The sequence below is a fragment of the Vulpes vulpes genome, chromosome 16 (genome assembly GCF_048418805.1).
Source record: "Vulpes vulpes isolate BD-2025 chromosome 16, VulVul3, whole genome shotgun sequence".
Taxonomy (NCBI): domain Eukaryota; kingdom Metazoa; phylum Chordata; class Mammalia; order Carnivora; family Canidae; genus Vulpes; species Vulpes vulpes.
Genome location: NC_132795.1, coordinates 90,777,771 through 90,921,949, shown reverse-complemented (window position 1 = coordinate 90,921,949; position 144,179 = coordinate 90,777,771). Strand labels below are relative to the sequence as shown.

At 44.7% G+C, this 144,179-nt stretch overlaps 1 protein-coding gene and 2 long non-coding RNA genes across 3 annotated transcripts; 2 read left to right on the top strand and 1 right to left on the bottom strand.

Moving 5' to 3' along the window:
• The first annotated feature begins 40,722 nt into the window (after positions 1 to 40,722).
• TMEM17 (transmembrane protein 17) lies at positions 40,723 to 46,335 on the top strand. Its single transcript, XM_025992708.2, has 4 exons — positions 40,723 to 40,922; positions 44,170 to 44,273; positions 44,446 to 44,559; positions 45,438 to 46,335. Exons 1-4 carry the CDS (start codon positions 40,823 to 40,825, stop codon positions 45,714 to 45,716), a joined length of 597 nt encoding a protein of 198 aa, XP_025848493.1. The 5' UTR covers positions 40,723 to 40,822; the 3' UTR covers positions 45,717 to 46,335.
• A 40,198-nt stretch (positions 46,336 to 86,533) lies between these two features.
• Positions 86,534 to 110,598, top strand: LOC112915285 (uncharacterized). The gene is made up of 4 exons (XR_003234037.2): positions 86,534 to 86,670; positions 91,410 to 91,493; positions 100,710 to 101,095; positions 101,712 to 110,598. It is a non-coding gene; the product is annotated as an uncharacterized lncRNA (long non-coding RNA).
• On the bottom strand, positions 91,390 to 123,117 carry LOC112915286 (uncharacterized). Its single transcript, XR_011997958.1, has 9 exons — positions 123,043 to 123,117; positions 119,803 to 120,574; positions 97,848 to 98,454; positions 97,503 to 97,739; positions 96,915 to 97,019; positions 93,174 to 93,622; positions 92,398 to 92,532; positions 92,056 to 92,193; positions 91,390 to 91,516 (listed from the first exon to the last, which is right to left on the bottom strand). It is a non-coding gene; the product is annotated as an uncharacterized lncRNA (long non-coding RNA).
• Positions 123,118 to 144,179: the final 21,062 nt, after the last annotated feature.

The window sequence follows — 144,179 nt, the reverse complement described above, 5'->3', positions numbered from 1 at the left end:
GACCATCAAATGACCCAGCAATTCTGAGTATGTATCTGAAGAAAAATGTAATCAGTAACTCAAAGAAATACCTACGCTGCCCCCCACTCTCACTGCCAGGTTCACTGCAGCATTATTTCTTTTTAAAGATTTTATTTATTTATTCATGAGAGACAGAGAGAGAGAGAGAGAGAGAGAGGCAGAGATACAGGCAGAGGGAGAAGCAGGCTCCATGCAGGGAGCCCAACATGGGACTCGATCCTGGGGCTCCAGGATCACACCCTGGATCAGGCTGCCCTCACTGCAGTATTATTGACAATAGTCAAGATATGGAAAGAATCTAAGCGCCCATTAACAGATGAATGGTTAAAAAAATTGAAGTAAATATACACAATGGAATACTATTAAGCTATGAAAGAAGAAGAAGAAAATCTTCCAACATGGATGAACCTTAAGGTCATTACACTAACTGAAATAAGTTAGAGAAAGACAAATACTGTGTGATGGCACATATATGGAGAATCTCTGGAGTCTCCTGTCTCTGTGAATGGTTCCACTATCCACTTGGTTGCCTGAGCCAGAAAACTGAATAACATCCTTACACTCCCTCTTCCATGCCCAACACCCAGGCCCATCAATCATCAGGCCCAGTGGAAACTAATTGTGCATAATCTCTGGCCATATCTCTCTACCAGCACTTCTGCTCCCTTAACCCAGGGAACCCCCATGTCTCAGAACTCTGGAATAGCCTTCTGCTCTGGTTCCCCGCTTTGCTCCTCTTCATTCCATTCTCCACCCTCCAGCCAGAGTGCCTTTTAAAAACGGAAATCTGATTGTTTTACCCTCCTGTTTCCCATGGCTCTTAAGTTAAAGTCTATGCTCCTTAAAATAGCTTACAAGGTTCCTCTAACATGCACTCTACACTCCAGAGGTAATACTTTTTTCTTCAATTCTTCAAGAGAGCCATGGCCTCTCTCACTCACAGGTTTTTACATATTCAAGTCCCATTTCCTGAACACTCCTACTTCCTTATTTTTGCTTTGCTAACATTGAGAAGCTTTTTTTGACTGCCTCCCCCACACCTAGTTATCACAACACACACTAATTATTTATTGCCCATCTTTCCACTAGATGACACAGTCCATGAGGCAGGTACATGCCTATTTTATTGGTTCTATTCCAGCACCTAGCATACTGCTTTGCATATAGGAGAAATTCCACAGATATTTGTAGTATAATGAATAAAAAAAATCAATGTGTCACCACTTTGCACTAGCAGCAATATCCGTATCTTAAGCCTACTTTATTTGCATGCACTGTAAGCTAATTAATCCAGAAAAACTATTCTAGTTGTGTTTTCTCTTTATAAACCCATATTTAAGCAGTGGAACTCTTTCCAAATAAAATATGTTAGGGCCCAATTTATATAAAATGGACAATAGCTGCTCATATTGAAACTAGGGTGGGAAACTCCATCTACTTTGCTTCCCTGATCCTGAATGATTTCCGAGGAACCCATTAGGACACTCAGAATTTAGTTTGAGAACCATAGATCCAGCCAATCCCACTGCAAATAGGCAGAGACATTCGTATCACCTGAGACTTTGTTTTTAAAATCTTCTCAGAAGTATCCATTAATAGATGGAGGTGCTTATCTAAAGAAATAAGAAACCTAACAAGAGACCCTCAAGTAACTCTATTTCAGCTTTCCTGATAATGCTTTTCTAACCTGCAATGAAAGAGTAAAATACTCTTTCAAAGATTTAGAGGCTCAAAGTACTTCAGGGCACAGATTGAACACATTTTACCATGAACCTTGACATCTGGGGGGTGATTCAGAGTGAGTTAAAGCATAAGAGGATTTACCCTGATGCTGTCTTTGCTTTGGTTGGAGCCTGAAGTCAATGACACGTATAAAGCTCTAATCCTCATGCAGTTGTCCTTTTCCTTATGTTGCTGATATTCAGCACCAAAGTCTAAGATTCTTTTCATCAGAATTTTTTTTCTCACAAATAGTGTTTTCTGCCAAAGGGAACAAACTTGCTCCAGACAGAACAGCATTCAGAAAAGCATAAGAAAGACATTCGTCAATAGGGAATCACACAATGAAATATCTCTTGGGCAGATGAGCCATCCTTTGAAGTGGTTGAGAGGAAAGTCTAGTCAAGGCCCACACAATCCCCTGGGTAAGGCCGTGGCACACACTATTTTCAGAGGGCCATGAACACTTTAATATATCAGTGGAAGGCTTCGCCTTAAAACCAGCAAGAGAGAATTTCCTCTAGATATCTTGGAGAGAAAAAAAATGGGAATATTTTCATGTGTGTAAATACTGTTTATTTTGACTGTAGGCTAAACTCCAAGTATGAATAAAATTCTGAATATTTTAATGAGCATATGATTGGGAAGCATAAGAGTGCAAAGCATGAAACAAGTTCTATTTGACAAAAACATGATAAAAAATTTAGTACTTTCTTTCACTGACTATAACATTAAGAAGGAATCAAGAAACATAATTTATATAATAGTGGTTAAGTCTAGGAGCCGGTGTCATTGAAAAGAGCCTGCATCTAACTTGGGTTATGTTTAGCACATTGTTGGCAATAAACTCAACATAATTATACGATAAGAATGTATTCTTTGTGAGGCAGATGAGGCAAATAGATCGTTTTCTTTTCTTTTTTTTTCAAAGATTTTATTTGTTTATTCATGAGAGACACACACACAGAGAGGCAGAGACACAGGCAGAGGGAGAAGCAGACTCCCTGCAGGGAGCCCAATGCAGGACTCAATCCCAGGACCCCAGGATCACGACCTGAGCCCAAGGTAGACACTCAACCCCTGAGCCACTCAGGCGCCCCTAGATCATTTCTTAATAGCACCGTCAAAGCATAAATACTTAAGAGATGTTCAATTCACTCCCTAGCTCAAGAGCTTATAATCCAGCTTTAGGTTTGGAAACAGGTAAGTAAATGAAGCATTGTAGAGTGTATAGTGGGCATTGCGATAGCAGTAAGGACAGCACAGGAGAGGAAAACCAAACCTGGGAAGGGTCTCAGGGGAAGCTTCTAGAGGAGGTGATACCTGGGCTGTGTCTTAAAGGATAAGTAAGATAGAAGGGAGGGGAAAGGAGAAAGGACAGTGAGGATGGAATGAGGAGGAGTTCTAGATAAAGAAACCAGCATGCACATGTTTGTATCTCTACCACGCAAAAATCTGAAAGTTAACATGTAACTACAGAGTGTGAGCTCTTAATTTATAAATTCCAATAATAATTTTAAAAAACTACAATTGTGGTACATTCTCCAATGAAATAATTACTGGGTAGACCTTTTTTTCCCCACTTATTTTAATTTTTTTTAGAGTAGTCTCCATGCCCAGAACAGGGCCTGGACTTATAGGAGATGGTGTTATACTGTGCTCATGGGCTACTCAAAAGATTTCAAAGGGTTAATTATATTATACCTTCACTTGACTTTAGAATCTTCCTCTCCATCTCCTCCCCCAAACTCGCTTCAAAATGTGACCCCACTGTAGGTAAAACCTAGCATTCAACTATGTTACCCAAACAAACTGGAAAAGGTGAAGGGATAGAGACTCTAGGATATAACCCCAGGGATCACTGCCATCGAAGCAGGGCCCAGGGGACTAAAGTTCTTGAAGGAATTTGAGAATTGGCCAGCAAGGTAAGAGGATGGAAAATTAGAAGAGGATGAAAGTTAAAGACGGAGTTTGAAGAAAGGAATGGCCTATAACTTCAAATAACCATTGGGTAAAATATAGGGGGAAAAAAGTCCATTTGATTTGGCAATAAATCACTGGCCTCAGCACAAAATGTTACAGAGACATGGTCAGCAGACAGTTAAAGGGTGAGTAGAAGATAAGAAGAAACAGCAAGTATAGCTTTTCTCTTTTTTTCCAAGAAGAGTGACCAAAAGGGAAGGAGACAGTTTGAAGAGGGCCATTACACACACTTGCTCAGGCTGTGTAATGATCAATCCTAGGAGACCTGATTCACCATGTTGATTCTGTGAATGGTACCAGGGACACACCATTCACAATAGGATACGGTAGCCTGGTTTGGGGAGGGATACTGGGTTGAGGGAAGAGTTGTTTGTTCATTTGTTTAGTTAAAAATTTTTAATTTGTTTTATTGGAAGGAAAGAGTATTCAGAGAGGGGGAAGATGGATAAAAGTGTGAGAGGGAGGGAGGGTGATTGAGAGCATGAAGTTTCTGATTAGGCAGGAGGGGGTTTAATGAGAGCACACTGGAGTATTTAATCACAGACGGATGAAGAACACTACTAACAGTGAAATGGAAGGAAAGGGTAGGAAAGATAATTTGATGGCGATAAAAGTTAGGGGTTTATCAGGAAATTGGAGTGTATGGAGTGTATGTACACCCAGAGTGTAAACCCTGGGTGGCTCAGCAGTTTGGCGCCTGCCTTCGGCCCAGGGCATGATCCTGGAGTCCCAAGATCGAGTCCCACATCAGGCTCCCTGCACGGAGCCTGCTTCTCCCTCTGCCTGTGTCTCTGCCTCTCCCTCTCTGTGTCTCTCATGAATAAATAAATAAAATCTTTTAAAAAACAACAAAAAAAGGAAGTTGGAGTGTATGTATGAGGTAGGAGAAAAATGCACTTATTGTAAATGGAGGGGGGGGGGGGGGCGGGTAACTTGTAGCCAAAGATGAGGAAAAGAGCTTGAAGTTTAGAATAGCTGCTGAAGATAATAAGAGAGGGGAGGATTACTCAGAACCCCCAAAATAAAATGGTTCTTAGGGTCTGGCTGCTACAGACCATGACTTTGTAGCGGAAATAACCCTTGACGGAGCTTGAAAACAAATCCTGAACTAGTAACAAGGAGTAAAGGATGGCAAGATCCCATTTAAGCCTTTCTAGTGTGTGTTGACGAGCGGGGGTGGAGGGGAGTGGGGTTTACATCTACTGAGAAGCAAAACAGCATAGAAAAAAAAATCACAGCCATTCGTTATGTCCATAAGCAGACTATTTAACAGTCAACCATAAAACTAAGAGGCGATGTTATAATAGACAGACATCAAGTACCCAGAGCTACCCCTAGGGTATGTGGGGCCACAATCAAATTTTTTTTTTTACCAGGTCCCCTCTCTGTATTAAAAAAAATTTTTATTTTAAAATTGCATTACAAAATTTAGGTGCCAGTCTGAGGAATAATGGTCTATACATGAAGATTTAAAATAACTGACAGAAAAGACATAAAGTATGTGTGTGTTGTCTAATCTGTGTAGATGAAGTTCTCATAGGGTCTGGGCACCATCTCCTTATGTTCTTTCTCCTCAAATGAGTTGTTCCTGGTTAATTTCTTATGTCCCACAGCAGGAAAAAGGTAGCGACACTGCTCACAAAGGTAGCTACTACTCACAATGCCATGGCTCTTTGGAACCTTCTAGTATTTAAACGATATGGATTTCTTACCTCTGTGGTTCCCTAGTACCATTTACTGTTTATTTTTTTTTTTTCCATTTACTGTTTAATACTGGTTCTATAATTACCCAGGAGGCTGTATCATCTATCATATCACTTGTGAATACAGACTGCTTAGCCACTCTCGAAAAAAGTTGTTTCTGTGCTTTGTCGATGATGACCACAAATGTGAGTCCAGAGCATGCAGGAAAATGTGAACAGTGATTTGTTTCTATAATTTCTTCATTAATAGAAATGTTCTAGTGAGAGCATAGAACATCTTCTGATCTTGTCTCCTCCTACACTCACTAGGCTTTAATGACCACATGTGGCCTAGAGTCTGGGGTAGAAGGAGGGTGACTATGATGAGGGGAGGAGGGTGTAGGACACCCACCACCACCCTGCTGCCCTTGGGTTCTGTATACTGGGTGGGAACACTCATAGGTGAGAACCAGCGCAGGGCTGAGGCATGTAGCTCAAGCCCAAATCAGCAGTGGAGCACTGGTACCCCAAAGTCCCAACCTTGTCCTTAAGTCCAATACAAGTGTGAATCTCCCAAAACCAGCATGTTTGCACCATTCTGGTGGCCCTGCCATCTGTGAAATGGTTTATTTCTTCATTTAAGTCCCCTTTAATGTTTCTTTAATAAAACTTTATACTTTTTTCCATAAAGCTAGGTTTATATCCAGGTATTTGGTATTGTTGATATTAAGTGGTGTATTTTCAATTTTATGTTTTCAAATTATGTTGTTGCTAGTGGGTAAACATGTAACGAATTTTGTCTATTGATTTTATAATCGACACTTTGGCTAAAGTTTCTCATTAATATTCATTGTATACTGTGGATTTTGTACGTGGATGGTCATATATTATTTGTGAGTAATGAGAGTTTTGTTCCTTTTAAGCTATGCATATACTTTCATTGCTTTTATTTATATTTATTTTTAAGTTTCTGGAGGAGAACGTGAGCAATGATATTTTCACTTCTTTTATTCCTTCCTTTATGAGCCAGCTAAGTTCTCCAGTAATGTTAAATAGATATAGTAAGAGTAGTATTGTCTCTTCCTAATCTTACAGGGAGCATTTTCAATGTTTCCCCATTTAAGTATGATGTTTGCTGTATATTGTGGTAGATACTCTCTATTAGATTAAGAATCTCCTTCTATTCTTAGTTTAAGAACTGTTAATACCCAATATATGAAAACAATCTAAGTGTCTGTCTACCAATGGATGAATGGATAAAGAAAATGTGGTGTACATATGTGCAATGAGATATTACTTAGCCATAAAAAATGATGAAATCTTGCCATTGGCAACAATGTGGATGGATCTTGAAGGCATTATGCTAAGTGAAACAAGTCAGATAGAGAAAGATAAATTCCTTATGGTCTTATTTATACATGAAATCTGAAAATAAAAACAAAATCCAAGCTCATAGATCTACAGAATAGATTGGTGGTGGCCAGAAGCAGTGGGTGGGGAGTGAGCAAACTGGGTGAAAAGAATCAAAAGGTACAAACTCCAAGTTATAAAATAAAGAAGTCATGGTGTATGTAATATGCAACATGGTAACTGTAGTCAATAATACTCTACTGCATATTTGAAAGTTGCTAAGATAGTTAAGCAAAAGTTCTCATCAGGAGAAAAAATAAATTCTGTAACTATGTATGGTAGTGGATGCTAACCAGATTTACTGTGGTGATCATTTTGCAATATATACAAATATCGAATCATTGTATTGTAAATATCTGGAATTAATATAATATTGTATGCCGATTATACCTCAATTTAAAAAAGAACTGTTATCATGAATATATACTGAATTTTAAAATTCTTTGCACCTGCTGAGATGGCCATATGATTTTTCTACTTTTAATATATTAATTTATTTCATTTAATTGGTTACCTAACGTTAATCCAACTTTGCATTCCTGGAGTAAATCCCCCTGGTCATGATTTATTAATTTTTCCATACACTTGGGAGTTTGATTTGCTAATACTTTGTCTAAAGTTTTTGTACCAAGTTTATAAGTGAGATTGGCCTCAAGTATCAAAGTTATGCTAACTTCATAACATGAGCTAGGGTGTTTCCACTTCTTTGTCTTTGGAATAGTTTGCAAAAGATTGGAATTGTCATCTGAATATTTTTTAGAACTCACCAGTAAGACTATCTGGTCTTGAGGAACTATTGCAGGTTGCTGGAGACTCTCAGTTGGATCTTGGGTAAGAAAAAGAACATTAATGGAAAAACTTGAGAGATTCAAATATAGTCTGAAAATTAGTACTATTCTATCAAGGTTTCCATCTTAGTTTTGGTTAATTGTTTTATTATGTAAAATATTAACAATAGGGCAAGCTGGGTAAAAAGTATATAAGAACTCTTAAAAAAAAAAAAAAAAAAAAAAAAAGAACTCTTAGTACTGGGGTGCCTCAGTGGTTGAGCATTTGTCTTTGGCTCAGGTCATAATCCCAGGGTCTTGGGATAGAGTCCCACGTTAGGTTCCCTGCAGGGAGCCTGCTTCTCCCTCTGCTTATGTCTCTGCTTCTCTCTCTGTCTCTCATGAATAAATAAATAAAATCTTTTTTAAAAAGAACTCTTGGCACTATTTTGGAAATTTTCAGTAAGTCTAAATTCATTTCAAAACAAAAAAATAAATTAAAAATGGAAATACTATATGATCCAGTAATTCCACTGCTGAATATTTACTCAAACAAAATGGAAGCACTAATTCAAAAAGATATTTGCAGCCCTATATTTACTGAAGCATTATTTATAATGCCCCAAATATGGAAGAAACCCAAGTGTCCACTGATAAAGAAGATGTGATGTGATTATATATATATATCCCCGTGATATATATATACAATGGAATACAGAATACAGTGGAATATTACGCAGCTATAAAAAAGATGAGATGGTGCCACATGAGACAACATGGATGGACCTAGATGGTATTATGCTAAGTAAAATAAGTCAGACTGAGAAAGATGTATATACCATATGATTTCACTTATATGTGGAATCTAAAAAAACATGAATAAACAAACAAAAAGTAGGAACAGATCCATAAATACAAAAAAACTGAGGTTGCCAGGCAGGGGGCCGCTGGTGGATGGGGGATGAGCAAAATGGAATAAGGGGCGTGGGAAATACTGGCTTCCAGTTAGGGATTAAGTAAGTCGTAGTGGTAAAAGGTAAAGCTCAGAAAACCCAGACAATGGTTATAATAATAGTGTTGCATGGTGACAGATGGTGTCTACACTTGGCAAGCATAGCACAACCTATATACTCACTGAATCACTATATTAATCTGAAACTAATGTAACATTGTGTGTCAGCTATACTTCAGTAAAATAAAAGATAAAAAAATAAATTAAAACTTTCTTTAAAGCTGGAGGGGGCTGTTGAATGAAAAGGAAAAGTGAATGCTGATAGCCATTGAAGTTTTACTTTCCATTTTCTGCATGATTGGAAATTATTACAATAAAAAAATTTTTTTAAAGGAAAAACCACAACCAAAAAAATATGACCCGGTCTTGGTTTTTGCTTTGGTTGTCGATTTTATGGAACCAATTTATTTTCTTTAAAAAAATTTGGGGGGCTATTATTTTCCTCTTGAAAAAAGTTTTGGTATGTTATATTTTTCTAGGAACTTATCCATTTCTCTGAATTGTCAAATTCGTAATCTTGAAGTTGTTTATAATCCTTCTTTTAAACCGTTTAATTGTCTGTATCAACCGTAGTTATGATCTCTCTTTTTTTTTTTTTTAAGATTTTATTTATTTATTCATGAGAGAGAAGCAGAGACATAGGCAGAGGGAGAAACAGGCACAGGCTCCATGCAAGGAGCCCGACATGGAACTTGATCCCAGGACTCCAGGATCACGCCCTGGGCTGAAGGCAGCACTATACCGCTGAGCCACCTGGGCTGCCCTGATCTCTCTTTTAACACCGATCTGTAAAAGGCTTTTCAAAGGAAGAATTTTGGGCCATGTTAATCTTTTCTTGTATTTTTTTCTCTATTTCATTGATTTCTGCTATTATCTTTATCATTGCCACTCTTATTTATTTTTTTACTTCATTATTGTTTTTCTAATTTCTAGCTTATTGTTAGGCTTTCATCTTTCCTAATACATCTTAATTTATAGTATTTTTGTCATCATACATTCTAAGTATTTTCTAATATCTGTAATTTCTTCTTTGACCCCCAAGTTCAAAAATACCTTAATTTTCAACATACAAAATTTTTCTAGTTATCTTTCTGTTATTGATTTCTAATTTAATTGCATTATGGTAAAAAAACAACGAACTATGGTCTCTATAATTTCAATCTTTTGATAAGTGTTGATATTTGCTTTGTAACTCAGCATGTGGTCAATTTTCAAAAATACTCCATATTGCTTGAAAAGAATGTGTATTCTGTAGTTGTGAGGTGCAAGGTTCTAAATACCTATTCAATTAGAGCATGCGTATTAATTGTGTTGTTCTCATTCTCCTACCTCCTCATGGATTTTGTCAGCTTGATCTAAGTACTTACAAGTTTAGAGAACTTCTTACATATTCCGTAAAACTGAACCTTTTATCTTTAATGAAATTATTCTCTTGAACGCCTTCTGTCTTAAGGACTATTTTGTCTGAAATTAATATAGCAACACCAACCTTTTTTGGTTCGTGTCTGTATGGTATAATTTTTTTCACACTCATTCTAATTTTTCTGAATCCTTATGTTTTAAATGTGACTTAAATAGGCAGCGTATAACTCAATTCTTTAGAACAGAATGTATGATACATACACATATCTGTAAATCTTTGGCCTTATAAGTTGGGAAGGTAGTCTATTTTTATTTTTTTTAAGATTTATTAATTTACTTGAGAGAGAGAGAGAGAGAGAGAGAGAGAGGGTCGGGGAAGAAGCAGAGGGAGAGAGAGAGAGAATCTCAAGCAGGCTCCATACCACAGAGCCCTGTGCCAAAATCAAGACTTGGACACTTAACTGACTGAGCCACCAGGTGCTCCTGTTTTTTGCTTATTTTAATTCCGGGTATATTTGAACTTATTTCTCCATCTTATTTTGTACTTCTTATGTGTCTTGAACATTCAATATTTTTTCTGTTCTTATCTACTTGTTTGGTATGGATTATTTTTTCCTACTTGTTTTCTTTTTAGTTAAAATGTTATATACACCCTTCTGGTGGTTATGCTACAAATTTTAACTTGGACACTAAATATCCTTACCATTCTCCCAAACAATAAAAAAAGACAGTAGAATATTTTAACTCTGATCATTCTCCCCCAAACTTATATGCTATGGATGGTTGTATGTTTCATTTCTAGCTATTTTTTAACTTCTTAAGAGATTATTCTTATTGTTATTTTTACTTGATATTTACAATTAACCACATATTGAGCGATTTCCTTGATCCTCATTCCTTTAGTCACCTCTGACCTTACAGCTGTGCTTTCTTTCTGCCTTTAGAATTTCCTTTAGTGAGGGTCTATTGGTGGCAAACTCTCAGTTGTTTGCTTGTTTAAGGATGTCTGTATTTTCCATTGTTCTTGAAAGATAATATACAAATTTAGGTTGGCATTATTTTCTTCCAGCACACTGAAGATTTCAACCTTTTTCTGGCTTTCATAGTTGTTAAGAAATCTGTTGTCCTGTTGAAAGTCATCTGTCTTTTTTCTCAGGCTGCTTTTAAATGTTTTCTTTTTGTTTATGGTATTCTGAAATTTGGCTAAAATGTGTCTAAGTATAAATTTCCTTTTATTTATCCTCATTAAGATTGTTCGGCTTTTTGAATCTGTGGTTTGTCATTTTTTGGAAATTCTCAGCCATAATCCCTTCAATTATTGTTTTTATCCCTTCCATCATCTACTGCCTGCCTGGTATCCCACTGAAGTGATTGTTGTATTTCTTATATATCTCTCCATGATTTATAACTTCGTTTGTGTTTTCCATCTCTTTGGATTACATTATATAAACTTTTGTGGATCTATCTTTCCTGATCCATTCTCCGGCTATGGTTATTCTGGTGTTAAATCCATCCATTGTGCTTTTTATTTCAAATATTGGACAGAGTTTGCTTTATTGTACTTTGTTGACTTTGCAGGTATTGTGTTTCTTACAAACTGAAGGTCTGGGGCAACCCTGCTTTGGGCAAATCTATTGGCACCATTTTTCCAACAGCATTTGCTTACTTCATGTGTCTGTGTCACATTTTGGTAATTTTCAGAATATTTCACACTTTTTAATTATTATTGTATTTGCTATGGTGATCTGTGATAGTGATCTCTGATGTTACTTTGTAACTCAAGGGAAATAAAGAGTCATATGTAATCAAAAGCTAGAAATGACTAAACTTAGTGAGGAAGACATGGCAAGGACTGAGACAAGCCAAAAGCTAGGCCTCTTTAGCCAGTCAGCCAAGTTGTGGATGCAAAGTTCTACTCCAGTGAACACACAAAAGATAAGAAAGCAAAACAGCCTTATTGCTGATATGGAGAGAGTCTTTGTGGTTTGGATAATAGATCAAATTAGCCACAACATTCCCTTATGCCAAAACCTAATCCAGAGCAAGGCCCTAACTCTATCAGAGAGGTAAGGAAGCTGCAGAAGAAAAGTTTGAAGCAAGCAGAGGGTGGTCCATGAGGTTTAAGAAGCAATCTCTATAACATAAAGTACAGGGTGAAGCAGCAAGTACTGATGTAGAAGCTGTACCAAGTTATCCAGAAGATCTAGCTAAGATCATTCATGAAGATGGCTACACTAAACAACAAATTTTCTATGTAGATGAAATAGCCTTCTATTGAAAGAAGGTCACATCTAGGGCCTTCATAGCAAGAGAAAAGAAGAGAAGTCAATGCCTGGCTTCAAAGATTCAAAGAACAGGCTGACTCTCTTGTTAGAGGCTAATGCAGCTGGTGACTTTAAACTGCAGTAATGCTCATTTACCATCCTGAAAATCCGAGGACCCTGAAGTATTATGCTAAGTCTACTCTACCTCTGCTCTATAAATGGAACAACACAGCCTGTATGACCATATGTTTACAACATGGTTTACTGAATATTTTAAGTTTACTGCTGAGACCCACTGCTCAGAAAAAGATTCGTTTTAAAATATTACTGCTCATTGACTCTATACTCAGTCACCCAAGAACTCTAACTGAGAGGCACCTGGCTGGCTCAGTTGGTAGAGCATGTGATTCTTAATCTCAGGGTCATGAGTTCAAGCACCATGTAGGGTGGGGCGCCCACTTTTAAAAAGAACTCTAATTGGTATGTACAATGAGATATGCATGTTGTTTTCACACCTGCCAACGCAACATCCATTCTGTAGCCCAGAGCAAGGGGTATTTTCAGCTCTCAAATCTTATTACTGAAGAAATACATTTAATAGGGCCATAGCTGCCACAGATACTGATTCCTCTGACAGATCTGGGTAAAGCAATTTGAAACCTTCTGGAAAGCATTCACCATTCTAGATGCCGTTAAGGACATTCATGATTCATGGAAGGAGGTCAAAATATCTACATGAATAGGAGTTTGGAAGAAGTTGATTCCAACCGTCATGGATGGCTTTGAGAGATTCAAGAGAGTGTAGAGGAAGGAACTGCAGATGTGGTGAAAACAGCAAGAGAACTGGAACTAGAAGCAGCGCCTGAAGATGGGGCTGGATTGTTGCAATCCCATGATAAAATCTGAACAGATAAGGAGTTGTTTCTTATGGATGGCAAGGAAATAGTTTCTTGAGTTAGAACCTACTCCTGATGAAGATGCTGTGAAGACTGTTGAAATGAAAATGAAGGATTTAGAACATTACATAAGCAGTCAATAAAGCAGTGGCAGGGTAGGAGAGGATGAACTCCAATTTTTCAAGTTCTAATATGGGTAAAATGCTACCAAACAGTATTGCATGGTATAAAGAAACTGTTCATGAAAGGAAGAGTTCATTGATGCAGCAAACTTTATTGTGTCTTATTTTAAGAACTTGCCACAGTCACCCCACCCTTCAGCAACCATCACCCTGAGCAGTCAGCAGCCATCAATAGCAAGGCAAGACCCTTCACCAGCAAAAAGATTACAACTTACTCAGAAAGCTCAGATGATGGTTAGCATTTTTTAGCAATAAAGTATTTTTAAACTAAGGTATGTATATTGTTTTTTTTGTTTTGTTTTGTTTTTTTTATTTATGATAGTCACAGAGAGAGAGAGAGAGGCAGAGACACAGGCGGAGGAAGAAGCAGGCTCCATGCACCGGGAGCCTGATGTGGGATTCGATCCCGGGTCTCCAGGATCGTGCCCTGGGCCAAAGGCAGGCGCCAAACCGCTGCGCCACCCAGGGATCCCTGTATATTGTTTTTTAGACATAATGCTATTGTACACCTGATAGCAGTATAGTGTAAACATAACTTTTATATATAGTGGGAAACCAAAAAATTCACTTGACTTGCTTTATTGCAATATTCACTTTATTGAGGTGGTCTGGAACTGAACCCACTACGTCTCCAAGGTATATCTATATTTTAAACTCCTAGAAGCTCTTTTGAGTCTTTTTAAAATCTGCTGGGTCATGTTTTATGTATATTTTCAATCCCTTCTTTCTTCAAATATATTTAACATATTTTATATTCCATGCCTGGTAATTCCAATAGCTAAAAGTTTTGTAGTCTGATTGTGTTTGTTGTTTCTGCTGGCCTTTGCTCATGGTATATTATTTCCTTTTGTATTTTGTGATTTTGACCATGAGCACATATTTCTTTAGAATTTACTGATGGGAATTTTTTGAAGCCTTTTTTGAAGATGGTTTCCCTTAGAATAGACTTGCATCTGCTTCTTCTAGGTGCCTAAAAACAACACATTAAGTTTTACTTTAAATTTAATTCTTGACTTCAGTGTTTTTGGAGTCCCAGGTATAGTGTGAATTTGGGCTACAAGCCTGTGTGAGTGCTGGCTATGTTACAAATTCTCGGTTTTTTCTCTCCTTTCATTTACAGTCAACTCTCAAGGCAGGTAATTTTCCTTGCAATTTGTTGGGGATGGAGCAGAAGGCTTCTTTGTAAGTTCATCTTTACACAAAAGGAGTAGTCTTTTCGGGACCCAGATTTAAGCAGAGGGGTTTATACTTAGACTTCTCACTTTGTGCACACCTTAACCTCTGCATTCACTCCTTTGGCAAATGTCCTCAAGGCAAAGACCTCTCTAGGCCTTTGCTTACTTCCTAGGTCCCCACTTGCATTTAGTTCTTGACCTCTAAGTGTTCCTCACTTTGCTGCCAGCATAAAATGCATTTCGAAAGATTAAAAAAATACTTTGTCAACTATTTTTAGTTGCCTTCAGTGAGAGGACAATTCAGGATATCCAGTCTGTCATATTATAGAATGGGAATTTGGGGATGTCTGTCTCTGTCTGAGAATTAAGAATTGATCTCCAGAGTCCCTTCTTGGGTCCTCCTATCTCCTTATCCTTCATACTTTCTCTCTTTAGACTATTTTATTCATTCCTACTACTTTGGTGCTTCTTGCCAATGATTCCCTGAACTATACCTCTGTATTAGTTTCCTATAACTGCTGAAACCACTTTACCAGAAATTTCATGGTTTAAAACAACACACATTCATTTTTGTATGGTTCTGGAGCAAAAGTTAAAGTCAGTTTCACTGAGATAAACTCACAGTGTCAACAGGACTGATTGCTCCTGGAGGCTATAGGGGAGAAATCATTCCTTGCTGCTTCTTTTTTTTTTTTTTTTTTAATACTTTATTTATTTATTTATTTATTTAATACTTTATTTATTTATTTGAGAGAGAGTGCACAAGCAGGGGAAGCAGCAGAAGGAGCTGCAGAGGGAGGAGAAATAGGGAATCAGATGCAGGGCTCAATCCCAAGACCCTGAGATCATGACCTGAGCCCAAGGTAGACGCTTAACCAAGTAAGCCACCCAGGTGACCCCTTCCTTGCTTCTTCTAACTTATGGAGGCTTCTTGCATTCGCTGAATTATGACCTCTTCCATGCACGCTCCAACATTTTGCTTCTGCCATTACTTCCTGTTCCCTCTTCTGTAGTCACATCTCTCACTGTCTTGCTCTCGTAGAGTTCTGATTATATTTAAGGTCCATGTGGATACCAAGAACTCTAACTTAATGGCATCTGTAAAGACCATATAAGGTAACATTTACATATAAGGTAACATTTACAGGTTCCAGAGATTCAAATCTAGGTATCTTTGGGGGCCATTATTCAGCCTCCCACAAGTTCCAGTCCTAATCTCCAAACTCAAATCACCAGTTTCCTTCTCAACATCTCCTACTGGTTGTCTCCTAGGCACTTTAAACTAATTTTATCTAAAACTGAACTATATCCACCAGTTCAGTTAGTGACATCACCATTCCTTCCTAGCAACCAACTTCAGAGTTGATACACACTGCTTTTCCTTCACTCTTTACATCGAGTTGGTCACTGAGTTCTTACTCAGTCTACTTCTAAAATGTGTCTCAAATCTAGTCCTTTGTCCCAATTGCTACGTCCAGACCTTGTTATCTTTTGTAATTGTGACCTAACTGAACTCTTTACTTCTGTTTTTCTACCACCTAAAATTACTCTGTTGTCATGAATCACTTTAAAAAAAAAAAAAAAAAAGATGTATTTATTTGAGGGGCAGAGAAGGAGGGGCAGAGGAAGAGAATATCAAGCAGATTCATCACTAAGCACAGAGCCTGTTGCGGGGCTCCATCTTGTGACCCCGAGACCATAACCTGAGCTGAAACTAAGAGTCAGATGGTTAACCCACGGAGCCACCCAGCTGCCCCATGAATTATCATTCTAAAACACCAATGGAAAAAAATTTTTTTTACATGAAATAAAAAATAAAACCCCAATGACTACAGTACTCTCCTGTTAAAATCTCCTCAATGGTTCCATCTTTTTCTACTCATTTAAATCCAAAATCACTCAAGGCCCTTTGCAATCTGGCCACAATGTATGATAAGATCCTCATTGTTGCCATGCCCTACCAAGTACCATGTTTTCTTACCACTCAAACTATACTGTTTCCTGAACAAGCCATGCTGCTCCTGCCTCAGGGCCTTTACACAATCTATTCCCTTTGCCTTGTGAAAGTATTTAAATCTATAATGAAACCAGAGAATATGATCTGAAGAACCTCACTCATGCGTCCTCAGGAAAATAAAACTTAAGGAATGAGAGATGGATTTCCCATAGATGCCTGATGTATAGAAGGCCAAAACTTATTCCTTGACCAATGAAAATTCACCAAGAACTCCTCCCCACCTTCAAGCCAATGACCTTGCTACTTGGACACTAACTAAATTCGCCTTTCTTTGCATTCCTTTCCCATAAATATAGCCTGCCCAAACTCTCAATGGACTCGCCTGTAGATTGCTAGTTTGAGTGTCTCAAGTTGCAATTCCACTGCGATTCCTGAGTAAACTCAATTTTTGGTAATTTGAGCTTTCCTCAGTTTACCTCTTATATATAACTTGACAGTCTGGAAAATTTTTCCTTATCACCAACCTAAAACTCTTTCCAAACCTTCAAGAACCAGTTGAATTCTTAAATTTTCTAGGAAGCATTATAGGACTCTATCACACAGTTAGGATTAAGGCTCTGTTAACACTTCAGACATTGATTCAATGATTCACAATATTTATTGAGAGCCATTTATGTCAAGGACATTATGGAAAGCATTGGGCATAAAATAGTGAACAAGGTATAAATAGATCTTTCTCTCACAGGACTCGTAGTCTATAGGAGGATACAGATGAATGAGTAAACAGAGTATCATGTAAGTGCTCTCACAGGAAAAGCATAAGATGATGCAGGAAAAAACAGGAGGGGAAACGTGTGCTGATATGGAGGATCACCAAGAAGTGATAGCTAATCTAAAACTAAGCCATGAGTAAGAATCAATGAGGGAAGGGGGTTGGAGAGAGAAAGAATTCCATCATGAGGACCACACTGTGGTCTAAATGTCCCCACCCCCACCCCCGCCCCCGCCATTCATATGTTGAAATCCTAACCCCTACAGATGCTGGTATTAGTAGGCAAGGCCTTTGGGGAGTGATTCAGTGATTCAGGGCTCAGGACAGAGACCTCGTGAACAGGATTGGTGCTTTTATAAGAGATCCCATAAGGGTCCCCAGACTCTTCCACCATGTGAAGATACAAGAAGTCTGTGATCCAGAAGAGGACTGTCACTAGCCATGCTGGCATACAGACTTGAGACTGCCAGCCTCCAGAGCTGTGAGCAATAAATTTCTGCTGTTTAAACAAAACTGACACAAAAATATCTAAACAGTTGTTGGAATGGAGGGACACCTCATGGGATGGAAGCAACATGCCTGGGCAGAACAGATTTCTTTCCAGAGTGGTCACAGGTGCTTTGGCAGGAACACAGCCCTGCTTTCTAGAGGACTCTGGGTGGGTGGCAAGGGCCCTGCAGGGCATGTGGGAGCCAAGAATGTCTTAGAATTACCACAGAACTTAGAAACATCTCCTTGCTCTAGTATTTAAGTCTATACAGAAACCTTCCCAGAGAGCCTTAAGTGGATTTTTTTGACATTATAAAGTGATTATTAAGTTATCCTATTGCTCTTTGGCTACCTTCTGTTTTTCTTTTCTCTTTTTTAATGATCTCTGGGATGACATTTACTCCAATAACACCAGGCTGCTGTAAGTCCAAACACTGGGATGGTATTTCTCCTCACAGGTTGAAAACAAATGAGATATATTAAAATAAGCAAGGTATACCCACCTGTGCATCGTGCCCTAAATGTTTCTTGCTTTATATGCATCTCCTCTGCCCCATTTTATCTTACTTTTTAATTTAAGCCATTTCAAGAGATCTATGTGCGAACCAGTCAAGTCTGCCCCAGGCCGGCCGTTCTTGGACTCCCAGCCCTCACAGCAGCGAGGTTGCCCCTATGCCAGTGTTTGGACAGAATCTAAATTCTTGATTTTTGGTAAGGGGTTACACTTTACATGTACTCAGCGGAAACGTGTGTGTGTGTGTTGTTTTTGTTTGTATAGGTGAAGTTTTCTATTTTTGTCTAATATTACCAGTCTTACATATATATAAAAAATTATGTTATTTACCAGCCAAGTAGCATGTGGTATTTTGTTACAGCGGCCCAGGTAGGCTGAGACACAGTATATATAAAAGCTTCAATATAAAAGAAAACACAGTACATTCGTAGCACTGAAGAAAAGGTCTGGAAGGCTGGAGTGTAGAGAATGGGGTAGGGAATGTCAAAAGATGAGGATGAGGTATAGCAGGAGTCAAATCCTACAGGGCCCTGCAGGCCATGTTCAGAAGTTGGGTCTTTATTCTAAGAGTAAAGGAGAGCCACCGAAGAGTTTTAAGCATGGGAATGACATAATCCAATGAATGTTTTAAAAGATAATTCTGGTTGAAGCAAGGGTAATGGATGTAAATAGGAGAAGAATATCAATTAGGAGGTTGTTGCAGGAAGCCAATTAAGAGCTCACAGATAGCTAAGCAAGGCAGTGCTAGTGGAGACACACAAAAATCAGATGGATTTGAAAAATGTATAGGACATTATGAAGAAGACAGAGTCAAAGATGCTGCTCAGGTGATGGGTTTGGGCTGCTGAGAATGGTGGAGCCAGTCCCTGAGAAAGGGATACAGAAAGAAGGTGAGCCTACAGGGAGGCTTTGTGTTTTAGCACTCTGTGGAGCAATGCTTTTTGTGCACTGCTTTCTATCTCGTTGTCTCACCTCTGACTTCCATACAGCTGAGGGCAACAGCTCCCTGCACTCTGACAGGAGCCCACCTCTGCTTTTTTGCCTCACCTCTTTGTCCGGAGCTGGGGAAGTCCATTCAAACTGTGGAAAGGTACAGCCCATAAGTGCCTCAAGTGACCATTTTCCAGGGACAATCTTCAACCAACGAGTGCTAGAAGCCGATGGATAACACCCCTGCCTCCCTTCCTTCAGAGTGACAATTCTGAGTCACAGGGACAGTGATTACTAGTCTATGCTCACAATGATTACCAGTCAGCCATGTATCAGCGTTTCCTCCTCCTCTCACTATTCCGGCTCCCTCACTCCTTCTTCCTAGAACTATCATCCCAAATAAACTTCATTCATCTAAGCCCTTGTCTTAGGCTGAACTTGAGGGAGAGAGCCAAACAAGATAGGACTTCAAAGTGAAGATCCAAGTTAGCCCTTCAGGAGAAGAGAGATGGAAAAGAAACATAAATGTTTTCTTCCCAACAAAGGCTGAAAAATGTAGCAGTAGATGAAATCATTCAGTGAGAAGAAAAAGGGGCCTGTGAGGGAACCTTGAGAAACAGTAATGTTTCAGGCTCTGGCAGAGGAGACAAGGTGACTGACAAAAGGATGACCAGAGAGAACAGGAAAGAACCAAGAAGGCCTGTAGACATGGAAGCCCAGGGAAGAGAAAGATTCAAGAAAAAGAGAGAGCTCCGTCATGTTAAATGCTGTAGAGAAGTCCAAAAAAGCACAGAGAAGTAGCCATCAGATTTAGCCAAGAGGGGTCCATTATAACTTGGTGAGAAAACAACTCTAAAGCATGATGAGGCTTAAGCTAGGTTATACAGAGTTGAGTGTTCGTGCGGAAGGGAGAAATATGGAGAGAGTGAATATGGGGAACTCTTTTAGGAAGTTCAGCTGGGGAGAAAGTCAAGAAGATAGCTTTTGAATGACTTAGGGGAGTGTGTATGTAAAGATGGGAGAAAATTGAGCCTGTCCCAACTGTTTCAGCTCATAAGAAACTAGGCAGAGAAAGAGGTTGAAGGTCGGAGAGAATGAGGAGCAATAAAGATAATGAGTTTCTGAAAAAGAAATCTAGGGTGAATTCCAAGTAGATAGATTAGATTCAGTCTGAAGTAAGGACTTACCTTCCGCTGAAATGATAATGTGGTTTCTTGCCTCTTTCAGAGATTATATAATTATGGAATCCCAAAGCATGGCCATACTCCTTTTGTACTAAATTGTCTTAATCTAATACATTTTCATTGAATTTAGCCACTGATAATACCTGGTTAATACATAGGCATATATATGCCCATCAACTAAATTACTGGATGCTGCCATGATATTAGGACTGGAGTCCCTCAGATGTTACATGGGTATTTGCTTGACTTCTGTGAAAAACCCATGTTTCTCAGGTGAGAGAGAGAGAAAGGGGAGCATCATTAAAGTTCGGTGTAGCAATCTGGTACCATGTGACCTCATCTGCCTTTTTCTAGCGGAAGTCAGCAAGCCATTCACTGCTTTTTGGTCTGTTCCTCATTCATAAACTGAGACTAATATAGTAAGTATTTATGATACACATTATTCCTGAATATTGGTCACAAGTTAAGCTTCCTTAAGTTAAACCGTTATTACCTATAAGGTTATAAAAGAAGATAGTGTTCCTGAAGATCCATTTCATACTATAAAATATCAAAATCAATCATGAAAAGACAACTATAACAACGATGATTTTCTAAGTTTGTGAAGAAAAAAAGTCAAAGTTTTAAAGGATCCTCCTGGAGGATTCTTCTTTCTCAACTGGCTGAGGCTTCTTAAAATACAAATCAAAAAAAGTTCTAGCTAAAGATATTTTATTTCTCTGATAAATCTCCCTGAAGCAAGTAAATGCTTCAGTGCTCTGAAAACCTTCAAACTGTGATCAAAATTAGGGCCATCTGTGTAAAAACTATCACTGTAGATTCAGTGGGTAGAAATTTCTTTGAATGTTAACATTTTCCTTACTGTGGCACTCTCTTCCTTCTTTCCTACTCCTCATCTTCTTCCTATCTCTGCTCCTGATTTTATCATTAAATGCCCCTAGCACGTAGCAGCCTTCCTCTTTAGTGGATTTTGTAGGCAAATTATTTAATGCTACTCTATTGGTTCTTGTGGCTTCTCTGAACAGTTAATGTTTTGCCAACTAGCCTCTGACAGTGATCCAATGAGCTTTCAGTTGCAATTAAAACTTTGATGTCTTGATGTTGCTCTTTTTCAATATAAATGAACGATGCCTTTGCAAGAGCATTGGCTCTTGCCAATGCATATGGATTTGCTTCACCTACACCTGCGTCCATAAAATCAAGTTTTTCTACTCCTAGCACCAATCAACATAAAAACAGCTTCAGTTTTCTTGTTACCTGTGATAAGAGTCATATAGGTAGTCCCACGGCGAGATTTGGCCAATACTAGTAGAGTAATATTTATAATAATAAAGGTCATAGAGGCAAAGGTCTAAAGTGAAGCAACCCTTCTATCTGTTGTGAGGATTAAGAGCATCAAGTGTTTCAAAAACTACAAAACCTTATATGAATGGGAGGAATTCTTGAAATCCGAACCTGTGTAATATATACAAAACACACAAACCAAGCAGCTACTAATGTGTGGTTCATACAGGCCTGTGTAGTTAGAATTTGAAGCTTTCCTTTTCCATAAAAATCATGGCTTCATCTCACTGCGTTAAAAAACCATTTTGGTCACCACAGAAGAGTAACACCAAGTGAACCATATACCTACGACCCAGAAAGGAGCTGCTCTTCCTCCAGAGTCCTCCCTTCCCTCCCTCCGTCCCTCTACATCAACCACTGTCCAGCTCTCTGGCCTTTTGCAGAGCTCACTGTCTGCAATTCTGGAATGACATCTCTCATCTTGGAGTTTGGGGACTTGAAAAATTCTGACAGACACCCATGAAAGCACAAATAGCACTGTCCCATTCAAATCTGAACCAGTCCCCTAGCTCAGCGACAGACTGTTAAATAAAAAAGTTTGCCCCTCCCCCAAAGCTTTTAAAGGATCAGTGTTCCCTTTGTTTAAATACAAAAGAAGGAAAGAAAAACCGAACTAACTTGCTATAAAACAAAGCAATTTGAAATTCTAGTCACATTCTGAAAAAAGTCAAGAGATCATTTTTCCACAGGAACCCCCATTAATGCCTCGCGTGACTTTCAGGAAGGCTTCAGGCAGTAGAATGCCTCAGAAATTCAATCTGGGTTTTAATGTCCCACCTACCCCTGTAGTGCCAAAGTACCAAACTGGCTCTGAGAAAGAAGCCCCAAAGCAATTGTCAAGTCACTTTCTCCCTTAAATTTCCAAAAATTAACAGAACATGGGGATGTACACTCATGTGCATTAATTCACTAATGTTTATTAGGTCCCAATCACACCTACATATACTGTCCCCTTCTCTTTGCGGCTCATGATCTGCTTCTAGTGTCTCTTACATCACTAAAACAACAGTTACAATAACAACCACAGGAATTTTCATTAGAATAAACATGATCAGTAGTCCTTGCAATTTTCCATGAAAGCTTAGATAAGAAAAAACAGAAAAACATGAAATATGTTTCCCTTTAGTCCCATCACAATTCATTTCCGTGCTTGTTTCCATCGTTAGCTACATGAAAGACAAGTTTACATATTTTGGGGTTCCCATCAAAGACTAAACTATAAGAAACAGACGTTTGGACCTGACTGTGGTATGATGCTTCCTAGTTTACAGAGCACCTTTGTATTCTTGATTTCCTTTCATCTACACAATAACAACTGTTGGGGAGGTATTATTGTAGATGAAGAAATTGATCTCAGAGAATTCAACTGCCACAGCTAAGAAGTAACAACACTCAAAACGGACCATCTGATGCTTTCCCCCACCCCAAGTTTCCTTAGATAGATGAATACAAAGATAATAAGACTTAAGGAGTGATAATATGTGAAAAGCTCAACTCTCAAGGATATAGAAAGATGAAAAAGTGAGAGGATCAGAAAAAACACCTTAAAAAGACAATCCTGATTTTTTTATACACGCACATCACTGTTTATAAGTTTTATCTTATAATCTATTTTTCCTCTAACAGCTCTGATGGTGTTAATATTTTGGGGAAAAAAAACTACACAAAAACCATTTTAACTAAGGCGTGTTTCTATTGATTTATTTGTGGTGGTGTTAACACTGGAGCTGCTTGTAGGCTATCTTCTCACACATAATAATTATTATTTACTGATGGCAAAGCTCTGTGGATGCAACCAAAGTGTCAGTGACATAAAGAAAAGCCTGTTTAAATGATCTGCAAAGCAGGGCCACAGCTGTAACTTTGCCCTGGCAGAGTCTGTCAAGTAAATAGCATGATCTTTTCAAACACAGCCATATTATTTTCTTCCTGGCATTTGTAATTTGTTAAAATGCTCAGTGTACATGCCTTTCTTCCTAATAACAATGGCAAATGGCCAATCTCTGTACTTATCTCTTGCACACACATTACTTCTATGTATATTTGATCTAGTTTCTATATTTGAAGGAGATATGTGTATACACACACACACACACACACACACACACGAATGCACCTCACTGCAAATTTCAAACAGCATTCTGTGACTGCTATGATATAACCTATAACTCAGTGATGTAACACTCAAAAATGCCAAATAAAACAATTTCATTTGAGATGCTATAAAAGTAGCCCAAGATCAACCACTGGATCTGCTGAGAACTAAACACACACACACACACACACACATACACACACACCATGATGCTTCAAAACTGCTGATATTTGATTTTGTAAGACATACTCCATCTGATATTTATAGGCTTAATCTTATTGCCAGAGCCCCAAGAGCGTCTGTCTGGGATCCCAGCCATTGTCTACCAACTTATTTGTACCTTGGTAGATATGTGAATATCCAACAGCTTTCTAATTTAGAAATGATGGGTGGATTTTCAGTAACTTTTATTTTATTTATAACTCAGAGATTAGATACTAAAACAGGAGCCACCCAACATCACTGCCAAAAAAATTGATCTTTAATATAAATCCCTTTAGGCATGACTTTTTTCCACATACAATTATACAATCTCAGGATTTGACAAAATCTTGAAGGTTCTTGAAGCCAACCATTCTTTCCAGCCAATTCAGTGCATTGGTTAAAAGTTGGGGTTCTGGAAACAGATTGCCCAGGCCTTCACACTTACCATCTATGTAATACCAGGCAAGCCTTCAGACTCTCCAAGCTTCTGTTTTATTTGTTATACGGGGATAAAATAGAACGTCCCTTCTTGGGTTGCCATAATTGAATGCGATAGCACGTGGCTCGGTATATGCACACAGTGGGTGCTCAAGAAATGTGGACTATTTAGTTCCTATGACAGGAGGGGATCCTACAGTTATGTTTCCACATGGTGACCCAGCCTTTGGTGAAAACCTCCAGTGACAAAGAATCTTCCATCTCCTAAGGGATATCTCTCCTAATTCTGAACACTCAGACTCTTAAAGAGTCTGCCAGAGATTATATCTCTCTTCCACATGCCTCTTAGTGACCCTGATATGCTTCCTTGGACCTTTCAGGAAAAAAAAATCTGTTCTGCATAACAATTTTTCCTTTAAAAAAAAAAAAGATTTTATTTATTTATTTGAGAGAGAGAGAAGGAGTGGGGAGGGAGGGCAGAGGGAGAAAGGGAGAAGCAGGGAGCCTGATTCGGGTCTTGATCCCAGGACTCTGAGATCATGATCTGAGCTGAAGGCTCAACTGAATGATCCACCCAGGCAGCCTCACAACAATTTTTCCTTTAAGTAGCTCAACCCAAGGTAATTTGGCTCTTTTTTCCTCCTGTGAGCCTTTTCCCCCTGTGAAATATTCCCAAATCTTTTCCTCATGTGTCATGCTTTCAAAGTTCCCTCCTCATCACTACCATGATTATTCCTGTATAAATCTCTTTTGGTTTATGTCCATACAATATTCTTACAAGGTGATACACACAGCTAATGAAATAGCCCAGGTAAGGACTAAGTTAAAAGCATATGAAATTCTGATTCTGAATAGTGACAGTTTTATTTCTTCATTCTCCATCCTTATATCTTTTATTTCATTTTATATTTTTGTGTGGATCAGTACTGAATAACTGGGAGCAGGGGCCAGGCAGTAGTAAGTATCCTTGTCTGTCTGTCTGCCTGTCTGTCTCTATCTATCTATCTATCTATCATCTATCTATCTATCTATCTATCGTAAGCTATACACCCAACATGGGGCTTGAGCTCACAATCCCAAGATCAGGAGTCACATATCCTACTGACTGAGCCAGCCAGGCACCCCCATCTTTTTGATTTTGAAAGGAAGGCTTGTATGAGCAAGCCCTACTACATCAAGCACATTTTGGCAAAACTTGTGCTAGGCCTACCAGAAATGGAGGTGGGACTACAGGAGGCATAGAGGTTTTCTGAAAAAGGTATAATGCCTGCGATGTTTGTATCAGACAACCTCAAAGAAAAACAAACTGTTGAAACTGTGTTTTTCCTACTCTGTTTGGCTATGAAGATTGTCTACCTTATCTTAAGGATAAGGATGTACTTTTGATTACACATTCCTCAACAATTGTTGAAATATGAGCCAATAAACTAAATGACCTCAAGCATATCTAAATCAAACATACACTGAGGTTTGATTCTCTTGACGGTGTTGTAGGACTATAGCTTCCCTGATTCTGGACCTTAGCTAAGCTTTAGTAACAAAGTCTAAGATTTCAATAGTTTTTTGGCAGCCAAAGCACACTGATGCTAACAACCTCAAAGCTCCCCTAACCAGATATTATGTAATTAGTATCCAAAACCCATGAGCTGGTTTGTAGTCTATTCTTATTAAATATTATATGATGGAAGATATAGGTAAATAGTTATATTTTTAATATTATTTTTTGTAAGTAGGACACAAAAGGCAAAAAAATAATAAAGTGATTGACAGATTTAACTTAAAAATTAAAATCTTTGTGTCAAAAAATAAAGTTCATAAACAAAATACAGATGACAAACTTGGAAGAAATATTTGCAATATGTATTTCAAAATATGGTTAATGTATTTAATATATAAAAGCTCTTAAGAAACATGAGGATACATACTGTAATTGAAAAATGAACAAAAGACATGAACATAAAGGTCCTAAAACAATAAAAATATGCAATATAGATATGAAAAAATACTCAGCTTTACCAGTATTGAAAGAAACTAAAAATAAAGCAAGACTTAATTTGTATTTATAAAATTGACAGGAACTTGGAAAATCATAATATTCAATAGGTAAAGCAACAGGGAAATAGACCAAGATTCTTATACACAGCTCAGGGTTTATCAGAAAGAAAAAACTATAACATTTTGCCAAAAATAATGCCATAAGAATATTTATAGGACTCTTAAAGACAAGAAGTGGGGTGACAGGGTCAGCATTCTAATTGCCTAAGTAAAGCATACTGATTAAATAATAATGATACAGCCATCCAATTGATAGAATAATATTTAATGATTTGGAAAAATGTTTATAATTTTTAAGCAAAAAAAAGGTTAGTAAACAGTATTAGAGCATTATCCTGAGAGCCTGAAAGGAGATTGGGTAAGTGAATGATAGTATATTAAAATAATATTTAATGATTTGGAAATATATATGATTTCTAAGTGACAGTGTTTAAAAAGTAGTATTATTATCCTAATTATAATTTTCACAAAAAAAATAGACTGTAGAAAAGAGAATCATTTTCTCAATATTTGGCAATAAGCATGTATTATTTTTATAATAAAAAATGTTTTCTTAATGTGATCTTGTTACACTTAGACATTGTGCCAGGTTGTAGCATCCTGCTAAACAATGTGTTTTCCTCAGTGAATTTGATAAGCATGCTTTCAACAAAGGTGGTGATAAAAATGTTAAAAAGAACTAGGTCAAAGGGAGAACTTTATATTAAAAACAAAAGCAAAAGTAAAAATAAAAATAAGGACAAAAAACAACCTCCCTCATGGCTGGAGCAATTCACTAATTAGTATCTTTTGGGTATGCTCACTTAATAAGTTTTTAATTCACTGATTTACACTCACATTTAGTGAAAATTTCTCAAACTTGTCCAAAGATATTACATGTCTTAATGAAATATTTTGCTGAGCTCATATACACATTCAGCCACATTCGCTGATACAGTCTCTTGATTAAAAGAAATACAACTAATTTAGGTCACCTTAAGAAATCAAGTTTCTTACAAGATTACATGTGCAGTACATAGACCTAAATAGATCCCAGAAACCAAGGTGGTTCTGGTGAAAATATGCCCTTTCCATATATCTTTTGCTTCTGTATGGAATTTGCTTTGGTCTCCTTTTGAAACTCATTAGCCAATCCCCTCTATATTGTCCCACTCCAAATGACAGAGATAATCTGACTAGCCACCACTGTGCATAGAAAAGCCCAACTCTGTTTGCCTGAGCAGGAGGCTGTGGGTGAGTCATTTTCATCTAGAAAGAAACACTGGGTAGGACAGGCACTGTGACTAATGTGTCTGATATTACTGATTTGCTAGTTCCACCAAAGAAGAAAGTGAAGTTCAAATGACATGATTGTTCATATTAAAAACACTTTGCCTGATAATCACTAATTTTGCTTTTAAATATACTCATAGACCATATATTTTAATGCATGAGGAGATATATGGAATGCAGTGAAAAAGTTTAGTTTTAGATGTAATTGGAATTCTAGATATGAAAGAAAGAGAAAATGGGAAGAAGTAATATCTGAATAAATAATGACCAAGAATTTTCTAAAAATCCAATATATATTTCAGCCACAAGATGTGCTGTGAACCTCAAGAGATTATGAATTTTAAAAGATTACAAATTCACATCTAGACACATCAAACACTGAAAACCAAAGACAAAGTAGAATCTTCAAAGTAGAGAAAAAGATACAATACCTTCAAAGGAGCAAGAATTAGATTGACAACTGACTTTTCATCAGAAATAATGGCATGGTATAAGAGGCAATGGAACATCATCTTCAAAGATTTTACCAACCAAGAATTCTATACCCAGTGAAATATTCTTCAAAAATGAAAGCAAAATGAAGACATTTCAAATCAACAAAATCTGAGAAGATTTATTACTAGTAAACTGATACTGAAAGCAAAAGGGAATACAAACCCAGAGAGAAGCATGGAAGTGCAAGAATGAAAGAATGAAGAGCAATAGAATAAAAACCTGGGTAAATCTAAATGAACATTAACTACATAAAACAATAATAATAACATGCTATGGGATTTCAACTGTATGCAGAATTAAAATATGTGACAATATTAACACAAAAGGCAAGGCAGGGGCAAGTATAGTGCTCTAAAGTCCTTGTATTGTCTGGGAAGCAGTATTTATGTGTATTAGATTCAAGGATGATTTTTTTCTCCAGGATAACTACAAAAGGAATAATAAAGAATGTAGACCTAACAAGGTAATAGGAGGAGGCATAATTTTAAATAAATCCAGAGAAAGCAAGAAAAGAGAGGGAAGGGAACACAGAAAAGTGGAAAAAATAGAAAATAAATAAGATGATTGATTTAAATCCAGATATTTTAGTGACTATTTAAAATGTAAATGGACTAAAGTGTTCTATTTAAAGACAAAGATTATCAGACTGGATTGGGAAAAAACCTATATACTGCTCACAAGAGATCTATCTTAACACAAAGAGGTTGGAAGTAAAAAGATGGGAAAAATATACAAACATTTACCAAGAAATGTAAAAGAGCACACTGTAAAACAAAAGCATTTCTAGAGTTAAAGAAGGACATTTTATACTGATAAAAGGTCAATTCAGGGAATCCCTGGGTGGCGCAGCGGTTTAGTGCCTGCCTTTGGCCCAGGCCATGATCCTGGAGACCCGGGATCAAATCCCATGTCGGGCTCCCCGTGCATGGAGCCTGCTTCTCCCTCTGCCTCTCTCTCTCTCTCTCTCTCTCTCTCTCTGTGTGTGTGTGTGTGTGTGTGACTATCATAAATAAATTTAAAAAATTTTTAAAAAAAGGTCAATTCACCAGGAAGGGATAACAATTCTAAATTTCCAAGTTCCTAAAACATTGTTTCAAAATATCATAAAGAACAGGGACAGAACTTAAAAGGAGAAATTCACAATCAGAATGGAAGATTTTTAACATACCTTTTTCAGCGACTGACAGAATAAATAGACAAAACATCAAGTTTTGGAAGATTTGAGTAACATATTTAATAACCATGACCTAACTGAACTCACATAGAATGTTTCTATTAGTCAGGGTTTCCCCTAGAGAAAAAGAACCAAAAAGAAACATGAAGATATATATGGAGATTCATTTAGGAATTGGCTCAATCAGAATTATGGAGGCAGAGAAGTCCCACAATCTGCCATTTGTAAGATGAGGAACCAGGAAAGCCAGTGGTATAAATCAGTCTGATTATTATAATTCAGGGGAGCCAATGTAAATTTGAGTCCAAGATCAAAGGCCTGAGAACCAAAGGGCACCTGATATAAATCCCAGAGTCCAAAGGCCTGACTTCAAGGACAGGAAAAGATAGATGTCCCAGCTCAAGAACAGAGAGAAACCTTTCTGTCCTTTCTGGTTCATTCAGGTCCTAACAGATTGATGAAGGTAGATCTCTTTACTTAGTCTACTGAATCAAGTACTAGTCTCTTCCAGAAACACCCTCACAGACATGCCTAAAAGTAATGTTTTACCAGCCATCTAGGCACCCCTTAGGACAGTGAAACTGACACATAAAATTAATAAATCATCACGACACTGCATCCAACAATTGAAGGAAACACATTCTTTTCAAGTGTACTCGGACATCTCTCAAAATTGACCATATGCTGGGCCATAAAGCAAGTCTCAACAAATATCAAAGGATTGGCATAAGTAAACTGAGTATGTTTTCCTTTTTTTAAAAAAAATATTTTTATGTATTTATTTGATAGGGCAGTGGGAGCTGCAAGCGGAAGGAGAGAGAGAAGCAGGCTCCCTGCCGAGCCACCATATGGGGCTCAATCCCAGGATCCTGGGATCATGACCTGAGCCAAAGGCAAACGCTTAACCAACTGAGCCACCCAGGCACCCCCTGAATATGTTTTCTCACCATAATGGAATTGAGCTGGAAATCAATTGCAAAAAGATAACTAGAAGTTGCCTAATATATGGAGATAAAAACAATATACTTCTAAATAACCCACAGGTCAAAGAAGAGATCTCAATGGAAATTGGAAAATATTTTCAACAAAATTATAACAAAAATACTATATATCACAATTTGTAGAGTGAAGTAGAAGGAAAACTTAAAAGATAACTTATAAATTCTAATGCATATATTAAAAAGGGAGAAAGTCTGGGGGCGCCTGGGTGGTTCAGTTGGTTAAGTGTTGGACTCTTGATTTCAGGTCAGGTCATGATTTCAGGAAAATGAGATCAAGCCCCGCATAGGGATCCATGGGCAGTGTGGAGTCTGCTTAAGATTCTCTTCCTCTCCTTCTGCCCCCTCCCCAACTTGTACATGCTCCGTTTCTCTCTCTCTCTCTCTCTCATAAACAAATCTAAAAAAAAAAAAATAGAAAGTCTGAAAACCAATGACTTATATATCCATCTAAAAAAATCATATCCAAAGAAATAATGGAAAATTAAACCCACAGAAAATACAAATAGGAAATAATGAACAGAAAACACATGCAATAGAGAAAACCAAAATATCCGTTCTTTGTAAAGACAAATGCAATTCTAAACCTCTGCCAAAACTGGTGAAGAAAAAAAAAACAAAGAAGGTACCAAAAAACCAGTGTCAGGAAGAACAGGAGAGACATGGATATAGATCCTACTAGCATTAAGAATACACACATCACACCTATCAGAATAGCCATTATCTAAAAGACAAGAGATATCAAGTGTTGGCAAGGATATGAAGAAAAGGGAACCCTTGTGCACCATTGGTGGGAATATAAATTGAAAAACTATATGGAGGTTCCTCAAAATATTAAAAATAGAACTATCATACGATCCAGCAATTCCACTTCTAGGTATTTATTTGAAGAACACAAGAACACTAAGTTGACAAGATGCACCCTCATGTTCACTGCAGCATTATTTATAATAGCCAAGACATGAAAGCAATCAACATGTCCACTGACAAATGAATGGATAAAGAAAATGTGATAGATAAATAGGTAATAAAATATTATTTCACCATAAAAAAGAATGAAATCTTGCCATTTATAACAATAAAGTGGACTTTGAAGACCTTGTGTTAAGTTAAATAAGTCAGACAGAAAAAGAGAAAAACTTTACTATCTCACTCGTTTATGGAACCTAAACAAACAGATAAACAAACCCAAACTCTTGGATATAAAGAACAGATTGATGGTTGCCTGAGGTAGGGCCGGGGGTGGGCAATATGGGCAAAGGGGTCAATAGGTACAAAATACCAGTTATGAAATGAATAAATCACAAAGATGTACAGCATGGTGACTATAGTTAATAATACTGTATTGCTTATTTGAAAATAGCTAGGAGAGTAGATCTTGAAAGTTTTCATGACAAAGGAAAAATTTTTAACTATGCATGGTGATGAATGTTAACTTGTTAGCTGGACTTATTGTGGTGACTGATTTGTAATATATGTAAGTATTGAATCATTACATTGTACACTTGAAGCTAATACAATGTTATATCAATTATACCTCAATTTAGAAAAGGAATATAGGGGCACCTGGGTGGGTCAGTCAAGGTAAGCACCCACCTATTGATTTTGGTTCAGGTCATGATCTCAAGGTCCCTCGATAGGAAGTCTGCTTGTCTCCCTCTTTCTTTGTCCCTCCTCCTGCTTGTGCACTCTCTTTCTAGAATAAATAAATCTTTAGGGATGCCTGGGTGGCTCAGCGGTTGGGAGGCTGCCTTTGGCTCAGGTCGTGATCCTGGGATCTGGGATCGAGTCCCACATTGGGCTCCTGTGGAGAGCCTGCTTCTCCCTCTGCCTGTGTCTCTGCCTCTCTCTCTCTCTTTCTCTGTGTGTGTATCTCATGAATAAATAAATAAATCTTTAAATAATAATAAAAAATAAATAAATCTTTTTTTAATTTAAAAATATAATAAGAGGAAATTATTAAAAAACTGCATGCCAATGAAATGAACAAATTCCTAGAAATATACAATTTGCCAGAGTAGAAAAAGAGGAAATAAAATCTGAGTAGTTCTATACCTATAAACAAAAATTAAATTCATAATTTTAAACTTTCCCACATATGAAACTCCAGGCATAGAAGGCTTCTTTGGTGAATTCTTCCAAACACAATAGAACAAACATGGATCTTACACAAAATCTTCCAGAGAACAGAAAAAGAATATTTCTAACTCGTTTATGAGGTCAGTATAACTGTGATGCCAAAAGTTGGCAAGAACATCACAAGACAGGAAAAGTCCTCTCTCTTATGAACATAGATGTGAAAGTCCCAGATAGAGCATTAGCAATTAAGTCCAGCAGCACTCTTTCTAATAGCCCCAAATTGGAAAAAAGTCAAATGTCCGTCACCATCTGCATAAATAAAATTCATGGTATATTAAAATAGCAAAATATTATGCAGCAATGAAAATGAATAGTTTTTATTTACTTCTGTACACAGCATGGATGCACCTCCGCAAATGTAATGTTAAGTGAAAGAAGCAAACACAAAAGGTACATGATGCAGAACTTCATTTACACAAAAATGAAATCAGGCAAAATTAACATACAGATACAGAAATCCAAATAATAGAGATGTTAGGAGCAAGACGGAGATAATGACTGAGAGGTGACTTAAGTGAGTGTTTCTGGGGTGTTCGCAGTGTTCTGTTTCCTGATCTGGTGCTGGTTTGACAGGTAGGTTCACTTTGTCAAGCTCTACACCTACAACTTGTATGCCTTTTTGTGTATATGTTACATTTCAACTAAAAGAAAAAAATAAAACCATTCTAGCTTCTTAATGGAATTGATATCAATCTCACCGTCTGTGTTACTCAGAATTGATCATCGCGCTCATAAAAATTAGAACTCTATTTTATTTTGTAACTACTTCTTTAAGGACTCTTAAGTCATTGGAGTATAAATATGAAATGGCTTTTATTTTTCCAATAATCCCCCCATCTAATTGTGCTGCGACCCTGCCATTTGTTGCTGGGTGTCAACTCTCTTAATATCACACTTTGGCTTGATTCCATTATTCAGCCTCTTCAAGTTATTAGGATCATCTCATTCTGGCAAGTAAGGTTCAGTTTCGTTCATTTTCAATTAGGCTTCAAACTGAATTAAAAATTATTTTTCCTCCCTTCCCTCCAGAGAAAGGCAGACAAGTTGGCTGTTAGTGGCTCAAAGTATGTATGTGGGGGGTGGGGGAGTGACTTTGAGAGCAGGAACGCTCAAATCTTCAAACCCTTCCCTCTGCTTCTTCCTGACGCTTCCCTTGTGATGTGAGGGCAAGAGTAGGTACAGGGGAGTAGATCTCTTATGTGGCTCCTATATGGGAAGACTGCAGTTCCCTCTCTATAGGATGCTGCTGCTTCCCTAGTTAACCTTGTCAGACTTCTGACACTCTATCCTGGAGAGTATCCAAGTTCTGAACTCCTCCCTGGCAAGGTTCCCTGGGGTGCCTCCCTGCTGTCCAGTTCCTTGGGGGCATATCTTACACCTACTTGTCCTCTTCCACAAGAGGCCCAGCTAGCAGCCTTAGAGAGGCCAATGTGGACTACTGCCACGTCCCTTCCCTCCCAGAGGCCGTTCCCTGCTGGTGCCTCTCCTTGTCCTGGAACATTAAGCTCCGTGGTCAAGGAGAGATAAGAAGTGAGACAATCACCAGTCTACAACCAAGTAAAGTGGAAAAGTTGAGGGTTTCTAAACTTTATAAGCAATTCTCTTGAGGGCTTTCTCTAGACTTTGAGAGGAAGAAGTAACTCCCATCTCTTCTCTTACAGTGACAATGGGGTGAAGGGAGGGAATACGGTATCCTTACAAACATTCTACTCCACAAAAGCCTTCTCCACTCACTCTTATACTTCAGGGAGGAGGGATGCGGTGGTCTGGGGAATGTTGAATGGTAGGGCTGTTTCACTCTACTAACATTTTTTTAGTAGGCTGGCCTAACCACAGGAGATCCCTGAGTTCAAAAAATGTGAACTTACCACCTTCTGTGCACAGCTTTGGTACTTAGCCAGGGCCCAGCCAACATCTCTGTTGACATCCTATTGCACTTGTCTCCCATTACTTGGAACTTCTGGTTAATCATCATAGCATGTGTTGAAAAAAAAAAAGAAGATGAAGAAGAATTCTGTGTTAACTAAAAATACAGTAGGAAAGGGAATGGGATACAAGAATAATTGGAATGATTTTCTATTTTGCAAAGCAAATTTACCTCCAAGAAAATTTAGAGGGCTAGGTTATTCATCTACATAAATACAATAAATAATTCAAATTTATTTGAACTCTTTACCTATGTGTATATTTTTTTGTTTTAATACTCAATTGCCCATTTACAGGATTTCTACTCGTACAACCTTGATGTGATTAAGGGTCAAAAGTGAACCTGACTAAGCAATGTGTAGTATGTTCTTACAGACAAAAGTACCCTATGTTAAAAGCACAGAATCACAATTTATAACAAGCAAGAGGTTATAACTGTATCGATATTGAGTGCAGGGGGGCAATATTTTATTATAGTCAACAAAAGGTAAAGATTAATTTTCTTCTAGAAAGAAAAACGATGTGTATTTTACATCATGTAATATAATATTAATGTAATATAAAAATATCATTAAGCTCAGCAATACTATCATTACTAAAAATGGAACTTATTACTTATTCAATAAAATGGCCACTTGCTTCTAATCAATATCACAATTCACTTGACAGATCTGAGGTTTCCTGAGGCAGGTTTTGCTTTGCTGATATTCTTAGGTTTGTCCTTCCCATCTCCCACATAGTTTGATACATGGAACTGTTGTTTGCTGTAGCAGACGAGTGGCGCGCTTGTCTAACACAAAGAAATGTCACAGAACCAAAAAACTATAATATACACAGCATTCTAATATTCAATGGGGATGCCTTCGAAGATAAAATATTAGAGTCAGCTTTCAAATATCACTTAATATGGTAAGAAAAATTCCTTCCATGAAATTATGAGTTTCTGTGTAACTCATAGCCTGATTCTTTCTTATAAACTTGAAAAATATTATGAATAGAATATATTATACTTGGGATTCAAAAAGCTTTTGATTATTCATTAACAACTTCAAGATTATAAGATTATATTTCAGGTTATTTAGATTTTTTAATGTGGATGCTGATGTAGAATCATATCTGAAAATATTATATCCAAGCACGTGTTTTTTAGATTTATATAAATTCTTAGAAATGTCTCACAGATCATTTTAAGGCAATAAATTGAATAACATGTTCACTGTTCCATATTGTTTCTAAAGTTTTTATTAGCATCAAAAGGTAAGAATTTATATCTTTATTATGCCAAAGAGTGATTTAAATAACTCCCCAAATTAGTTTCTTGTCACATGAGATAATACATTATTACCAGACAACTTTGCCTCCTGTCAAAGAGAAAGAAACTACTCCACTAGGCTCAATATTTTTGTGAAAATAAATATTTATGAAAGTAAACCATGAATGTATTAAACCCCAGCAAAAAGCATTAAGCAATTATTGGAGAAGCTATTATTCTGACCATCAACATTCATATAAAAAAGTAAACAGTGTGACTTAATAGGGTCAGTTATTAATCTTACTGGGAATGATTCCCATGATTTTAAGAAGGAAGACTCCATACTTCTCTTTAGATTCTGAGTAATAGGTCTAGGATATAGGAAACTAAAATTATATTAGTCTCTTGATTACGTGAAAATGGATTCCCTTCTTTGTTCTTATTTCACTAATGTGATTGCCTACAAATATTGTGAGCACCAACAAAAAAATATTTGGAAAGTTTTTTCAGCCCTTTGGACCATTTGTGACATCAATAATGACAGGATTCTTTATAAACCACAACTTCTGCCTCTAATATACTCTTTTCTAATATATTTTTACACCATTATTGCCTCTTCCTTTCAACTTATTTTAATAAGGTTTCTTTTAAACTATGAAATGCATGCTTATTGCAGGATATTTAAATAATAAATATAATTTAAAGGAAAAATACCCATTATGCTATCCATTTTTTCCTCCAGGATTTTGATGAAATAACTGCCATCTGAACAAGTGTTCCATTTCCTTTTTTCAATGCTAGGAAAAATCTTTAGGAGAATTACTCAGGCTTTTGATAAATTTGGTTAACATGCATGTACTGTTTTATGGGTATTCATATCCACTGTCTTTACTAGGAAAGCAATGGAGATATTGTCTTGCAGGTACAATCGAATTCAGAAAATCAAATACTGGCATGATTTCACTCCACTGTAGGGGTTTCCTCTTCACAAACATCATTTTAATAGATCTGTCAGTGATGGCTATCGCTAACAGAAAGCCTTTTCTATTGATACAATCTTCACATCAACCATAATAAAAGTCTGAAATCGGGATCCCTGGGTGGCGCAGCGGTTTAGCACCTGTCTTTGGCCCTTGGCGCGATCCTGCAGACCAGGATCGAATCCCACGTCGGGCTCCCGGTGCATGGAGCCTGCTTCTCCCTCTGCCTCTCTCTCTCTCTCTCTCTCTCTCTCTCTCTCTCTCTCACTGTGTGCCTATCATAAATAAATAAAAATTAAAAAAAAAAAGTCTGAAATCAATTCCACAACTCTCAGGTGGTAAAGTGAGAATTTTAGGTGATTTGAACCCTGCTCTCTCTGCTTCCATGGGTATTTTTTTCCACTATAGCCCAAACCTCACCATTAATATCCTATTCTGTTTAACTAGATCTGTGGTTGGACACTTCAAATGCTCCTTCAACTGCTTTTTGTTTGTTTGTTTTAACTAATATTGATAACATTGGAAGTAATATCTTTGTATATAAAGCTTTATTTATAGTGTTTATGATTATAACCCCAAAACAGAGCCTTAAAATTTGGATTATTGTGTGAAAGGCAGAAATATTTTTAAGACAGTTTGTCCATATTGCCAAAAGCTTCCCTCAATGAGATTGTTCAAATTATAATTCAATCAGCAGAGCATGAGGCTTCCTAGTTCACTATGCCCTTCATAAAAATCTTGGCTAATTTAATACATGAAATTGATTCTTTGTTGCCAAGTTTAAATTTTCAGGGGACACTATAACGTACTGTGTCCTAATATATCAGCTCTCTATTCTATAGAATGAACCGTATGTAGGAACTGGCTAAATCCTTGAACTAGAAATGAGAAGATATGGGTCTTTAGATCTTTTATTCCCTTTATTCATTCCATAGTTACCCAGCTCCCACTGTAGGTCAGGCACTATACTAGTGTTCAGGATATAAAGGTGAAAGATCTTCCCTGATCTCAAATAACTTGTGAACTAGCAAGAAAAACAGACACGGATAGACAATTCTAGTACAGCATGACTAGTACTGTGACCAAAGTAACACAGAGAAAGATGCTTTGAGAAACAAAGAAGCCACTTAAGCCAGCTTCAGGGAGGTCCTGGAGCCTTTTTTTGGAGATGCAAAGGCTTAGGCTCCATGCTAAAGAGAAGCAGAACTTAGCTCACTTTTCCCTGAAATCTCCAACTAGAATTACTTGCTTCCTCATCTCTTTTCCTTTACTAATATATACATACTTATTTGTTTCTACCTCTCTCACTGGTCTGAGCTTCTGGATGAGGAGGGACCATATCCCTAATTAGCCTAGTACAGTGCCCCCAAAAATAGTAGGACTGCATTAAACATGTGAATATTTTGAAATTCTAGCCATGTAACTATTTCCTCCCATACCTTCCTAAATACACCTTGACATTTATGCAAGTAAGTATGGTCTTCCTTGTGTTGGTAAAAGTAAAACTGCTCACCACACACCAATAAAAATGGTTAAGAGAAAAGGATCAAAGATAACAAATGATGGTGACAAATGTGAAGCCACAGGAATGCTCAGACATTGCTGGAGGCAATAGAAATTGGTACAACCAAAAACTGTTGGCGGTATCTGGTACAGCTGAGTCATACCTCACAAGCCAGCAATTCTACACCTAGGAATAAGAGCAACACAAATGCATGCACATGTTCACCCAGAGGGATATTTTCACCAAAAGTGGCATCATTCATACATAACAGCTCCAAACTAGAAAATACACAGATGCTCTCCAACTGTAGAATGGATACACTTACTGTGGTATGCCACAAACAGCAAGGAAAAAGAATCTACCGTCAACAATGTGAATTTCCTAAAAATTATTTGGAGGACAAAGAGGCAGATTTTTCTTTTATAAAGCACTCAATAAAATAAAATAAATAAAATAAAATAAAATAAATAAAATAAATAAAAAGCACTCAATATAGAATTACTTTTGCAAAAAGCATATAAATAGGCAAGATTATTCTTTGGTATTAAAAGTCAGGAAAGGTCTGTTACAGTCAGTCACTAACTACAAGGGGACTAGGAAGGGCAAGCTTTCCAGAGAGGCTGCTAAGGCTGTATTTTTTTATCAGGTTACACATGTATATTCAGTTCGTGTCCTTTTCTGTAAATATATACTTGTTTGAGGTTTTTTTTTTTTTTTAAGATTTTAAAAATTTATCTGAGAGAGAAAGCACGATTGGGGATGGGGAGCAGAGGAAGAGGGACAAGCTGACCCAGTGCTGAGCGCAGAGCCCTACATGGGATACATCTCAGGTCCCTGCGATCATGACCTGAGCAGAAATCAACAGACCCTGGCTTAACGACTGAGGCAGCCAGGTGTCCGACTTGAATAGTTTTTGAAAAAATAAAAATATATATATATATATCTTAGGGATCCCTGGGTGGCTCAGCGGTTTAGGGCCTGCCTTGGGCCCAGGGCGTGACCCCAGGGCGCTGTGTGCTCCCTGCATGAAGCCTGCTTCTCCTCTGCCTGTGTCTCTGCCTCTCCTTCCATGTATCTCTCACGAATAAATAAATAAAATCTTTTTTAAAATAAATAAATAATAATACATCTTAAGGATCCCTGGGTGGCTCAGTGGTTTAGCACCTGCCTCCAGCTCAGGGTGTGATCCTGGGATCCAGGATCCCTGCAGGGGGCCTGCTTCTCCCTTTGCCTGTGTCTCTGCCTCTCTCTCTGTGTTTCTCATGAATAAATCAATAAAATCTTTAAAAATAATAATAATAATAATACATCTTATTTGAGACAAAGCTGGAAGATACAGAAATTTCTTTTAAATTTTAATCACCCACAACCCACCACCCAGAAATAAATACTAACATTTTGGACTATTTCCTTGTCTTTTTTTTTTTTTTTTTTTTTTTGAAGCCAGGGTGCTTGTACCACCTCCTCCACCTCTCCTCCTCATGTATCCACACACATACATTTTGCAAAACTAGGTTGACTTCTTAGTTTTTCCTTTCTTTGGGGTAAATTTTTACTTAAAACTAATCCATTCCTGAAGTAAGTCAATCGGAGAAGAACAAACATTGTATGTTCTCATTCATTTGGGGAATATATATAATAGTGAAAGGGAATATAAGGGAAGGGAGAAGAAATGTGTGGGAAATATCAGAAAGGGAGACAGAACATAAAGACTCCTAACTCTGGGAAACGAACTAGGGGTGGTGGAAGGGGAGGAGGGCGGGGGGTGGGGGTGAATGGGTGACGGGCACTGAGGGGGGCACTTGACGGGATGAGCACTGGGTGTCATTCTGTATGTTGGCAAATTTGAACACCAATAAAAAATAAACTTATTATAAAAAATAAAAAATAAAAAAAATAAAACTAATCCATTCCATCAAGTAGTCCTCAGTGTATCCACACACATATATTTTGCAAAATTAGGTTCACTTCTAGTTTTTCCTTTTTTTTTTTTTTTATAAATTTTCCCTTTATTTTTGGTAAATTTTTCCTTACAGCTCACCCATTTAATCATACTCATTGCAAGCATTTTTTTTTTAAAAGAGGCAGCAATATATTCCATCCAACGTGTGTGTGTACATATACACACACATGCAGTTATAGGAATGTATCCTATATATAATTTAAAATATCTTATTTATATACCTACACAGTATATGTTACTAATATAATAAAAATTTAAAAATTAGGAAAAAAAAAACCCTCCTGGGAAAGGAACTACCAGGTCGTGAGCATTCTTTAAGCTCTCCGTTCCTTCTCAATTTCCTTCCAGAAAGCGTGCATTCCACTGACAAAGCTGTGAGGGCTCCTGGCATCACGATCCGACCTCAGGTCACTTATTATTATTTCTATTTGTCTCAAGGGCGGTGAGGCCCTAAAACGGGACGGAGGACCCCGCGGCTGGGCACCCGGCGGTGCGCGGGGCAGAGGCGACGGTCCCCGCGCCCCGGTCACGGCCACGGCCCCGGGCTTCGGTGCGGCCGCGCGTGCGCGGGGGCCCCAGCGTCTCGCGCGGCCCGGTTGCCGTGGGAACCGCAGGAGGAGGCTGCGTCCGCAGACCTCGCTGCGAGCTGTACGGAGGCCCGGGCATGGAGCTGCCGGATCCGGTCCGCCAGCGGCTGGGAAACTTCAGCCGGACCGTGTTCAGCGACTCCAACCGGACCGGGCCAGAGTACAGCGACGGTCCGGGTGAGTGGCCGAGGCCCCTCGCTGCGGGGAAGGCCTGCGGACGACCTGGCGCGGGGTGTGGAGTGGCCAGATTTTGCCCGGACCTAAAATGGCGGTCTCGCCTTCAGCTGGTTCACCGCAGTGCGGGAAGCGCCCTCGCAGGAGGGGCTGAGCCTGGGGCTGCGGCAGCGGCTGGGGCGCCTCCAGCCTCGTATTTCCACCCTCACGCTCCCCACGACGGGCCCTGCGCCGACGGTGCTGCGGCCTGGCTGGCGAACTGGAAGCCGAGCAGCTGAGGTGGCGCCAGCCTGCCTCAAAAACTAAAAATGCATGAAAACCGCCCTCGCAGCACATGTCCGGTTTCGCACCCTGCGCGCAGGCCGACGGGGCTTTTCCCCCGCGACTTCCGCCCCGGCTCTGCGGGGCCGCGCTGGAGCGGAAGCAGCCCGCGCCCCGGCCCACTCTCTGCCCGCCCCGGTCGAAATGTCTTCCCCCTTTCCCGTTTGTTAGCGGGACAAGTGCGTTCCACCGCGAGCCCGTCTTCGGACGGGAGAGACGGAAATACTTTTTTTTTTTTTTTTTTTTTTTGAGTCATTTTGAAGCCTCTATCCACTCCTGCAAGGCAGCTGCCCAAATAGCCCCGTTTTGCACCAAGCTCGCCCGGTCCCCGCAGCGACTGAATCCCATGAGCAGACACCCCGAGGCCGCCGCCTTCAGCTTGATGGCAGGTGGTCACTCGGGGTCCTCTGACACCGTTTCCCCTTCTTACATCATGATGGCATGATCATTCTGTCAACCAAAAAAAAAATTTTTTTTTGATCACTTAGGGAATAGAAATCTTTTCCTCTTGCTTGGTTTAGGGATTTTTTTTTTTTTTTTTTAAGAGGGAAGAGAAAAGTAAATCCCCATAGTTGCATTGTTGGCACCCTGAGTTTAGGCCTCTTCAAGACTCAGGATGTACAGAGAAAGACGTAATGTGGAGGATGAGTTTTAAATGTGATTCTAAAGCAAAGACTAAACAGGCACTGAAATCTGATGATGCAACTTGTCAGGCAGGGGCAGGGGACATTTTCTGTAAAGGGCCAGACAAGCAGGTACCTTAGACTTTGCAGCCCATAGGCCTCTGTAGCATCCATAGACAAGGGTAACATGCATGCATGTGGCAGTGTTCCAATAAAACTTTATTTATGGACACTGAAATTTGAATTGCATAGGATTTTCAGTGTCACCCAATATTATTCTTTGGATTTTTTTTTTTACCCACCCCCCACCCCAACCATTTAAAAATGTGAAAAAACCATTTTTAGCTCACTTGCTGTACAAAAACAGGCAGCTGGCTGGTAGTTTGCCTACCGCTGATTTATATAATGTTTTAATTTAAATTCCGTTTACAGAACTCAACTTGTACTTTTGCAAAATTTAGTAAATTCATGTCTTGTGGCTTTCAAGTTTCATTTACATATTAACTTGATTTTCAACTGCATGATTATAAGTTTGAAATGCCGAAAGATAGACCTAGCATAACTCTTAAGATGCTCACGTCCACGATTTCTGACACAAAAACTACTTTGCAAAATCTGACTGGCTTCTGCTCCAAATGTATTAAAATTGTCAGCTTAATTAATCATTCCCCCCACACACACATACATTTTCTTCCTGCGAATCCAAAGTAGGTTTGACTTTTGGCACTGTAATTACAAGTATATACCATTACCATGTCCACTGACCAAGAGTTGTACTGTTGTTATGAAAAAAAAAAAAAAAAATCCTAGGCTGGTGAGTTGCCTTCAGGTTAAACAAATTTTAAGAATTCATTTGTCAGTGATAATCTAATAAGAATAAGCAGAATAAAAATTTTAAATAGGGATAAGCAAAAGTAGATAATAACAGAAAAAAGCTAAAGAGCTTGCTGTGAGAGACCATGATTATTTCTTATATTTTGAAATTATTAAATGACAGATATACTCAGCTATGGAGGAAAAAAAATCTGTTTTTAAGAAATTTATTCTAGAGCCTTTATAAATTCTTACATTTAGGGCAGTTGATTTCAAAATCTACATCTGTTCTTAAATTGATAGAATTTAGTCAAATTTAGGATGTATTTGTAGGGCTCAATTTTAAAAAATCAAATTCTTAATTTGGGACCCTTCTTCCTTACATAGAAGCAAAAGCTATCTTGCAGTCAGCCTTAAATAAATGAATCTCATATATCACGAATGGCTCCATTGATATTTATGATGGTACGTTTCCATTAATTCATTCCTTCTGCTTATGCGTATTTGGTATGTACCAGGTGTAAAGCAAGATTTTAGGTTCTCTGAGGGTCTCAAATTTGGGTAGAATATAGTCTGTGCTTACAGTGAGGCTGTGTATTAAGTAAAAGAGAAGGAAGGGGGACTAATGTTGTTGAGTGCCTAACTAAGCACTAGGCATGGTGGAAGGGTGAGATAATTAATGGTCTCTAATCCTCACAAGCGATCTGTGAGGGACTTTTAATGTTACCATTTTACAGATGAAGAAACTGATTAGTTGAGAAATTAATCAGAAAGTGTAAATAATTTATCCCAAGTCTGGCATCCAGGGTTACAGAGGTGTTTGAGGAGTTAGGGTTTTACTTGGACTCCACAGTTCATGATCTCTGTACCACACTAGCCTGTTTCTAGAGTGAGGGGATGTGGTTCTTTGCTAACACTTTATTACACACAGGTTAGAGACAGAAGGGACAAGATTTCTGCTGATAGGAGAATGGGATCAGGAAAGGATTTATGGGAAAAGTGGCATTAAATGGGTATTAATGAATGGGTGGGATTAGGGTATGCTGAAGAGGGGTGTGTCTGTAATTTAGAGGGATTAGTTTTTGTATGAGATTCGTTTGTGAGATTAGTGTTTATGTATTTTACGTGTTCATTTTATAGCCTCTATTTACATAGAACTCTATAAAGGAGGTAACGATCTTTATCTGTTCAACAGGATTCATATTAATATTCCACATTTAATCTATACCAGTAATGTACAAAAAAGTCAACAGGCTGTAATGGCAAAATGATAAAGTAATTGAAAACTATGTAACACATCCTCAAGAACTAAATAGTATTAAATAGTATTATGATGAATATTTCTTTTCACCATCAGCAATTATAAATAGGCTTAAAATTTGGAGCTTTGTTGAACCAACCCCGTAGTTACTAACTTTAAGAAACGAAAGGACCTCTAGGGCATTGACCAGGATTAAGAGTTTGTTCTTTTTCTCTGTTTTTTTTTTTTGTAGATAATGAAATGGTATCTAGTTTGGCGTTGCAGATGTCACTTTATTTTAACACTTACTTTTTCCCACTTTGGTGGATAAGCAGCGTTATGATGCTTCAGATGAAGGTAAGTCTATGCTTTTAATACTTCTGCTGAGATCTTTCCTGCCCCTCCCTGGCATTGTTACATTGTCAATAAATTATAGTTCTTAATATCTGTTTTCTATCCCAGGTCAGTTTTACTATATATGAGATTTTTACAGACATGCTAATTTTTGTGTTTTGCTTTGTTTTTTTAGTATTCAATCTTGCCTGATTACTACAAATTTATTGTGGTCACTGTTATCATCCTAATAACCTTAATTGAAGGTATCAGGTTGTATCTGGGCTACATGGGGAACCTACAGGAAAAGGTAGGCTCTTCTTTCCTTTTGTTCAGTGCTACATATAAAGGCAGTATGGTTTTCATAGCAAGGAAAAGGCAGAGAGATGTGGTAAAAGGAGCAAAGGCCTGCCTGAAGCTTTACTGTTTCTGTCACTGTAGTCGGTTTGCTGAATCTCTTGAGCCTTGGTTTCTTTGTATATAAAATGGGGAAAATATTTACTCCAAGGTTTGTTGGGATTAAATGAAATAATTTATATAAAGTACCTGAACATAGTAAACACTTAAGAATTGACAATTTCCCCTCTTCTCACCATTGTTGAAAATACTTGGTCAATTAAACATGTTTAGATTCAGGAATCCTGGGCCAGGCACATGTTTTCTGAATCGTCATGCTACATAAGCATTCACAGCTACCAGAGTTTAGGGATGCTGCCTAAAGATTTTTCTGGTTTTCCAGGTTCCACCCACAGGCCTCACTGTATTTCTTGCTGTTTCCTAACCCAAGCATCCATTCCAGGCTGACATGTTGATTCCTAGTCATGCTCATTCCACATCTTTGCTTACTTACCTTCTTAAGCCTCTTCTTCCTTCTACCCAACCCTAAAAGCTTACATCCTTGGGTTCTTTCTTTTACCCACCCTAAGTAGTCTCTTGTCTTATTTCTTGTAGTATTTAGTTCATACCTCTAAGTGGTGCATTTCATTATTCACCGAGGTATATTGTTCTAGCATTGCCACATCAGTTAGTTTTCACCTTTAATCAAGACTGTAAATCCTTTGAGGACAGGGACCATGTTATACTCCTTTTGAATTACAGAGCTGGTAATGTAGGTTTCAGAGTGCTGATCCATATAAACAGAAGACTGTCCTCTACTGATGTGATTACTCTTACTGTGTGTCGTTGCAGGTTCCTGAGTTGGCTGGCTTTTGGCTTTTGAGCCTCCTATTGCAGCTGCCTTTAATTCTCTTCTTGCTCTTTAATGAGGGCCTAACAAATCTGCCCTTGGAAAAAGCGATACACATCATCTTTACTTTGTTCCTTACTTTCCAAGTTGTTTCAGCCTTTCTTACCCTGAGGAAAATGGTAAATCAGTTGGCGACTCGTTTCCACCTCCAAGACTTTGACCGGCTCTCTGCATATAGAGGAGGCGTGAGAAGAATGAGATCTTGTATAGAAGAGATTTGACCCAGTGCTGTTGAGTGAAAAGCTGAAAGGTCAGCTTTTCTACAAGAGGAAAATATCAGAGTTCTAGCATGAGAAGAACAAAGCTAGTGTTTTGAACTATATATTCTTTAGCTTTGAAATTGCAAAGTTGGGGGTAATGATAAGACTGTATAGTACATGAAAGCAGTGAGTCAACCCTAAAGCCTAAATAGTGTCCATTTGGCACCAGATTTCTTAACATTCTTGTTGTTGACTTTTCAGGTGTGTAGAAGTCTGTGTTAGTAGTCACAGTTTACGAGCTTTACGGGAATATTTCTAGGTAGCACCTAAAACTAGAAATGTGTATATTTCTGTTAAACTTGTTGGCTATTCATGCCTTGGCAGTACGTCTGAAGCACATGGCAATTCTTGTCAGTATTCTGATGTATTATATATTTGTAAATCTAGATACCGATTTTTCATGTCTGCTAGGGTTAAATTCTAACCCTACTCCTAGCTTTTATACTGAGGTTAAAAACCGGTGGATTATCATGGTATTTAGGAAATCATAAAATTGTAATTTTCATAAAACCATGTTCAGTATTTATAGTCATGATGTGCAAAATGTCTTTATAATAAATTATGAAATATTTATGTTAAAGTATTTGCAACAAATTATTCCTGTCTTGTATAATTCTTTTGGGCTGTGGGTTTATTATTTTTATTACAGAATTGTGAGGCAAAGAGAAACATATATACAGGGTTAGAGAGCCTTTTATGTAGTGGGCACTGGGCTAGGCACATTAACCCTTTTCACCTCATCTACTAGATCATTGTTCACTGAAAAACTCGTAGCCAGTAAATTCACACCCCGCTTGATTTGAAAAGCAGGGTGCTTGTTAATAGTACACAGAGCTGAGATGAGCAAAGGGACAATAGTCATGATCTTAAATGAGCACGTTCCCTCGCTAATAGAAGAAATCTATTTAGGGAAGTTCTGTTAAGAACAAAGCTGCATGGGTATATCTGAACATTATTTTTATTATTGGATTGTGTTAAGAGATATAATATTTTCTTCTTTCCTACAGGGAAATGTGCCTTTATAAGTAATGTATTTTACTGAGAGACAGTTGTAGCTACATTAAAAAGTATTCTCTCCAATTTTCCTTTTCTATAATTCAGGCTTATCTTAGTATCTCCCTGTTTTGCCTTATTCATTTTTATATTGATTATTTTTTGAAAATATTTTCACTTCCCACCCTTAATTACACTTTACCAAACCAATTATGCTAGTTTTATTATTTCTGCTTCCTATTATATATAAAGATCAAATATTTCTCCCTGGCTGCAGAGGCTGTTTTAACTTCTCCCTTCTACCAAAATAGTTCCTATGTATACTCCAGTCATTTGAAATTCAAAATACAGTAACATTTGGATATTTTTCTAAAGCTTAATTTGTTTGCATTTGTTTCCTGGTGGGAATAGATAGGTGATTCTATTAGAAAATATAAAATAAGAACATTAAGCTTATATGACAGATAAATTAAAGGATGATCAAGAAAGACTATTCTATTTAACAGTTATTTCCAGAGTTTTATCCTAATTATCAGAGCCTTGGATACATTTAAACTTTAATTCAGTTTTAAAGGATTATTAGCTAAATTATTAGGGCCATAACCAAAAACTGCTAAAGGCTATAAAAATTTTGGTAAAATAAATTTGATTTATTAAAATTTTCTATAAAACAATTTTTTTTTACTGTAGTAAATACTTGCTTAAAATGCAAATAAACTAAGGGTAGGAAAAAGAAAGTCCATTGAGAACATGATCAAGTCATTTATTTTTCCTCTAAACAATTTTGTGTCAGGCTGAACCAGTATTTCCTGTTGGAGTATAGCCGGTTCCCTATGTAAGCATATGAAAATTGAGGTAAAGAAGATATTTACATGTCAGCACATTTAGAGTCCATGCAGTCCTTGTTTTTATTTGGATAAGTCTGTCTATTCTTAATTCCTATTACATCTATCTCTCCAGGGGTCCACAACACTGTTCTGAAGATTCCTAGTTAGGATGCTGACCTTCACATATATTTTTTCTTTCACACATTTTTTTATCCCAGAGGCTTTTTCTCATCACAGACAAGGTGGATGCAAATCTCTGTAAAGCAGAATGATTTTTAAAATTGGATTTTAATCATTGTATGTTTGCATGTCAAGTCTGTGAAAGGGAATAGTGGAAGGTTCATAGACAGCTCAGACTGCTCCCAGTTCTCAGGTGTATGATGTGGGAGGTACAATATTTGCAAGACACCCTTAAGACAAAATCAGAAAGCCTAAGTTCATCAAGAAGGTGCCCTGAACAATTCCTAAGTACCTGACAGTAATAGTCCTTCAATTCCAGCACATCTCCCCTCTTTGTTCGTAGAATCCAGTGTCCGGATTATTAGCATGTTGGCCCTTCATCAACATTCCATAGCATTCGCTATTCCTCTCATTGTCTGAGCACAGGAAGGGAACATGGTGAGAGGTGCTGGGCTTGTGGTTAGACACATACACGCTTGCACTTGCCTGTAAACAAGAACAAATGTACTGTCTGGTAGGAAAGGCAGATGAGCAAGTCAGTGATAGCACAATATAATGGGCATTGCAGGATTACAGAGAAGGGACACAGAAAAGATGAAGAATCTGGGAAGCCTTTCCAAACAAAGTAACACTTGAGATTTGAAGAATGTGTGGGTATTAACTGTTCATTTTGGTATGAAGAGAGAAGTAATAGTGACTCTGAGCACTGTTTCGGGTATTGCATGGAGTTCAGTGAAGCTGGTTTGAAGGGTACAAGGGAAGAAAGGACACAGAATAAGGTAGAGAAGCTTGGGAGCAGCTCGTACACTAAGCTAAAGATTTTAATATTCTGAATCCCTGAGTGATTTTTTTTTTAAGATTTTATTTATTCATGAGAGACACAGAGAGAGAGGCAGAGACATAGGCAGAGGGAGAAGCAGGCTCCCTGCAGGGAGCTCAATGTAGGACTCGATCCCAGGACTGCAGCATCCCAACCTAAGCCAAAGGCAGATACTCAAACACTGAGCCACCTTGGCGCCCCTCCCTGAGTGATTTAAACAGTAGAATATCACGAACAGATTTAGGTGTCAGAAAGATCTCTCTGAAGAGACCTGTGGAAATGGATTGAAAGGTTTGACCAGATGTTGATTTGATGAAATAACTGTGGGAGAACAAAGTTTCAAAAAATCATTTTATATTTTAAAATAGGTATTGAAAGTTTTTTCCTAATGCAATTTTTTGCAGATTACACACAATGCTAAACACGAGGCACTCGCTGTGTTATTGCCCCTCTGCCAGTTGTTAGTTTATTACTAGACTTAAATAGATCTCTATCTAAAGTAGTCTTTTATACATTTTATTTGACATAACCTAAATAGGTTGTTAATTTGCATCAGTTGAAATTATAGCTTTTAAAAACTCAACTTTTAAAAGAAATTTAATCAAGATTTTGAGAGTAAAGAAAAATCATTCTAATTCCACCACCCTAAAATAAGAACTTCAGCAAATGCCATGCTTCTTTGCTGTTTTCCCTTTGTAAATGCTTTTTAAAAAACAGTTGTGATCCCTGGCACTTTCTGCTTTTCTGAAAACATAAATACCCATCTTTCTACCTGGCAATATAGCCATCACCTTGAATGATTGCACAATATTCCATCAAGGAGATAGATGCTAATTTTTTTTAACTTCTCTCCTATTGAGTATTTGCATTGTTTTCTTCTTTTGCTTTTATTCCTAACATTGTGATGAGCACCTCATGTATATTGCTTTTTCCATATCTTAGATGATTCTTTTTAATTAATAAGCTGGATTCTCAGAAGTGAAATTGCTGGATCACAGGGTCTGAACGTTTTTAAGGACTCTTGATGCATGATGCCAAATTACAATATCCACTTTCTGCCATTCACCACTCACACTTCTAAAGATAGTACAATGAATATTTTGATAAGGACAGATTTATGGACCTTAGTTACCCAATCATCTGTGTATTTCTGAGTGGATACCACAGGTACACTGAATCTCCTAAGGAGGAAAAAACAAACAAACAAACAAACAAACAAACTAAAAGCTATGGAAGAAGAAATGCAAAGAATTAAAAAAAATTTTTTTTTGAATTAAGGGAAAACTGATAAGGGACAGGAAAAGGATTAGGCAAGCTAGTCGCAGTCAGCAACAGACAGTGAGATGTGACACAATAAAAACTGGGTCATTGAGTTGGGACAGCCCTAGGACATAAAAAGACTGAAATGAAGTAAAGCTCTGGATTACTTTGTTCTTGAATATTGAATTTTTTCAGAAGCATGGAGCATGAAATATTATAGTGATAAGCCAAGATTGGAAACATAGCCAAGAAAAAGAGGTCTTTAAGGGATTGTTTAAAATGTGCTGAAGGAATAATTTGGTTTGGTCTTAAACGGCTCAAAAAGTAAATTGACATAAAGCTTTTGCATAGCAAAATAGGCATGGAGGCGGAAAACAATGAGACAAGGGGAATAGTCTACCCTATTTGTAAATTTATTATAGTGTAAAACATTAGATTTTGGTCCTAGGAAATTCTCATCAGAAACTTAAATGCTGTCTTTTAAAAGTGCAACCGGCACTAATTTATTATGAATATATATCTTTATTCTAATTTTTATACAATTGTTAATTTGGAAGTTTTAAGTTAATAAAAACAAAACTAAGCAGTTAATTATAGGAATCATTCTAAAAATCCGCCCCCCCACCACCACCACCACCACCGTGGTGAAGCATTTAAAAACATTCAGGCCTTAGAAAGATGTGTTTAAATACAGGTTTAACCACAATGTTTAAATTTATCCTTGTGCTTTCATAGATTTACATCTTTCTAAAAATGAGACCAGTCAAGAAAGTATAGAACTCTTCAAAACAAGATTAAAACCTGAGGATAGGGCAGCCCTGGGGGCTCTGCGGTTTAGCGCCGCCTTCAGTCCAGGTTGTGATCCTGGAGACCCAGGATCAAGTCTCACATCGGGCTCCCTGCATGGAGCCTGCTTCTCCCTCTGCCTGTGTCTCTGCCTCCCTCTCTCTCCCTCCCTCTCTCTCTCTGTCTCTCGTGGATTAAAAAGAAAAAAAAAAATATCTATAAAAAAAAAAAAAAAACCTGAGGATAGATAGAACATATATTCTATGAAAAACTAAAGACACTCGGAAATTTATCTTATCAACATACTCAATCTAAACAAGTTCTAGCAACACAGTGTGGCTAGAAGCAGCTTTTTAACCTAGTGAAGTATATAAAATCACAGTGTATAAATCATAGCTATTTGTCCTTCATTGTTCCACAGACCCAAGTGTTTAGAACTAGGTTACATCAAAAATGCAGATTTTTAAAAACACCAAGAATGGCCTTCTAAGTTTTCAGAACTGTAATAGCACTATATTCAGCTGATAGGGAAGTAGTATCATCGATTAATTTTTGAAGGCTTTTAGTTCCTGATCTTGAGTTGGTATATTCTAATCAAAAACATGTTGGAAAAAAAAAAAATGTTGGAGACGCTGCTCAATATTATCACTTAAAAGAGAAAAATGTTTGATAGTCAAATTCAAACTCAAAAAAATGTTTAATATGTACATTTACTCATTGTTTTATAAATATTTGATTCATTAGTGCCTAGAAGTATTAAAATGATCAGTAGGGAGAGTAGAGGTTTAGAACTTTGTTTCAATAACTTTCCTAAAAAGAACTAGTTAAGAGTCAAGGTTTTTTGCTGTTCTAAAATCCTGAACTCCCTGTGGTCAATAAACCCTTGCTAAGGAAGGCAGCACAGCAGTTAGCTGTTGATTGTTTGGTAATTTTACCAAGGGATGTTCATGCTATTTATTTTTAGTATGCTACGATTTCGTTCTGCAAAGTCCATGTCATTGAGTTAGCTCCAACAATACACTATCCACTATGTCCGATATTTCAGGACAAAAACAGAAATAGAATTGAGTCCTGCCCTTGCAACCGAAGTCCAAAGGAGACAAATTTTAGGTGTTAGTAATAGCTTAGGATAATATTGTATTAGAGCAACATGAAGATAAGTGAGGAATCCTTCTAGAGGGCAGGATGGTCTTTAGCGTCGATGGAACAACATGTGCAAAGGCACAGACCTTCGAAAACAGAAGGACTGAACAGAACCAAAAGTAGTTTGATGTGAATAAAACATAAGGTGTGTAGAAAAGGGCTTGAGATGAGCTGAAAAGATCAGCATCAAGATGTTATCAGTGTTTTATACATGATAGAGTGGACTTTATACTAGAGAGACTGAGTAGTGCATCTGTATTGAAACAGAATTAGAAGGCATTGTTTGAAAATGAGAAAATGATAGAAAACTGAAAGGGAGAGCTCATTTGATTGATGATACAATTTCATTTCAAAAGAATCTCTTAACAGGCTGAAACGCTAGGCACAGATACATTTTACACACACACACATGCACACACACACACGCCCTCCAACATATACCTCTCTCAAAAAATCAGTTCACTGGTGCACAATGAAGGAGCTTGTTGTGTGCTGCTTTTCAGGGGAAAGGGGTTTATGATGTGGGAGGTACAATATGAGGGGGTCTTGGGAGAGCACAAGCATGTACTCCAGAAATAGAGGGACCAGGTCACACAGAGTAGCGATCTCACCGTACTCTAGAATGTCGCAGTAGTCACTGTCTCCACGTCATAGTACCTTTCCGACACTTTTGCTCATTGAGAAACCTAAAATCAAATCCAATCACGTCACTACTCTCTTCAAAATTCCATCAGACTCCATCCCCTGCAGCATAACCAACACCCAAACTCCTTGGTGCGGCCCACCTGTCTGGCCTTCTCTTGCCACACCTCTACTCCAACATCTGCAGCTCCTCCAGAGCACCATTCTGGATTTTGCCTATGAACCTTTTCCCCTCAGGCAGCTCTTTTTGCCTAAAGTAATCTAACCCACATGGTAAATAACCTTTTAATGCCTGGCTCAGCTGTCATAGCCTCTGTGGAAATTTCCTGCTGTCCCCTACCTACTTCCATGTAACACTTGTACACATTGTTCATATGACTGCATCTAAAGCAACTTATTATGTGTATTTTTTAAAGATTATTTATTTATTTATTCATGAGAGACGCAGAGAAAGAGAGGCAGAGACACAGGCAGAGGGAGAAGCAGACTTCCTGCGGGGAGTCCAATGTGGGACTTGATCCCAGGACTCCAGGATCATGACCTGAGCCAAAGGCAGACACTCAACACTGAACCACCTAAGTGCCCCTGCATGTATTTTTATATTATACTCTTGCTACTTAATTGTAAGGTCTTCATAACAAGTGTTATATTCATCCTTATATTTCTAATGTTTAACATAGTGTAAGAGTTCAATAAATATTTGGTGAATAAGTGAATGAATGGACTTAGTTGATGGAGTCAGTGTTGCACAGTGGTTAAAAGGTGGCTTAAAAGATTAAAAGTAGCTTCAGAAGCAGATAGACCTACGCTCAAATCCTTTTTCCATTTATCAGCTTGGTCAGCTTAGTTAACTTACCGAATCTTTAATTTATTCATCTTTAAAATGGGTGCTCATGGGGCTTTTTTAAGAATTAAATGAGATACACATCACAATGAGCATTCCTAACTGACAAATATTCTTATTATAATTTAAGATTCTAAATTTCGTGGGCAATTTAATTTCTACTAAGTCTTTCAACACACTTTGTTGCTTTGTAGGACCAGAAGCTTTACCCTCAGACTTGATTAAGCTTTGATTACCTTCCCCTAAACTGGTAAGTCTTACTGATATTGTGTAATAGGAGCTATATCTGGTCTGAACACCCTAAACACCGGGCACAGGCATAAAGCTTGCCCTTCCTGTGAGGCCAGGTCCATTTACATCAAGTTATAATTGCAGAGGTTGCTTAGAAAGCAAAGCTTCAAAAGAAAGGAAATTAGATATTGTTAGAAGGTTTTTTTTTTTAACAAGCAAATATGTATCTATTAGGGATATTCCACAAAAAAAGGCTTTTTTTTTTCCTCCCTTTCTCCCGAGTTGGTGATCTCAGAATTGTAAAGGTTTTTAGAAGTCATTGTTGATACAGGGAGGTGAGATAAATATACTGTCTCAGGAGTCCAGCTAATTACTTTGGTGTTGTCTATGTGGGCTTAGCAAGTTTTATCCTGGGCTTTTCTGTCCAGAAATTGAGTTTTAACTAAGAGACTCAAAAGGATTGACCATGGTAACTAAACTCATAGAAGACTGACATACAAACCAGGGCTTTTCAATTTATAATGCAAACTACAATGGCCAGTATATTTTCTTCCTACAAGAAATCTATCTAAAAAGCCAAAAGCATGGGCAGCCCGGGTGGCTCAGTGGTTTAGCGCTGCCTTTGGCCCAGGGCATGATCCTGGAGTCCCAGGATCGAGTCCCATGTCGGGCTCCCTGCATGGAGCCTGCTTCTCCCTTTGCCTGTGTCTCTGCCTCTCTCTCTCTCTCTCTGTCTCTGTCTCTCATGAATAAATAAATAAAATCTTTAAAAAAATAAAAAATAAAAAAAATAAAAAGCCAAAAGCCAAATTATAATCGAAGTTGCTTATTAATCATGAAATGGAGGAAAAGGATGTTCATATCATCCAGCTATGCTGATTTGAGGTACTCACCTCTACTCTAGAGATGCATCTGCCTCCAAACTGGCTATTTGAATCCCTGCTGATCAGGGCTCCCCAGCCCCATCCCCAGCCCTGGGGGATGCCATGAGCAGTTAGGGAGGCCAGAAAGGTCATGATGTACGCAGGGAATGGCAAGCAGTGTCTATAATGCTCAATGTACAGGGAGAGGAAGAGATAAACAAGAGAGAGGAGGCTGAAGAAGTAAACAGGACTAGATCATGGTATGTAAAGACCAGTAAAAAGGAGTGGCGGGGACCACAAGGATTTATTAAGCGGGACTGAGAGCTGAACTGGGCCATGTGCAGCTATTCCGACCCACATAATTGCATCATTTTCTATAGCTGTCTGGGTAGTCCTGGACAGCTGGTTACTCTGATCCAGAGTTAGACGTATATAAAGTAAATGCAGTGGGAAAACAACAACACAGAGATCCCCAGGTGTGCTGACAGTGGCAGAAAGGAAAGAACCATGGCATCTCTACTAGGTAGAAGGAGAAGTGAAATCATGAGGGATACTCAACAAACAAGGGTGAGGCCAAGGTCTTGATGAGGTGAAAGGCAAGTTTGAGTACCCATCTCAATGGGCATCTTGAGGACAAGAATCGGGTCTTATTCACTCTATCCCCAGAGCCCAAGACCATGCTTAGCACATCTGTAGGCTTTGAAGACTGCTGACTGAACACACAGATAAATCAATAAACCAGCCACGGTAGAACTCACAGCTCCTGCCTCCTGGTCTTAATATACACTCATTTCTTTAATCAGTAAACTCCCTAGAAGTTAGAAATGCCACATTTACTCATACCTATTTTGGGGGCATGAAAAATAATTCTAATTTTAAAACCAACAACCACTCTCACACTAAGAATAAACTTGCAGATTTGGCTGGACTCCCAAAACTAATACAAGTAACAGGCATCATTTAATTGAAGGCTTGCTATGTATCAGATGCTGTGTGCTTGGGCTTTATCATAATCTCATTTGATTCTCATGACAACTCTGTAAGGCAGGAATTATTCCCATTTTATAGAAGCTGAAACCAGGACTTGGGAGAGGTTAAGGAACTTGTCCAGACTCAACCAACAAGCAAACAGAAGACAGAATTTAAACCTAGCCTGTTGGGCTCTGAAGACCATGCTTTTTCGCTAAGCAATGCCCCCTCCCTCCAAACACATGCTCTGAAGATGTATTTCAGTTGACTTAGAGTTGTCCAATCTAGAAGCCAGAGCAGGAACAATGACACGATTTCTCAACCTTGCACCCATAGACCTCTAGGGATCAGGAAAAGTAGTAAATAAAAGGTCCACAAGTTACTGTCATTGTTTTTTTTAAATCGAATAACATGTTTCCCTACTGAGAGGCTGAGCACACTACACATCTGGGTTTTAAAATGTTGCTTGGAATTGCACTCATTGCTCATTTCAGGACAAAGTTGACTGGCAGTTAAAGAAATGTGTATTTGATTAATTTTTTAAAGATTTTATATTTATTTATTCATGAGAGACACAGAGAGAGAAACAGTCTCCCTACGAGCCCAATGCGGGACTCAATCCCAGGACCCCAGATCACGCCCTGAGCTGAAAGTAGTTGCTCAACCGCTGAGCCACCCAGGGGTCCCTGATTCATTTTTTTAAGTGAGGAAAACTTCTGGTAGATGAATTAAAAGGATTGTCATTTCCTGAAGTAGATCCTTGTGAAAGCCTTTTTAAAAGTTTACTTTTCATGTGCTATCTTATTTACCCCTCCAAGGAATGGTGACAATTGTATTGTTATAATATTATATATTAATAATTATAACATTTTCCAAATAAGAAAAACTGGGCATCTAATAAGTGAACCAAGATCATATAGTCTGTAAATAGCAGAACTGGGATTCAAAATGCAGAGTGTCTGATTCCAAAGCTTTATTACACAGTTCTACAGATGAGTTGAGGTCCTGTCGTTTGGCAGGCAGAGAGGTCTCTAGGATGACTCAGATACTGTTCAGGAGACTTACAGTCTAATACTAGCTTTCACAAAGGGGAAGTGTAAGAGAGAGTAATAATGAGGTGCTTGGTGGGGGAAACTGGGCCCCACTCGAGGGGCTTCTGTCCCATTTCAAATAGCCATGGGGTCCAGAGTGTGAACCCACTGTTGGAGCCAGGAAGCAGCAGGGCTTATAAAGCAGCCAGTAGCCTGCCCTGTGACCCACAATTGCACTACTGGTATTTGCCCCAAAGATACAGATGTAGTGAAACGCTGGGACACCTGCACCCCAATGTTCATAGTGGCAATGTCCACAACAGCCAAACTGTGGACAGAGCCACAATGTCCTCTGACAGATGAATGGATAAAGCAGATGTGGTCTATATACACGACGGAATGTTACTCAGCCATCAGAAAAGATGAATACCCACCATTTACTTCGACCTGGATGGAACTGGAAGGTGTTATGCTGAGTGAAATAAGTCAATCGGAGAAAGACAATAATCATATATGGTTTTACTCATACATGGAATATAAGAAATAGTGCAAGGGACCCTAAGGGAAAGGAGGGAAACTGAGTGGGGAAAAAATTAGAGAGGAAGACACACCATCAGAGACTCCTAACTCTGGTAAACAAACAAAGGGTTGCAGAAGTGGAGGTGGGCAGGGGGATGGGGTAACCGGGGGATGGGCACTAAGGAGGGCACGTGATGGGATGAGCACTAGATGTTATACTATATGTTGGCAAATTCAGTTTAAGTAAAATATATTTAAAAATAAAATAAAGCAGCTTGTCATGCACATTTGCTTCCTTTTCCCTCTTGCCTTAGAATAAACCCCAAAGCTATGTTTTATAAAGCCAAATTCCTTCAACCACAAATGAATGACGTACAAACTGAGAGCTCACACAGATGCTGACAAAGGAGAAAAATGGTCACATGGGGTCATAGGAAATGGATTCTGAGAGAGGCAATTTGAATCATTAGTGGTCCTGTGACACTCAAGGTGCCCACATACTTTTGTTTTTGAGTAATGGGTTGATTATTAAAATTAACTTGAATCCTACGTATTTATTACTCAGTTTCTAAATCATAATCTTTAAAATATGAGGCCTTGTCGGATATTACTCTGTATTTATGCCTCAGCACTTATGAATTTGTTTTTTTAAAATATCAGAATTAAATATTTTCTGAAATCAATTTTTGGTCCTACAGAAACAAATAGGAACTCACTGGTCTTGGATTTCAGAGACGTAAACACCATGGAGCTCAAGTGTACAAGCTTACCTAATAACACCTTGATGGAGAGTTTTTGTTTTGTTTTGCTTTGACTTTTAAACTTAAAAAAAATAGAGTTAAGGTAAGGCGCACGTGCACTTGGGGTGTTATTGTGTGGCTCCATATCAAACAAAATCTTCATAACACCTCCAGCTTGCCAAATTTCTTTTGAAAACGTCAGCCTTCTGAGTTACAAAAACAGTCCCCACTAAGCTGCTGCCTTTACTACATGAAATGGGACCGAGCCAGATATTTCTTCCTTTTGCAAACAAGCCCAAATCAGCACACGAATGGAGGAGTGAAAAAGACACAACGAAAATACAAGAATAATCAAGCCCCTCGCAAAAATGCCCACTCCGACTGCCGGGCACAGGCAATCACAAGTCAACGTGATCCTCACCAAAGACAAAAACAATCTGCTCACAGCAAACGCAGCTGCAGTTAATAACACGAGCAATGTCAAGAGCAGATCTGAACGCACACACGCCAGAGAAGAGATTTTCATGGTTTTTGTAGAGAAAGCCCCACCTTCTACCCCATTCAGGGCCAAGAGCGAAGTCAAGCAAATGGAAAATACGCTGGAAATTTCGTTGAGGCTCTCCAACAAAAACATTCCTTCCCTTTTGCTTTTAACTCTTTGACACAGCCACGCTTTGGAGCGAGAGGGTGCGAGCAGTCACCCCCTACCCGCCCCAGGAGTGTTTACTGTAATTGCTTTCGGAGATGCTGGGCTACTCCAGGCTACGTTTACCATTTCCAAGCCCCCGGGAGTACGTGTGATGGGTGCTGCCAACCTCGAATCACCTGGTAAAGGTGTCTGTCTGGGAAAGCACACGCTTTTCCAGTTTAATTCCTGCCTTAACCGTGTAAGCCTCTGTCCTATTGACTAACAGCCACATACCCCAATAAGGTGTCATGTGTGTGTGTGTTGTTGTTGTTGTTAAGTTTGGAACCTAAGCAGAGAAATTGTGCTAGGGTTGGGGAAAGTCTTTAATTTTACTCCAAAAAAAAAAAAAAAAAAAGAACAGGATAAAACAGAGGGAGTGTGAACAAGCAGGAACTCAGTGTAAACCTTTTAAATCTAGCCTGTTATAGGTTAGGGACTTGGTTTCTTTTGATTTCCCTAGACTCAGGATTCAATTCCTGGTCAAACCACAAAAGGAGAACTGCAGAATCGGGCCCTGTGTATTTGAACGGCCATCAGAGAATGGCAGTCAGAACTCTTCCTTGCCAGTAGCTTTTAGGATTGCCCTAAATATCATAGGTTTTCTAAGGCTTCTTCATAAGGCTTATTCGTTATTTAAAAAATAAATAAATAAATTTTAAAAATTAAAAAAAAAATGTCCATTTAATGATTGCTTGAATAGCCTATTCCTCCTTCATGGAAAAACAAGGTCAGTACCAGGGCCATGGTTTTTATTCTCCATTCAGCATCTTTCTCTGACATCTGTTTTATTTTTTTATTTTTTTTTTATTTTTTTTTTATTTATTTATTTATGATAGTCACAGAGAGAGAGAGAGAGAGGCAGAGACATAGGCAGAGGGAGAAGCAGGCTCCATGCACCGGGAGCCCGATGTGGGATTCGATCCCGGGTCTCCAGGATCACGCCCTAGGCCAAAGGCAGGCACCAAACCGCTGCGCCACCCAGGGATCCCTGACATCTGTTTTAATACATATGAATAGCTTTGCATTTGGGTCACATCTTTCTACGGCAGCTATCTGTGTTAAAATGATCATCTTGGTCACTTAACAGGGCACCGCAGTGCTGGAAAGAGGAAGTGACATAGCCAGGTCAAGTTTGGTGTGCACAAAATTTGAATCCAGGTCTGACTGCTGCTCCTACAAGGCCACACTTCCCCCCCACACTCCTTCTCTTTACTCTGTACTGTCATCTAGAGTGACAGCCTGCAAATAAACTGAATACCTGCATTTTATGTTCCATCCTGGGTTTCAAAGTAAACTCAAGGGTGAGATCTGTGCAAGTTTGGTTTCTTTACTTTGCTGTTTTGACTCTTCAGCTTCCTTACTCGTTAAAAGACAATTCCACCCACTCACCTATATTATAGGCATTTTCAGGATCTAAGGAGATCTGTAAATAGCTTGGAGAAAGGTGAGGGCTTATTATTAAAGTGGGCCAAATGATAGTCCCCTAAAGATGTCCATGTCCTAATCCCTGGAGCCTGTGAATAGGTTAGGTTCCAGGGCAAAGGGAATTCAGTTTGCAAATGGAATTAAGGCTGATTTTAAAAGAGAGAGATTATCCTGGATTATCCAGGTGGGTCCAAAGTAATTACAAAGATCTTAAACGTGGAAGAGGGGAGCAGAGGAGGTCAGAGGGGTCTCATGTGAGCAAGACTCAATTGGCCCCTGCTGGCTTTGAGGACAGAATGGGGTAGAAACCAAGGAATGTGGGCAGCCTCTAGATGATGCAAAAAGAAAATGAATTCTCTCCCAGAGCCTCCAGAAAGGAACACAATCGATCGTACCTCGTACCTCCATCTCAGCCCAGCGAGATTTGTGTTAAGCCACTAAATTTGTGGTATTGTTATGTATCCGTAGAAACTAATGCAGTTATCAAAATGAACTTTTTTTTTAAAGATTTTATTTATTTATTCATGAGAGACACACAGAGAGAAGCAGAGACACAGGCAGAGGGAGAAGCAGGCTCCATGCAGGGAGCCCGATGTGGGACTCGATCCCAGGACCCCGGGGTCACGCCCTGAGCTGAAGGCAGACACCCAACCGCTGAGCCACCCAGGCGTCCCTTAATGACTGAACTTCTATGGACCAAAACAAGTTCTAGATGGATTATGAGAGCTGAATGAAATACACTGAGTTGCTGGCACTGTGTCTGCCTTGTAGGTCACCGAAACAAATCCAATAAGAGAGACAGCAAGACCACAGGGCTCACAGGGGCACACAGCCAGCCAGGGAGGGGGCAGGGGCAATCTAGAGCTGCCCCAGGATAGCCTGAGCGGAGACCCGTGCTAAAAACGACAAGAGGCTGCAAACCATCCCACCTGTTAGGTGAGACACCCTTGGCACCCAGGTAGACAGATGATCCTCCCCTCGTCCCCACCCCCAAAACCCCAGGCTGCACCCATTTTGTCTCTTTTGGTTCCCTGCTACCTTTCCAATCCCCCTTCCGGCCACTCTCAGCTCACATCACCCCCCACCCCCCCGCCCCGCCCCCGGAGGCAGGGTTTGGAGCTCTGTGATCTGCTCTGGAGCCAGATCCCTAGGAACACCTCTGGTGGTCAGTTTCCAGATTCAGGGATGGGGCAGGTCACCGAGCAACTTTATCCTTATTCTATTCTTGCTGGAAGATCATTCCTGCTTCACAGACATCTTATCAGAGGGCCTCCAGGGACAGAGGCAGAGCAAATGCCAGATTTTAAAATTATTTCCCTCCAGCTGTGCATTAATATTTTATTTCAATCTTGCCCCAAAGCCTGCTCAAGATGAAAAGCTTGAGGGGGTTCCAAAGGTGGATCAGAGCCAAACTGATTTTTGTCCATGTCTCCAGGCCCCAGCTCTCTCCCACCTACAGCAGCCGGATCATTAAAATGAAAATCCTGCCCTGGAGAATCCTCTATTTCTGCAGATTTACACACACCTAGCACCCTGGCCAGGCCTCAGAAGCTCTTCCCGGTCAATTCAGCTTCCACGTGAGCGTCCCCTCTGACCCACATTCCTGGGACAATTTCTTTTGCAAATCAGCAGGTCTTAAGCAAACAAGGGCATATTCAGGACACTGAACTACGCAATTAGCTGAGGGTAAATTTGGCAAGGCATCTGGTCTGCTCACCAAAATGGAAATACAAAAAAAAAAAAAAAAAAAAAAGTCCAGCTTTTAAAATTAAACATTAACTGTGTAAGGTTGATTCTGGGCAAGCCTGTGTGGGGTGGCACAGAGGAGCACTGGCTCTGGACGAGGGGTGGAGGGCCTGGGATTCCTGGGGCCACTCGAGAGAATCATCTGATTGGGGCAGATGCTAAACGTGGAGACAAATATGATTGCGCAGTGCCAGAAAATGAGAGCAAATAGCCAGTCATCTTTTGTTGGCATCTCCTAAAGTCAGCTCTCAGCAGGGTTTAACATTTTACCAACTGTGGGCATTAGAATTGTTAAAAAGGATACCCTGGATTAATCAAATGAAAGATACACTCCCTGAGTCTCTGGGATGTTAGAACGCACATCTTATGTAAAAGCCTGTGCCACTCTTACATAAGGCAAGGTCAAAGGCACAGGTCAATGAAACAATAAGAGGGCCTCGAAGAGAGTAGAATGCGGTGGTGGCAAACGTATTCGCTGTTAGGCCCTTCTAGCCACTTCTGGTTCGGGAGCATTTGTGCTGAAGTTCTGTAATCACCCGCCTCTGAGAATCACAAAGGTCAGTGTGACAAGTTTCCAAACATTGGAGGAAAACAACACATATAAATAGCAGAACGATGGGTCAAGCTGGTTTTCAGGAAAACCAGGAAGTCAAAATACTATCTTTTCCCAACTTCTGCAGCAATCCGCAGCCCCTGTAATAGAAATGATGAGTCAGTTAGGAAAGTCATGACTGCTTTTCTACCTCTTTCTGCTCGTCTGAGGAATTCTTATGTAATTCTCCACCAGCTGACTTTGCAGTATGACCATCCTTTTTGGTCAAAGTCAGACTATTCTACACAATATGAGAAAGGGGGTAGAAAAAAAAGAATTTCAATAGCGATAAATGCAGACTTGGACATATGAGAAAATATCAAAGCACTCAAAAAGAAGCTGAGCACTATACAGAGGTCACCCAGAGTAAAGTGTCTTAGTGGACCACATAATGAGCAAAAGTGGGCAGGTAGGTATTTAAAAGACAGGCTAATGCCTGGAAGGCCAGAAACAAGATCAGAGCATGGATGTGCTCTATACAATTGGGGAAGTTAGCTAGATGTGACTATTTAAATTTAAATTAATTAAACGTAAAGGAAATGTAGAGTTCAGTTCCTGAGTCACACTAGCCACATTTCAAGCGCTCCATGGCTGCATGTGGCCAGTGTCTACTGGACCCATCAGCACAGATAGAGCATATTTCCACCACTGCAGAAAGGTCTATCGGATGCTGCTACTCTAGAAAGAGAGGAGCCCTGGAAGTAACCTGGACAACTACCACCAAGGTCAACGGAACCTTTAAGAGAGTCAATAGAGACTAAGTTTTTTAAGCTTTGAAAGGAAAAAGGTAAAGAGTGTCTTTAGGCCTTAAAAGTATAACTGGTGAGTGAAGACCAGCTATTTTCCACTTGTTTGAAGAGCTAAAGCAGGGAGATTGTAAGTTAATCATAAAGAACCTCTAATTGTGAGGTGACTGTATGCTGGAAGAGAATAGCAAGGGACACTGTCAAATTTGTATCCTGGGAAAGATTTAAAAATAGGGTAGTGACCTGGCATCCCAGATTTGGTGTCAGGGGATTGACTACAGTGAACTCTATCATCATCATCAATTTGCTTTGATCAGTTCGAGTCCAGCACGTAATCAGATGACAGTCACAGAGAAGCACTGCTGCCTGAGTCCCCAGAGGATTTGGTTCACTGTCTCATGCCTATGGGGGCTGTCATCCCCAATCGCAGCCTGAGATCTTGACCTCAAAGTCTGGCTGCTTTTTCCTCCCCCTGTAGAAATTGTTTCCAAAGGGAATTAGAAAAGTTCATGCCAGCCTTTCCTTTGAGCAGCCCACTCCACCTTTTTTGAGAAGCTACAGAGGCAGAGCCCGCGGTGACCTCAGACGCACCGACTAGATTGGCATGACTATGATATGACCCAGCGGGTAAGAGCCTAAGCTCTGGAACCTGACAGGCCCAGATTGGAGTTCCAACACTGCCTCTTACTGACTGGGCAACCTCGGGCCATTTATCCTTCATATGAGACATTCTCTCTTGGTTGCAGGTAACATTTTCTTTTAAGAAATTGAACACAGGGACACCTGGGTGGCTCAGCAGTTGAGCATCTCCCTTTGGCCCAGGGTGTGATTCTGGGGTCCTGGGATCGAGTCCCAAGTCAGGCTCCCTGCATGGAGCCTGCTTCTCCCTCTGCCTGTGTCTCTGCCTCTCTCTGTGTGTCTCTCATGAATAAATAAATAGAATCTGTAAAAACAATAAAATAAAAATAAAAATTGAAAACGTATTGGGTTACATACCCGAGAAACTCAAGGGTCTGCCCACCATTTCAGGATCTCTCACTCACCATAGTCCTCTTTGTTACTGGTTTTGTTTATTAATCTCTTTTGGTGGCAACTGGCAAAACTCCAACCCAAACTAGGTAACATAAATAGGGAATTTATAGGTTCGTGTAACCTGGGTGATCGAGAGTACAGCAAACGTCAGACGTGATTGAATCTAGGGCTCCAAACGATATCTTTCCATCCTCAGATAAGCATGTTCTATACAGTAAGACGAATATCAGAAGCCAAGCCCTAGACTTAACTTGAAGTTTTTCTCAAGGGACAAAGATCATATCTTTCTGATAGAAAAGTCCCAGGACAGTTTCTGATTGGCCCACGCTGGGCCAATGCCCATTTATATAGACTAGTCACTGGGACCAAAAGGATGGAATGCTCTGACTGGTCAGGTCACCTGGTCATTCCATGGCCTAAAAATTGACTAGGTAACCAGCACACAACTGCAAGCAACGAGTTCCTCACAGGAGAGAGGCAGCTCGAGGACCTTACGGTCCATAAGAACGTGCTCACTGCAACTCCTCAGTCTTAGTTTCCCCACCTGCAAAGGGGAATAAAATGCTTTTCTCATAGGACTGTTAAGAGATTAAACAAAGTACCTCCTGTAAAGCATCTGGGATATTGCTCAAAAGATGGCAGCTTATAGTTTTGCCAAACAACAATTTACTATTATTTTGTGTAGGACCTTGTAGCTTTGTAACTGTCACCTTGGCTGGGCTGAATTCCTTTTCCTCTGTGTTTCTGTTTAGTCGGGGAGAGGGGTTCTTTCATGAGATGGGGAGGGTGGAAGTGAAGCAACAGCCACTTTGCAGTTCACACATGCCACGAATCCGCTAGATCACCTTGTGGGTGTGGGGTGGAGTCTAGCCTGGAGTAGTTCCACTTTCCCCTGGAAACATCTTCAGCCTCTCTGACTCCTGGACCAGGTGTGTGTTCACTTCTGCAGTGCAGGTGCCATCTTCCCCTGTAACACATCCTTACACCAAAGGCAGCGAGAACTAGCTTGGGTTTCAGTCCTCCTTGGGTCCTTCCTCATGCTTGGGGGTTCCAGCTTGTGTTTGCTCTCTTCTACCTTATACTCACCTTCCCTTCCCACCTATCGTCCCTGGGGACTTCAAACCTGAGCATTAGACACAAGGACAGCAGCCTTACAGAGATTCCTTAACCAGCTGCCACAATTGCATAAGGTCCCATCCCTGACACATCCACTCCCCCCTCTAAGTGCTTCTGTCTCTTTCACTGGACCCTGACTGATGACACCAGGACTTTGTTTTTCTGAACAACCTCCCCCACCCCAATCTCCCTTTAGGGCTTAAAGGAAATAAGACTCTTTGGAAATGGTTTTTATGAGAAACACAAATTATTACGAAACTAGAGCTGACAGTTAAACTTCAAAATAATAATTAAAAAAACAAAACAAAAAACAAAGAAAGTTGGGGGTGGGGGAGACAACACCATAGGGCCAAACACATTCTAACTTCCACCCCAGAGGCACAGTAGATGAAATAAATGGGACCAGCAACCTTTATTATTGATCCTGATTATTGGCTTGTACTTGCCCAAGATCAAGCGCAAAACCCATGCAAGAGACAATTAGACACTTGGGCCGAGGAGAGGAGTCCAGTCACTGAAATCAAGCAATAATCCTTTTCTGTCTACTTACATATAAGCTAAGGCCAGTGAGCGAGGGTGTCCATCATACCAACATATATGCACCCCGAAAATTTCTTGCCATGTGCAAGAATTTCTTCCTGCATTTGGAGGCTTGGCCGGGTCCCCAGTGGCGGCTGCCCAGGACAGTGTTCTCTGGACTTCCTCACTCCCTCCCTTTCCACAGGAAACAACAAAGCAGTACATGCTGCTCCCTCCTCTGCTCTGGAGGAACTCATGACAGGCCATGCTGGCTAAGAAAGGAAGCATTCCCATCCCGTCACATGGACAGAGGGGACTTTAGGAAAAAGTGAGATCGCTTTGGGACTACACCAAGGCACCTCTCAGAGTAGGGAAGCTCAGTGGCTTCTTGACCCTCTCTCCCAATGCTGTCCACAAAGCTCTCTTCCTTGGATGTCCCTACCTGACGTTTACCACTAGAGTACTTTATTGTGGACTCAAGTCACAGTCACATAAGATACTTTGATCATCTTTGTGCCCTGAAACAGTAAGGAGAGACGCTCCCAGCCCCTGGTGAGGTTTTAGGGTGGAGGGGAGGGGTGGTAGATAATAGGACCCAGGTGGTAGAAAGGGGAGCTCTGAAGAGAGGGGACAATGAATGGTAGTTCTAGGAGCCACCATAGCGTGAGTGCTTTGGATTGCTCAGTGGTGTGCAGGGCTATAGGTCAGGGGGCCCCTCGGGTAGGAGAGGGCACGTAAAGGAACATAGAAAGGCCCTGAGCTTCCCTCTGCCACAGCTCGGCCTAGGCCTACCTATCTTGCCTCCACATACCCTTCCCGTCTTCCTGTATCTCAGTCATTTCAAGGGTCACGCTGGGGGCCTGTCCCATGCTCTCTGCGATAGGTCAGATGCCTCAGGCTTCCTGCCCCCCATTCTTGACCTCATCTCTGATTCTAACTGCAGCCTGTGCTGGCCTCACCTTCATAGCCCCTTGTCCCAAGAGCTGCCCCATGTCCTTTGCTTTCTCTATTTGGGGATTTCTAGGGTGCTGCAGACACTAGTGGGAGCCCACTTATTTCTCCCACGTGCACAGGGGTGTGAATGCCTCCACTGGGACTTTCAAACAGTGGGTGAAGCCTCCTCTGGCTGACCGTCAGGTGGACAATCCTGTGTGATTATGTTTGCACGCTCCTCAGAACGTCCTGGGTGGGATTAAACTCCACTTGTAGAGTGATGACCTTCATAACACACCCACACCGGCTCCTCTTCCTTCCTTCCTTTTCCCCACTCCCTCACTTCTACCCCCTAGGGTCAGCTCCCCAATAAACTACCTGCGCACAATCTCTTAATCTCTGGCTGGGCTTGCCAGAGGGGTCCCAGGATAGCAAAAATAACTTTTCTGTGTAATCCCAGTAAATCCCAGGGCCCCACGAGGCTCAGTCTTGGCAGGATGTCCAACGCACAGTCCAGCAAACAATATCGGCATCACGAAAGGGAATTTCAGTATTTAGCATTTACAGAGATGCATCAAAGAGGACTTAACACTTCCTAAATTCTCCTTGTCTGGGCTCCCACCCATCTCAGAGCTGCTCCAGACCCCTCTACTTGCCATTATCACTCTTACTCTTTTCGATCTCTTTTAGTACATGAACGCCTTTAGCTTCCCTGGCTTACGGCGGCACCACGCACAGACCCCGTCTCCACCTCTACAGGAGCTGCTCGGACTCGGCTTCCCAGGAGAGCAAGAAGCAATCTTCCTTGCTGGTGGTGCTAGAAAGAGGGTAGGAGTCCGGCCCTCTCCGCCTTTGGTTCTGGGATAACACCTGGCCTGCGAGCGTCCAGGGCATGCACGTCCGTATGAGCAGTGGCCTCCACAGGGCCCAGACGGGAGCCCACAGCAGCCCTGCGGGGAGAGCACCTTTTTCCTGTCATAACACACAGAAATGGGCATTTTATACCATATCCTCAGGCAAATGGATAAAATTGCCCTCCCAAAGGACAGCAGGCGCCCCATCTTGCTTGGCACAGGGGTCAGACCCCCGAGCTGGGAGCGGGGCCTAGGCAGCCACCAGGGCCTCTACGCCGTGGCAGGTCCTGAGAACACGTGGGGAGCTGGCGCACGCCTGCTCTGGCTCGCTCGCTCTCTCCCCCTTTTAGCTTCTAACGAACACGAGCACTTGCTTGACGTTTTCCTGTACGTTCTGACATTTTCCAGCCGCCTCCCTGCCCCCATCCGCACATTCCACAACACGCCAATTAGCTGTTCTCTGCTGTTGGGCCGCATGGTGTGCCCAGTGGGTCTGCTTCGTTCCCAGTTCAGTCCCTGGCTGTCCCTGGCCATCCCTGGCCGTCCCTGGCTGTCCCTGGCCGTCCCTGGCCGTCCCTGGCTGTCCCTGGCTGTCCCTGGCTGTCCCTGGCCATCCCTGGCTGTCCCTGGCTGTCCCTGGCTGTCCCTGGCTGTCCCTGGCCATCCCTGGCCATCCCTGGCCATCCCTGGCCGTCCCTGGCTGTCCCTGGCCATCCCTGGCCGTCCCTGGCTGTCCCTGGCCATCCCTGGCCGTCCCTGGCCGTCCCTGGCTGTTCCTGGCTGTCCCTGGCCGTCTCTGGCCGTCCCTGGCTGTCCCTGGCCGTCCCTGGCTGTCCCTGGCCATCCCTGGCCATCCCTGGCCATCCCTGGCCGTCCCTGGCTGTCCCTGGCCATCCCTGGCCGTCCCTGGCCGTCCCTGGCTGTTCCTGGCCGTCCCTGGCCATCCCTGGCCGTCCCTGGCTGTCCCTCAAAGACCAGACCAAACCAGCCAGCCGCCCAGCCAGCTGTCAGCGAGCCCGCTGCTCAGGGAGCCCACAGGGGGCTCATTCTTCTCCTTTCTCCTCCTCACAATCCACGGGCTCTGAGGAAGGAAACCCTGAGCTCTGGGCTTGGCAGCGGGGCAGGAGGCTCTTGTTAACAGCTTGCCTTCCTGTTTATATGGGGTCTGGCAAAACTGTTAATTTCTCTCACGGAGGTGACAAATGGGAAAACCAGAAACGCCAAGGAGTAGCAGCTTGGAAAGCTGCCTCAGAGGGACTTCTTGAAGCAAGACAGCGGCTGCGAGTGCTTGGGGGAAGGGGGGAGCATCTTGGGTTCCAGTCCCTGGAAGAAGAGGACATCCCTCCAAAGAGGTAGAGTGACCCCCACCCCCATATGGGCCTGCCTCACCTGCTGCTCCGCTTCCCAACGGGTCCCTGCAGAGTAAGCACCTGGACGAGGGCCTGCAGGGTCTCGTGCCCGTCGCTCACGGTCACGAGTGACTCTGAGCTGGCCCTGAAGTGCAAGCCACCCCAGGAAATACACCAGGGTTCAACGGCCGCCTTCCTGCTGCCTCCCCCTGGCATGAACCTGGTGTTTCTCCACTGAAAGCACTTGGGGGGAGAGTCTGATCTAACTGTTTTGGGGACGGACCTGGGCCCTGATCTGTTTTACAAGCTCCTCAGGTGACTCCAAATGAGCAAGCCAGGGCCGAGAACGTTGGGAAGGAAAAACTTTTCCTCTACCCTCTGAGGTTCAGTAACTGAGATACTGCAAAATTTTACTGCCAAAAAATTAACAGAAGAAAAGGAATACACGTTTATTCATATTTTACATGCCCGGTAACTCACATACAAGAAGTCAAACTCAAAAGAAGTGGTTAGACTCGGAGCTCATAAGCCCTAGAGCTCATCTGCCCTTCTTAACAAAGGAAAGTGGGCTTGGGCCCCAAGGGACAATAGATGCTGGGGAAGCAACTAGGAAATATGTGGGAGAAAACTAATGGGAGACAAGGGCAATCCTAGCAAGGCTCGTTAATGCAGACGCATCTTGGCGCTGACTCCAGGGATGAGAGCCGTTTGTCCTGCCTGGTATGGGAGAGGAGGACGTCCCCAAAAGGGAAATGGATGCCCCCACTTTTAGGTGGATAAGCAGAGGGCAGAGAATTCTTTCTGCATCTATTGCTTCTCAATTGCTTTTAGCTCAAAATAATCCTTACTCCAAAATGGCATATTTGGGGGGCGGGGAGGGTGCATATCCTCATCTCCTTCAATAACTACTGCAAAGGATAGATTATTGTTGTGTTATTATCGTAAATTAAATGCTAGTTCATTTCAGAAAGCTGTTTATAGCGGTGGGGATGGAGGCAAGGAATGAGATGAGGAGCAAGCCATTCCAACAGGCACAGCCCTGTGCCAGGGCGACCAACCATCCTGATTTGACTGCGACTGGGGAGCACGGGTTTGAGGAAGTGTTCCCTGGATGTGGATCCTTGGATCCTTGGGTGCTAACACTGGGAAGGTCAGTCACCCAACTGGACCCCAGGGCACCATGGACTGACTTTCATCACGGGTTCCCTGGGCCCCTGGCCTCTTGAAGGCAGGCATGGAGTATTTTTCCTGTTTGTAGTTCCTAGGATCTGCCATACAGTAGATGCTCATTGTCCAGTTCCTGAATTTGTTGCCTCCTGTTTAATACCACAAAGGTCCCCAGCTTTTACATGGGAACATTACCACCCTTTCATGGCCTGAAGAAAGACGTAGTGTTATTTGTTCTAGAGAGAGAAGCAGCTTCCGAGTGGGTGGGAGAGCAGGTTGTAGGCTGGCTTTGGGAGAGTATTTGCAAGCCGGTGGACACAGAATGCTGTGGCTGCAAACACTGCAGAGAGATGGAGCTATTCTCAGCATAGACATGGGACTCATTTTAATATCCCTGTGCACACAATTCCTATCAAAGGGGCTGGATTACAAAAATTAACTATTTTGGAGCTTTTTGTGCCTTATAGAAGGAACCCCAAGATATATTCACACACACACCCTTCAGTTTTACATGAAGAGGGTAAAACGAGGATTGGTAGCTTCGTGGAAAACGCTGCAGCTTTCTACTCGGGCGTTCTGAGGACTCTCAAAGCCTGACAGGCAGGCCTTCCAGAAGCTATAGAGAAGATCTCCCCCATCCCACCACACTGACTCCCTCTAGTCCTTAAGCGTGGCCACTGGAGATCTGCCAGGGTCCTGTTCATCTCCTGTTCCGGAAGCTCCTACCTAAGCCCCTCTTACTTCTACTCCTTCCGCAATGGTTGGCTCATATCTAGGCAACTCTAAGAAATCCTATCTCCTGCTCTCTCTTCTGGACATTTCTAAAGCAGGCAGAGTCCATATCACCCTGTCCAGCATCCCTGTGTTCCCTTCTGGAAGCAACCAGGTAATTCATTCTGCCAACAACTCCCTTGCTGGTATATGCTCTCTAGTATACCCCAGTCTTGGTATTCCTGGTACTCTGTGAAAACCTGGATGGCTGTGGCCCGCCCACCTGCTCACCATGGTACATACTCAATAGGAAAGAAGTTGGGAATGTGGGGGGTGGGGGTGCAGGGCACATAACGTTGGCTCTGCTGTCATGAGGCCTTGGGTGTGAACTCTCTCACATGGTTGCCTTCCCTGATTCCGTGTTGTGGGCATCCCTCCAGAACTTCTAGGACTACAGGCTGTCTCCTATGCCTGCTGCAGTCTCCCCTAGGTCCTGGGTTCCTCAGTCCTGGCCAGATCCTCAGCTCAGCGCCACAGTCAGCAGCTGAGCACACAATCAGGAGCCTCACCCTGGAGTCGGTTACCCTGAGTTCTGGCTGTGTGGCCAGATCCTCCCAGTAGCTTAGTTTTCTCATCCATAAAATGGGGATAAAAATAGAGTGACTCACTTCTAATAAAGCAATTAGAACAGTACTTGAGACATTCAAAATGCTGGCTATTGATTATTATTTTACTGGAAGGGAAAGAGGCCGCCTGATTAACCTGAGTCCTGTGCCCCAAAGTTTTTCCCATCTTTGGGTTGGTTCATATTGTTAGAGGCAGTTCCAATCTCTCTAGAAACTTCTAACCCCAGCCACTCCTGGGCTTCTTTTGTGCTGTACTATGCCTCCCAAAGAGGCCAGCCGAGGCCACATTCTAAAAAGGTTTCCTTTAATTGCCACCCTGAGATAGTCTATTTCTAATTTTATTGTATGTGTTCGTTTTGATCTCTCAAACCTCTGTGGGCTTGTTGAGGCAAAGCAATTCCTTCTGGTGCAACTTCTTTATCTCCCAACTAAGCCTAACATAGTTCTAGGCATGGGTTGAATGACGCCTTAGAATCTGGGAAAACCCAAAAGCAATTTTCTACCCATGTTGCCTAATGTCCACGAGACCAGAAATAACACTAAAGGGAGTCCCCTACCCTGCCTTGTTCATCTTGGACATCTTCATCTGGAACAGGCGAGTTAACACCTGCCTTGGATGTTGGTAAATTGGAATTGTGGAGTGACAATTAGGAGAACTTCCAGGCCTCTCCTCTGTCTACTCCCCGAGGTTTAGAATCAGCCCAGATACCTTTACAGGGGAGATAACAGCCAAAAATCAATAAATAGACATCCTCTCTCCCTCAGTGTTATTTCCTCAGCAGCGCACCGTAATAATGCTGAGCTTAGAGTCTGCAGTAATAAAATAGACACGGGCCATGAAGGGGCTATAATTCTCCGCTGCGGGGAAAGCCCCAAGGCTCAGCTGTTGTCCTCCATGGTCACCCTTCTTTTACTGGAAAAGGAGCGGTTTGTGGCATCTCTCAGGTCCCTCTGGCATTGCAGAGCCTTTGTTGGAAAATGCTCTTATATTAGTATTAAGTCTGTGTTACCCTTGAAAAGACTGCCTGAGTACTAATATGTGCCTGAGTAATATAAGTGAGCTAACCTATTTTCCAGAAAGAACTCTAAATCCTCCCGACACACACACACACACACACACACACACACACACACACTTGTCTGAACAAAATATCTGTATTCCCACCCACACTCTCAAACCTGCTGCGGAGGCAGAAACGCTGCCAAGTTTTGCTTTAGGGCTACGGCTCCTGGGGCTGCAGGCTGGTCCCCCATTCCAGCCAGGGTCTTTCCTCCCTGCGTCTGAGTACTTGCTCTGCTCTGATATAGATAAAGTCATGTTAATGGGGCCCCGAGTCCTTCTGCCAGATGGGATGACCCACTGTAGACTTACTGTGGTCAGCAACCCTTGGAGGAGAGTCCAGACATTAAGCGCTTTGCTGTGTGGAAACTCAGCAACAGCAAGGCAGACCAGCCCCGTCCACCGTGCACATCATATTCCTGCCTGGGCGTCCAGGTGCAGCCTGGCCCTTGCCTGAAAGGCCTTCCCTTCTCCTAGACATATGACAATCCTACTAGCTTTTGACCCTCAGCCCTAGCTCCTCCCTCTCCTCTGTGCACTCATTCAGGGTGCCTTCATGGAACACCTGTAGAACTCCAGGGAGTAGGTTAGGGATGGGGATATGAAGATGAAACTCATAGGACCTACCTGAGGGGAGCTCCCAATCTAGGAAGCCTTCTCTAAGGACGCCAGCCCACAAGCACCTGCCCTTTCTTGAACTAATTTGATCATCATCTGGCCTAGCCTTGGCTTTCACTAATATTATCCCCAACTTACAGATGGATTAAATGAGTCCCTAAGAGCGTTGTCCAAGGTCATGGACTCAGTTGGTAGTTCTCCAGTACTCTACCTTTCTCTTTGTTGGTCCTGTTTCCTCAGTTGGCCTCCAAGCTGCCAAGAAGATGGACAAGACACGTTAGCTTCTCAACCCACAGCCTTTCAGTCAACTCCTTTGCATGCATTGGGAGCCCAATAAAGGCTGATGACTCGGTGAGTGCTCTTGGGCCAGCCCAAGGTCACCAGGCTGCTGTGCGTGAGACCCCTCAGCCCAGACTCTGCATCTTGAGAAAGCTGAGTTTGTTCTCAACTGCTCTGGCCTCTCACTCACGTTCCCGTGGTGCAGCTTCCTTTTCAGCTTCCAGAAATGTACCTACATCTTGCCGTTTACAAACAGTTTTTGCATGCTCCAAAGGTCCTGTTCTCAAGACAGGCCAAGGTGAGAAGCCCTCAAGATGAGAGGTTTACATAAATAGGGATCTTGGTTGCAATCTTCTTTGTCAGAGAAAATCACACTACCCTGACCTCCCCAGCCCCCCACCACTCTGCCATGAGCCATTTATGGGGAACAGGAGATAATCAAGAAAAGGGAATTTTCCTCCTGTGAAACTTCTGGGGCAGCTCCTTATGAGAGGCTATGGTCTTGGCAGGAGAGCACAATGTGAAGGAGAGATGAGTGGAACTACAGGAAGCTCAAGGGGACCTACCCCGCAATAGTGGGCCAGCCACATGAAGTCACCGAGGACCCTGTGGGCTAGGCCTCTGGCCAAGATGGGTAAGCCTGGTTGTCATCCAGCCAAAGGCTGCTGTGCCCATGAAAATGTTCCTCTACAGACACAGCCTCACTTGTGATCCACAGGCTGCGGGCTGAAGTCTGCCCATGGGTGTTTTTCCCTCTAGGGGCAGCCAGAGGCAGCTGGGGAGTTTAGAAAGCGGCCAGGAAGGACTCTGCATGAGGACACTCAGGTTTCAGGATACAGGTCAGAGCCTCATTGAAGATTTCTTTGTTGTCTTTGTGGAAATTTAAACGTCCATCTCTCCAGAGCCGCCTCTAGAATCTGGTGAGCTGGAGAGAGGTCTCAGGGCCTTGGAATTAAATCCTGGGGATAGGGGATCCCTGGGTGGCTCAGCCGTTTGGCGCCTGCCTTTGGGCCAGGGCATGATCCTGGAGTCCCAGGATCAAGTCCCACATCCAGCTTTCTGCACAGAGCCTGCTTCTCCCTCTGCCTGTGTCTCTGCCTCTCCCTCTCTCTCTCTCTCTCTGTCTCTCATGAATGAATAAATAAAATCTTTTTTAAAAAATAAAATAAAATAAATAAATTCTGGGAGTAGAGGAACAGGGAGGGAGGAGCTCAGAGCAGAGAGAAAAGGTGCCCCTCACCCAGAGGTGGTAGGTGCAGTAGGAGAATCTGACTAATAAGACCCAACTGGGCCAAAGGGAAACAAACCCACTCTAGGGGCATCTTCCTGGAGCTCAGGGACCAGGGAGAAATTGCCACCCTCAAGATGACCTTGTTTTAAGGACCGGGGAAATGAGAGGACACACTCTGGAAGAGTATATCCAAGGCACTGAGGACATTTGGATGCAAAGGTGAAGGTCCTAGAGCGGGGCTCCAGATGGGTTTTCTCAAGGGCAGGGGACGGGAAAGAGATAGGACACCGTGCGACAGACTTGCAGCCAGTCAGCAGGACCCAGGCTGGCTGGGTGGCTGACGGCCAGGAGACAGCCTGCTTCTAGGGCACCAGACACCGCCTCTTCCCAGAGACCATGAAGTGTCAGCCAACAGAAAATCCACCTGGGCCTCCTCGTGCCTCGTCCTATTCTCAGGAGCCAGGAATGTGCCCCTTCCTTCTGTCTCCCTGACCTCAGCTACACTCAGCAGAACAGCTGGATATTCTCCAAAAGCAACTTGCCTCCCATCACCTGGCAACAGGCAGACTGAATAACCATCACCTTGAATTTTTGTTTTCTTGAAATAAAATTCCTTAGAAAGAGCTCTCAAAATGAGGAGAAATCCTAATTTGGCAACACCACGGACTGTTTCTGTATTTCAGAGCAGTTCAGTCTCTGGATTTTTAGAGAAAGAAAGAAAGGCAAGGCAAGGAGGGAAGGAAGGAAGGTAGGTAGGACAGAGGGAGCAAGGAGGGCGGAAGGAATGAACCGAAAAGCACCTTAGTAGGCAGCCAAGGTAGCCTGTGCAGTGAGATGACGAAGGGAAAAGCCCTGGCAAAGCTCTTCCTTGCCCGTATCACACGTGCGACAGGACTGGTGGCCTCCTGGCCTCGCTCACCGCTTCACCAACTCTGGTCCCATCTTGAGGGAAGAGCTTAGCAGGCTCTACAAGCCCAACCCAGTCTACTGGGCGTAGCCTGAGGCCGGAAGAAGCCTCTAGCTAATTTAGAGACGTTCACTCCTGTGTACTAACAGTGGCCTGGGGCCGCCTGGGTGGCTCAGTGGGTTAAGGGGTTAAGCTTCCACCTTTGGCTCAGGTCATGATCCTGGGGTGGGGGGTCCCTGCCTGGTGGGGAGACTGCTTCTCCCTCTGCCCGCCCCCACCGTGCTCTCTAATAGATAAATAAAAGCTTTTTAAAAAATAAATATAGGGACGCCTGGGTGGCTCAGTGGTTGAGCATCCACCTTTGGCCCAGGGTGTGATCCTAGGATTCTGGGATAGAGTCCCATATCGGGCTCCCTGCAGGGAGCCTGCTTCTCCCTCTGCCTGTCTCTGCTTTCTCTGTCTCTCATGAATAAATAAACAAAACCTTAAAAAAAATAAATACATAGGGATCCCTGGGTGGCTCAGTGGTTTGGCGCCTGCCTTTGACCCAGGGCATGATCCTGGAGACCCAGGATCGAGTCCCACGTCAGGCTCCCTGCACGAAGCCTGCTTCTCCCTCTGCCTGTGTCTCTGCCTCTCTCTGTGTGTGTTTCTCTCCTGAATAAATAAAATCTTTAAAAATAAACACATACATACATACATAAAAGTTGCCTGTGTTGCATATGCAAATTGGAAATTAGGTGCACCTGACATAAGAAGGAACATTTGCACATTTTCTGGAACAACAGAGGTGCTCCTTGGCTTGGCCCTGCAGGCTGCCTGCTGTGGCTGACCCCACGGCCAGGGGTGGGCTGTGGGGCTCCTAGGCTGCCCCCCGTCCTGCCCCAAGGATGACACCTGGCTCTACGGGACCCCCGGCTCCCCCGCACCCCGCCTCCAGCAGCCCCGCTCTGCGGCCCCGGGCCTCCACGCAGGTCGGCTGGCGCGGAACTCCGCACCCGGGGGCTCGCCCCATGGACACCCGAAGGTTCTTGCGGGGAGTTTCACACTCTAGGCCACTCGTGCTCACAGGCGTGTGTCCCCTCTGGCGACCAGCACCCCCTACGACTGCGGCCCCCACACCCACAGCAGCTCTACCCCGCAATCTAGACGCGAACTGGGGCTGACCAACACGGGGGAGCCTACATCAGGGCCCCGTGTGTCCTTCTACTGGAAGCCACTGGTTTTTTAAAGTGACGAATGACTGTCCTCTGGACTGTCAATCAAGTGTCAAAGGATTCTTTCATTGTAGTTTGGGGGGGAGGTCTTTTGTCTCTCCCTGGGACCGTCCAGGACAAGAGCCTGTGTGACAATGTGCTGGTGGCACAGCCGTCACCTCCACCCCACGCAGGCTCAGCCCCAGGGGCAGCCTCTAGGAGCAGGGAGGCGGGGGCTGGCTGGCCTCACGGGGCAGGGCACCAGAACTGGGGTCCCCCCCGGCCAGGCATGGGGAGGAAAGGGACATCATAAAGGCAGCAAGCGCGACAGCCCACGCTGGCCCTTACACGCTGACCATAGCCGCTTTAAGCCCAGGTCACCCCAGCTCTGAGGCTGCTGCTAACCACGAGGGACTGTAGAGCCTCAGGGCCAGACCCAGGGGACCACCACGCGGAGGGCCCCCAGGTCCCAAGCCTCAGACACGCGTCCTCACAGTGAGCACCTGTTCTCTGGTTAGAAAAGACAACAGACGAGGGGATCCCTGGGTGGCGCAGCGGTTTGGCGCCTGCCTTTGGCCCAGGGCGCGATCCTCGAGACCCCGGATCGAATCCCACGTCGGGCTCCCGGTGCATGGAGCCTGCTTCTCTCTCTGCCTGTCTCTGCCTCTCTCTCTCTCTGTGTGTGTGTGTGACTATCATAAATAAATAAAAAATTAAAAAAAAAAAATCTATAAAAAAAAAAAAAAAGAAAGAAAAGACAAAAAGACAACAGACGAGAGCCCAGCAGCAGGCAGACACCCCTGTCACTGCCCCGGGCCCCTAGGACCATCCCTTGCTGCCAGAGGCCCTGCCACCTGGCCCTTGGGGGTCTGGGAGCCTCTGGGAACGCGTGGCCTCTGTGCTTCTGGGGAGGGGGGGGCAACGGCCTCTTTCCCCAGCCCCGAGGCATCACAGCCCCACCTGGCCCTGCAGAAAAGAGCACTTCAGCCCCGGGGGACTGAGAGTTTGAGAGGCTCCAGGCGGGCCCTTAAGGAGCCTCAGTCTTGGGATGAGACTAAGCAGAGCAAAGTGAGACATGACTGCCGGGAACTCTGATCTGCAGTTGGCCCCTGGGGCAGAGGCCCGTTCTGCCTTTGGGAGTCCTTGGCTTGGCACCAGGGTGAGGCTTCCCAGAAGTATTTTGACAAGAATACTCCAGAAGTCTCTATGGTGCTTCCAGGTTCATGTGTCTTCAGAATGTTAAAATAGGAAGAGACCTTTTGTGGGATTTTTGGAAGTCCTTTCTCCTCCGTGGGCCAGTTTGCTTATCTGTACCATGAAGGCCTTGGACTGGGCCCAGGGATCTCAACTCCGCGCATGGAACTCCCTGGGGAACGCCAGGATCATGAGCTTGTGCTTTCCGAGTGTGCTTCCAAGTAATCCAGGGCCAGGTGTCGGGGGAGTCGGTGGAGGGAGTGCTGTCCCCAGACTAGCCGAGACTTGTTTAAGTGGGATGAGGGGCAAATGGAAGAGCGGTATTATTCTGTTCACTCAACTGTTTTTCTGAATAAAAAGAAAAAGAAAGAAAGAAAGAAAGAAAGAAAGAAAGAAAGAAAGAAAGAAAGAAAGAAAGAAAGAAAGAAAGAAAAAGAAACTACTGGTGCCCCAAAACTACCTATTCCTGATTCTCACCTGGAATCCATTAAGTTGGAATGTCTAGAAGCTGAGGCCCCAGCATTGGGGTTTTAAAAACAAGCCCCCCGGACAGTCCAGTGTGTAGCCAGGATTGAGAGCACGAGCTGGACCCTCGCCGTGGCTCCCGCGTACAGCTGAGTCCCTGAGCCACCCACACCTTCAACCAGACACAGCAAGTCACATTCAGATCCCATCGGCTTTACCTGCTCCCTGCTGGAGCCCCGGCTCTCAGAGGGGACAACATGGGAGGGCCTCAGACAAAGGCCCCCAATCGTACCCAGGTCCATGCTGCCCTGAATGCTGAACCCTCAAACTGGCTGCTTCCTGAGGCCTCCAGGGCCACCTGTGCCAGCTCAAGGGGGATGGGGGGCTGCCCCTCCAGGTGCATCAAGAAGTTCTGGACAGGACTGAGCCCTCTCACCGGCACAGTGAGCTGGAGCCGGAGCCCCATTTTCAGTCTGCTCCTGTGGCCAAGCAGCCAAGCCTCCCACCTCTCTGAACACAGCAAGTCGCATTCCTATTGCAGTTGGGTCGACTTCCCAGCAGACGCTGAATGTTCCTGGACCGCGTCCCAGCATCCTTTCTTTCCCTGTTGCTTTTCAGCATCTGGGACCAAGCAGCAGCAAACAAGCTCGGTTTGGATTTCCCCTCAGGATGCCCGGCTTCCTGGGGCCCCTGAGTGGTTCCCCCTGCTTTTGCTGCCCCCCTCACTCCAGAGCACCAGCTGGAGACCCCTGGGCCTCCCACCCTCTGCGATTGATCGGATCCTACAGGCTGAGTTTTCCCCTCCTCTCTGCCCTGGTACAGACCTTTACATGCCAAACTTAGCAAACTCCTCAATAGGTTCCCCCGCTGTTGGGCCCTTTGTCCTTTGTTAATGACGATCAGCTCTGCAAGGCAGCCGGGGGCTCCTTTCTAAAACACAGGAACTTCTTAGGTTATATTGCTACTTTTTTATTTAGGTACCTCTTCCTGTCTTTTCTGTAGCTGAGGTTGGTTCTCCAGTTTGGCATTTGAGGCCTTTCCTCTCTCATTTCCCACCACTTCTCTACTGGGGGAAAAAAAACTTTTTTTAAGCCTTCTGCTTGGGTCTTTCTGGTCTGCTTCTGTCTCCCAAGTGTTCCTTTACCTTTAGGTTTCTGCTCAGCCTAATCCTCCTGCTTTGCAAAGTGGACTGCCCTTCTCTCTACCTGCCATCCTTAGTATTTGTCAAACCAAATAACAACAATAATAGAGGTTACAACTTCCTGAGCACTGTGCCAACAGTGCTAAGCACCATATACGCATCATCTCATTTATTCCTCATAAATCCTCAGTCACTTCAAAAACAACAACAAAAAGCAAACAAACTTTTGACTTACAGAAAAGCTGCCAAAAATAGTACCGAGAGCTCTGTGTACCCCTCACCTAGCTTGCCCTAATGTCAACATCTTATGCAACCATAGTGCAATTATATTTTTTCTCCCTAAAGCCCCCTTTTTGGTCAAGGATCTCACATTTAATGTAGTGGTTGTGTCTCCTGATTCGCCAATCTATAAACAGTTCCTTCATCTTTCATCATCTTCTGTGACCTTGCCTTTTTGGATGGGTGCTGATTAGTTACTTTGGAGAAAGTCTCTCACTCGGAGTTGGTCTGATGTTCTTCTCATGCATAGTTGAGGTCACGTGTTTGTGGCAAGACTACCCCAGGAGCGATGTTGCGTCCTTCTAAGTGCACCATACTGGGGGGTTTACGATGTTGATTTATCTGCTTACAGGTCACATTAACCTTGAGCGCTTGATGAAACTGCCAGGTTTCTCCACAGAAGGTTCCTCTTTCTCTCTTCCTGATTCCTAAGTACCTTGGGGGAGATACTTTGAGACCACGTGAATATCCGTTTTCTCCTCTGATTCCTGACCACTGAGTTTATACCCATCCATGGATCTTGCCTGCAGCAGTTATCACTGTGATGTGAATCTAAAGAGGATTTTGTATTTCACAAGGATCCCTGTTTTACCCCCCTTCATAGAGGACAACACGGTGGCTCAGATCTACAAAGTAACTTGCCCAAAGTCCTAATGCTCCTTACCACAGGGTCAGAACTCATGCCAAAGCTCTGCTTCTGATGCTAAGCTCTTTATTCTCTTCATTGAGGGGTGAGCCATGTGCCGTCCCGTGACGCCCCTTGAGGCCACTCGATCTTCCATGAGTGGGCTCCTCCCCTAGACACAATGCTGGTTTCTGGCAGGAACTGTGTCTCCCATCTGATTTCCCCAGGCTGCTTAGGGCAGGGTCTGGGGTCCAGCTAGTACTTGGGGACCAAGAAGTCCTGGAAGATTGACGAGGTCATGCGTATCAAGAGGAGGAGATAGAACCAAAAACGTCTGGCTTCTTTCCTTTCCCCAGCCTGGAAGGTACTATGGCTGCACACACTCCCAGGTCTATGAACAAGGAGAGAAGGGCGGGCAGGGTCTTCCGGAGGGGCGCGGGCAGAAGCCTGAGGCCTACCGGGAGGAGGGAGCGGGAGAAAGTTAGAGAGAAGGCAGAGAAAGGAGAAGGGCCCATCTTATCAGGTCCAAACAGCCAATTCCATGTTCTAGGGTTTCACTGGTTACAATCAGACCATCAAGAGCAAAACTACTCAGGAAGTTTACTGAACCTCCGGTAGGAAGTGCAGCCTGGAAGTTCAAGTGTTTTCCGTAATTACTAGTGTCTCTGTGCCTCTGAGTTCACATGTGTCCACAAAGCAACAAATATTTACTGATCGCCCTCTAGGGAGCACCACGGTGCTAGCTACTGGGAATACAACTGGGAGCAAAACCAGGGCAGTGGGAGCGGTGGGTTTTGTCTGACTGGTCTTTCCTGGGCTGTGGGTGGAGCAACCAAGCTAGAAGAGGAAGACGCAGGGACAAACACGCTAAATGATGTCTTGAACAGGCCAGAGAAGGTCAGGGGCTTGCCTACGTTCACGCAGAGCTAGAACTCGGGTCTTATGCCAGTTTCCAGGCTTTCCCTGTGCCAACATGAACCCCATTCATCTTTGTTCACTTTTTCAAAGGTTTTATTTTATTTTATTTTATTTTATTTGAGGGGGAGGGGCTATGGGGACTCCTTGCTGAGCACGCTGCTGACACAGGACTCGATCTCACCACCCCGAGATCGCGACCGGAGCCGAAATCGCGAGTCAGACACTTGGCAGCCCCAGCCCCGTTCACTCTTCGCCGCAGGGGGCAGGAGGCGGCAGCCGGTCAGGGAGCCCGCAGCACCTGAGGGCGTCTCGGGAGATGTGCGGGCGCACGGGGCCGGGGCCAGGACCGGGCCGGAGCGGGACACGTGGGAGGACGGGGGCTGAAGGGCAGGGGGGCCTGTTCATAAGGAACCACCGGCTGGCAACGCTGAGGAACAGCCAGTTTCAGGCTCCGGCTTCCAGCTCTGCTCTTACAGCAGCGCCGGCCCCCAGGCTGAATGTCCAGGACCTGGGCTCCCACCCGGTCTTCACAGTGAGAGGAAAGCGGAGGTGAAAACCAACGGTACTGCACGTGGTGACAAGCGCTGGACCAGGAGGGGTCCTGGGGGGTCTCTTCCTAGCTCAGCCGGAGGGTCTGTCCCAATCCCTTCACCGGTCAGGCGCCAGCCCACTCGCTGGATGCAAAAGGAGGGCGGGCACAGAGGTTTTCAGTCTGAATCACCCAGGGAAACTGAGGCCCAGTAGATGGCAGGCCCATCCCACAGATGGGGCACAGGGGGCCGGGGAGTAGGCTCAGGGACACGCCTGTGCCAAGTACCTGCAAGTAGCTGGGCCATTCTCAGGCCTGGGCCACACTTCAACTAACAGTGCCCATGGTCACCTCTGGGTTCCCTCCCAGCATTTCCCGGAAAAAGCCAGGTTCCCTGGGCCAAGCAGGAAGGCGGCCACATTTTCCAGGTGTCCCCTACCTGTTACGTAGGGTAGGCCAGCAGAAGAGGCTGGGCTTCCGCCACTGACCAGGCAGGGGTGGCCGAGCTGGACACCTGCCTACAGGGAGCGGCACCAGCAGTCAGGTTCCGGGAAGCTCCAGCGGCAGCACCTCCGGATGAGGACACACTCCACTGTCCGTTCACAGCAGAGGTCACGCTCACCTCCATGTCCCCTTCCCTGGCCACTTTACATCCCAACCAGACCAAAGCTCATTTGAACATATTTGTATAACCAGGGAGCAGAGTTCAGGGCCTGAGTCCTCACCGTACTTGGTGTTGCGTCAAACTCCAGGAGATCAACAAGCTGAGGAGACCTACCAGGAGTCCAAGGGCCTCGCCAGAGACCCCAGGGCCCAGTTCCTTTGTGGGACATCACCTACTTACCAACTAATAGCTCTGAATCTCAGTCTGCCCTCAAAAGCTCCATCTTTCAAGGGTTTCTTCTCCTATAAAGCTGTCCCTACACCTCTGGCCATAATTACCTACTTTCTCTTCTACAACTTGGCCAGTCATTTCAGGACCCATCTCCAACACCAGCTGGACAGTCCCATTCCCCCCCTCCACCCCTCCCAGAGAGCCTTAGGAGGTGTTCAGCAAATCGACAATAGAATTGAATGAGGCAGGGGTTCCTGGGTGGCTCAGCCGGCTAAGCGTCTGACTCTTGGTTTCGGCTCAGGTCATGATCTTATGGGTGGTGGGATCAGACCCCACACTCAGCAGGGAGAGTCTCGCCCTCTGCCCTTTTCCCCACTTGCTCAAGCTCTCTCACTCTAAAGTCAATACATTAAATTAAAAAAAAAAAATTTAAGCTGCACAAAGTCACACGATTGCACACACAGCTCGTAATTATGTTGGAAGAATGACCCAAGAATAATGGATTTCCCCTCGATTCCTAAGGACTCATTTCTCCCACAGAAGACAGAGACCATTCAGAACCTCGATGTGGCAATGCTGGCGCAAGGCAAAACCTGTCCACATCTGGGTGTGAGGTGGCCCCCAGCGGCGAGCGAGGGTTTGAGACACAGAGTTCTGCAAGCTGATGGTAGTGCCTCGGGTCAGGGAGACCAGGCAGGGGCAGCTGCAGCCCACATGGAAAAGGCTTATCAAAAATAAATAAATGAAAAAAGTCTACTATCAAGAATGTTTATGGGAAGACAACATTTTAAAGATAATGTTACGGGCCTGAGACGCTCAGTGGTTGAGCGTCTGCCTTGGGCTCAGGTCATGATCCCGGGGTCCTGGGATCGAGTCCCGCATCGGGTTCCCGCAGGGGGCCTGCCTCTCTCTGTGTGTCTCAGGAATAAATAAAACTCTTTTAAGAGTGTTACAGTGACATCGGGACTGACTGTGAACGTGTCTTTCCCCCTCTGCTCGAGAGTTTGTGCAGACCACATGAAGATGTGCTGTCTGCCTTGTAAGTCTGCTGGTGTGTAAAGCGGTTTTGGCATCGTTGGTGGAAACGAAGCGCTGGCCCTGGCTGGCCGCTTACAGAGGTCCCTCGTTGTGACCGGCTGGAAAAGGAACCAAATGAGAGCGTTTCTGTTCCCCAGGTGACCTGGTCAAGGGAAGAGTCAGGAAGCAGAGCCCCGGGCGTGGCTGAGCCCCGCGGGTCTGCCCCAGGGCCAGTCTGCAGCAGGGCGCTCCCAGAGTCTGAGTCACTGAACCTTCCACGTGCGGACAGTGAGGGGTCCCAAGGCCCTGGAGCCCACACCGACAGAGGCTTCAGCGCTCCACGCCGGGGGCTGCCTCCCCACAGCTGCAGGCCTCCTGCAGAGCTGGGGCGCCCCGCCCCACGCGTGATTATTCCCAGCACCCACCCCAACCCCCCAGCCCTGGGCACTCTCCCTGCTGCCACAGCCCACTGAGAGCTCTCGGGAGGCAAAGCTTCCACTAGCTTAGGATGTTCCGTCAGAAATCCTACAAGTGGGGAAACCACGTGGCCTCAGAGTCACACCCCTAGATGTGGATGAGACGGCTACCACGTTGTACGTGAATGTTCCTAGCAGCTTTAGTTCGCGCCAGGTTGTGCATTTTCTTTAAAGACTAAGGTTAAGGGATGCCTGGGGGGCTCAGCGGTTGGGCATCTGCCTTTGGCCCAGGGTATGATCCCAGAGACCCAGGATCGAGTCCCGCGTCCGGCTCCCTGCATGGAGCCTGCTTCTCCCTCTGCCTGTGTCTCTGCCTCTCTCTCTTTGTGTCTCTCATGAATAAATAAATAAATAAAAATCTTCAAAACAAAAAAAAAAACAAAACAAAACAAAAAAAAACTAAGGTTAAAAAAAAAAAAGAAACAAAAACTAAGGTTAAGTTTACTTTAGAACCAGAAGTTAGTTTCTCTTCAAACCAAACTGCGGGATTCCACGCTGGCAGTGTCTGAAGACCCAGACCTGGGCATGTTGACTTAGCAGTAGGAGAACCTTCTCCAAAAAGGCCCAACTTATCATGGATTTTCAACTCTAAACCTCCTCTGGCCCGAGCAGCACAATCCGGGGGTTCATCCTTCCAGATCATCAGCGCCAGGTTTCTGAGGGCCCGGGGCTGGCCCTGCAGCATCGCACACGTTACCTCTTGATCTGTGTGATGTGACCAGACGGGGGCTATGGGATACCCATTCTGCAGATGAGGAAACCGGTCCCCGCAAGGCGAAGCCACCGGCCCAAGGCTGCACAGCCGGGCCATCGGGGCGGGGACTGAACCCAGGTGCGCCGGTCCCTGCGATAACCGAGGCTGCTCCCGGATGGGCAGAAGGAACCCGGGAGGTGGACGCGCAAGGCAGGCCTGACCCGCGACGGCTGCCCCGCTCCCAGGGGGGGGGGCTCCAGGCCCGCACACACCAACGACGCCCTCCGGCTGCCCAGGCCAAGACGGGCTCCGAGCCCGGGGTGCTGACCTCGGCACCTCACAGGCACCGGGGCCCCTCCCGCAGGCCTGGGCGCAGGGGCGGGGAGGGGGGGGGGCAGCATCCCCACTGAACAGCCCGGGAAGCGGCCAGGTCAGACCGAGCCCTGTTACAGAGCAAGCCCGGGAGGGGTGAGGGGGGCCAAGGCCTTGGCTCCGTCCCTCGGCAGGCCCTTGGGGGAGGCCACAGCGACGTGGCAGGGAGGACGGGCCGGAGCAGACCCCGCAGCCCAGCCCGGCACCCGCCCGCCCCGGAGGCCCCCACCGCGGCGCCCAGGAGGCCGGCTGCAGGGGGCGGGGGGGGGGGGGTGCAGGGCCAAGCGGGCCGGATGTGCTCGGCGGACCCGAATACTCCTGCCCGGCGCTGTCGGGCCACCCCCGGGCGCTGTCGGGGCACAAAGACGTGGGCGCCTCCGGCCCCTGCGCCGCCTCTGCAGGCTGTGGTCCCTGCACACCGGCGCTCGGCCTCCCTGCCTCCCCCCAGCCTCCCCCCCCCCCCCCCCGCCTCCCTGCCTCCCCCCAGCCTCCCCACGCTCCCTGCCTCCTCCCTGCCTCTCCCCTACCTCCTCCCGGCCTCCCAGCCTCCCAGCCTCCCCCCACCCTCCCTGCCTCCCGGCCTCCTCTCAGCCTCTCCCCTACCTCTCCACCCCCCCCCCCCGCCTCCCTGCCTCCCTCTGGCCTCCTCCCCAGCCTCCCTCTGCTTCCCCTGCACCTCCCCACCTCCTCCCCACTTCCCCCTGCCTCCCCCCCCGCCACCCCCCCTCCCCGTGCTTCCTCCCTGCCTCCCCCCTCCCTCTCTGCCCCCCCCCTCCTGCCCGTCGCCCTCGGGACGCCCTCCTGGGTGCTTTGGGAGCACAAAGACGCGGATGCCTCGGGCCCCTGCGCCGCCTTTGTGGGCTGCGGCCCCTGCACAGCCGGGCGCTCGGCCTCCCCCGCCTCCCCCGGCCTCCCCCCTGCCTCCTCCCAGCCTCTCCCCTACCTCTCCACCCCCCCCCCTGCCTCCCTGCCTGCCCCCAGCCTCCCCACCCTCCCTGCCTCCTCTCAGCCTCTCCCCTACCTCTCCAACCCCCCCCCCCCCGCCTCCCTGCCTCCCTCTGGCCTCCTCCCCAGCCTCCCTCTGCTTCCCCTGCACCTCCCCGCCTCCCCCGGCCTCCCCCCTGCCTCCTCCCAGCCTCTCCCTACCTCCCCCAGGCCTCCCTGCCCCCCTTGCCCCCCACTTCCCCCCTCGCCCCCGGCCTCCCCCCGCCACCCCTTGCCCTCCCCCCGCCCTCCTCCAGGTCCCCCCCGCCCTCCCCCTGCCCTCCCCCAGGCACCCCCCCGCCTCCCCCCTGCCTGCCCCCGGCCCGGTGGGGAGGACGGCCCGCCCCTCGCAGCCACCCTGCGGGCCCCGCCCTGGCTGCGCCTTCTCCAGGGCTCCCGCCGGGGCCCCGACGCCGAGGGCCGGTGGCTCCGACCGTGACGCGGCGACGCGAGCGAAACCGGAGGCGCCGGGAAGCCGCGGCGGCCGGACGAGCGTTAGCGCGGGGGATGGCGCCCCCTGCTGGCCGCACGCGGGGACGCAGCCGGCGGCCGCCCTGCCCGGACCGCGACCTGGAGGGCAGGGGCGGGGGGGGGGGGGGGGGGGGCGGGGGTAGGCACCCGGACACCCCTGGGCGTCACCAGCCCCGAGTTCTAATTCGGCCCGAGACCACCTCCCGGCAGTGCGGCTGCCTCAGCCCTTCCCGGCTCTACAAACGCCGTCAACGCTTCCAAAGTTCCAGAAGGTGAGCAGGAGGGGGAGGAGGAGGAGGGAGGAGGAGGGAGGAGGAGGAGGGAGAGGAGGCTGCCGGTACGCAGCGGCTCCCCCTCCCGGGCCTACCTGCGCTCCCAGGCGCCTCCGGGCAGGTCCTCTCCGAGCCGCCACCTCCAAGGCCTGCGCCCCCGGGAGGCGGCGGCCGCCACTCACTCCCCTCGAGGCGGAGGCCTGGGCCCCGGCCAGCCCCTAATCCTTGGAACCTGTGAATGTTCCTTGAAATGGCAAAAGGGATTTTGCAAGTGTGATTAAATTAAGGGGCTTGAGATGGGGAGATAATCCTGGATTATTCAGGTGAGTCTTAAATGCAATCACAGGCATCCTTACAAGAGGGAGGGAGATTTTGCTGCAGAAGAGAAAGAAAAGCGGGGGGAAAAAAAGAGAAAAACGTATTACAAAGGAACGGGGCGGGGAGGGATGTAAGAGGCTACTGCCTCCTTTAAGGATGGGTAAGGGGCCAGAGGCCAAAGAACGCAGCTCTAAAAACTGGAAAGGCAGGAAGTGGATGCTTCCCTGGAGGCTCTGTTGATACCTTGATTTTGACCCAGTGAAATCGATTTCAGACTTCGGATTTCCAGAACCATGAGACAATAAACGTGTGTTGTTCTGAACCATCCGGTTTGTAATAAGCAGCTTCAGAAACTGGTGCACGGCCTTCTACCCTCAACTCTCGTCCTGGGCAGTTGAGATTAGGCAGTTAAAAAAAGAGACCCCCCAGGGAGGTTTATAATCTCCTTCTCTTGGGAGTCTAAGAAGCAACAACCAAAGAGACATTTCGCCACAGAAGATAAATGAATGACTTATCCGCACATGAAAGATGTTCCATCAGTAGCATTAGGGAGGGCAGGAGATCATTAAAACCACAAGGAGATACCACACACCCAGGATGGCTATAATGGAAGTCACTAACAAGCTTCGGCAAGGATGGGGTGGGGGTCTGCGATCCTCAGACACCGCTGGTCGGTTGGTAAAATGGTGCGACCACTTTGGAAAATAATTTGGCAGTTTCTTTAAAAGTTAAGCAAAAATTACCGTATGACCCAGCAATCTCACTCCCAGGAATCTATCCAAGACAAGTGAACATTTATGGGGCGCCTAGGTGGCTCAGTCTGTTCCACTCAGTGTCCAACTCTCGATTTCAGCTCAGGTCACATTCTCGGGGTTGTGAGATCGAGACCAGCATCAGGCTCTATTCTGGACATGGAGCCTGGCTAAGACTCTCTCTCTCCCACTCTCACCCTGCTCACACCCTGTGTGTGCCCTCCCTAACAAAAAACAAACAAAAAAGGTGAGTGAACATTTATGTCCAAAGGCATGCATGCAAATGTTCACAGCTGCATTATTCATAATAGCCAAAACCTGGAAATAACACGCACGTTCATCAACAGTGAATGAAAATGTGATAAATACAATGAAATATTGCCAATAAAAAGGCAGATTACAGACATGCTACAATAGAGATGAACCTCCAAAACACTATACTAAGTGAAGGCAGATCCAAAAGACCACATATTCTGTGATTCCATTTATATGACATCTCAAGAGATAAACCCATAGAAATGGGAAGGTTATTGGTTGCTGGGACTGAAGGTGGAAACAGAATGACTACAATATACGTAGAAGGGATCTTTTTGGGATGAGGACAGTGTTGTAAAACTGGATTGTGATGATGGTTGCACAGCTCACTTAAAATAGGTGAATTTTAGGGTATGTAAATTATACCTTAGTAAAATTTATTTAAAAAAGAAGGTGCAGCCCAAGTACATAGGTTGATGAAGGCTCAAACCTCTTAGGAGTGTTTCCATTTTCTTTCTTTAAGAAAGACACAGAGAAAGAGGCAGACACAGGCAGAGAGAGAAGCAGGCTCCCTGCAGGGAGCCTGATGTGGGACTGGATCCTGGGTCTCCAGGATCACACCCTGGGCCAAAGGTCGTGCTAAACCACTGAGCCACCCAGGCTGCCCAGGAGTGTTTCCATTTTAAAAGAGGCTCATGGGGCACCTGGGTGGCTCAGTGGTTGAACATCTGCCTTTGGCTCAGGTCATGATCCCAGGGTCCTGGGATCAAGTCCCTCATCGGACTCCCTGCAGGGAGCCTGCTTCTCCTTCTGCCTATGTCTCTGCCTCTGTGTGTCTCTCAAGAATAAAAATAAAATAAAATAATAAATAAATAAATAAACAAACAAACAAACAAATAAAGCAAGCTCATTAAAAGATTTCAAAACCTAGAGTATGGTGGCAGGCCAAGTGACAACTGGCCAGCCTTGTTCAGGTCATGCTGGTAGGCGGCGTCCTGCCACACCAGCAGGTGATCCAGCACTACTGGTGGCCTCCTTTATATTCTGGGGCACAATGAGAACAAAGCTGCACACTTTCCTCTCCCCACCCCTTGGCTAGGGCCCCAGGCAGAAGCTGGTACCTGCCTTACGGAGCCACATTCATGCCACGGCACTCCAGCCCTCATGCCTCCACTTTCTAGAAGGCAGGCATAAAAGCTGCTCCATCCCACCCCCACAGCCAGTTAAGTCCAGCTGCAGCACTTAGAGCTTCCTCCTCTGGGAAGGGCTCCGTACTTCATCCCACCCAGCACTTCTCATGCTCCATACAGCTGACAAGCAAAAGGGAGCATGGTGAGGGCAGGAACCATAATTTAAGACTTCTGGCATCCTCTCCAATGTCTCCTCCACAAAATGCCAAGTGTGGACAAAGAGCTGAGCAATATACAATACAATGACTTATAAGTAATATATATTTGGTCATTCAGATGACCAAAATACATCTCTCAGGTGTATTTGGTCTTCATCAATAGTTCCTGAAAATGCTTCAGGAATGTGAAGGTAAAAGCGGTGTCTTGTTATTAATAAGGTAACTTTCAGACCCCACCCAAGGGCAGGGGTTGGTTGCCAGGAGGACCAACCATGTGATTAGGGAGTTTGAATTATCCCACCTCCCAATGCCCCCCTGCCATCGCCCCCTCCTCGGGAGGGAAAGGGGGCTAGAGATTGAATCAGCCAAAGCCCAATGAGTTAGTCAATCATGACTATGTAATGAAGCCTCTATAAAAACCCATGGGGACACCTTTCGGTCTTTTTTAGAGAGATTCCACACTTGGGAAACCGGAATGCTCCCATGTGCCACCAAGCCAGGCCCCAAGCTCCATGAGGAGAGAAGGTCCTTTGTTCAAGGCCTGGCCCTATGTAACTCTTCATCTGGCTGTTGTTGATTTGTATTCATCACATGCTTTAATAAACTGCCAAATGTAAATAAGACATTTCCTGAGCTCTGTGAGCAGCTCTAGCAAACTAATCAAACCTAAGAAGGAGGTCACTGGAGCCTCCAATCTGTAGCCAGTTGGTCAGGAGCACAGGTCACAACTGGGGCTTTCGACTTGTGTCTGAAGTAGGGGGTGGGGGGCAGTTTGTAGGACTGAGCCTTTAACCTGGGGAGTCGGGTGGCATCTCCAGGTAGGTAGTATCAGAATTCACTGGATTCTCAGATACACTTGGGTGCCTGAGAATTGCTTCGTGTTGTGTATGGGGGAACTCTGGCTTTGGAATTAGGCCTGAGAACCTTTAAAACAAATGGTAACCACCACGTTTTTGAAAGATAAAGAGCCAAACATTAGTGGTAGATTTTAAAAAGATGATCCACGGCAGCCCGGGTGGCTCAGCAGTTTAGCACCACCTTCAGCCCAGGGCGTGATCCTGGAGACCCGGGATCGAGTTCCACGTTGGGCTCCCTGCGTGGAGCCTGCTTCTCCCTCTGCCTGTGTCTCTGCCTTTCTCTCTCTCTCTCTTTCTCTCTCTCTCTCTCCCTGTGTTTCTCATGAATAAATAAATAAAATCTTAAAAAATAAAAAATAATAAAAAATAAAAATAAAAAGATGATCCAGAGAGCTGTATTTCTTTTAATATACAAAAGGGTTTCTTTTTTATTTAGGGTCAAGCTCTAGGGCTGTAGTAAAACCTGGCACATGTGGTAATGCAAATGGAATAAGAACAGAAGACTCTCTCCATAAAAAAAATTCATAATCTAATAAAAACACAACCAAGTATGAAGGAAAAAAGAATCAAGAGTTCTCACCCTCTTCTTTTAGGGGAGTTTAGCAGTTCCCTAGCCTGTCCATTGATAAACTCATTCAACTTCGTAAGTTGGTACGATGTGCATGGTGCTCCCGTGGACACCTCCTGTGGACCACACTCATCACCTCAAGTGTCTGGGTCACCAGAAGTCTACCTCGGCCCTCTGCTGGGATTATAAACTGAGTCTTGATGCAAACCTCCTCTCCCCCCGCCCCCCAAAAGCACACAGGCCTCCTCCCCAGGGAGAGTTGGGAACCACAACACAGTTGGAATCATAAAAAACAGAAGTGACAGGCAAGATCAGAATCAAGGTAGTTCTTCCTAAATTCATGAGTGTGTGACCTGACAGTGAGGTTTTTACCTCCAAAGGATGACTCCACTCCTGCCCTCCTTTCTAGAGGCAGTAGCTATGCCCAAAGCCTCTCTGATTGCTCTACCCACACCTGCAGTCCCCTGTTTTGAGAAACATTCTTGCCTTGAGCACCATCTGGAACCTTTGCATGGGGCTTAGGCTGGTAGAGGTTGAAGGGAAGGTGTCTGCAGAGGTCCATCAGGTCAAAAGCAGGTGCTATAGGCCGGCGCTCCTGCGGTGCCACATTCTGACCCACAGAATTTTCCTTCTTAATGTAGGTTCTAGTCAAGAGCCACATTGAGGTCAACAGCCAACATGAGCAAGGCTTCAGTGAACACAACAACTCCAACCAGCAAGTCCAGGTAATTAAAGGATAACTCAACTCCTGAAATACAAAGAAACATTAAAAAAAAAAAAAAAAAAGATAACCAAATGACAGTCCATTATCTAACAGACTCTCAAAAGCACCTTCAGGGATTTATACTCTTATCCCCTGTCCCTAGCATATTGCCTGGCACGTTAGTAGGTACTTATTTTTTGAGAGAATAAACAAAGGAACTGACTGCTAATATTTTAGCAAAGCCAAAGCCAGACTTGTAACAAAATGAATCTGGTAATGTAATGACTTGTCACCAACTTTGGCTGTATACCTCCCTCAAGAATCCTACTCATGTACACAAAGTTAGCTTTGAAAAATGTCCCACATCCTTTTGCAATGTGGAATCTAAATTTCCTATGAGCTAATAACTAAAGGTCTTCCATCTTAGGCATACCAGAAATTAATTTTATCTATTTTTTAAAAGACAGAAACCGTTAAAGTTGAGACCATTCACCAAGAGAAGCACAAGGGCCAGTTGTACTCCAAAATGTATCATCATCATGTAACTTACTATAGATCCAAAGAACTATAACTGGTTTGCATACCATCTAGAAACTATCTTTAGGGCAAAATCCACAGATGCCAGATTTCTGAAACTTCAAGGTGGCTGCCTCACAGAACTTATTTCACCTTGACTCTTGTCACTGCAGGCAATGGACTGAATGTTTATGTCCTCTCCAAATCTGTAGATTGAAATCATACCCAAGGTGATGGAATTAGGAGGTGAAAACTTTGGGAGGAGGGGATTAGGTGAAGAGGGTTGAGCCCTCAGTGGATGGGATTAGTATCCTTTTGAAAGAGGCCCAAGAGACAGCCTTGCCCCCCTTCCACCAAGTGAAGACACAGCAAGAAGACGGCTGGCTAAGAACTAGGAAGCAGGTTCTCACCAGACACTGAAGGTGCTGGAGGCTTCATCTTGGACTTCCCAGCCTCCAGAACAATTTCTGTTGTTTATAAGCACCCGGTCTATGGTATTCTGTAACAGCGGACCAAATGGACTGAGACATTGCCTTATCTAGTCACTTGGAGGGCACAGGAAGAGAAAAAACATGGAAAAATTTCAAATTGTTGGTCACAAGTAGATTCCGAGTCATAAGATATTCAGCTAATACATACTAAGCCCGTATTTTGTGCCAAACTGAATCTCCCTTTGAGACATAAAAACTAAGAAACACACACACACAAAAAAAAAAACCTAAAGAACTATGCAAACAGCATTGCAAGATCACCCGCCTGCCCTTAGAGCCCAATAGCATCTTTGCTGGAGTTTCAACATCTAGCATGCAAGGAGCCAGACAAAACCTTTGATGTCTGGTTGAAGCTTTTGTTCAAGACCCGAGGACCAAGGTCACACAGCAAGTTGGCAAGAGGAGAAAGAGAAATCCTGTCCATCGATCTGCCTGTGATGGCACCAGGCAGTTTATATTAATTCAGAGGTGACCGTACCAAGTGGATCACCATCACCAGCAATAGCTCCTTTAAAAAGCTAAGGGCATCAGCTAGTTCATTACCAACTGCTCTATGGCAAACCGGCTCAGAAGAAGCTCACTTAATCCCGTGCAAGTCCCCGGCCAATTTTATCTTTGATAAGAAAAGTCTAAAAGCAAGGGCATGACAGAGCCTTGGGGGAGACAACGAGATGTTCAAGTTCAATGCTACATACACCCACTTCTGATCAGGGTCAGGACTGGCATCCTTAGGGAAGTGCTTCAACACCAAAGTTTGCAAAGGAGAAGTCAGCACAGCGAAGATTCTTATAGTAAATGGTTTTATGCCGTGTTCCAAGTTCTAGAACTGATTCTGTACTTTGTATCCTCCCGAGAATGTTTGCTTTTTGGTGTTTTGTGGCCAGAAGCATCAGAATGAGAGCTCAACCCTGATCTGAGGATGGTACAGATCTCACAGGAGATCCCAGCAGCTCGTAAGCGTACAAACAAGAGGGCATCTGGGCAACCAGTGCCTTTGTGAGGAGTGTGCACACACAGCGTGCCAGGCTGCGTGGGGTATGGTCTTCATACTCCTTTTGGCAGCGACATTAGTAAGAGCCAAATCTGTTCACACATTCTGCTCCATTATCACAGAACTCCAGGCCAATTTCACACTCGTTCGCATCTAAAAATAGAAGAATAGACTACTCTGGTTAGTCTCACTCTCTGGTCCCTTCTGCTGTACTATCCTCCAAACTATTCCAAAGACTGATCATCTGCCTTTTCCTACTCTTGCTGGTCTGGTGCTGTTCCTTGAACACATCAGGCCCAACCCTGCCTCATGGCCTCAACACCATCTGGAGGCCGGCCTCCTCCCCCGGCTGGCTAGCTGCATGGCCCTCTCGCAGGGGTCTTCCCAACAAGCCTTTCCCTTCCGGCCTTTAAACTACCGTGATGACCACATTTCTCAGTAGAACCTATCAGCTTATCAACTAATGTACTCTAGTCGTCTTGCTTGTCTCTTGGCTAGACCGTAAAGTCCATAGGGAAGGAATTAGTCTTTTAGGTCCACTATTGAACCGTGAGTACCCGGGACAATGCCGATGCATAGTGGGAGTGTAATAAAATATGACATAAATAGATGAACTACTAGCCAACCCTCCCGTGGACTGGGAGGCAAGCATAACTTTTCCATGATGAAGACTGAGAAGGGGCCTGCTCTCCACAGGAAAGGACATGGCCTAGCACCAGGGGACTTTTCCTATTGACTCAGCCCTGTCTGAATCATGCTGTAATTTTCCAAGCATAGTAAATACCGACTACCACCAGCTGCCAAGAAACCCCTCCCTCCCCCCAAGAAAAGGGCCTCTTTTCTCCATCTCATGGGTTCCTAGAGCATCCTTGATGAGGGTCCTTAGCTGGTAAGATAGAGAACCAGGCACACTCGTTGCTTGAGATCTTAAGTGTAACCAGAAAATGTGTGTGATGTCCACAGCATCTTTCCTGAGAATGTTTTGGGAGAGAAGAAAACACAATCCAGATACCCTTGGTAGAGGAATATTCCTTTCTGAAGAATGTTCAATTTAGACAATATAGTCATAAAACTGTATCGTAGATGGTCGAATTCATCAATTTAGTTCCTTATCCAAATTCTGGTCTTTTCCATGAAGTCACAAGCCTTAGTTCTTGTCTGTAGAAGAGTTTCTCTCTCTCAAGAAAATTTAGCCTGAGGAAGTGGTTTTTTAAATCACGCTCTCCCTAGGATGTTAGCTGCTCCAGTTTATTTTATTTTTTTCATTTGTTTTTATTTAAGTTCAATTTTGCTCGTTGTATTTTACCAAATTGTTCTCCCATTTACAACAAGGCAAGGGAAAGTCGTGTCAAGATCTTGTCTAACGCTCTAGTTGTTTTGGTTTTTTTTTTAGGATTTTATTTTTAAGTAATCTCTACACCCAGCCAGGTGTCCTCTGACACTCTAATTTTAACACTTGATAGGATTTCCCCTTTTTATTTCAGGTACTTGGACTATATATAAATGATTTAGGCTTTCCCCCGCCCCCTGAAATGGAATAACCACATATTAACACATCTTGAATAAACAGCTAAACCTCCAGCACATGTGCTTTTCCATTCTAGAGCCAGCCTGCTCTCAGCATTTTGGGATGAACAGTAGTCCTTTCCTCCTAAGCTCGGTAAGCAAAAGCAGAGATCGTATGAGACCACCCTTTGCTCTTTATGACAGCTGGTCAGCACTCAACACATCCCTACCAACTGATTATGGAGGCTGCCTTCAGCCCCCAAACGCAAGGGAGTATTGCCCCCATCCCCACCCCTGCCACCAAAAAGGTCTGGTGCACCGCAGCCCTAGGTAGATAGCCGTGGCTTATCTCTAAGTCTTTTTCTGAATACATTTTTCTGAATACAGAAGCTAAAGGCAACGTAATTCTAGAAAAGAACCGCTAAGTGACAATCCTTGTTAAAGTCAAGTCTTCCTGAGAAAAGGAAAGAAACTTATGTTCTCATGAGTGGCACCTGCTACAGATCTCTTCCCTTTCGAAAGACAAACGAAAACCCACAATGCTACATGGCCCACACACATCAGTGTGTGCGCTCCCATTCGTGCTGTAGGCACACAGGCTTGTGTATTTTCAGAAATTTGTATTGCTATAGTCTTTGAGTGGCTAGAAAGGAGCCACGTGGAGGGTACTGGAATTTATTTGATCTTCTTCATCCCTCGTATTTCTGACTTTTGTCATAATAATCCTGTGATAAACACAGTGCTATGTGAGTTGTCCAAGTTCTATCTTTCCGATTTCTAGAAGGGGGATATGTGAGCCTGAGAACCATTTGTTTCAAGCTCTTGATATATCTGTTAACCTGTTTTCCAGAAGGTGCAAGATAATCTATAGCCCTGTAAGCAATGTCTCCTACCCACTCACACTTGCTAGACTATATTACATGCCATCCACTGTTCTAAGCTCTTCGCATGAACAATCTTGGAAGTAAGTACTATTATTCCCGTTTTCTAGAAGAGGAAACTGAGGCATAGACACTATCCCTGATCTTATTTTACAGGAAGAAAGCTAGTTTGAGGAAGAATTATATTGTCAACCCAGGGTGAACACAGGGGAAGCAGAGTTAGGGCACTTAGCGATGCTTCCTAACAGCCTAAGATTGTATCCATCTGAACTCTGAGGACATAGGGGTGAGGGATGGGTGCTCCTCTGTACCATTTAAGTCCTTCCCCTGAACAGCTCAGCAGCCAATTCAGAGATCCGGCAATCGTGCAACTGGTAGTGGTATCCCCGCCAATTAGGTCTCAGTAAGTTAGAAACGTCTAGAACTAGAACCTTCATTAAACTCACGTGTGGACTTCATAAAGCTAAGATAAGAAAACAGATTTGGAATGGGGACTTTGTCCAAAACTCTATGAGGGACTCAGCAGGGACTAGAGCCTAACCACCTAAACCCCAGTCTGTCTGACATCCCTCGCTCATGCCCATTGCCCCTCACTTGTGTTCCCTGACTGCAGCCAGAAGGTAGACCAGCAAGTCCGGGGGAAGGAGGACAGTTTCCCACCTGGGTGAGGGCCAATAGCCAGGAGAGGGAGGAGAAGGAGAAGGGAGAGGGAGGGTGGTGGAGAGAAAGAAAAAATGCAGGTGTGCAGCAGTGGGGATCCCCAGCAAGGACTGCTGACCTCATCACTAGAACAGGAAGGGTCTGTGGACACACGGGTACGTAGCCCAATCCTCAGCTTCCCACCTGCTTAGCTTCTCTCACCACAGATGTGAACCCTTTGAGAGAGCCCCCCACTCAAAGACTCTTTGAGGTGGTCTGACTCAACCATCACTGAACTGCCAGAGACAGGCGAGAAGAGACCCCTGTCAACGAAGCACACCAACAAGGCTTTTGTCTCACATGCATCTTTGGGCTTTTACCACCCCCCGCCCCCACCCCTGCCACCAACCCCCTCTGACCTGAAGCATGCTCTTGTGGCTTGCACGTACGTCTGTGTTTACATCAGACTTGGGAAGAGATTCTCTGACAAGGGCCCCAGGGCCATACTGCTCTTCAGGTCAGGCCTAGGAAATACAAAACCATAGACACCATACCCTAAAAAGATACTGAGTTTGAGTACTTGTAAGGTTGGGGAGGCACATAGCTTGAAATTCTCGATCAGAAAGGCTAATTTCTGGTCCATTTCCTGACGTGCCTAGTGCAAACCATACTTTGTGAATATGCCCAACTACACAGCCCCCTTCTGCTATTGGCTTATACGACGGCTGTAGAGGATTCGGGTCTGTAACCATGATTAGTGGGTTTAGAATACATCTAGCACTCTCCAATTATGAAATCTCACCTCTTGGGTTATGCTGAAATGCTAGAAAAGAGCCATTTCCAGAGAGTAAGTAAGGTATTGTTATATCTTCACGAGTCACAGGAGAAAGTGAGAGAGAAATTCGGTTTTGCTCTCCTGTTTATAGGAGTCAAATTCCTATAGTGTTTCGCACTTAATGCAGACATTGATAGTGGTTTAAGGAGTAGATGAAACATATTCAGCTCACATTCTGTGCCAGGGTGCTGATGTTCAATACGTTCTGTATAATTCAACCACTTGATCCTCAGGATCCCTGGGTGGCTCAGTTGGTTGAGCGTCGAACTCTTGGTTTCAACTCAGGTCGTGATCTCAGGGTCGTGAGATCAGCAGCACATCGGGCTCCGTGCTCAGTGGGGGAACTGCTTCCTCCTTCTCCCTCTCCCTCTGCCCTTCTCCTCTGCTTGTGCACATGTATTCTCTCTCTCTCAAATAAATAAGCAAAATCTTTTTTAAAAAGTCAGTTAATCCTCACAACCCTGAGGTACTATCATTTCCATTTTACAGAGTATGAAACAGAGGTTGAGTGACTTACCCCAGGTCACACGGCTAGAAGGCCGCAGAGCCAGAATTTAAAACCAAGCTGTCTGGCTCCAGACTCTGCATGTAGAGCAAAACCCCTTGTGAGACTGTATGTGGGTTTGACTTCCTTCTCCTATCACCGGTGTCGAGGTGCTTGGGGTACCAGCTGCAGAGGATTAGGGACAGCAGCATTTTATATAGTGGAGTCTCAACTGGCCTTCACTCTTTCTTCCATGACCAAAGACTTATTTTTTATTTCTGAGAGAAAAAAAAAAAAGAGTCAGAAATAATCATGACAGAGTTGGAAGGGACCCGAGAACCTGCCTGCTTCCATGACCCTTCCTCCCTTGTTTGGAGAGTCAAACTCTGTTCTCTGTGTCTTTGGGCACTTAGAGCAGTGAGCATGCTGCTCACGACACAGTCTAATCCATCTCAGAATAAGGAGGTAGCTTTCTCAATAGTAAAAAGGAAAACTTCTGACAGCATTTCAAATCCAGCAGCTGCCAAGTTATCCTTTTCAATAATCTTCAAGACTCCCCTCTCTCCTGATAACTCTGCCTGGGTTCCAGCTTGACAAAGCTTGTCAAAGTTGCCTTCAAAGTATGTTTTTCGGGACAGAGCTGTAAAAAAAAAAAAAAAAAAAAAAAAAAAGAATAGAGCTGTGTCAGCCAGGGTAGAAGTACAGCAAATAAAGGAGGATTATCACCTCCCTTGATCTACATCATCTACTTCTATTAATATGGCCCAAGTGTCTGCTCTCCAAACAGTTCTGAAATAGCCCTGCCTGTGATACCCCATCTCACCTCCTAATCCCAATTACCCTCCAACTTCTAAATTTGCCTCTTGATGCTAACTGACCAAAAAGAGGCTTTTGAGGAAGGAAACACAGTGATAACCCTCTAGGCCAGAGCAGAACATGATCTTGAAACCACGGTTTTGTGGCCTTCAAACCCAATAAGTGATCAAAATAATCACAAGTCAAAGTCTCAAAGCTTCAAGGTTTGAACTGTTTTCAGTTCAAACTGAAAGTCTTAACTCCATCAACTCCTGTTGCCAACCCTGAGGCTGCTCTGTGTTTCTGGCTCTTCCCACCTTCAGACTCTACAGGATCCTTCTTCCCAACCCTCCTGTGTTTGGGAATGCTTGAGCGTCACTCCTGGACCACAGCATTTAACTGCTATGCAAACACAGACCCTCCAGAACTCTTCCTCTCTGGTGAGGCACACAGGAGCTTTGGGCTGGCTCCCTGGGGCCTGTGGTGAGCAGAGCCCGCCTGCCCCATGTGACGCCCGATAGCCTGAGTGAAAAAAACGTCTTCCTTTATTCCAAGCCACTGAGATGAGATGTTAGGGGTATTTGTTACCACGGTATATAACCTAATGTGTCCGACTCCATTATTAAATTCCTGAAAGGAAAAGAAAGAAAGAAAGAAGAAAGAAAGAAAGAAAGAAAGAAAGAAAGAAAGAAAGAAAGAAAGAAAGAAAGAAAGAAAGAAAGAAAGAAGAAAGAAAAGAAAGAAAAGAAAAGAAAAGAAAAGAAAGAAAAGAAAAGAAAAGAAAAGAAAAGAAAAGAAAAAAGAAATTCCTGAAAGGAATGGAGTTTCCACCCAACATTTCCTAGATCCTTCTTTTTTTTTTTTTAATTTTATTTATTTATTAATAAGGGACACAGAGAGGCAGAGACACAGACAAAGGAGAAGCAGGCTCCCTGCGGGGAAGCAGGACTCGATCCCAGGACCCCAGGATCATGCCCTGAGCCGAAGGCAGATGCCCAACCCCCGAGCCCCCCAGGTGCCCTCCCCAGATCCTTATTATACCACCTAGTATCTCCTGAGAGCTGACCCTCTCCCGATACTTTTCCTTCTTTTTCCCAATTGGGCTTAAAAATTCTCTTTGCAGTGAAAATGCTTAGGATCATAGAAGCCCACCTGCTACTGACAAACCAGAAAGACCATCTCATCCTAAAGTCTGACACAACAGCTCCTTCTAGAATCTATAGCATCAACAGAGACCCTTACCACCCTCAGGGCGGCCCTGCCCTCCAGCTGCAGAGATGAAGCCCTCCTCAATGCGCAGGAGCCCAGAGCAGGGGGGGTGGGGGTGGAGGGGGTGCTGAGGAAAGGGAGGGTGAGGCCGTCAGGACAGACTGAGGTTCTGTGTGGCCGCAGGTGTTGGAGTCAAGCTCCCCCTAGGAACAGCTCTCTGTGGGGGGCAACGGCTTCACTGCAGGGGGAGTCAACCCAGAAAATGAGAAATTTTGTAAACGGCCTCCGGGCAGAAGCCCTTCCAGCCGCGGATGTGAGATGTGACGTGGGCCGTGACGGAAACCAGGAGGGCCTACTCCCCTAAAGAGGTACCAAGTTGCTGCAATTTTGTTTCCTGCTCGGCAGGGTCCCCAGATACCCAAGTGCCAGGCCTTGGGGGGGGGGGGGGCTTGCCTGCCTTCCGGTCCATTAGGTACCTCATGGCACTTAGGGGGTGCCCAGGGTATGCAGCGCCTACTCACCTAGAGTAGGATCAGCTTCCTGGGCTCCCCCTCACCCCCCAACTCCCCAACTCCAAACCATGGGATCTGAGGAAGACAAGTCTAAGCAGCCTGATAAAAAAGATAAAAAAAAAAAAAAAAAGCAGCCTGATAGGACTCTAAAACCTAATATTTTGTTGGCAGAGTAGGGTGGGGGGTAGTGGAAAGATATGGGGGGGGGGGGTGGAGAGAAGTACATATTTTCCTGTGAGGACTTGGGAGGGAATACCTGGCACTCATGAACTCGTTGGATCTCCCTTGATGGAAATAAGGAAAGCATCCAGAACTGAGAACATGACTTCAGAGCATTTTTTAAAGCCACTTCCCCTCACTCTAAGCCCTTCCTCACCAGGATTCCATAAAGCCTCGTCATAAGCTCTTATTCTGTTGGATTTATCATTGGATTTCCTGAAGTCCCTAAAACGATACTCCGAGGAGAGGTGACATTCATCTGACATTCATCAGCTGTGTGCCAAGAACTTTCTGGGCCCCACAGTAGATACCAGCGAACACATCAGGTGACCTGTCCTCGCGCCACTCACATTCCAATGAGACATGCCGTAAACAAGAAAACTGCTGATGGCGATGAGTGCCCTGAAAACTAAACAGGGTGATGTGACATCGACTGCTGGTGGCATCGGAGCTGAGACCTAGAGGGACGAAAAGGAGTCGGGCAGGTCAAGGGCTACTGCTGCTCTGGAAGTCAGAAAGTCAGGCTCAGTGAGGGACACAGCCCAGGTGAGTTTCCAGGAAGGGAAGGGAAAGGGGGGGGGAGAGAGGGGGGAGGGAGGGGTGGGGAAGGCAAACCTCAGACTAGTCCTCTTAGGCCTGCCCCACTGCAAAGCAGCACTTAAAACAACCCAACTTGAGGTTTCAACGCTTGAGGAGCCCCTCCACCATCCGCCACAACAAGATGGCAGCCCCTCGTTGCCTGTCCTTCCCACGTGCTGCTGTCCATAACCAAGGTTGCGATGGCAAGGCCATCAGTGGTAGAAGTCTTCACCACTCAGCAAGGGAAGGAAGCACTGGGGGCTTGGGGCCTTGTGTCCTGGCCTTGTTGGGGACAAGGGTGCGGTCCCCCACAGGACAGCTGAGGGGTCACCTGTGGCCCCACAGAGCAGGCCATGGGGCTGGGTGACCACCTGGTATTTCTCACCCCTCCACCCTGAAGGTGCAGCCTGGCTGTGGCCAGTGGGTGGAAGGTCCTGGACGGTCTGGTGCTCAATCCTGGCTTCCGCAGCACTTCCCCAAACCGGGGGCCCCTCTGGGAGGGATCTGCTCTGCCAGTGGTCAGGCGAGGAGTCTAGGCTCTCTGCCCTGGTCACCCTGTACAACATCTGAGCCATTTCTCTAGATTTCTCTTTTCAGGGGCAGTTGCAGACCCGACGCTGTCTTCTCCTTGCCTGGAAAGAACCGTGAGGACTTGGAGGGCCATTCTGAGGGGGCTGGCAGTGGACAGTCCACCAAACCATCCAATACAGGTTTACCCTGCAATTTGGGCTTTCAGAAACCAGTAGTGAGTGAGTAGGGCTTTTGTTAGACCCCTTCCTCCATCCCATGCCTCGCTTAGCTGTAGCCCTTGGGCTATGAAGATTTCACCTCTGAAGAAAGGATCTTCTTCCCACCAGGTATAAGGGTAAGGGAGTACAGATGCCCTCTAGCCCCCGTGGCTTCCTCAACCTCTGCCCTTCTGCGTCCCAGACCCACGTGGGTGACACTCGGGTCTGAGATGGTTTCTAGCTGCCACTTTGGGGCCAGGCCAATGAGGCTGCTCATTACCAGGGGATTCTCTGCTCACAGGGGACTCTCTCTGGGGCTTGGCAAAGACATAGTACTGGCCTCGGAATACACTTCTGGGGGGTCGGGAGGTCAGTCTCACAGAAAGTAGCATCACGTGGGCAGCCAGTGCCCGTGTGCCAAACATCAGACTCCCAAGGTGTCTGCACACACGACAGGCCTTCATTTCCACTGTGGAGGAGGCTCCCCAGACAATGACCTCATCCTGGCTCTCAGGAGTCCTCATGGCCACAACCCATGGACACAAATGACAACACACCTGTCAGGCCTGGGCCAGATGGTCCAGCTGCACCAGATGTTTAGCGGCTGGCTGGACAGATTCTGTGACAACGAAAACCCCCCAAATGGGTCCCTCAAAACCACATGGCACCTTTGGATTGAAACATATACTACCTTGATGCTTTGCCTTACCTCTGTGGAAAAAGGAATGAGGGGAAAGGGAGTAGGAAGGATGAAGAAGGAAACAGGCTGTGGAAGACCCAGCTAACAAGTCAGAAGAACACTATAGATACAACCCTACTCCTCCCCAACTAAGACAGAAGGCTCACCTTGGGCTGTGCTTAAGGGACAAAGCTACTGACTTCTCAGAAGGCACTCAGCTCATGGGTCACCACCTCCAGAAACTTCCCGCCTACTTCCCCAGAACTCCTCCTTGGGAGGAGTTGGCCACAGTGCCCTGAGAGTCCTTGCACCCTGACAGTAGTCACACAGAGCATTTGTCATGGGGCATCTGGCCAGCAGCAGTTTGTCCCTAACACCTCACTGTGAGCCACCAATGCTAGAAGCTGGCCGCCTCCCAGTGGCTACTGCCCAACAGCACACTCAAGTGCCTGCTGGATGCAGTGTGGAGTTGCCATGTCCACAGCCTCTGCTCCTGAACAGAGAGGCAGACATCACAGGGGCTGAGGGTACACTTGTTTCCCACCCTGACCCAGACCTGGGAAAGCGATGAGGGAAGCAAACTGTCCAATCCGCGGTTTATCAGCAAGTAAGGCAATGGTGACACTTGGAATATCCCCCTGCGAGGTCTCTTAAGAGGGCCTTCGTGGGCCTTCTACCACCCGCGGCAGGTGCTCACAGCTGGGTTGCATGTGAGTCACCTACCATTTGCCTCTTCCTTCCGGCTGCCCTGAAGTCTCTCGCCATGGCCTCGGTTCTCAGAAGCCATGGCTACTAACTTGGGCAGCGAGCAGCTTTGAGAGAATAGGCAAAGCCCAACATCTAGGCCCTGTGAGAGCCCCTCTCTGCCCTGCAGTGAACCAGGTCTAAGCGCTCCGGGAAGGGATCCCCAGGCAGCCAGGTAGCACTGATGTGGAACACCCTGAGGAAAGCTGCCTACAGCCTTAGCTCCCTGAAGAAACTGGGAGTTTTATCCAATTCTGCAAAGTTAGAACTGCCACATTTAAGCAGACATGGCAAGAAAATACCATGACAAAATACCTGCGTCTGGCACTCCAGGTGACTGGGAGCTCTCCAGGACGCTCCCCTTACAGAATCAAATCATGAATTTCGTGCATACACACAATTTTTCATTTGCAAGGAGGAGGGCTCTATGTACTCCTTCCCTGCCTTACTCTCCAGAGAAAACCAGGAGGGAGTTAGAACAGCGAGAACTTGCTAGAGACATGTTGACCTGAGGGTGGTTAGGGACACTAAGGCCCAGGGCTGGCAGCATGATGAGGTCAGGAGTCTGGGACTGGTGCCCTGAGGAGAGCCCTGGAGGAGCTGGTGTGCTTCCAGATTGGTGCATGTCAGCCTACAAACAAAAGCGCATCCTCTTTGAAAGAAAGCATTCCAGTTTAGGCCTCGAGCAGGGGTCCATAAACTATAGCCCACAGGACAAGTCCGGCAGCTGCCTGCTTTTATAAATAAAGTTCTACTTGACAACAGCCAGGTCCATTCATTTATATGAATGTTGGAAGTATTCTATAACCTGTTCCGCCCTGGGAATAACTCAAAAGCAAAAGCAGTAGCTACTCGATACATGTGGCCACTGTGAACATGAAATGTGGCTTATGTGACCAAAGAACTGAACTTTCAACTTTAAGTTTAATTAATTTTAATATAAATAGCCACATGTGGCTATTAGCTATCATAGATTAAGATAAAGCCATTTTAGCAAGTTGACAAGAACCAATTCACACTCAAAGATTTCTTGGAATTATCAGTTAAAGATAATTATATGAAACAATGTTTAAAGAAATAAAGGACATAATCATGGGGCGCCTGAGTGGCTCAGTCAGTTAAGCATCTGACTCTTGATTACACTTGGGTCATGATATCAGGGTTGTGAGGTCAAGCTCTGCTTCAGGCTCTGTGCTGGGCATGGAGCCTGCTCAAGATTCTCTCTCTCCCTCTTCCTCTGCCCCTCACTCTGCCAAAAAAAGAATGAGAAAGGAGAGAATCAAAGCAAAAAGATATGTTGGGAGGGGCCCCTGGGTGGCTCAGTTGGTTAAGCGGCCGACTCTTGATTTTGGCTCAGGTCATGATCTCGGGATCATGAGATGGAGCCCTGAGTCAGGCTCTGTATTTGGCGGGGAGTCTGCTTGAGGTTCTCTTCCTCTGCCCCTCCCCCTACTCTCTCTCTTTCTCTCTCTAAAGTAAAAAACTAAATCTTAAAAAAAAAAAAAGACATATTGGGAATAAACAGATTGAAAAATAAGTGAGTTTATAGAAATAAATAACTGAACTAAAATTTCATGACTACCGATGTCTACAATATACTTGAAATTCATCCAAACAATAAGATGAATAAATGGGTGGATTGACAGTTGGGTGGGTAGACAGATATGATAAAGTATGGTAAAATGTCAATAGCAGAAGGCAGGTAGTGGGTATATGGCTATTTGTTGCAAAGGTCTTTTAATTTGGTCATGTTTAAAAAATAATAAAATGTCAGAAAAAAAAAACTAGTCATGAATCAAATAAAGCACCCAAATGCAGCACAGAGAGACATGTATATGAAAGTATGAGAGAAGTTAAGAGAGTCTTAGATATTTAGGGGTACCTGGCTGGCTCAGAAGAGCATGCAACTCTTGCTCTTGGGGTCATAAGTTCAAGCCTATGTAGGGTATAGAGATTAGTTTTTAAAAGAGAGAGAGAGACTTAGATATCTAATTGGAGCTCCAGAAGAAACAGAGAATAGAGGAAAAAAAATATCTGAGGAAATGGTTGCAAGTTTCTTTGAGCAGATGAAAAACATGCACCCACAAATCCAGGATGCATAGTGTAGCAACTCAAGATGGCCGTAAAAATCTTGCCTCTCCACTCATTGAAAGGTGGAGTCTAACCCTTATCCCCCTTGAACCTGGGTTGGCTGGGGTGACTTGCTTACATAATAGGCCACAGTCAAAGTCAAGCTGTATGATCCCCAGGCTAATCAGAAGCAGATTTTCAGCTCCCACCTTGGTCTCTTGGAAACCTCAGGAAAGCCAGCTACCTTACAAAAGAAATCTGACTAGAGAGGTCTCAAAACTACATAAAGAAAGCGGGACGTATCTGCACCCAGCCTCCCGGATGTCCCCACCAACATTCATGTTATAAATGCACATGGAAGTCATTCTGGACCCCGCAGACCAGTACAGTTATCAGCTACATATCACCAAGGGACTTCAGTCCATCCCATGTGGAGCGGGAGGACGGCTCTGCTGTGATCTGCCTAAATTTCTGACCCACAAAAGTAAGAGATTGAAAAAACATTGCTTCTTTAAGCCATTAAGTTTTGGGGCAGTCTGTTACACAACTAGCTAGAAGACAGCATTCCCAAGCAAAATTTAAAATAACAAAAGGAATACAGACAGACATAATAAAATAGGAAAACATTAAAGACAAAGAGAAGATCTTAAAATAAGTCCAAGAAACAGGATTGATCAACTTCAAGAAATGTCACTGAGCAGACTTTTCTGTGGAAGCAATGGAAACCACGAGACCAGGGAGTCATTTCTTAAAGATTCTCTTGAAAAAAGTAACTGTCAACTTAGACTCATGTACCCAGCACAACTATGATGAAAGAACTTGGAAGACGTTAGATAAATAAGAGTTTATCTCCAATGCCTCGAAAGAAATTTCTTAAGTTCATCTAGAGAAAGATGGTTTGAAATACAGAGAAGGATGTGAATAAAATGCTAAGTACTTACTAAAGTTGTTCTGGAGTAGCTCAGGCTCCAGAAAGAGTACACCCTCTTCCTTGGGAGACAGAGGGGACATAACAGTAGGCGTCCCTACTGCTTGGGCTCATTTCCCAGAAGGGGAGCCTGGAAAGCTAAGGACAGACACTGGCATGTCCCAGGCGAAGTCTCTCCACACCTGCCCCAGGAGATGGTAGACTGCCAGGGCTTAGCTTCCTATAAAGTGAGCCCCTTGGAGGGCTGGAAAGCCATTTCAGCGTGTTCCTCAAGGGTCTCCCCAGAGGAGGCCACTGCACAGCTGGTTTGCTGCTCTGAGGCCAACTAAGCAACTATAGAAGCAAATGCCTTAGGCCCTGAGGGAGCTGCATTTCCAGGGGAAGGACCAGAGGATGTGAAAGCCAGAACCTGGGAATAACTCAGAAGCAAAAGGATACCGGTGTTCTTCCGTCCAGTCTTCTTCCCTCAAGCAGGTTTGTTATTCTGTGCTCTCTCTGCCACAGGAGAAGATGGGAAATAAGTTCCCACTTCACCTTACGTAGTGAGGACCAGGCACTGAAACACTGGAAACTCTGTCCTCGGGCTCAGGTCAGGAAGTACTCACTAAACTTTTAGAATCTAGCTCTGCTCCAGTCAGATTTGGAAAGAGAGGGCAGCCCGAGTGGCTCAGCGGTTTAGCGCCGCCTTCAGCCCAGGGTGTGATCCTGGAGACCCGGGATCGAGTCCTGTGTCGGGCTCCCTGCATGGATCCTGCTTCTCCCTCTGCTATGTCTCTTTCTCTCTCTCTCTCTCTCTCTCTCTGTGTGTGTGTGTGTGTGTGTGTGTGTGTGTGTGTGTGTGTGTGTCTCATGAGTAAATAAAATCGTTAAAAAAAGAAAAAGATTTGGAAAGAGAGCCAGACCAGCCAGCAAGCTCTGCAGAATTGGATTGCAGGTCTGGGGAGTTCAGCAGAGAGGCCAGCAGTCACTCTGCTCTTTCCATGACTGGTTAAACCCTGGGAAATGGCTGGACTTGGGGGACCAGGGGAAGGGCCCACCTCCTAACTCATCTCCCTGCTTCAACTCTATGGAATGGTCCATTCTGCAGAGCAATTTCTGTTCAGACATACCACACCTTTTATATCTCAAAACTCTCCAGAAGCCTGCCCTCACTCAGGCTTCAGTCCCCAGAGGACGCAGCAATGAACAAAATCAGAGTCTGTTCTTCTATGTAGCTTATGTCCTAGTGGGTGTGATGATCCCTTCATTAAGATCTAAGTTCTAGGAAGAAAAACCTAAGAAAGTGGTGGGGAGGGGACTATTTTTGACTGTGATTAGAGATGATTTTGCCGCATCCCTGGGGCTTAGAATAAAGCAGTGGTAGCTGGTCACCGAATGCAGGCTGACGATGTGACTAAGGGTCTGTCAATGATCTGATGCTGTGTCACTTGGCCGGGACATAAAGACAGTAATCATAAGACCAGCGGAGGGACCTACAGGGAGAGGTCACAACGTAGGTTACACAAACCTCAGACCACACAGCTCCTCTGTCTCTGTGGGTAATAACCAGAGTCCACTGTGTAGACACGGATGCGGAGTAGGACAGTGGCCTTCAAACTCGAGTGAGCATCAGAACCACCACGTGGCGGGCTTGTCAAAGATTCCTGGGCCATGTCTCCAAGCTTTGATTTAGTAGGTCTGGGCTGGGGCCTGAGTGTTTGCATGTCTGATAAGTTTCCAGGTGATCATGATTCTGGTCTGGGTACCTCACTTTGAGAACCATCAATGTAGGTCAAACTACATAATCACCTTGGTTCATCTCTGCCCAGGAGGAGAAGAAAGCCAGCATGCCTGCAGTTCCTTACACCACATGGGTGGTGATAGCTGGTCTTTGCTCATCATGTGCCATCCCTCCTCTCCATGTCTTTGCTACCCTTCACGGAAGGGACCCCTTCACCTCCTAGCTAAACGCTGTCAAACTCAAGTCTCACCTCTGTGGAGCTCCCCGTGGCTACACTGACTCATGATACCCTCCCCTCTCCTCCCACCTGTGCAACTGCTCTTGGGGTTTAGCCACTAGATCATCTTTCTAATCACTAACTTTCCTAAGTACTACGCGCTTGCCTCCCGTCATCTCAGACCAGGAGCAGAAGGGCAAGCCCAGGCTGCAAATGTTCCCTACGTGGGCTCAGAACCATGGCTGGCACGAGATTCCACAGAGCCCGCTGCTGTGTTGCTCCCACTATCCGGAGATGACGCCCAGCCCGAGGAACTCGCAGCTCTCTAAGTAGCCCCCAGGGGTATCTGGTCCCAGGACAGGACTTCATTCTGGGTCAGCTGGAGACAGAAGAAGGAAATGACAGTGGAAAGTTCACTCTTTCCCTCCAAAGCTTCTAAATCTAGGCTTGCCAAATATACACAAGCAGCCTTCTCTTTAGACCCTTCTCCTAAAGCCAACACAACAGGCGTCAAAGGCAGAATGTGTTCCGGAAGACATGCTGTTGAGGGTCAGCCCCCCACGGCGTCACCAGGTGGCCGAGCAGGTGTTCCTGCGGTGGTTCTCAGCACTGGCTGCAACTTAGAATCTCCCGGGAAGCGTGTAACATCCAAATGCCCAGGCCCCCAACTAAGTCAGGGTCTCTGGGTATGGGATCCAGGCCTTGGTATTTTTCAAACTCCCCAGGTAATTCTCATGTTTAGCCAAAGTTGAGAAAAGCTTCTGCATTCTCTCCTAACTTCGGGCCCTCAGAAGTGTCAGTGTAGAGAGTTCTCCATCTTACCTGGATCGTTCATTTGGATGGTGGTCCTAGTGCCTGACTACCCCGGGTTGCTCCTCTCTGAGACCCAACTCCACACAGGGTTGGGAACACTTAAAGAAAGATCAACTACCAGGCCAATGGGCTTCCCCCGAGGACCCAACCTTAAGATTTTATCTCTGCATTGGAAAGTGTGGTCAGGTTTGAGTTTCTAAGAAGGCCAAGAACCTGCCCCCAGGCCTGGTTCCTGTGCCCGAGTTTGGTTAGAGAACGAGGTGCAGAAGCTGGTGGAAGCTCCTCTGGGGACGGGACTAGCTTAGTAGGGCTCTCATTTTAGTTCCTCATGATTTCCTGAAGTTTGGGAGTAAAGGTAGAAGCAGAAGACACCAGAATCAAAGACTTAATCCTGGTCTTAGAAGCATCATGATTGGATGACCACCTCCTTGCTCATTTCCTCAAGGGCCAAGGTCCCAAACTGTTGATGACAACATAGACTTTATCCCCATTCTGCGAACACACCCGACCAGTTTGTGTGCCTACAGCGTCACCCACCTGTTAAGAGCTCTTCTGCCTGATGTGGTGGCCTAGCCTCTCCCACAGACAACAGGTGTCCTGGGGTCAGCGACTGAGCCTTACCAGGCCCTAAGCCAGCCTCCTGCAGCCAGAACCCTGCAGGGTCTCCAGGCACACTGATGAGTTGGTAAAAAAAAAAAAAAAATACAGGCAGCAATGTTTGGAGAAGAGGAAGGCTGTCATTCCCCCTCTAGGGGCTTTCCTGAGAAGTAAACTTGATTAAGGGCACAGTGGGTGACGTGCAGCAAGGACGCTGCGTGGGGTAGGTGTTACGAGGGTCACTCACCATGGTCCAGGGGCCCGAAGTCTGCGGGAGACATGCCTCCTGGTGGGAACGGGAAGCGCTCGTTCTCCACAGAGGCCTGCCCTTGGGCCCCACTGCCTCGGGGCTCCCCAGGAACCCAGCCCTCTGCTTCACCCCCTCATGGGGCGGGGGGGGGGCCGAGGGGCTCTGAACAGCTGTTGATCTGCCCTTTGGGGGTCTGAGGCCAGCCCCAGCCCACTCGGGCACAGCTGTGCCAGCCACTCCGGGATGGCCCCTTCAACCAGGCTCCCTAAGAGGTGGCAGGTGGCAGGTGGCAGGCGGGCCCTCCCCCCCCCAGGGACCGGCTGGTCCCCACATACGCGCCACCTTCTACTAGGGCCCGAGAGCCAGGCCAGGTGTGGGGCTGGACCCGAACCCCAACTGCAGATGTGGGCCTAATGAGGCTCCCATTCCGCAGTAGGCCGCCAAGGGCAGGTGATCCTCCACGGGGGCCGCAGTCGGGACGGGGGCAGGTTTGTCAAGAGCCACTGCGGACGGTGCCAGGGCCACGGGGGGAGTCACTTCACCCCCGCCCACCCTGCCAGCCTCCCCAGAGGCTGAAAGCGGAGGAAACAAGCCCACAGACTCCTCCTCACTGACTTCTCAGCAATCCCCGCACCCAGACTGGGCAGGACCAAGGCTGGGGATTCCTCTGGAGTGAAAGCAAGATGGATCTGGAACTTTTTTTAAATAAATCTGGATTTGTTGATTGATTATTGATTTATTCATGAGACACAGAGAGAGAGAGAGGCAGAGACATAAGCAGAGGGAGAAGCAGGCTCCCCATGGAGAGTCTGAGGCAGGGACTCGATCCCAGGACCCCTGGATCACGACCTGAGCCAAAGGTAGATGCTCAACCACCGAGCCACCCAGGTGCCAGATGGATCCGCAAAGTGACCAGAGAGTCCCCTGTGCCCCTTCCTCCCTGTCCAGGGCCCCCTCATCCATGAGCTCTCCTCTGAGACATCTGTATGCTCTCCTCGCCCACAGGCACCTGCTGGCAGGAAACCAGGGCATCGGTGGTTGGCACCTTTGTGTCATTTCAGTCGGGGCCTCTGGTTGGGACAGCAAAGCCTCAGGGCCATACTTTTCCTGAGTTGAAAAACTCCAGGCATGGCAAGACTCTGCAGGAGAGATGGGATGGGCACGGGATGGGGGCTGCAAAGGCATCCTAGGGCCCTGAAACTGCATCATCTACGTGGGTCTGGCCAGCTCAGGCTCTGCCCCACTGAAAGTGTTGGCACCCCTCAGAGTTATGTCCTTGGTCAAGGCCGCTCCTCCCTCCACGCTCCTCTCAGGGTCACCTCTACAGCATCTAGCACTTCCACCGCCATCCAGGCCCCATATCCTCAAATCCTTACCTCCACCCTGAGGTCCCTGAATACCATGCCTGAGTATCAGGCTGGTTTCCACCTGACACCTAGATCTCCTTCCCCACACCTCTGCTCTTTCCCCCAGAGCTCCATCAATAGTACCCCCATCCACCCTGGTCTCACCAAGCCCAACGTCATGAGCCATCCTGGCCTCCTGGGACTGTCTCCCTTGCTTTCCACAGCTGCTCTATCTGCATGACCCCTGCTGTCTACACCCCCATCCTCTGCATCCATTCTGTCATTGCCTTAGTTGGAGCCCTGGAACCCTCACTTGCCTATTGGGGCATATTATATCGGGCATATTATATGTTCGATGTGGCTTTGGGGAACTGGTGTGCATGGTTTTTCTGCTTAGAAAGGATAAAAAAAATAACTTTGGTTTTAGAAATCAATATAACTTTTATTCTTCATTTTAATGAAGAATATAAACAATCAGTAACTATTGTTGCCTATCACCAAGAATTCTCATTCTGAGAAACTCTATTGGGCAACATTTACAGCAAGGAGAGCTTTTAAAGTCCAAGGGCCTGGCACTCTCAAGCACCATTTGATACATATATATTCTATCTTAAGTGTCACGTCGTTCACTCAGGGGCATTAAGTACATTCACCTTGTTGTGCAACCACCAGCACACCCATCCACAGAATTCTTTTCATCTTGCAAAGCTGAAACTCTGTACCCTGAAACACTGATTTCCTCCTCGTCTCTGCCCCCGGCACCCTCCCTCTACTTGTTGTCTCTAGGAGTTTGACTGCCTTAGGTACTTTCCGTGAGTGGACTCGCCTGAAGCCTGCTTGAACATCTCGAGCCTTTGCCCTTGAGCTCTCTTTTGCCTGCAATGCCCTCTCCTGACTTTCAGACTCCCACCCACCCTTTAAGACCCATGTGTCTCCTTCCTCTGAAGCATTCTTTGCCTATTAAAGTCAAGTTCATAACCTCCCTCCCACCCCATCGCATTCCCCCCCTGACCCAGCAAATACTTCAGTTTGCACATATCTGCAATGATTTACCTACACAGACAGCTCCCTGAGGCCAGGGACCCTGCGCCTTTTGTTCATCACCAAGGCCTCAACACCCTGCAGAGCCAGACTCATTAGCTGCAAGATGTCCCGTCTCTCCCTCAGCTCCATCCATCAAAGACCAACAGATGTCCTGGGATCCCCCTGTTCCACCTAGGACCTCTCTACTTCCCTGGGCTCCAAACCTTTGTTTTTCATTTCATTAGGTTGGGAAAGAACAGTTCAGCTTTTTCCCAGGAATCCCAGCAATGTGCCCTAGTGGCCTAGGCGGCCCCTTCCCCAACAAGTGTGACTGGTGACCTCTGTGCGGCCACCGGCCAAGATCTTTGTTCTACAGGGGAAGTGCAGACAGGGTGCCCACGAGCAACGGGTCCCGCCAAAGATGTGCAGCGCTGATTGCCTCTCCCCAGCCCGGCCAAGACGGAGGGAGGGCAAAAGGCCTGAGTGAGGCCTAGAGCGGCTCTGGTGCCCGCACCTGCTGCTCTCCGGGTCGTGACCCCGCCCTGTGGTCTGCTGGTGTCAGGCGGGTGGCCGAGCCACCTCACGTGGAGGCAGCAGGCCTCCACCCCGTCTTCAGCTTTCCGTACGGAAACGCAGCGGTGGCCACTAAACTAAACAGTGGACAGAGGCAAGTTTCAGATTACCCGTTCTGGAGGCTGAGCTTTCTCTCTGAGGAACGGTCCTTGCCAGAACTTTAGGCCCCAGTGAAGATTTCTGCTCGGGCGCAGGGGACAGGCCTCCACTAACTGGCTAAGAGAAACGCTTGGAGGTTGATGGCATTTCGGGTCAAGCGCCCCCGTGCTGGCTGGGGCAGGGGCTGATCTTGGCTACAGGAGTAGCCAGAGATAGTCCGCCTCACACTTGCTGGGCGGAGAGGAGTCTGTTTGCTAACAGATTCCTGGGTCCTACCCGGATAATCCGATTAGCTGGTTCTGAACCTCTGGGGGAGGGGGTCCATAAATCTCCCTAATTAATAAGCCCCCACCCTGCCCCCAGGGAATTCTTGTGCTCACTAAATCTTGCAAAGCTTTGCCTGTCGGGTCCAATAGGAACAAATCCAACAGGAAGAGAAAACTCACTTCCGTCCCAGGGTCCAGATATGAGCAAAGCAAAAGAGTCACAATCATTAAACCACCACCACCCGAGGGCCATGGTCGTGTATTTGTCTCCAGAAACCCAATGCCTGGGCAGAGGGTGGTCTTGGCCCTTGGAGGAGGTTATAGAGGAAGGAAATGAGAAAAGAAGGGGGTCTCCGGTGGGGCTATCGTACAAAGACATCAGCCTGTGGGGTCACAGCAAAGATGAAGATGGACGAGGGGCCCGACAGCAACGTAAAATCACATGCCAGGGATGGATCTCAAAAATGTGACAGTGAAAGAAAGCATCACAGAAGGATAACACAGTAAGTCCCATTTATATGAATTTTTAAAAGCCGATGGAAGCAAAGAGCATATTGCACAGGCACGCAGACGTCAGCCCTAAGTCTGTAAAAAGCAGTGAAGGAATGATGGCTCTGGAATCCAGATGGGTCCCTTGCACTATCCCAGTGGGAGAGGGGACCACAGGGGACTTCAAAGGTACTGATTCAAAAAAAAAAAATGGTACCGATTCATTTCTAGTTCTTGAACGGGGGTGGGCGGACACTCAGATGTGGGTGCGTGTACCATCTTGCACAGATGATGTATGAAGGCTTCTAAACCTACAGATGAAACAACGAGCAGCATGAGTATGACCATAGCTTGTTCGTCAAATTCTGAAATACTGGAAAAGGCAGGCCCTTCTAGAATTTGTGGCAGGTATGGCTTGAGTGAATAAGAGGAAGTCCCATGGCCCACGGGGACTGGGGATGATTGGCACTTGTTACTACTTGAGCTCACCTTGGGGACAGGGATGGGCAGGTGAGTGAGGTGCTGGAGAGCTGACTGGGAGAGAAGTTATAGTGTCCAGGCCACAGGCCTTGGGCTGAGAGCCATGTCGCAGAGCTGGGTTCTGGAGAGAAGGGGGACATGCCAGGGTCAGCAAATCCAAAAGGGCCATGATGGGAAGGAGGAATTCAGACTGGAAGTCAAGCAAGTGGGACAAGAGGAGGGTACATGAGATGGGGCGTGATCTGAAGGAGCCAGCCCATAGGAATTCTCTGAGCTGGATTCAGGCCCCGTCTGGTCTGTGGCAAACTTCTGGAAGTAGACCTGACATGAAGGAGAATGTCAGCCCCAGAGGGGATGCCAGTGGACAGAGCCACAGGTGGCCAAGAGCAGCCCCCGTGAGGCAGAACCCAAGGTGGCCCCATGAACCATGACCCCCCCCTCCCCAGGTACATAAGCAGCCTTAGAAGGAACCTGTCCACTTTCTGGCTCAATGTAGAAATCCCTTCTCCATCCTGTCACAAATTCCCAAGCTCGGACCATTCTAGAGGCACAGGACCTCTGGAGGACTCTGTCCCATTGTAAATAGTCACGCCTTCTTAAGGAATCTTTTGTTCTGAGCTGCATTTCAGCCTCCTTGGCATCTTCCCCCGGTCGTGTCCCCTGTGCTTTCAGGAGCTATGCAAAATTAGCCAAGTCCCTCTTGCACCCACTGGGTTAGCAGGACTGTGGGTCCTGGCCAGTAAGCAGAGCGAGGTCCCACTAGGGGAATGGTGCAGTTGATGCAGGGATGTGCCAACCTGACTGCCTCTCAGAGCAGGACCTGCTGTGGTCAGCACACAGCCTCCAGCTCTCTGGGGTTGGCTGAGAGCTGCCTCACCACCAAAATGACTGATCACGGGCAGGTGTCTAAATGCTGGCTACTGCGTCCCCCACCGGCCACTTCAATGGGCCACATATGCCCATGGGCTCAGCTTTGTGGGGCCTGCATCACAGTATCAGCACCCTCCGTGCGCACCCTGCTTCCGCTCCCTGACCCTCCACTCCCTGACCTGCTTGCCAAACTCCAGCTCAGCACCTGTTTCCAGAAAGCCCTATCTGCCACAGAAAGGGAGTCTTTACAACAGACGGAACCAAAGAGGAGGTGGTGTTGGATGCTCGAGCAAAGGAAAAAAAGATGGTCTTTCCATTTTCAGATACCTGATTCTCTGCAGCCTTTGCTAAGAGTCTGGGGGTTCCCTAAGAGCTCCTTCAAAGCACACAGGAAAGGATTTTCTTCAGGAGAGAATCCTCTGCACCTCTCCAACCTGAGCGGGCTCCAGTGGATAGTTCAGAATGGGCCAGACTGCAGACATATCAGCTCCCTGCCCCTGGGCAGGACTGGAAGAGCCACCACCCTCTATTTGTTGACGCCAGGACGGGATTTGCTAGCCCAAACCAGCAGAACCACCTGGCAGTTTCCACTCACTTGGAGAGGGTTTCCTTTCAAGTTCAGTTCCTTCCCCAGCCCTGGAATTCCCAAAAGCAGCAGCTTCCTGGTTCTCCCTCCTCTGGATCCCATAGTACTGAGTGTTCTTGCCCCATTATATGCAATTAATTAGGCACCGCTGTAGGACCATTCCCAGGCTCCCGGCTGCTCAGCTCATTGACTTAACCCTCTGAATTAGTATTTTCTACTGAAAAATAGCAACCAGCTAGGAGCTCCTTATCCAGGTTTGGGTTTTTTTGTTTGTTTGTTTTTTGTTTTTTGTTTTGTAGAAAGACGACTATGCCAGACTTCCTCCTAGCATGGCTATTGGGTTAAATTACAGGGAATGATTTCCAATCTTTTCCTTTTAAGTGACTTTTACTATCCTCGTCACTTGTTTTTATTATGAAAACAAGAGAAAGTCATTGTATTGGTTTCCTGTTGCTGCAGTAACCAATTACTACAACCTCAGCGGCTTAAAACAATCCAAATTCTTCATCTTATAGTTCGAAGGTCAGAAGTCCAAAGTGGCTCTCACGGGGCTAAAATCAAGGTGTCAGGAAGGCTCCATTTCCTTTTTTTGGAGGCCCTAGGACAGAACCCCCTTCTTACCCCTTCCAGCACTTCTGGGGGCCTGGCCCCCTGCCATTGGCACTGGCAGGTGGAGTCTCTCTCCTGGGCACCATTCTTCTGTGCCTGCCCTGCCCCCATGTAAAGACGCCTGTGATTACACTGCGTCCCCTGGATTATCTAGGATAATCTCCCTTTCAGCTGATTAGCAACATCAACCTCACCTTAATTCCCTTTTGTCATGTAATCTTGCATACAGGCTCTGAGGATTAGGACGGGGACATCTTTGGAAGGTCATTATTCTGCCTACAACATACATGCTCATTGTAGAAAATTGAGAAATACAAAGTATAAAGGAGAATATATAAACCACTTGCCATGCCGCTGCCCAGAGATAACCAACAGGTACAGGTCAGTGGATCTCCATCCAGTCCTTTGTTCAGAGCATGGTTTTTTGCTTAGCAAACTAGATTTAGGTAATACTATAGGGTCTAGTAACTTTCCTTAATGGTACGCATGTATTCCCATGCTATTTAGTATTTTGCTACATTTCATCTTTTAATGGCTTTCTAGGATTCTACTATGTGGATGTACTACAATTTATTTAACTTAGCTAATCCTCTGTTGTAAGGCACATACTTTATCTCTAAGTTTTCTTTATGCCTAGGAGCCCGGTGGTAAACATCCCTAAAGCTACATCTTTATATACGTTCTTAGGCTACAGATCCTAAAGGTACCCCAGAGACTGGGTACCAGCCATAATATTTGTCCTGTAAAGTGGGATGTTTTTGAGACTGAAAAGGGAGAATCTTAAAAGTTAACAGTAACTAATAACTAAGAATAAGCCAGGACTGATGTGGGCGTGACACATGTGGCCCACCTGGCCTCCCGAAACGTGGCAATGATTCACATTCCCACCAGCAGCCCCCAAGTATCCTAGCTGTAAGCCCTTGCCGAAATTGCCAGCCCCCCTTCCTGCCCCCAGTCGCGTCTTCCTAAAACTGAAAACCACACAGAGGCAAATGCCATTCTAACTCTCAGGGGAGAGGTGGCAGTGGAGGCCCGTTTCTGGAGGCAGGGAGAGGACGGCTAGGCCAGGGCTGGCCCTCGTTGCCAATGATTTTACTTTAGGTGAGTCTATCGTGGCTTCTGATCCAGGTACAGGCTGGATTAGCTTCAAGGCAGTGGTAACCGCCCCCTCCCCCCCCCCCCCCCCCCCCCCCCCCGCCCACACACACACACACAAGGATGCAGGGACAGGTTCCCTGGATCCTGGAAGAGGCACCTTCCCAGAGCCTTCCTCAGGCCCAGGCAGCTGTCCCCAGGGAGTCCGACAACAAGACAGTACAACCTGAGCAAATTCACCTGACAAACAGCTGAGCAGGAGGCGCTGACCCTGCAGAGCCAAGGGTGAGAGCTTGAAGCTGCAGCCAATTCCCCACACAATGTTTCGGGGACCAAGTTACACTTTCTCATCAGAGAACCTCCTTTTGGATAGAACCCTCTGAAACCATCAACTGTCAAGAACGCACTCAAATAGGGGCGCCTGGGTGGCTCAGGTCATGATCCCAGGGTCTTGGGATGGAGCCCTGCACTGGGCTCCTTGCTCAGCGGGGAGCCTGCTTCTCCTTCTCCCTCTGCCAGCTGCTCCCCCTGCTGTGCTCTCCTCTGTCTGACAAATAAATAGGATCTAAAAAAAAAAAAAAATAGAACACACCCAAGTAAGGCAGCTGAAACCACAAAAACTAAAAGACTAAATTGAAAGATGTTTCCTAACATTCACATGGGGATTTTTTTTTTAATATTTGCTTATTTGTTTTTAATTTTGGTAGAGGTTATTGGAATCTGGCCACCAAGACTACAAAACGCTCGTGGGGCAAAGACCCAGGCCCATGCACCAGGCTGCCTCACCCGGCTTCTGGAGATATAAAACAGGCATCATGAATGCGAGCACCGAGAAAAGACATCAAGTCCTTCTTGCCAGGACATTCCTGACCTTCCGCGTCCAGTAACCCAGAGGCCACTCAGCAGACGTTTGACTCATTCTTGTTGACTCATGTGCTGGAAAAGCAAACCCAAATGAGCCCCGATAGCAATCTAGTTTGGGAGCAGTTTCACTTGTTAGCAACTGGCTATCGGCCTATAGAGAACGTAACCCTTCAGAAATGGAAAAGAAAAAAAAAAAAAAAGTTCCAGGTGATATTTTGTAGGCACACCTGTAAACTGTGCTCTGTTAACCTGGAAAATGAGCAGAACACACCTGGAAACGGTGCTCTGTTTGTTAAATGAGCAAGAGGCGGCGCGGGCTGGCCTCGACAGGAACCGGCCAGGAACTGGAGGTCTCACGCTCGGGCTCTCTCTGGAAGAGTCACTCTTTTTAAATTTCGGCTTTGATGCCTTAGTGCGGAGGTTCACCTGGACATCTAGGCTATTTGATCTAAGCAAAGGCAGAGTTGTAGGATCGCCATCACCCGCAAAAGGGAGCCCAACAATCTGGAGAGAGAAAACCCTGGCCCAGGCGGTGAAGCGTGTTGGATTCCTCACATCGGAGATTGGCTTCTGCGTCCAGGAGGACGGAGCCACAAGGTCCTGAATCCAGACCTAGGGCATGGCCTCCCCCACGCTCTGTGGGTCTTTGCCAGGGGGATTTCTTGGTTTCTCTTTTTTAAGATTGATTGATTATTAGAGAGAGAAAGAGTAGGTGTGTGGGCACAAGCGCAAGGAGGGAGGGAGAGGGGGAGAGAGAGAGGATGTCAAGCAGACTCTGGGCTGACCAGGAAGCCTGACTTGGGGCTCAATCCTGCGACCTTGAGATCATGACCTGAGCTGAAATTAAGAGTCAGTCGCCTAACCAACTGGGCCACCCAGGAGCCCCTGCCGGGGGGTTTCTACAAAGATATCTTTGGAAGCTAAAGCCAGGACTAGGTAGAGAGGGGAGAAACGTTTGATCCATTCTTTGATATCGGCCCTAGACCCCTAGGTTACCCTGCCGTGAAGACCCACACGGCCGGCTTCAGGCCTTTGCCGTCCTTTGCATCTGCAACTCCTTGCCCCCCTCGGATACCCACTGGCTCACTCCCACTCAGGCCTCTGCACAAATGTCACCTGCCCATACAAGTTTTGCCTGATGGACGATCCTATCAGAAATAGCCCCCCACCCTGGTTTCCCTTCGTCACACTTACCACTACTCTCCATTGTAGGGGTACACTTAAGGGCCTCATTACCTATCTCCTCCCGTTAAAATGCCAGGTGCTGGGGGATCCCTGGGTGGCTCAGCAATTTAGAGCCTGCCTTCAGCCCAGGGTGTGATCCTAGGGTCCCGGGATCGAGTCCCACGTCAGGCTCCCCGTGGGGAGCCTGCTTCTCCCTCTGCCTGTGTCTCTGCCTCTCTCTGTGTATGTCTCTTGTGAATAAATAAAATCTTTAAAAAGAAAAAATAATGCCAGGTGCAGGATGGTGACATTTGCATTTACAGCCCAGGCCCCAAGTCTTAGGCCAGCGCCTGGCACATCGTAAGAACGCAATAAATACTTGTTGAAGGAGTGAATGAATCCTAAAGTTAGTGTTGAGGCAAACACGGAACCGCCGGCCTTTCACGGGGCAGATGGGGACTCACCTGAGTGGTATGTGGGAGCCAGGCGACGTCTCGAGGGGCTCTGGGGATAAGCTGGGTGGAGAGAGAGCCACGATGTGTGGCTTGCGGCCCTGTGGTTGCAGACACCATGGGGGGGCGGGGGACACGGCCAGGGGCTCCCTCCTGGTTTGACAGCCGCTCTCGTCAAGCACTGGCCTGGTAAAACTGGAAAAGTCTAGAAGCATCATTTGACTGATGGGAAACTGAGGTCCAGAGAGACTTAAGTGGCAGAGCTGGGGTTCACACTCAGGTCTGACACCCCGTCGACCCTTCTTTCTAAAAAGCACCACCGCCCCCCTGCAGTGGGAGGAGGGAGTCTCTGGGCAAAACTGCTCTGGAAAACTTTGACCAGCTGCTCCTCTGATGGTAGCAGGACAGACTCCAAACAATATTTCCTCTGAATTTTTACAAAAAACGTCTCTATCAAATGACAACGCTGGACTTTGTATAACGGCGTTGTTCTGCAGAACTTTCTACTATAATGGAAATATTTCTATTTCTGCGCCGTCCCATACGGTAACCCCGAGTCACATGGGGCTGGTGGGCCTCTGTGGCTAGTGGGGCTGAGGAAGTGACTCCTAAATTTTAAATGTGATGTCACTCAGTCAACTTACATTTACGTATGAATGGCCGTCTGTGGCTAGCGGCTACCGCTTCCAGACAGCACCATTCTAGAAACTTGTATAGAGAGGCCTTACTCTGGAATATGAAGAGGAGGGGCAGGTGGGAGGGAGAGATGGGCGGGAGGAGAGAGCTGGGGGGGGGGAGATGGAGAGAGACACGCAGAGGGGGAGAGGGAGGGGGGAGGGGAGAGAGGGGGGAGGGGGCGAGGGAATGAGGGGGCAAGGGAGAGACGGAAAAAGGGGGAGAGGGGGAGACAGGGAGACAGAGAGAGAGAGGGGGAGAGGGGGAGGGAGAGAAGGGGCGAGGGGGAGAGGGGGTGAGAAGGAGAGGGGGTAAGGGGGAGAGGGAAAGAAGGGGAGAAGGAGAGAGAGGGGTGAGGAGGGGAGGGAATGAGGGGGAGAAGGAATGAGGAAGAGGGGGTGAGGGGGAGAGGGAGAAAAGGGGTGAGGGGTAAGGGGGAAAGGGAGTGAGGGGGAGGGGGAAAAGGAGGAGAGGGAGGGGGGAGGGGGCGAGGGGGCAAGGGAGAGAGGGAGAAAGGGGGTGAGGGGGAGAGGGGGTGAGAAGGAGAGGGGGTAAGGGGGAGAGGGAGAGAAGGGGAGAAGGAGAGAGAGGGGTGAGGAGGTGAGGGAATGAGGGGGAGGGGGGGCGAGGTGGCAAGGGGGCGAGGGGGCAAGGGAGATAGGGAGAGAGGGGGTGAGGGGGAGAGGGGTGAAGGAATGAGGGGGAGAGGGTGACAGGGAGAGAGAGGGGGAGAGGGAGAGGGGGACAGGGGAGAGGGCGAGGGGGGAAGAGGAGGAGGGGGGCGAGGGGGAGAGGGAGAGAAGGGGAGAGGGAGAGAGAGGGGTGAGGAGGGGAGGGAATGAGGGGGAGAGGGGGCGAGGGAGATAGGGAGAGAGGGGGTGAGGAGGAGAGGGGGTAAGGGAATGAGGGGGAGAGGGGTGAAGGAATGAGGGGGAGAGGGTGACAGGGAGAGAGAGGGAGAGAGGGAGAGGGGGACAGGGGAGAGGGCGAGGGGGGAAGAGGAGGAGGGGGGCGAGGGGGAGAGGGAGAGAAGGGGAGAGGGAGAGAGAGGGGTGAGGAGGGGAGGGAATGAGGGGGAGAGGGGGCGAGGGGGCAAGGGGGCGAGGGGGCAAGGGAGATAGGGAGAGAGGGGGTGAGGGGGAGAGGGGTGAAGGAATGAGGGGGAGAGGGTGACAGGGAGAGAGAGGGAGAGAGGGAGAGGGGGACAGGGGGAGAGGGCGAGGGGGAGAGGGAGAGAAGGGGAGAGGGAGAGAGAGGGGTGAGGAGGGGAGGGAATGAGGGGGAGAGGGGGTGAGCGGGAGACGCGAGCGCGCGGCCTGGCCGTAGTTCCCCGCCGCGGCCACGAGATGGCGCCCCTGCTCGCAGGCCGCAGGTTGGGAACGCGGCCGGCGCCCCGTGGCCCCCGCGGCGCCGCCTGCACCTTCGCGGCTCGCTCTTCCCACCTGCCCCCGCCCCCGACTCCGCCCGCCTGGAGCCGGAGGCCCGCGGAGGACGTCGTGTGAGGCGGCCGCGGGGTCCGGGGCGGCCCCGAGGGCTGTGAGCCCGCCGAGCTGGTCTCGCCCGAGGCCGGGGGGGGGGGGGGGGGGATGCACCCGGGGCCGCTCCGCAAGCCCCCGCGGGGGCGCTCACAGCTCGGGGCCGGCCGAGCCGCCGGGGGAGGGCAGCGTCGCGGGGCGCCCTCGTGCGGCGGCGGCGCGCACCTGCCCTGCACCCTCCCGAGCAGCTCGGTGGGGGGGGACCCCAGGGGCCCGAGTGGGGTCCGGGCCACCTGTGCTCGCATGAGAGCCGACCTGGACGCAGGAAGGCGCCCACCGCAGCCCTGGCCCCCGAGCCTGGTCCCTTCGGACGCAGCCCCTTGGCAGCCGTGATGCGAATCGCTACGGCCCCGAGGTCATCCGAGGTCAACCGAGGCAATAACCAGGAGCATCATTAATTCCTGCGGCCTCAGTGGCTCCTGTATCTCTGATACGCTGGGGATCAAAGGAGGGTATTTATAGCTTGGAAACAAGCCTCCCATTCTTCCCCTGCGGTGATAAATAATAAAAAGCGCCCAGGCTCCTTCCTGGGCCATCTCTTTCCTGCTGGTCCCAACTGTCCCCAGACAAAAGCCAGCCCAGCGCTCCCCTCTCTCTACTCCTGCTCTTCCCTCTTGAAGGACCGGGCAGGTCCAGCTGCCGTCTGCTCAGCTCCAGAGACACATGGCTGCAAGTGTCCTGTGGGGCCAGCCGCACGGGTCCCTCGGTCCCCAGGGCGCCCAGGAGGCCTCTGACCCTGCTGACCTCGGGCGCCAGGATGGGCATGGGGGGGGGGGTCTCCTTGGAAACTGGCCGCCTTTCCTCGCCGCTGTAGATACATCAGTGCTGGAACCAGAGCGCCGGGGCAGGCCACAAGCCTGGCCCTGCCACTTACTGGCTGTGTGACTAGGGCAAGTGACTCAACCTTAACCTAGGCCTCAGTTTCCCGGTCTGTGAAATAAGGCTGATAAGAGCATCTAAGGCTGGCCTGTGAGAACTACACGACCCAAAATGCTCAGCACAGAGCCTGGCACAAAGTAATGCCAGCGGCCTTCGTCAGTACCTCAAAATCCGTATTTCGGCCTCCAGGACTTGTAGCTGGTGTGCACCCTGAATCTTTCACGTTCCGCGGTGGCCTGTAAGAGATGAAGTGAGGACGCATGGAGCCCCCACTGGAACCCGGGACTGCCCAGCTGTACCAGGAATCGGATCACTGTAGGTCTGTATGCAGGGGAGGTGGCCGGGGGCAGGGGGGGTCGGGGGGTGGGGGGGGAATCTTCAGCCTTAAGGAGGCTGTGAGCTGGGCCCAGGTCAGTTTGTCAACCTCTGCACTCTTGACATTTTGGTCCAGGTGACGCTTTGTCGGGAGGTGTCATCCTGTGCGTTTCAGAATGTTTAGCAGCATCTCAGGCCTCCACTCACTAGGTGCCAGTAGCAGCCTGCTAGTCGTGACAGTCAAAACTGTCTCTGGACATCCCCGCATGTCCCCTGGGAGGCAGAAGTGCCCTGGGTCGAGAACCTTTGGTCTTGGCAGATGGGGGGAGTGCGGAGACCTCCCCGCAGGTACCTGGTAGAGCTAAGGTGACGAGGCAAGAACGAGCGCGGAGAAGAGACTCTCCTGCCAGACCCTCGGGGTTGAGCACGAGGTTAGCCCTCCAAGAGGAACACCCGCCACCGCCTTCCCCAGGAAGACTGTGCCCTGCTTGGATGTGCACCTCTGGGTGGCCCCCGGCCACAGGTCAAACACATAACCCTGCCCGGCCCAGGTGCCCTGGCCGAGGAACAGTGCCCCGGACCCCCACGGGGCAGACCTCGGGTCAACACTCATCTTCCGGCCAAGCGCCCCCCAAGTGCGGATCCCTGCGCTGCTCCTCACTCACGGGGCGACCTCTCTGGGCCTTAGGATCAGCATCTGTTAAATGAAGGCCATAAGAGCATTTACCTCTTAGGGTCATTATGAGGATTCAGTGACTTAACATATGTAAAGTGCTTAGCACAGAGTCTGGCACATAGCAAGTAGGAAGTAAGTATTCGTTAAATAAGTCAAAACCCAAAAGGCACAGGCCACAGACCAGGGGACACAGGCTTCTTTAAGTCAGAAGTTGCCCCGCTGTGACCTCGGCCCAGAAGGTGTGTTTCCACGGGCCCCTGGCGCCAGGGGTTGGGGCTGCGCGCGTGCGTGCATGCGGATCTCCGGGGATCCCCCTACAGAGCTGGTTGCTCTTAAAGTCAACCTCCTTTGCCCAGACAGAAAATTCAGCGCAGGGGGCTTCGGGACTTCCCATTCAACAGCCCCTGGGGACTTCTTTGATTTCAGTGTGTTGGGAGGAAAGCCTTTCCCTGTACCAACTTAGGTCTGAGGGGTGGGAGTAGAGACCAGATTAGTAGGACAAAAGGCCAAGTGCATCGCACACTGGTGCGGGAGCACCGAGTAATGGGTAACTCACTGGAAAACCAGAGGTAGAGGTGTACATGCCAGTGTAACCAAAGGAGGGGCCGGTGGTTAGGGCTTCAAGGGATGGAAGGTTCTGATGAGGAATGTATACACAGTTTCTCCAGGAATGTCCCTGTGCCCCATATCACTGCCTCCCTGACGGAGGCCTCCCTGGAGGGCTGGGGGTAGGGTGGGCAGCTGGTCTCCTAAAGCTCTATGCTAAGGGGAGTCCAGACGAGGCTTCTATGCATCTGCTGTTGGGTTGTGGGTCCTTTCCTGGGAAGTACCTGTGGAGGGAGAAGGCGTGAGGGAAGGAATCGGGGTGAGTGGATGTGGCCTTTTGGGAGCCCTAACACTTCTGCTTAGCAGGAGAGGCAAAGCCCAAGTCAGGAGGCCTCCCCGAACACAAGCAGGACAAGCACCCAGCGTTGCCAACTGCGGTGTGCTGGTTACCCATGGCTGTGTCACAAACTACCCTAAAACATCTATCTCGGCTTAAACAATAAACATTCATCATCTCTAACAGTATCTAAGAGTCAGGAACTTGGAAGCAGCTAAGCTGGGTGGTTCTGGCTCAAGGCCTCTCATGAGGTCGCAATCGATGTGTTGAATGGGGTTGCCGTCAGCCGAAGGCTTGACTGGGGCTGTAGGATCCGCATCTGAGAGGCCTCCTCTCACAGCTGTTGGCGGGAAACCTCAGTTACCACGGCACGGACTGTGATAGGGCGGCTTGTGTGACTTTATGAGGTGGCACTAGCTTCCTCCAGAGTGAGCAGCCCAAGACAGAAGCTAATGCAGAAGTCATAATGTCTTTACTGGGCGAGGCTTAAAGGCGTGTACGGTCACTGCCATTGTCTTGATGCCCATACAGGTCAGCCCTGATATAATGTGGGACACTACACGAGGCCATGAAAACCAGGAGGTGGGGGGCATTGGGCACCATCTTGGAGGCTCCCTGAAACACTGTCCCAGAAGAATGTTCACCTGGGCGCTGGCCCAGGTGTCAGCCCAGCTCAGGTACACCCTTGTAGAAGACTCTAAGACAAAAATCCATCCCTCTGGAGTGGGATTTGGGGCTCCTACCCACTGCCCCAAGCATAACCACTCAGAATTGGGTCATGAGTCGTCCCCATGAGTCATCCCCATGACAAAAACTACATGCAAGGCACCAGGTGGAAGAAGCACAGGGTTCATGGGCCCTTCTCTCAGTCAAGACCAAGAAATAAAACCTTCATACAAAAATAATAATTAAACAAACAATAACAACAGCAGCAACAGTAATAGGGAAACATGCAATTTTTTAACTATAAGATATTGGCCCAAGATTATAGAGGAACAGACATAATGGGGCTGAGGCAGTTCTGCAGGCTTCAGGGAGAGGTAGGACATGAGTTAAGTCCTATCACCCAAGACCCTTCCTGAGTTCCAAGTCCAGATATGGGAAACTACCGTTAGCTTCGCGCCTTTCCTGCTGCCTCGTGCCTCCCAGCCATTGCATATGCTCTTCCCTCCGGCAGGAATACCTTTCCCTCAACTTCCTCTTCTTGGTAACTGTTTATCCTTTCAGGCCCGGCTCAAGGAGCACTGCCTCCAGTAAGCCATTCCCAACCCCTCATCTGATGAAGCTGTCCTCTTCTGTGGTCTCAAAGCATCCTCACCTCCCACAGATCTCTACCGTGTTTGACCCCACTCACCGCTTGCTCCCCCACTAGACTTGAATCTTCTCGAGGGCAAGGCAACAGTGTCAGATTCCTATTGTATGGTGCCCAGCCCAGTGCCTGGTGCATACTCCCACTAAATATGTTTGTAAAAGGAAAGGAGGGTGGGCAAGAGGGAGAGGAGGAGGATAGGCTCAGGAGACAGCAATAATGCATCACCTTTCTTTCTCCCCTTCATTCCCAAGAGTGGGGCTTCAAGCAAAACCAACCACTGTCCTCTGCCCCTCCACAGCCCAACCACAGTACACTGGAGAGTTCTAGTCTCTATCATACAACACACTGTTTGAGAAATAGCTTTCAGTATTGAAGGTGCTCAAAAAAAGGGGGGGGGGGAGGAGCTGCAGGAGTATTTGTCCTCAGGATATCTTGACTTTACTAGAGGAGTGTGGGGCTATCCACAGGTTGAAACCACTCCATGGTGACAATCTCTGTGACCCAGCGGGTTCCCTGAGAGCAGCCAACAGTGCTGACCGGAGGTGAACGTCTGTGATTAAGTGACTCAAGGCCATACAGGGTGACTCTAGAATGAGATCAGCTGTTGGAGAGAATTACAGGGGACTGAAGGTTTGGGGACACGTGACGTCCCTTGGAGTAGCCCACGGCCACTGTCTGGGCCCATTCTGCCTAGATCCCTAAGTGAGAGCTCTCCCTGCCACCTCTGGGCATGCGTTAGCCTTAGGTTATTCATAGCTACTCACTCACATGCTGTTTCCACATGCATCAAGTTAATATTTTAAATATTAACTGTTTTGGTTTTCTGTTTTCTGAAACCTCATGTACTGAGAATGAATTAGCCATACTTCTTGGTTCAAGGCACATCAACTTTATTAGCATATGCAGGTCTCACTTTTATTTTACTTTTTCCCCCTTCCCCTCTGTCCCACCCCCAGCCTCATTTTCTTCCTCTTAACCATTGCTAAGATTCTGTGTGTCCTGCTAATCCGTATTCCTATTTGCGTCCAGATCCAGTATTGGTATTATTTTGTACATATTTTTAAAAAATAAGCTGAAGTGGTCAGCATGTATGATATATATATATATATCATTCTCTTCTTACTCTTGTCCGGTCAAGATGATGAGATTTTGAGATGGCTCCAAGTTGGTATGAGTCAAGATGGACCAGAGCATTTCTTTCATCTGCTGAATAGTACTCATTTCATATAACATTTTATTTATCCGCTTTCCTATTAATGAACTTCTAGGTGTTTCCAAATCCTATTACATATTCACATGTGTCTCTCTGGGGGCTTGGGCAAGAGTTTCTTTAGGCTCAGCATCCAGGAGAGCTGGGTTGTAGGATCTACCTGTAGTGTTTCACTTAACGCTTCCAAACTGTTTCCCAGAAAGTCACAGCAGTTAACATTCCCATGAGACTTTGTTGTCCTCCATCTTTGGCAGCACTTGGTATTATCCAACTTTTTAAAATTTGACAATCTGATGTGTATAAGGCCTATATCTACATCTTAACCAGATTTTCCCTTTCCATCCCCATCTGTTGTGTCCACCATTCAGTGTCAGGATGTTCTGTTCTCACTTCCTCAGAAAGGGATGTAATGGCCAAAAGCAGAAGATGGGGAGGAGGGACAAGTGTTTGCTTCTGGCTTTTGAGTTTCAAAATCCTAGACTCTTGGGGGGCCAGAAAGGATTCACAGCACAGAAAAGTGATTTCAGGGAAAAACATCACAAAAGGGAGAGGAAAAGAAGGTACCCCCTTTGGCCCAGCCCCACTTGAACAACAGGGGGTGAGAGGGGTGAGGAGTGTTGAAAGGCAAGTTCCTACCACTTGCAGACCGGAACACTGATAGCTGAGACAGGTACCCTAAACACAGGACGTGAGCCAGGTTTCAGGACAACAGCGCATGGCAAGGACTGTTTCCCTGGATGCCACCTTCTTCCAACACTTCTCAACTCTGGCTGCAATATGGAGGTCTATCCTCATGCTGCCAGGTCTTTCCATTTTTTTCAAGAGAATCTAAAATCAGATTTTTTGTGTGGAAGCTCCCCTTTAAAAAAAAATGTTACTATAGAAAACTTCAAACATATTTAAAAATAAACAAAATAGTTTAATGAACTTCCTTGTACTCACCACCGAGTTTCCCTAATTATGGACTCACGGACAATTTTGTTTCATCTATAACCCCACCCACTTCCCCCTATCTTCAATTATTTTGAAGTAAATCCCAGACACACCATTTTCTTTGTAAAGATAAGGACTCATTTCTAAATAGAACACGGTATCATAACTAAACAAACCCCGATAATTTAAGATCAAGTCGCCTGTCAGTGTTAAATTTTACTTTTCTCGTGAGCGTCATGTTTATTTTATATTACTTTATTTTCTACGGTTTGTTAGAAACAGGATCCAAAGTACATGCATTGCAAGCAATTGGTGCTTTTAAGTTTCTTTTAATCTACAGGTTGATCCCCATCTTTTTGTCCCTTGCAACGCATTTGTTAAAGAAGCCAGATCTTTTGTCATATGATTTCCTACAGTCTGGATTTTCCTGGTGTCATTTAACATCCTTCTCTGTTTTCTGCATTTGCTGGTAACTGGTAGTTGGATCTAAAAGCTAAAGCTCTACTTCAAAAAAAAAAAAAAATGTTCACAATCTTTTCAAAAGAATCTTTAAATACCCTCTGAGCCAGACAAAAAATACCTGCTGGACTGGATTTGACCTGCATGCTACTAATTTGCTTCCTCTGGCTTACATGTTAATGATCATGAACAAAAGGATTCAGGGACCTCTATCCTGAGCTGAGCCCCAAGGAAAGAGCAAAATCTCAAATTAACGTGTAGGATCTGAGAGCAAGAGGCCCTGTGCCTCATTTCCCAGAGAGAATCCAAGTCAGGGAGGTAGTAAAACTCAGGAGAAGGGAGGAGCGCGTACAGCTTGAGGCCTGGCAGAGGGATTTTGCAGGCACTCAAGAGCAGCCCAGAGGTAGAGAGATGCCCAGTCCTGAGGGACCCTGCATCTCCATAGCAATCAAGGAGCATCTGCCCTGCTCCACCCCCATGCCACAGGAAGTCCTCCAGAACCACACAACCCAAAGGGGGGCAGGAGGCAGATTCCAAATAGCTAGGTTGAAGATCAGGACTCCTTGATTGGAATGGGAGCCTGTATCAGACGTCCAGTTGTATTAAGGAAAACAGAAGTTTAGGTTTGTCACTTGCATTTGCCGACTGAGATTTGTACCCACTAAACGTGGGAGTCTCTGGGGACCTGTTAAAAACCCCCTTGCAAAAAAAAAATCCCCCTTGCAGCACACCACAGAGCCGCGCATTTGGGGGTGGGTGGGCTCTTTCCTGAGAATTGGACAGAGAAGAAGAACCCTCAGAGGGCATTATTGATTCTGGAAAGCTTCTTTTCCTTCTGTTGGATTTTGATGGAAATATTCATCTAACTTTCTGGATTTTGTCTTTTTTTAAAAAAAACATTTGAGTGCACTTCATAATTAATTTACTAATGGATTGTATTTTTCAGTCTGAACTGAGGTTCTTGTTTTTAGTAGAAGAATTATGACTCCATTCACTTACCATTATGTTTAGTCATTTCCTGGGTTCATATTTTGTTTCAATTTTTATATTTCCTTGCCTCTTTTCCATTATGTCTTTTGCTTATTTGTACCTTGCAAGTAAGTATGTATGGTAAGTCATATTTTTTTTCAGCAGTAATGGGCAATTAACTTAATAAAAAAAATCAAACTTGAGATCAGATTCGCAGTTACCAGAGGTTGGGGTGCAGGGAGGGGGGGATTTGGAGGAAGGTGGTCAAAAAGTACAAACTTCCAGTCATAAGAGAAATAAGTACTAGGGATGTAATGTACAACACGATGACTAGAGCTAACAATGCCGTAAGGTATATAAGAAAGTTGTTAGAGGGTAAATCCCAAGAGTTCTCATTGCCAGGAGAAAATGGTTTTCCTTTTTTTCTTCTTTTCTTTTTATTGTATTTATATGAGAGGATGGATGTTAGCTGAACCTATTGTGGCAATCATTTGAATATGCCCATCAAACCATCATGCTACATACCTTAAGTTTATAGTGATGTATGTCAATTATTTCTCAATAAAACTGGGGGAAAAAAGACATGAGAAAGATTTCCACTCCTTTATGGCTACTTTTTAAAAATTTTTTTAAAAATTTAAAAAAGATTTTATTTATTCATGAGACACACAGAGAGAGAGGCAGAGACAGAGGGAGAAGCAGGATTCATGTAGGGAGCCTGATGTGGGACTTGATCCAGGGACCGCGGGATCATGTCCTGAGCCAAAGGCAGACACCCAACCACTGAGCCACGCAGGCATCCCATGGCTACTTTTTTTTAAAAAACAGATTTTATTTGAGAGAGAGCAGGAGGGAGACAGTGAGGGAGAGAATCTGAAGCAGACTCCATGCTGAGCATAGAGCCCTATGTGGGGCTCAATCCCACAATTGTGAGATCATGACCTAAGCTGAAACCAAGAGTCAGATGCTTATCCCACTGAGCCACCCAGGAGCTCCCTTAAGTTAGTTGACTGATGTGTGTTTTGACCATTACTTGGAGTGCTTTATCATGCACTTTTCCAGTGTATCTATATCTTTTCCTCATAGTAACTAATCTCTCTCAAGGCCAGTTAATTAAATGTCGTAAGATTTGTGGCAGATTAAGTTTGGATCCAGGATCATAGGAAGTTCGTACATCACAGGTAGATAAAGACGTGAAGTTAAAAGTTTTGTTTCCCAGAAATCTATGTTCCCCAGATCTATCTAGGAAATCAGATGAATATGCATTAAATTACATGATCATATGGTTTACATTCTTCCATCTGGTCCAAAGAATGGTGTCTGTCCAATCTCTTGCTAAAACATGATACATCGTATTATGCTATTCTCTAGATCTACTAATTTAGTAATTCCGTTAAAATGAAATATTTGGCTAGTTGGGTATCCATTCATTTATTTCTTCATCCAATTATAATTTCTAAAGATAACCAATAAGAAAAACAAAAACCACTTTCTTTTCCACATTTAGTCCTAACAACCCTCAGAATTTTTAACTCTCTTCTGTGAGGGTTTTTGTTTTTTGTTGTTGGTTTTGTCTTGGCTTTGGTTTTCTGCTTTTTACCACCTACCAAATAAAAGCAAAAAATACTCAAAAGAATGAGAAAGATCATCAGAAAGACCATCATATAATGGAAAGGATATGCTTAATAGTAAAGTGCTAGGGACAGTGAGCATATATGACCTCAATGTATAGTTACAAAATAAGCAAAAATGGGCATAAAAACAAGGAAATTTCATTCCAGGAAACACCATTGTCCTAAGAGATTTTGCTGTCCTATCCTCAGTTAGGCTTGAATTCAATTGCACAATAATAGAAATGTAAACATGGCAGCTGAAGACAATGGAATATTTCCCCCAAGTAACAAGATGTCTGGCACAAAACCTCCAGGGCCAATGCAAAGCCTGTGGAAGTTATCAAGTATCCAGGCTCCTCCTAACTTCATGCTTTGCTGCAGTGTGCTGTTCTTGACCTTGAAGTGTAGAGAAAGATTATTTTCAGCTAAAGGCAATTAAGAAGTAAATACAAGAAACGTCCTCTGCACCACTCTACTTAAAATGAATCCAGACTTAACTTTCTAAACCACCCAGTCTAAGTCAATAGCCGTTTACAAAAGGCCCACAGTGTGCCTGGAATTGGAAAAGTCCGGGTAGACCAGGCATGGTTTCCACTTTGGGGAATGTGGCAGAGACCGCTAGCTGCCCACCCACTATCTAGTCTCCCCTAGTCTTCCCTAGTAAACAGATGGTTTTGATTTCGTTCGGGGTAGTAATGCACTCAGCTAAAGGATGGCATTTCCCATCTTTCCTTGTAGTTAGGACTGGTCATATGACCTTTGGCCAAAGAAATGGAAATGGAAATGCAGAGCTTCCAGGAAGATTTTTTTTCCAGGAAGATTTCCACAGTGTTGCTTCAGCTGGAGGTGAGGTTTCATCCTTTTCCCTTTTTAATTCCTGTTCCAGGAATACAGATATGGTAGCTGAGCTCCAGCAGTCAATTCTGAGACTGGCAGAGAAGAAAGAGTGAAGGAATGGGAGTGCCTGATGACTGTGAAGCCGCGATTCCAGCCCTGGACTGCCAGATGTCTTAGAATCCTTAGCTATTTAAATTACTGTTATTAGAATTTTCTGCTGTGGGAAACCAACCCAAATCCTACATATAATAAGGATGTTCAATGAGATCCATCTGTCTCTCTTTCTACTCCCTCTTTGACTTCTCTGCTTGCTTACAGTTGGACCTCTACCTCGTTGTGTAGGTGACATACCATTTCTCCATATCTCTGGCCTGTCATACCAGCTATTATCTTACCTATTTCAGTAACTTGTAAGTTGTTTGAGTGGTACCCTGCTAAGCTCTGCCTGGAACCCTAGTAACTATATCCATGGATGTTCCTCAGCCCTTAGTTTGGACCTCAAGGCTGTCCCAGCTGAGAAAAAGTATCTTGAGATAGAATCAACGGACAACTTGTACCAGGTCGGATTTCCAACTGCCCACATCAATTGCCCATATGGTCTCATATATCACATATCAGGCCACAAACATCCTCCCAACTAGTTCAAAAAGATCGGAAGTGTACATGCTAAGTTCTCTGGCTACAATAAAATGAAATATAAAGCAACTACCAAAACAAATAAAAAATAAACCAACTACTTGGAAATGTAAAAATTCATACTAAATAAATAATTGAATTGGAAAGGAGCTCAAGAACACAAAAGGAGTTTATTCAGAAAACGATAATGATTGAAATAGGCCACAGTAATCTCTGTGGAGTGTGTCCAACAGCAGTACTTTCAGGAAATTTTATGATTTAAAGTGTTCTCTGTTTTGGTGGTTGATAAAAAGAGAACATTTTATAAATAATTCAACTGGAGATATTAGAAAAGAATAGGAAGACCAGCCCAACTAAAGAGGAAAAAGAATAGGGGCCCCTGGGCGATTCAGTCAGTTAAGTGTCTGACTCTTAGTTTTGACTCAGGTCAGGATCTCAGGGTCTTGGGAAGGAGCTCTGCACTGGCCCCCAGTTGGGCCTCCACCCCAGCCTCCTGCTCTGCACTTAGTGCAGTCTGCTTGGGATTTTCTCCCTCTCCTTCTGCCTCCCTCTCCACTCCCATGCATGCTCTATCTCTCTAAGATAAATAAACAAAAATCTTTAAAAAAAAATAAAGAGGAAAAAATATGATAAAAATAGAAGGAGATAATTCTGAAAGTGGAAAATAATTTCATAGGCTCAATAAATAAAACCAAAAGCCAAGTATTTAAAAGTCAAGTCATAATTCAATGACATTTGATGTGCAAAAGGAGACACCAACCACTATCTAAAAATTTAAATAAAAATTAGAACATAAAAATATATGCTAAAATAAATAAAAAAGAAAAATATATATGCTAACATTTGAACATAAAAATAAAAATAATTTTTTAAATATAAAACTCCAAACTTCATCTAATATATATTAAAATAATAATGTAAGAAGAGAATGACATGTGGAAAGTTATTCAACTAGGAGTGTCCAGGTGTGTGTGTGTGTGTATGTTAGTTTTTTATTGCTGTGTAATCATCACAAACTCAGTGGCTTAAAACAATCCAAATTTATTATCTTATAGTTTCCCTGACTCAGGAGTCTGGGTACAGCTTAGTTGGGCCATATGGCCCATGGCTCAGAGTTTCACAGGTGGTGACACTCAAGGTGTTGGCTGTACCATGTTCTCATCTCAAGGCTTGACTGAGGAAAAATCTACTTCCAAGCTCACTGGTTGTTGGTAGAATTCATTTCCCAGTAGCTGTATGACTGAGGGCCCTGCTTCTTACGGACTGTGGGCTATCCTCAGGTCCTAAGGCCACCTGCAGTTCCTTCCCATGTGGCTCTCCCATAGGTAGCTCACAGCATGGCAATTTGCTTCTTCAAGGCCAACAACAGAATCTTTCCAGTCTACTTAGACAGTCTTACGTAATGAATGAAACCAAATACTGACATCTCATCACCTTAGCGATGGTATGTTAGTTAGAAGAAGAATCATGGGTTCCACTGGCATTTGATAGGAGGGGATTGATTATACAGGAACATTACTCATTGGAAGTCACCTTAGGTGCATCCACCACAATATGGGTGCATCCTAAACCCTCCCAAATTTTCAAAGGTTCATTACCTACCTTGAAAAGTGGCAAACAGGAGTTCCGTCTCCAAGACTGAAGATCCAAAAGAGGCACATGTGGCGGGCAAAATAAACCTTTAAGAACAAAGCCTCCAACTCTCATCCTTATGTGCCTTAATATCCATTGTTATATACCAATCTACAGCTCAGCTTGCAACTCCAACCTCTGCCCTCCACTTCTTCTCCCTCAATTTAAACCCAGCTACTATGCTCCCAATCCTTGGCTTTACTTTCTTGGTTTGACAAGGAGCTGTCTCAATGGAATCTTGCTGTCCCTGGCTGTCATGCTCTCCCGCTAAGGCCGTATGTGCAATACCTTCAGCTTCGGGGCTCTAGCGACTTTGTAGGCCCTTGCCCTTTGGTCTCCTCTCCTGTCTTATAACCTGCCCTTGCAAAACCATTATATATATTCTGAGTCATACACTAAAGGGCCTGCTATGATTGATGCTGTGAAGAAAGGGATCATGGGCTACACCTGATGAAGTCTTGCTTGGTGAGAGCTCTCTAGAGATGGATTAAACTGGAATTGGAAAGCTCTGAGGCTGATTTTGTTAGTGATGACAAAGATCAAATGTAATTCTTGGTCTGTTTTTATAGGATGGTCAGGGAGGAGCTGAAAAACAGACTTGGTCTTTACTAAAATGTATTGGCCTTAAAGTGTCTCTGCTATATCTCATTTCTGAACCTTGAAAAATATGGCCTTTTGCATAGGTCGCACCAAGACGTAAACCTCCATATGGCTTAATCCTGAAATCTAGGGATCCCTGGGTGGCGCAGCGGTTTAGTGCCTGCCTCTGGCCCAGGGCATGATCCTGGAGACCCGGGATCGAATCCCACATCGGGCTCCTGGTGCATGGAGCCTGCTTCTCCCTCTGCCTCTCTCTCTTTCTCTCTCTCTCTCTGTGTGTGACTATCATAAATAAATAAAAATTAAAAAAAAAATCCTGAAATCTAATAAACATAATGCAGGAATAAAGAATAGACTTGAGTGGCCATGTGTTCTAAGGGCAGTGATATCCCCATGCATTCCAACGGAGCAATTTGGTTCTGGAGGGGGCTAAAAAAAGTCCTCTCTTTAATGTAGAAAGTGCAGATATACATATAACATATATAGGTACTGATATATAGCCTATATGTGCAATTGAAATTACATGGAGGCACAGTTAAGGGGAAAAAAAAATGCTTAAGAGTTCTCCCTAAGGTGCAAAATAATAAGAAAAAGTTTCAGAAGCACTGCTATAAGAAACACTCCCCGATAGATACAAGCCATCCACAAATCTTACATAAAAATATACAAGACATCTTATCAAGGGCATTATGGTCAGTGAAATACATCAGACAGAGAAAGACAAATACCATATGATCTCTCTTATACGTAGAATCAATCAATAATCAAACTCGCAGATACAGAGAAGAGATCAGTGGTTGCCAGAAGCAGGGAGAGAAGGTAGGGAAAAGGGGTAAACTGTTTTTGTTTAAATAAATTCAATTTTAAAAATATGTGTGTGTGTGTGTGTGTGTGTGTATATATAAAATGGTATTCACTAGGATATTATGGGAAACACTACACCATGACCGAAGAGCCTTTATCCCAAGAATGATAGAAATGCTTGACACAGAGGCAAGTATTAATAGTAATCCACCTACATCACTGGATTAAACAATGAAAAATACAATGATTTCAGCAAATGCTGAAACAGCATTTGATAAAATTCACTAGGTATTTCTCATTTTTGAAAAAGAGGGAAATAGGAATGTATTACAATAACAAAATACAGACCTTTTAAAAACAGAGCTGATTTTACTTTTAATACAAAGCAGAAGCATTGTTATTCAACATAGGAACAAAGCAGAAACTTTGACCCCAGCCACTGGAAATGATCACCGGCCACAAGGCGGCTTCATCCTACCTACAAGTCAGTCTGTAGCTAGCCAGCTACTGTCCTTTGTCCAGAGTGGCTGCAGGGCAACATTAACCTCCATACTAGGAATATTTTCTGATGGAAGTCGCCTGAATCTCTGGCACGTAGGCGTAACTACCTTGCTGGGCCCTTGAATCCTTGGGAAGTCTGACTTCTCTTGCTATCTTCCTACCCATCTCATTGTTTTCATCCCTACTTAGCTTAGATCATCATCCAGTTTCCTTGAAATTACGGATCTCCGCACCAGGCCTCGGACAGATGTCAACCCTGATCAGGACTTCGGTTCCCCCCCAACCCCTTTGTTCCCCTTTGTTATAGATTTTTCACTCCCTCCTGGACATCAGCAAGATAGCACTACCCTTGAAGATTGTTCATTCTGACTCATTCCCTTCTACCCTCTGTTTATTTGCGCATACTTTCACAGCTGGGGATTTGCCAACACCCTTTGGGAGCTTGTACTAGTCATGGATCTTAGTTGCAAACAACAAAAAGGAACTTAAGCAGAAACAAAATTTACATAGGACATTGTAGTAGTTTGCTAGGGCTGTCATAACAAAGTATCACAAACTAGCTTAAGCAACAGAAACTGTCTCAGTCTGAAGGCTAGAAGTTGGAAATTAGGGTGTTGGCACGGTTGTTTTCTTTGGAAGGCCAAGGCCGCAGGAGAATTCGTTCCATGCCTCTCCCCCAGCTTCCAACGGTCTGCTAGCAATTTTCGTATTCCTTGGGTTGTAGATCTTTGCCTTCATCTTCATATGGCCCTCCCTCTGTGTATGTATCTGTGTCCAAATTTCCTCTTCTTATAAGGACAACAATCATATTGGATCAGAGGCCTACTTGACTCCAATAGGACCTCACCTCAACTAATTACTTCCACAACAACCCCATCTCCAAGTAAGATCATAATCTTAGGTACTGGGGTTAGGACTTCAACATATGAATTTCTGGGGTCACAACTTAACTCTTAACAGATATACTGTCAGTAGCTCATTGTATCAGCACCAGGACCAGAGTATCAGGTTTATACAGGAACCAAAGAAAGAAGACAGTCAAGATGGTGCATCAGGAGCAGACAGCCTAGATCTCTGGGGCTCACCAATGGGGCACATATTCCACAACCACTGCTGACCCCACCACAGCAGGTCATTACAGCAGCTCTGCTGGGTCTGGTCCTTAGGGCTCCTGCTGGGGCCTCAGGCTCTAGATTCCTACACAGCCCCTCACAATGCAAGTCCAAGTGAAGCATCTGACTTGTGGCCAAGTCTGGGCCACAGGCTAATACTCTAATTGTTAGGGGGCAAGAAAAGCACACTGTGCCCTCTCTGTGATGGGAAGCAGTCTTGACTCCATCGTATATCGGGATTCTATCACAGTTACAAGGGTGTTGGGGTGCTGGACAGATGTGTTAGTCTTGGTTCTGCAGAGAACTAGAACCAATAGAGGATAGATGATGATAGACTGATTAGACAGATAAATGGAAGAGGAGGTTTATTGTAGGAATTGGTTCACACAATTATGGGGGCCAAGAAGTCCCATAGTCTGCCATCTGCAAGCTAGAAAATGAGGGAAGCCAATGATGTAATTCAGTCTGAGTCTGAAGGCCTGAGAACCAGTGGAGTTGATAATATAAGTCTGAATCCAAAAGCCCAAGAATGGGAGGGCCAGTAGATAAGTCCGAGTCTAAACCCAAAGGCCTGAGGACCAGGAGTACCAATGTCTGAGGGCAGGAGATGTCCTAGCTTAAGCAAAGAGAACAAATCTACTCTCCCTCTACCTTTTAGTCCTATTCTGTCTCTCAATGGATTGAAAGACCTCACTGGTCTTTACTCATCTACAGAGTCACCTGTTAATCTCTTCCAGAAACACCCTCATAGGCACACCCAGAAATCATGTGTTAACAACCTTCGGGGCATCGGTTGCCTAACCAAGCTAATACATACAACTAACCATCATGGCAAACAAAATGACAAATGTCACTACAAAACCGTTTGCCAAATCCTGTACATAATGGTCTTCAACGTGTGGAACACCAGCTACAAGGATCTCCTGGGAGCATCTCAGAAATGTAAATTCTTGGGATCCCTGGGTGGCGCAGCAGTTTAGCGCCTGCCTTTGGCCTAGGGTGCGATCCTGGAGACCTGGGATCGAATCCCACGTCGGGCTCCCGGTGCATGGAGCCTGCTTCTTCCTCTGCCTGTGTCTCTGCCTCTCTCTCTCTCTCTGTGACTATCATAAATAAATAAATAAAAAATTTTTAAAAAATACCTATAAAAAAAAAGAAATGTAAATTCTTGGCCCTATGCCAGATATACTGAATTAGAAATGCTAGGGTGGGGCCAAGCAAACTTTTCAATAAGTCCTTTTCTTCCTTTTTATTTTATTTTATTTTTACAGCTTAATTGAGATGTAATTGACATACAATGTTACATATAAAGTTCACACTTTTATGAATTTAATATAGGTATAAATCCATAAAACGGGGATCCCTGGGTGGCTCAGCGGTTTGGCACCTGTCTTTGGCCCAGGGCGTGATCCTGGAGTTCTGGGATCAAGTCCCACATCGGGCTCCCTGCATGGAGCCTGCTTCTCCCTCTGCCTGTGTCTCTGTCTCTCTCTCTCTCTCTCTCTCTCTCTCTCTGTGTGTGTGTGTCTCATGAATAAATAAATAAAATCTTTTAATAAATAAACCCATAAAACCATCACCACAATCAAGATAATACACATACGCATCACCCTTAATGTTTCTTCAACCCCGTTGTCATCTCTCCCTCCTTCTTTCCACTCACACTCCCAACATCCTGAGGCAACAATTGATCTTGTGTTGCTCTAGGTTAGTTTGCAATGTTTAGAACTTTACATATACACAATCACAGTATTATTCGTTGCTTTTTAAAAACATTTTATTTAAGTAATCACTACATCCAATATGGGATTCAGACTCACAACCCCAAGATCAAGAGTCACACACACTATCTACTGAGCCAGCCATGTGCCCCTTCTTTGTCTTCTTTTATTCAGCATAACAAATTTTACATTCATCCATGTCACATTATGTGTCAAGATTCCATTCTTTTCTGTGATGAGTAGTGTTTCATTATGTGGATACGTTTGTTTATCCATTAACCCGTTCATAAACGGGTTTGGATTGATTCCAGTTTAGGGCCATTATAAATAAAGCCACTATGAACATTCATGTGAGAGTCTTATGGACATACACTTTCATTTCTTTTGGGTAAATATCTAGAAGTGGAATGACTGGATTATATGGTAGTTGTATGTTTTATCATTTAAAAAAAACTGCCAAACATTTTTCCAAAAATATTGTTCTATTTTGCATTCCCACCAGCAGTGTATGAGCTTCCAGTACATTCATATCCTTATCAACACTTGGTAAGGTCATCAGTCTTTTAAAAAATTTTTAGCCATTCTGAAAAGTGTGTAGTGGTATCTCATTGTAGTCTGTATTTGTATTTTCCTAATACCTAAGGATGTTAAGCATCTTCATGTGCTTATTTGCCATCTGTTTATCTTTTTTGGTGAAATATCTGTTCAAATCTTTCACTCATTTTTATTGGATTATTTACCTGAGTTACAAGAGTTCTTCATATAGTCTAGATACATGTCTTTTGTCAAGTAATATTTTGCAGATATTTTCTCCCAGTCTGTGGCTTGTCTTTTGTTTTTTTCCTTTGATAACAGTGTCTTTTGAAGAGCAAAATCTCAAATTTTGAGGAAATCTAATGTATCAATATTTTTCTTTTACAGTTTGTACCTTTTGTGTCATATTTAAGAAATCTTGCTAAACCCAAGCCTACTAAAATTTTCTACTAAATTCTCCTCCAGAAATTTTAGCTTTTAAATTTAGATCTATATGATCCATTTAAAGTTATTTTTTAATATTTTATTTATTTATTCATGAGAGACACAGAGAGAGGTAGAGACATAGGCAGAGGGAGAAGCAAGCTCCCTACAGGGGAGCCCCAAACCCCGAACCCTGGGATCACAGCCTGAGCCGAAGGGAGATGCTGAGCCACCCAACCATCCCTAAATTTTTAAGAAACTTTATTTTGATATAAGTTTAGATTTACAGAAAAGTTGCAAAGATAGTAAAGAGAATTCATATATATATATATATATATATATATATATATATATATATATACATACACCTTACCCAGTTTCCCCTGATGTTAACTTACATAAGCCATAGTGCAATTATCAAATAAGAGAAATGAACATTTATTAACTAAGCTACTGACTTTGTTTAAATTTCACCCATTTTTCCCCCTACTGTTCCTTTTTGTTCTAGCCTCCAATCCAGAGTCCCCATACTGTATACAATTGTTGCGACTCCTTAGGCTCTTCCAATCTATGAGGATTCCTCAATCTTTCCTTGTCCTTCAAGTTAATTTTCATATATGATATGAGGTAAAAGTCAAGGTTCATCTTTTGGCATATGGCTCTTTAATTATTCCACACCATTTCTTGAAAAGATTATCCTTTCTCTCATTGAATTGCCTTGAAAATTTTGTCAAAGATCAAAGGACTACAAACATGCCAATCTATTTCTTTTTTTTTTTTTTTGCGAATCTATTTCTGGACTATGTTCTGTTTCGAGTTTTCTATTTTTCTATTTTTATATCAACAATATTGTCCTGATTTTTGTAGCTCTATAATAAGTCTGAAATCAAGTGGAGTTAGTCCTCCAACTTTGTTTTTCTTATTCAAAGTTGTTTTGGCTACTCCAGTTCCTCTAAGTTTCCAGATGAATTTTATTTTAATTTTTTCAAAGATTTATTTATTTATTTAATTTATTTATTTATTTGTTTTTTTAGATTTTATTTATTTATTCATGAGAGTCACAGAGAGAGACAGAGACATAGGCAGAGGGAGAAGCAGGCTCCATGCAACGAACACGATGTGAGTGTCAATCCCAGATCCCGCGACCACGCCCTGAGCCAAAGGCAGACATTCAACCAATGAGCCACCCAGGCATCCCTCCAGATGAATTTTAGAACCAGTTTTTAAATCTCTACAAAGAGCCCTCTGGAATTTTGATTGGGATTGCATCAAATACACAGATCAATTTGGGGAGAATTGACATGTATTGCTATTGAGCCTTCCAATCCATGAATTTAGAATTTCTCTCCACTTATCTAGGTCTTCATTAATTTCTGTCAGTAATATTTTATAGTCTTCAGATTCTGTAGTGTACAGATCTTGAACATCTTTTGCCAAATTTATCCCTAATAAGCATTCCAGATGAATCTGATGTACAGTAAAGTCTTAGAATCACTTCTCTACATCAGCACTGTTAACTGAAACATAATTTTGGAAAAAATAAGTATTAGAACAGAATATGCAAAAAACTGATAGAGTATGCAAATATAAATGGGAACTTAGGAAAGTCAGGGGTTATAATTCATATGAATTGATAAAACAGTTGAATAAAGTAGATGAATGTAAGATACACTATATACTCAAAATACAACATAATTTCTTTGACCTGATTAGATATTTTAATTAAAAATGAGATCCCATTCTCAATAGTAACAAAAAATAGCAAGTGAAAATTTTAATTGTATTTAATATAATTTATGTTTAAAAAAAATCATGTATGGTGATGCCTGGGTGGCTCAGCGGTTGGGCATCTGCCTTTGGCTCAGGGTGTGATCCTGGGTCCGGGGATCGAGTCCCACCCACATCTGGCTCCCTGCAAGGAGCCTGCTTCTCCCTCTGCCTAGGTCTCTGCCTCTCTCTCTCATGAATAAATAAATAAATCTAAAAATAAATTAAAAATCATGTATGTTCATATGTTTATATATGTAAATGAATAAAGAAAGGCCTGGAAATCTGAGACAAGTGCTTTTCCCAGGAAGATGTATAGAAAGTAAGAAAGGGTTGTCTACTTCCTTTGAATTTCTTCCAATGATAAGATATTAACACAGTACTTGTAATTGTTAAAAACTTTCCTAAACAGCATATAGGATTTCATTTTGTCAACTGCAGATACATTTGTGAACACATTTGGGTCTCAAAAGTTGATTATACAAACTTAATAGCAGTTATGTATAGATAGTAGAATTTCAGATGATTTTCACTGTGATTTTTTTTTTTTTTTTTTTAGTGTTTAAGGCTTTACAATAAGCATGTACTATTTTTATAACGAAAAGCAATAAAGGTATCTTCATTTTGGAAAGAAACATAATCTAAAGAGTGCTGTTCATGACACATACAGGACACTTAAAAACTAAGAAAAATATAAACAAACAGAAAAACAGATCAGTTCCTATTTCTTTTTCTTTTTTTAAAAGTAGGCTCCACACCCAGCATGGACCCCAACACTAGGCCTGAATCTACAACCTGGAGACCAAGACCTGAGCTGAGATCAAGAGTCACTCAACTAACTGAGCCACCCAGGTGACCCAGATCATGTTCCTATTTCTAATTTATAGTATATTCACATATAAATATAATAGAGACAAATCTTCCCAAGCTATAAACAGCTTTATTATCATACTGATTAGCATTTTAACATAAGAAACTTCCTGTTAAAATATTTATTCCACTCTCCTTTTATAAAACCCACTGAATATAGCAAAAAGAAATGAAATATAGAGGGAGGGAGGCCTACATTTTCAATGAGGCAAGGAAGCACCAAAGCAGAAACCATAAGGCAAACCAGCTGGTCACTGTGGGACCAAAACTAGAATAGGAAAGAGATGCCAGGTGCCTCCTTGAACCCACAGTAGGACCCAGATCACCAAAGGTACATGGTAGAAGTTTAGCTGATGACACCTTTATCCCATGTATAAGGTGTGATAGGATGGGCTGACTGTAGAAACTGGGGAATATCCCATAGAGAGCAGGACTCACAGTGCAGAGTGGCCTGGGTGGTGGGGCTGCAGGAACCATCTTACCAAACTCACCTCTGGAAAGGGAGATATGTGGGGATGATGCAAGGGGAAGGAGGAAGTGGAGGCAGGAACCACCAGATTGCACCACAGGGAGCCTAGGAGTCTGAGTCACTGGATTTCTAGAACACCAAAATTTGAGAGAAGATGGTCCCCAAAGAAAAGGAAATAACTGAAAGGGTGGTTTGAGACAACAAAACCCAGGAAAATTTAAGGCTCCTAGATACTCTCCAATCTCACCAACTTCTTCACTTATCATACCATTATTCAGCCAGTAGTGGCCCCCATTCAAACCATAATGGGATTCACACATGGAAATTATAGGAGAAGGGAATATTACACAAAAAGATGAGTTGAAAGAAAGAAAGAAAGAAAGAAAGAAAGAAAGAAAGAAAGAAAGAAAGAAAAGAAAAAAAACACAAGAGGAATTACCTAAGGCGTGGTATTACCCAAAGAGGTTTAGATAAAGTTTCCATATTCTCAGAGAAATTTCAGACAACACAATCTAGAAAAAGACTCCAAAGACATAAGAATTCAAAAAGAGATTTAAAAAATGAAAAAAGAAGAGTAAAAGTAAACTAGTAGATTCTAGATGAAAATGGAACCATAAACCATGACAGAAATGGAATCTACAACAGAAGCGACAAAAAAATAGGATACAAATAACTATGTAATTAAGACCACAGTGGAAAGATTCTGGGAAATCACATGAAATGAACAACAAAACTCAAGATTTTTACGTAATTCTAGAGAAAATTGCTATTGTTATAGAAGACCAATAATAGAATCCTTGGCATTTATAAAGGAGAATGGTAATTTCTGAAGGAGAATAAAAGGAATTAAAAATACATTATTTTCAAAAACAGAAGAGGATTTTTGTTGAAGTAAGGATGATCTAAATCTACAGATTAAAAGGACATATAAAGGCAGCCCGGGTGGCTCAGCGGTTTAGCGTGGTCTTCAGCCCAGGGCCTGATCCTGGGGACCTGGGATCAAGTCCCGGGTCGGGCTCCCTGC

Excerpts from the sequence above, each read along its gene's own strand:
- TMEM17 (XM_025992708.2), top strand. The coding sequence starts at position 40,823 with ATGGAGCTGCCGGATCCGGTCCGCCAGCGGCTGGGAAACTTCAGCCGG. Across the intron at positions 44,274-44,445 it reads TTATGATGCTTCAGATGAAG|TATTCAATCTTGCCTGATTA; the intron begins GTAAGTCTATGC and ends TTGTTTTTTTAG. Across the intron at positions 44,560-45,437 it reads TGGGGAACCTACAGGAAAAG|GTTCCTGAGTTGGCTGGCTT; the intron begins GTAGGCTCTTCT and ends GTGTCGTTGCAG.